Here is a 144,179-nt window from a genome sequence, read left to right as displayed (position 1 = left end):
GTTTATATATTTGTTGCCAACTTTATTAGGGTAAGAAGCGCAGACGGTTTTTGTTTTTTGTATACACTGTACAGCCAATACACTGTTTTTGCAGCATGCTTACACCTGTTTGGTAGGCCTCGTATTATACATTTGTATTATTTGAGCCTGTGACTAGCTTAGCGCACTGACATTTTTTCTTTTCCCTGACTGCAATTCTACATAAAAGCTTTTTGCCTTTTCTAGCTCTACTATAAAACCACAAGCTCTCTGAAAGTTACCATCTTACCTCAAGTTAATTGCAAGAGTCAGAACTGTGGGTACTGGGTCTGGTAAGAGTCTCTGTGCAGGGACAGGTTTAGTCTTAGAACCTGGCACAGGACAGGCATGTGTAGATGTGCCTGCTTGCAGATAAATGTCTGCTGCAGCCTTGGCTGTCTTCTTAGGAGCCATTGACAGGCACAAAGCAGAGAACTGGCAGAGCACGGCAGACTGGTAAGTGTCAACAGAGATTCGCGAGACTGGCAGCAGTCTGAGGAGACTCTGGGGAGACTGATAGACAAGGTCAGGTAAGTCCAGGTCATACACAAAGGGGAACACGTACACAGTGCCAAAGGAAGATCTAAGAGAATAATCAAAGGCCAAGCCAAAGGTCAAAATCGGAATAATATGAATAAGGCTAGGTGCAAAGAGCGAAAACCAGAATCATAGCCAGAGTCCAAGTACAGGGCTCAAAACCAGGACATACAAAGGGCAAACAAACAATTCTGCAGGAACAGCAACCCTACACTAAGGGAGCACCCCTGGTTGTAAAGGCCCTAAATTGCCTGATGCGCCTCAAGTGTGACAGGAACTGGCAACAAACTGGACAGGGACATGAAGGAGATGGAAATCTTGGCAACAGTCTGCATTGTCACCAAATAAGAATTTGGGGGGCACTCTCTCTTTTTGGTCAAATTTTTACCTTTTCAATTACTTCCCTACTGACCCCCTCCCCATCCTCTTGTAGCTATAACTCCTCCCCTTCTTTACTTTAAGATTTAATGCTCTCTTACTCATCTTCCATCTTTCTAACTTTTCTGTCATACCCCAAGCTTGCTGCAAGCCACCAACTTATCTCAATTCCACTTTTGACAACTGTATTCATAAAAAATAATGTCTTGCATATATGTATATATATTTATTTTTTTAAAAGCCCTAAAAAATTGCAGTGGAAAAATACTAAATGTATGTTTAGTTGTTTATGTATGTTATAGTGATTGCCTTTCATTTACAAAGAGGATTTGAGTCATACTGTATTTGTTTGAAACATGAAATCTGTACATAACTAATTTAAACAAATAATTTATCTAGTCTAGGAGGGAAATAGACTGGGTATTTTTGAAATATACAGCTTAAGTCTAAACACCTTGTGAATGTGTTTTATTTTGCTCAAAGTTCATACATATGTTTTTAGATTTATATGTTTATATTTAGATGTTCCTAGAATCTATTTGTCCTTGCTAGGAAACTTGCTATTATAATGTAATGGTGAATACCACATGGGTGGGAGTCACTCTTCTTTGAAGTCAGATGGAAGTTACAAAGTCTGACTCTTAAGTGATTTCAAAAATCTTATATTTTTATTTTGTGTTCTAAATCTAAACTCATTTGAACTGAAGATGCATGGTGCATACAGGATCCCAACTAAAATCCAAATCCATGGTTTAGCATTATTGGCAGGGAAATTATCTATGTATCATAAACATCTGTGTAATACTTATGTTTATTTCATCTTATTTCAATCAGCACTTTTCTTAGCTAACTGTACGTTTAAAATCCTTCCAAGGGAAATCACACTTTGCAATATGTTTTTTTTCCCATTTTGTATCCTTTGTTCATTGTGCTCTTCTATGGCTTTCCGAAGTCCAGACCAATATCATACTGCACTCACATGCTATAACACAACCAAGAACAACTTAGATTACATTTTTCATTTTTTCCATCCCTAAACGATTAAAATAATTTTTAGTTTATAACAAAAAATACATATTTAGTATCAGTCATTTTGGGTAAAATATGCGTCCCCAGTATATACGTACTTACCGTATTTGCTCGATTATAAGACGACCCCTCAAATCTGAATATTAATTTAGGAAAAAAAAGAAAAAGCCTGAATATAAGACGACCCTATAGGAAAAAAGTTTTACCAGTAAATGTTAATTCATGTAAACTATTTTTCTAATAAAAGCTATGATTGAGAAAAATATTTTGGTTTTATTTCCTTCTATTTTCCAACCTGCCCCCCCAGTTATGCACATCTGCCCCAGAAATGCCTTAAACCCCCTATATGCCACTGTGCCCCATGATATGCCTTTTAACCCTCTAAATGCCACTGTGCCCCATGATATGCCTTTTAACCCTCTAAATGCCACTGTGCCCCATGATATGCCTTTTAACCCTATATGCCACTGTGCCCCATGATATGCCTTTTGACTCCCTATGTGCCACTCTGCCTCCAGAAATGCCTTATACCCCTATATGCCACTCTGGCATTAAGGGGGTTAAAAGGCATATTATGGGGCAGAGTGGCATAAAGGGAGGTGTAAGACATTTCAGGAGGCAGAGTGGCGTATAGAGAGTTAAAAAGGCATTTCTGGAGGCAAAGTCGCATTAAGGGGGTTAAAAGGCATTTCATAGAGCACTCTGCCTCCAGAAATGCCTTATGCCCCCATTTAACACTCCCCGCCCCCCCCCACAAACTTACCGGTGCTTCTGACTCCCCTGTCATGTAGCCGGGGCAGCAACTTACACTGCAGCCGGAAGGAGGTGTGGCTAGCAACGGGGGTTGTCTGCGTCCATCGCGCAGACCTTCCCCGGCTGTCAGAGATCAGAGTTCCCGGCACCGGCACAGGACGCAGACAACCCCATCCGCTGCTAGCCACACCTCCTTCCGGCTGCAGCGTATCGCGCAGACATCTACACGCTGCCCCGGCTACACACCGAGGACTCAGAAGCACCGGTATAAGACGAGGGGTATTTTTCAGAGCATTTGCTCTGAAAAAAACTCGTCTTATAATCGGGCAAATGCGGTATCTCCCACAGTGCCCCCTTAAAGTTTTTAGGCAAGTGCTTAGTCTGGTGACCATGAAATCTGGTCACATACATTACTCGTGTCACTCTTTAGACGGGAAAGTCCTCCCCTGATGTATACCTTTTCTAGAAGCTCTGCAGGAGCCTTCTACAGCCTGAAAATTCAGAAACCTGTGTCTAGAAACAGCCTTAATTTACATAAAATAAGTATGTAAACTTCTAAATACCTTTGTCATCACCAGCTCAACACCTTCCGCGGAGGCCTTGGCCATATGGTAGGGCTAGCGCTGATCAACATTAAACCCTTTATTAAACACCCCTTGCTTGTTCCCTCTCCTTGCTGGACCGTGTATATATATTAAATGATCAATTTATGCACATGATTATTATTTTAAAATAACTTTGAAACTGGACTTGCAATGAGGAGGCGGCTCTGGCACTGTAAGAACAGTGGCCACCTGATGACGTAAGTGTGGTGACAGCCGGATAGTGGCCACACTGCTACAACTAACGAAACAGATTTACTACAAGTAAATATGACTCTAAACCAAGAAGATGTTGTTGAGAGTGTACACTGCTCAATTAAAACACACATAATATTCACAATATGCCTTTCACTAGATCTCAGAAGAATAAATATGCCCTACATACTATGTTCAAATTTAATATAAAAAATTACATTTTATCAAAGATAAGCATGGCTTTTATCACTCATATGAATTTCGTTTGTGCTATATTTTATTGGGTGGCTTCATCCCCCACCAAACAGATTTCATTCATGTCCTATGAAATGTACTTCCCGTCGGGCTCGATCCCCCTGACAAAGCCGCCTTTGTGCAGGAGAAATGTGCATCAAGTTTTTTCGTTTTTTCCAGAATACAAGGGAACGTATAAATCAATTATAATACCTTTCTACCAATTCTCGACATTATTTATATATATATATATATATATATATATATATATATATATATAAAAAAATTCACCTACCCTCCCTGCTGGTCAGAGGGTTAACATTTGTCACAGGAGGCTGTTAGTTAAAACATATCATAATGATTAATTGTTCACTGTTCTTTTAACTGTTTATATATTTTTCTATTACACTCTCGAGTAAATCTTTGTTTTTAATTATTAAATAACTATTGAATAAAAGGTTACATTTTATTAGTTACATATTCAGTGTAATTTAAACATTCAGAGGATAATTAAAACAAAAAATTGATTAAGATTTTATGCTTCACATGTTAGAGGGCACAGTACCTTAGTCTAATTGGAACAGCACCTGTAACTGATCTGGAGAATTAGATTTTATTTAAATTCATCTTTGTCTACACAAGTATGAGTGAATATTACAAAACTCTTAATGTTGTTACAAGAGGGTATTGATTTAGCTGAATTCTCTTGATAAAGAAAATATTTCAGAAAAGAGTACTTGGCAAAAATGAAACCTACATTCCAATACAATGGGACATATGTATATATTTCACAATGAACCTGAATTGTACTTTTCTACAGAGTTTAAATTTGCCAAAAGAGTATTAATTTGTGGCACATTTTCACGGAATATACAGAGCTGGACCTCTAAATTGGAATTGGGAGCATCAGTGAAAGCAGCATTTTGGGAAATGGAACAAGCTATTTGGCTATGCAATGTAATGTACAAAAGTATGCATTTTCCATTTATGAGAGCATATTGGTTCAATAAGATACATTGTTTTCTACAACCACCTGTCAGAAATAATGTTAGTGAAAAATAATGTTAACATATTTTCATTTTGTTGGTATGTTAAGTTTTCAGCTGGTATATTGCCTATTGGCAATCTTGTGTTTCTGTAAATCAATGGTGACTAGACTTGTGCATTTACATTTGTATTAATTTAATAACTAAAACCAGGAGGGACCACCAACGAAACAAACAAAAACAACTGGACATGGCCTGCAATAAACGCAGCTGTGTGTCAGAGGCAAGGGAGTAACTAGAAATCACAGGGCCCTGGTGGGAAAATTGCCCCGGGACCCCCAAACTTCACCAAGCAACATGTCCCACAGTGCCAACTTTGCTCTAAACACCTTGTGAGGGCCACCTTTGCCCCAAGCAGCTTATCAATATCATCCTAACACTCAAACAGCCTGTTTGTGCCATCTTTGCTCCCTGCTTGTCAATGCCATACATGTATAAACAAACTTACACAAGTTACACACACACTCACTCATACGCGTACACATTAATTCTAACAGACACAAATCGGACAACAAATTTCATCCCTGAATTTAAAATGACCTCTGTTTTTAATCAGAAACAAATGGGCAGGATACGGAATTTATTGTCCAAAAACTAATGGCCCAAAAACAAACCAAACAAATGGGTCAGAATGGTTTTTGGCCCATATGCACATGTCTAATGTTAAAATCTAACAGATTTCATAGCATTACTAGAATAAACAATAACTTTAAAGTTGCCTATATACAAAATTGACAGTAACATTGAAACACATTAAGACATACTAGTACAGAAACAGAGCTCCTTCTGCAAGATTACAATCTATTTTACATAAAAAATATTCATTTTAAACAGTGTTTACAATCAAACGTAGTGTACAAGACAATATTGACGTGTTGTATGCGTAACTTCCAACAGTTCTTGTTCTGGTATCACTGGCTTCAAGGCACACATTGTTAATTATCTGGTGGCTACAATTACAAGCAGTGTATTTTCCTGCTAAATCACCACAAAAGTGTGGCTCTTTATGGCTATATAAATGAAGTCTTAATTGTTCAATTAAATTCTCTCCCCCATAAACTATAATTTGTCAAAGGTTCAGGCTAGCTGATTATAACTGCAGTCACCCTCTGGGTTTGTTCTGTTTCCCCGGGTCTCTGTGTCACTTCTAGGGGTTTCTATGCAGATGCATCCACCAATTGCCAGGTTGAGCAGAGAGCAGTACACCAGATTTTGTCCAAGTAATGTCCAAGTAATGTCCATTTTTAATTATCAATTAACACACAGAAAAATATGTAGCACCTAGAAAGGGACATTTCTCAGGATGATTAACTTTAAGTGTTTTTTTGAAAAGGTCTAAACTAAACATACTAAATTTCAATAAAAAATGTACTTTGTGTTATTCCTGTGACCATCCCATCATCCCTGGCCATGCCAGAAGGTCAATAAGACCATACTAGAAACAATGGTATACTGGGCCCTCATTGTATTGAAAGTGTGAAAGAATATTAATGTTCCACCATGAAACAAACTATGGACATAGATTGTAGATTGTGTTAAAATCACGTTTGCATGTCTGCTCCTTATCAGACATTCAAGAACATGATCCTGATTCCATACCAATCAGAATCAGAAACGGCACATGTAAGACATACAAAGGTTAGGGGCTACTAAGAGGAATCATTTTAGTTGAAGGAATTATGTAGATGTTCAGTCTCCATTGACGTCAATGAATAACTTCATTTCAAATTGAGCTAGGTAGGACTTGACAGCAAATCTAATTTTTTATTAAATAAACTGAACCAGATATCTCTACACAGGAACCCGGCCGGCCAAACATACAAAACAATCCCAAGGAATTTTAAATATCTAGTTCAACCATCTGCAGGGATAAAATGTAAAATTTTGGGGTAATTACACACTATGGTTTTGACAGCAAATCCAACAACAGCAAATGACAACTCTCCAATGTTAGTATGAAAAATGGTAAATTTCACTGTTATATTAGAATATTATAAGGCTTTCAGTACTTATCATTGAAAAAAATAATTAATACTCAGTTTTTCAACTCTGATTGAAAATGTGTTATAAAGATATGGCAGTGTTTTTAATCAAAACAGTCCCTTCCTGTTAACTGTTCAGTTGTGTAAACTATTCATTCTCCTAAACTGTATATATAAACCATTAAAAATGTAATGCTTAGCCATCTACCCCTGCTTTTTATCAGTTTTCCTTAGCATATGTAAATAAACAATGGCAAGTTTTTTGAGGCGATTGCAGCCAAGAGAGAAATTTCTTCTTTGGCAGGAGATGCCTTCATTTCACTTTTGCATCTTTTACAGTCCTTAGAAAAACATAAATTTAACTTTTCATACGCTATCACGGTTTTTGTGATTGTACCTACTGCTCTGTTTAGATAATCAGGTCTGTGTTTTCACCTCTGGTGCAAAGACAGCCAGTGCCAAAACATGTTAAACAGGAACCCCCACAAAACATATTACATTAGTTTTAAAAGAACAGCATAGATCATAGAACATATGTAAAACATTCATTAACATGAATTTAATAAAAAAGGTTAATGATCATTGGGCAACAATTTTCATTATGTGGAACATACATTTTTAAAATTCAACACACATATCTTGTACATTTGTGAAGAAACTCTAAGGAACTGGAACAAGTTACTTTAAATGTGCTATTTTAATGCTATATAATGCACAATATCCTTTTAGGTGTTGTGACTAGTAAGCTATAACATAACTTACAGCTTTTGAAGATGGCTTCCGGTCTCCAGACAACGTCCTCCAAAGAGTAGACATCTATATACACTGCCTAAAGACAGGATTGCACAGTTTTGCTATTATATTAACAAATATGTTCAAATGAATGTACGGTATTCCTTGTATAGTGCCTCTTTCTGCATGGGAATTCTAAAATGCTCTTTATCTCGCAAGGAAACTTTAAAAAAAAAAACTTTTGATGCTGAACTTTGATTTGGTACTAATCTTTTTGTAAGAATAACATTCTTCGCTGTCAGATGCTTAGTTGGTCTAGGATCCATTAGCAGATGGTTATCAGCATATTCCCTCTTCTCCTTGATGGACTTAACTTTATTTAGATTTTGAATGAGGATGAATACTTAAGAAGGAAGAATGACAATTCTAAACACACTTACACGTTTTAATGTGATATTACCAACTACTAGTTGTCTTAAAAATAAAAAGCATGACTGAGTTACCGTCAATGCTGGCACCCTCCCTGCCCCCCCCCAAAAATAATTTTCATAGTATTTGCTTGAAATGCCATTTCCTTTATATAACCAAGAGAACATAAAGAAGAAGGTGTGCAAGTGTGCTTATAATGGTGGTGTTGTCTATTTGTTTAATTATGTTTTTTGTTTCTTTTCTTGTAGCCTTTCTGTTACACCTCAAGCTGTATAAGTGTATGTGAGCCCAAGTGTGTATGTATAAGTGTATGTGAGCCTGAATGTGTAGATATAAGTGTATATGATTATACATGTCTATGTATAAGTCTATGAGATTAAGGATGTGGATGTATGGGTGTATCTGTGAGCATGGATGTGGATGTGTGAGTGTGTTAGCATAGATGTGTATGTGTAAGTGTGTGGGCATGTGTGTAAGTGGTGTGATATGGAGTGTGTGTTAGCATGAGTGGTGTGAGAATGAGTGCATGTGTTAGAATGAGTGTGTATGTGTGCGTAGGAGTTAGCGTGTGAGCATGTTTAAGTGTGTTTGCATATGTGTGCCATAACTTATTTTGGAGAGGGCAAGGGGCAATGGTGGCACAGACAAGCTGTTTAAGGGCACTGACAAGCTGGATCAAAGATGGCAGGCTGTGTGGGGGCACTGATAAGCTTCTTGGGACAAAAGTGCCCCTCACAAGCTGGGGACAAAAAGAGGTACTCACAAGCTGCTTGGCGGCAAAGGTGGCCTTGTGGAACATGTTGCTTGGTGAAGGTGAGGGCCACGGGGCAATTTTGGAGGTTTGGATTATTATTTTCTTAAAAAAACAATTAATGGAGAAGGGATTTAAAATGGGCAGAGAGATAGAGATTTGTTTTAGGTGGTGTGGTTAGAGGTATGGCTTTTTTGTAACCAAAAATGCTATTTAGAAATACTACAAGGTTTATTTACAAAGATTTCTAAAAAATAAATTTATGAATAGACACATCTTTGTGTTGCCTATATGCTAATAGACTTGTGCATTCCGATTCGTTCGAATTTTAATTTTCACCAAATTTGCCAATCATTGAATCATTGAATTTTTTTTTTCCGCTCTCACTCTCTTTCTCACACTCTCTTTCACACTTTCTCACACACTCTCTCTCACACTTTCTCACGATGTCTCTCAATTGTCTCCCTACCTTCTCCATCAACCACTTCCAAGAAGAGGATGCAAGACAAGAAGCAGACCTGTGGAAAAGGAGATGGGTAGATGGTTGGGGAAGAAGGTAGGAAGACACTGAGACAGGCAGTAAGCGAGATTAAGAGAGTGAATGAGGGTGAGTGACAACAAATTTTATCATCAAATGGAAAAATCCCTCCAAATTTCATCTAAACAAAAAGGACAGGAAAGAAAATTTGTTGTCTAAAAACAAAAACACCAAAAAGGAAACAAAAAAATAGGTCCATGTGCACAAGTCTACTAGTTAAGACGTATCACTGAAACAATGATCTCTCCCAGTTGGACCCTTGCTCTGAGACCCCTATGGGTAATCATGATGTGCAAGTTTTCTGCCTATAACAGTCTCTCCTTTCTGTTGAGCCTGATTATTGGGACTTTGTGCAACAACGTATTAAGGGCAAACCTAAATGTAGGCATAGCCCGATGGTGGAAATCAAACAAGGTCAACATGAAAGCTGAGATCAAAGAAAATAACAAAAACAAACTGGCTCTCTACACTGGGCAGGGAGTCAGATTTGAATAGTTGTTGAGGTATGAGATGCAAGATACACCCTGCATTGTCATCCTGCTCATCCGGCACACTTATTATGGAGAATTGTGGCTAATCAACACAGCCTTTATAACACTATACCCCACACTGCACACCCTTAAGGGGCACATTGCTGGGATATGACATCATATCCCTGCTCTTAGCAGTAAGGACAGTGGTTTCAGAAGTGGTGGCTAGGTTGATGCTTTGCCTGAGGTCAGTGTCTAACATAAACATTTGTCACTGGCAAATGGAGTGTCTATAACCCTATAGGACTGAAGTATTTAAGACCCGGCAATAAATACAACTTAAAAATACATTATAGAAGACATATGGTACTAACAAAAAGGTAGACGTCTTATTAACTTATATTCATTTAATATTTAATCTTCTGCTTACACGTGTATTATTTTAAAATATAGGTGTGTGCCATATTTTAATAATGCCACATAGGCACAAATTACTGCTAAAAAATTAAAAACAAAGAACTTGTACCGTGTTAACAACGGTTAAGTTAAAAGCTTGCAGGTGTTTTGTATGTTTTATTTTCTTTGTTTTTTTAAGTGTTCCAAACATTAATAAAACGTAGAGTTTTGATAAGTTATATCTCTCGGTTTTACAGCTCTCAGTATACTTACCAACTCTTCACAGAATGGTAATACAAAGAAGATATTTTTGGACATATTATCCCATGTGTTCTATTCAAATTTGTGTCAGATATAAATAAATATTTTCTTCCATCTGGTGCTAAAGTTATAAAGTTAAACAATCTTAATATTGGCAGTAAAGCAAAAGCACACAGCAGTTCACAATATAAATTATGACAATAAGTGCTTCTTCATAACCAATTTTCTTTATTTTGTATTACAGAACTCATTATATTCACACTTGGGAGATTAACCTTTTGGTTTGGTCACTTCACAGCTTTGCTTTTGTTGACTCATGCATCTCCTGGATTAGCTATAGTGACGATATAATTAATCTGTGTCATATAAAACAAAGTTTAATGAATAAACCACTTGGACCACACAGTCTGTGACAGCCAGGTGTAAAATAAATAAACAAACACACATTTTCTCACTAAATTTAAGGATGTTCTTCAGAGACCACTGACCCTATAGACAAGCCTAGAAAGCACATCATCTTATTGTAACTTGCCAGTTTTTAATTACTAAACTAAATGTAACCCAGCTCTGTAACTACTACATGGTGATGTATGTATGAAATCTTGAATTGAAATTTAAAACATATAGAATACAAATTTTAAGTAAAAATGTATCATAAAATAGTTCAAACTCGACCCTTCATCCTCAGGTCAATAAGTTAATACTATCAATTGTGTAATACCAACATTCATTATTCAGTTGCCATTTTTTTAGTTGTTTAAGAATATTACCTTCCTTCATTCTGTGGTAATTATCCAGTAATTAGGGATTATTCTAGTTTTAGTGTAGAGATAATCTAAATTTTATTAAAGACAGGAGGCGAATATTTGCATCAACTTCTTTACTCAAAACCTCCAGCAGCAAAGAAATGGTTAAAAACATTGAAACAAAGCACCAATCAGAAACAGTCAGAGGTCATAAGAAAGCCCACAAAGTAGACCACTTCCTCTGCTTTGATGAACCGAACAGTAGCACACCGATGAACAGTGTAGAAGAACCGGGGAAAAAAAGAACTCAGGAAAGGACCAAGGCATTCTGGATCCCGAGGACATTCCAGTAGGATCAAACTAAAAGAAAGAAAAGACATCGTGAAAGTAAACTGTACATGGAATAATAATCCAAACAGAGCCATAAATTACACCAAATAAAAAAGGTCAATAAATACAATGTAAAATAATACAGCATAAAAGACCATGCCCTCAAACATAAGGGACGGGAAAAAGAAACAGGGAGGGAAATATTCGCCTCCTGTCTTTTATAAAATTTAGATTATCTCTACACTAAAGCTAGAATAATCCCTAATTTTATGGCAAGACAGGAGGCTTCATATTTGCAGTTTTAAAGCTAACGCAATAGAACGGAAGTGACGTGAGACCGAGGCCGATAATAAAACGTACGAAAAGTCGATTCCCTGGACCAGTCCGCCGCAGAAAGGATATCTGCAAGGGAACCACCACAGTCTAAAGCCGCAGAAGCTGCAGCGCCCCTAACCGAATGGGCACCAAAATTACCATTCACGCCAGCAGCCTGAAGAACTCACCGAATCCAACGGGCCACCGTAGGAACTGAAACCGGTCGGAAAGGACTGACATAAGATATGAACAAAGGACCCCGGACCGAAGAACGTAAACCAGCCGTGGCGGCAAGATAAGCACGGCAACAACAGACGACGCATAGGCGAGGACGTTCAGGAAAAAAGGGGTAGGACACAGATGAAGATTTGGATTTGGTTCTACGAGAAAATGAGGCCACCATGCCCTCGGGTGAAAAGGAGAAAGACTCCGTATTAAAAGCAGTAACATCCGAAACTCTCCGAAAAGAGATCAGACAAAGTAAGAGAGCCAGCTTAGCCGAAAGTTGACGAAGGGACAGAGAATCATTATCGGGCCAGGATTCGACAAAACGAATAACCGTAGACACGTCCCGGAAAACGGAATACCTCGTAGATGGAGGACGAGAGACCCGGATGCCGCGCATAAGACGGCAGAGCATGGGATCCTTACCTATGGGCACACCAGTGACAGGAACATGAGCTGCCGAAATGGCCAAGCGAACCACATTAATAGACCGATAGGATTTACCTATGGAGAAAAGATGGGCCAGGTAGTTCAAGACCTTCACCAGAGGCGCTGCAGAGGGATCATGATGTCGTTCCAGACACCAGCTACACCAGGATTTCCACGCCTGGAGATAAGACCGTCTAGTACCTGGGGCCCATGAGTCCCAGAGGATGTCACGAGCTGCCGATGATAAATCCGACGTATCCCAGGATCCCCGGAAACTGTCCAGGCCACCAGCGACAGCTGACCTAGGAGAACCAACTGGTGTGGATTGCCTTCTGGATCTAATAGGAGATCCGGGACTTGAGGGAGTAATAACGGATCGGCACAGGACATCTCTAACAATAGGGGAAACCATGGCTGAGTCCGCCAGAGGGGGAAATCAAGAGCACAGAGATCCGATGGTTGCGGACCTGATGAAGGGTCCGCAGGATCATTGAAAACGGAGGGAATGCATACGCCCCTGAGGACGGCCACGTCTGGAGAAACGCATCCACCACTAGGGATGCTGGATCCGGTAACCAACTGAAGAAATCCTTCACTTGGCAATTGAGGCGAGAAGCGAATAGGTCCAATACTAACGGACCCCGAATCAGATCCAGAGCACGGAAAAGGTCTTGTCATAGACGCCAGTCGCTTGCATCCCGCCAGTGTCTGGAAAACCAATCCGCGACCAGATTGTCTTGACCCCTGATGGAGAGATGACGATCCAGGCAATATTGGTAGAGCTCCGTGGTGAGATCCGACAGCAGCTTCGACCTGGAACCGCCCAGACGATTGATATAACGGACGGCAGACACGTTGTCCATCCGAAGCACCAGGGAACAGTGAGAGACGTCCTTGGTGAAACTGCGGATGGCAAAGGTTCCCGCTATCAATTCCAGGCAATTGATGTGGAAGCCCTGTTCCTCGTCCGTCCACAAACCGCCGGTGGGGGAGTCTCCGCAAACCGCACCCCAGCCCAGGAGGCTGGCGTCGGATTCCAGATAAAAATCTGGGGCGTGCCCAAAGATAGCCCGGCCATTCCATGCCTCCATGTGGTGTAACCACCACCTCAGCTCCAGATGTACCTCGTCTGTAAGACGAATGAGCTGGTTGTAGGAAGCCGAGCGACGGAGGCATGTCGTTTTTAAACGCTGCATTGCCCGGTAGTGAAGAGGTCCTGGAAATATGGCCTGGATGGAGTTGGCCGATCATGCGGGCCAGATACCGCAAAGACACGTACGGACGTCGGAGTAACCGCCGGATGTCCCTTTTGATGGCCGAGAGCTTTGTCTGTGGAAGGCGTAAGACCGCCTCTACCGAGTCCACCGTAAACCCCAGAAATTGGATCGATTAAGTCGGAGTCAGTTGTGACTTCGCCTCGTTGATCACAAAGCCCAAAGATTGAAAAAGGCGAACCGTGAGAAGGGTATCTCAGGACAGGGCAGACTGGCTCCGAGCCATCAGGAGAACATCGTCCAGATAGACGATGGACCTGATACCGTGACCTCTCAGGAACTCCATGACAGGTTTGAGAAGTTTGGTGAAACACCATGGGGCGGAACTCAGACCAAAGGGAAGGCAGGTGAACTGCCACAGTGCGCCTGTCACGAACCGAGGACACAGGTTGATAAGGAGCCCAGGTGCAGGGGATACGAGGGGCTCTGTCTGTACCCCACGATGCATGATGGTCTGGGGTTGTTACAGACAGGCGCAGGAATAAACCACAGACAACAGATCTGGATTAAGAGTTGTATTGACTGCAATGGTACATCAATAAATACAAAGAAAGTCACTCAACTTGGCAGGAAGCCCTCTTGCGGGGCACACGGCAGATAAGCCCTCTTGCGGGGCACACGGCAGATAAGCCCTCTTGCGGGGCACACGGCAGATAAGCCCTCTTGCGGGGCACACGGCAGATAAGCCCTCTTGCGGGGCACACGGCAGATAAGCCCACTTGCGGGGCACACGGCAGATAAGCCCACTTGCGGGGCACACGGCAGGTACTGGAACAAGGCAGGTTCTGGAACAAGGCAGGTTCTGGAACAAGGCAGGTACTGACAGGTTCTGAAACAAGGCAGGTACAGGAACAAGGCAGGTACAGGAACAAGGCAGGTACAGGAACAAGGCAGGTACAGGAACAAGGCAGGTACAGGAACAAGGCAGGTACAGGAACAAGGCAGGTACAGGAACAAGGCAGGTACAGGAACAAGGCAGGTACAGGAACAAGGCAGGTACAGGAACAAGGCAGGTACAGGAACAAGGCAGGTACAGGAACAAGGCAGGTACAGGAACAAGGCAGGAACCAAACAGGTAGTCCTCCAACTTCAATGTCAAGGCCCAGACTGCAGGGCTGGGCAGGTTTATCAAGGCTGACTTGATCAGGTAAGCCACTGCAGCTGGACCTGATAATTAGTCAGAGTGGTCTGAGTGGCAAGGGCGGCCACTAGTGGTCGGTAAATGAAAATGAACAACAAAGTTTGAACAAGTCCAGCTAGCGCATGGTGAAACGTGACATACCCCCACTGCAAGGAGCAGCCTCCGGATGCTTACGGAACCACGGAACGGTGGTCTCACCGTTTGCGGTGAGACTTCTTTTTCTTCTTCTTCTTCTCCTCCTCTCTAGCACGTAGTGCTTTCTCATATGCTTCCAGATCTACACGACATATTACATTGCCGTTGGATGTCACTACACGATCTGATGGCAGAGGTTCTGTTGTGCCGAGTTGGGCTGGATAGACAGAAGCGAAAGTCCCGGTATGTGCTTGTCGTGTCCTACTTCTACTCCTGTGAGTGGTAGGAGTGGTGCTTCTGGCTGCACAAACAGCCGGGGGGTTGATCTCCATGGATGTGTCCATGACCTCTGCATCAGATGACGCACTGTCCATATAGGGCCACTCGGGGGTGTCAGACAAGGTCTGGAGGTCTTCTGACATTGTGATGGAGGGCGTAGGAGTCACAGGTGCCGAGGACTGGTTAACCCCTGCATCACCTGTCTGTGGATGTGACAGGGTATGCTCCTGCTTTGTGACGTTGCTGGCGTCATGTGCAGGTTCTGGGGCATGGGGTTTCTCCAGGTGGGTTGCAGATGTCTTGACTGGTCTGTGCGGACAATATGTAATCCTGTGGCCAGTCCCTCCGCAATAAAAGCATAAGTCGTCCTCGTCTCCTTTGTATTTCTTTTTTGGTGAGCGGCTCTCGCTTAAAGCTCTTAGCAGCCTTCTTTCTTGGTGTCTGGGTCTTGGTTTTTGTGTCCACGCAATCGGCTTCCACCACAGTCCTTACCGACTTGCATAGGTGGAGTACACATTCTGCCAACAATTCCAGCACTGCAGGTATCCCCGCGAACTCCTTGTGTGGGCCTTGACATTCTGTCACGAACCGAGGACACAGGTTGATAAGGAGCCCAGGTGCAGGGGATACGAGGGGCTCTGTCTGTACCCCACGATGCATGATGGTCTGGGGTTGTTACAGACAGGCGCAGGAATAAACCACAGACAACAGATCTGGATTAAGAGTTGTATTGACTGCAATGGTACATCAATAAATACAAAGAAAGTCACTCAACTTGGCAGGAAGCCCACTTGCGGGGCACACGGCAGATAAGCCCTCTTGCGGGGCACACGGCAGATAAGCCCTCTTGCGGGGCACACGGCAGATAAGCCCACTTGCGGGGCACACGGCAGATAAGCCCACTTGCGGGGCACACGGCAGATAAGCCCACTTGCGGGGCACACGGCAGATAAGCCCACTTGCGGGGCACACGGCAGATAAGCCCACTTGCGGGGCACACGGCAGGTACTGGAACAAGGCAGGTACTGGAACAAGGCAGGTTCTGGAACAAGGCAGGTACTGGAACAAGGCAGGTACTGGAACAAGGCAGGTACTGGAACAAGGCAGGTACTGGAACAAGGCAGGTACTGGAACAAGGCAGGTACTGGAACAAGGCAGGTACTGGAACAAGGCAGGTACAGGAACAAGGCAGGTACTGGAACAAGGCAGGTACAGGAACAAGGCAGGTACAGGAACAAGGCAGGTACAGGAACAAGGCAGGTACAGGAACAAGGCAGGTACAGGAACAAGGCAGGTACAGGAACAAGGCAGGTACAGGAACAAGGCAGGAACCAAACAGGTAGTCCTCCAACTTCAATGTCAAGGCCCAGACTGCAGGGCTGGGCAGGTTTATCAAGGCTGACTTGATCAGGTAAGCCACTGCAGCTGGACCTGATAATTAGTCAGAGTGGTCTGAGTGGCAAGGGCGGCCACTAGTGGTCGGTAAATGAAAATGAACAACAAAGTTTGAACAAGTCCAGCTAGCGCATGGTGAAACGTGACAGCGCCCTGCCACCGAAACTGAAGGAATTTCCTGTCGTCTGCGTGGATCGGCACCGTCAGGTAGGCATCCTTCAGATCTAATCTCGAAAACCAGTCCCCTTCTTGCATCAGGTCCCTTAGGAGATGGATGCCCTCCATTTTGAAATGGCGATAGACGACGAAGGAATTGAGCGCGCAGAGATTGATGACCGGACGGAACTCTCCAGTCTTTTTCTTCACTAGAAAAATACTGCTTACGAAGACCGTAGCCCCTGACGATGGCTCTATCGCGCATTTGTCTCGAAGGGAGATCAACTCGGCATGAACTTGCGCAAGCGCTACCTTGGAGAAGCGAATGGGACGTGGGAAACCGGGTTGACGAGGCCGAGAATAGAATTCTAGGCGAAAACCCTGGACACACTGAAGAACCCAAAGGTCCTGAGTAAGAATCGACCAAGCTCGGAAAAAATACATCAAACGACCGGCAATAGGAATGTCCGTCCGGAATAGGAATAGGCAGGCAGGGCTGCCTTCAGCAGAGATTGCCGAGTTGGCATTGCCCAGAAGGCAAACTGCCCGTTGTGCCCATTCACGAATGACGAAGGGATCTGCTAGGGTGCCATCCGTCAAGGTCTCGTCTGCCACCGACAGAAGCTGAGTGAGAGGGCCCGCCACGTCCGGCAACTTATCTTGGGCAGAGCGTAAACCCTGCTCCAGACCTTTGCGAGGGTCCTTGCCGGACCGCGTCATGAAGGTAACGAAGGACGGGACAAATTCAGGGGTATTACCCACTTTATCTGGAAGCGTAGGACGAGGACATACGGCACGTAGCTTCTGACGGGTATCTTTTTCAAGGGGCCGGCGTAGCCAAAAACGAAGGAATTGTAAAATATGAGCCGCCAGGGCCCACTCCGAAGACCTAGGATGTCGTAGGTTCCGAGGGTCGAACATAGGGAGGCCCGCTGAGTCCAGAATCTGTGTGGATGTCCCTGGCGCAGCGGAAGAGGAAGGATCCTCCACAATCGTTTCCCTTACTAAGGCCGGCTGTGGAACAGGGGATGCAGGTCTAGAAGCGGCTGAGGGGTACTCGTCCAGCGTCTCGTATCCCTCAACGCCACCTTCCCTCTCCAATCGAGAAGAAGGTGGTTCGGCCACTTGTAAAGCGGGAGCCCTGGCTCTTTTCAGGGGAGCCTTGCCCTTAAGGGATACTTCTCCTTCGGGCCATTGGCACTTACGAGGACGTTCCTCAGGAGGAAAGTGTTGTGACTCGTCTGAGTCAGAGATGTCAGGCCCTGGAGAGCCGGAGCGTGGAGCCGCCCGGGTGGTGGACGGGAGGTCTATGGAGGCCAGTGCAGCCGGGAGGGACTCCATTAGGGCTGTCTTGAGCCATGCCTGTAAGGCGGCGGGTAAAGGCTGATCAGATTCAGACATTGCTGAAATAGCAGACTCCGTATCGAGAAACAATCTGTGGGTACAGAAGAAAAAGGGACAGAGTCAGAATCCAGTAAAAAAACGGGGGTCACCCGTAAGCACCAGAGGGTGTCACCCAGAGGGCTGGTTTATAGGCCAGAGGCCAAACTCGACTGTCTAGGGGGTCACCCTAGGGGCGCTGTATCCAGGCGCCAGGCAGAGAGGAACTCAGCCAATCACAGGAGTGACGAAGTCACAATAGATGAGCAGCCACAAAGGCTTAATCAGTATGTACAGTATACAGTATATAGATATATATTTGTTTTTTTGTTTTTTTTTATTTATTTATTTATTTAATAACCTATGAAATATAAATGAAAAACCATGGCCAGTGAGAAAGAGGAAAAAAACCAAACATAGGTGGAAGCCATACTCTAAAAAACTGTAAAAAACAGTGCAAAACAAGAAAGCAGGCTCCGCGCCGCTTAGTTACGCAGGCCGCGAAGGGAGACAAGCCGCAGGAGGACACACGTGGGGGGGTGAAAAATCCCGGCTGCACACAGGACCGGACGGCAATTAAAGTTTTCTAAAAGAAAACTGAGCCGTCTCGAGAGGCAGTTAACCGCGGCTATAGGACAAAACGCAGCCACAGAGCACGAGGCTCACGGGAAGGAGGGAAAAAAACGTTAAAAGGTAAGGAACACCAGATAGGTAGGGAACCGGTACGGAAAACAAAACACCAAATTACAGAAAAAACGGTAACGGAAACAAAATACCAAATTATAGAAAAAAACGGCACATGGAAAAAAAGGCGCGAAAGACTAAATCGCGTGATAAGATCAAAGAAATACAGGCAAAAACAAACAAATCAATAGACAAATGAATGGACAATAAAACAAAAGTGGATAAAAACCATCAATCACAAAATATGACTAAATAAGTGTACTTATGCCCCAATAAGGGAAGCACACTATAAAAGAGGGTGCTCACCTGGAGGTCAGCAGCAAAGAAGAGGAAGTGGTCTACTTTGTGGGCTTTCTTATGACCTCTGACTGTTTCTGATTGGTGCTTTGTTTCAATGTTATTAACCATTTATTTGCTGCTGGAGGTTTTGAGTAAAGAAGTTGATGCAAATATGAAGCCTCCTGTCTTGCCATAAAATGAAATACAAAATAAAACATTGTTCCCAGTATGGCTTTAAGCTTTTTTAAGAATTTTTTTTTCATGTAAAATTTTGCCAGGAACGCATTAAAATGTCATGTGACATGGAGTTAGGCACCAATAGCCTGAAAAAGGTTACTGTGTTGTATTTATGTCATTAAATGATATAGGGAGAAGGCTGGTGAATGTATTTTTGCCACCTTAGGCAAACCTCACTTTGACACCCCTTTGGCTCCATGCCTTACACCCTCCCCCTTTGGTGCCCTGTGGAGTTATGTGAGCACATCATACACATGATTGACGGCAGGGGCATAAGTAGTGTCACTTTTGCCCTAAACAGCTTATGAGCATTACCTTTGCCGCAAACAGCTTATCAATGCCATCCTAACACCCAACAGCCTCTCTGTGTCATCTTAGCCCCAACCAGCTGGTCTGTGCCATCATTGCCCTGAAACAACTTGTCTCTGCTATCATTTCCCCAAACAACTTGTCTGTGCCTTCTTTGCCCCTTGACCAGCTCCAAGATACACTCGGGCACACATATGTAAGCACATATACACAAATTACTACACTTACTAATACTCACTAACACACACGTACACATTCGTTCTAACACACATTCACCTCACACCGCTCATGCTAACACACACTTTATCTCACATGACTTACACATGCATGCTTACACACACACACACTTACACTCAATTTTGCTTACACAAGTCTAGTGTTTAAACAGAGAAAAAACTACAATAGGCATGTATTGGGCGATTTGATGCAATCTGGGAGCCTATTCCACATGAGGAGCTCTGAAAGAGAATGGACCTCATCCTGCTTCCTTGTTGAAGCGAGAGACAGCAAGTAGGGGGCTAGATACACATTGAGTTCTTTCAGATAAGAAGGAATGAAACCAGCCTAGCAACTGCTCATTTATATCGATGCATTTTAGTTTGTTTAGCAGAAGATCGTGATCAACTGGATCAAAGCTTTTGCTTTTGCAATATCTAGGTAAACTGTAAAATCACCTCCCTCCATGCCATTTTGGATTTCACATTTAAGAGGCCATTAACTGTGGAGTCATTACAACAAAAGCCAGACTAAAGCGAGGTTGCAAAGTTGGACCATTGGTAATGCTCGCACAGTTGCTCATGGGCACATAAGTCTTTAGAGAGGATAGGTAGCGATGAAATAGGCCTGTAGTTTGACACTATCTTAACATTACCATTTTTTTGTGGATAGGGATAATTCTAGTTATTTCCAGGCTTTTGGGAACATAACCAGACAACAGGAAAGCATTGAACAATCATTTACTGTATGTCCGTACCTGGGAACTTCTGGTCTCCGGCTACGCGGAGACTTCCCTTGCAAGACGTGGCCAGGACTGCCCACTGACGTCAGGGGAGTTCCCCCTGGCGTGGGGGCGGTCCTGCTGATGTTGGGGGTGTTCCCACTGACCGCAAAATGGGGGAAATGGGCCACTTTTGCCACTTGAATAATGTTGAATATGTCAACTGAATGGCAAAATTCAGGGATTTTTACGATATGAACTGAGAACAGAATAACCATTTCCAGACTATATTTTATTACAACTTAAAAAGAAATACCTCCAGCTGTGTAAATGTATGGATTATTATACTAGAACCACTAAACGTTTTATGTTATTTAATTAAGCATAAAAAAATATTACTTAGCAAGAAATGACTGTATCCCATAAGGCCTAATTACTAAAATGGGCAGTTTCTTTCAATGAGAAATGTACAATAAAAGAAAAAGGAATTTTAGATTCTTTTGAAGTATGTATACAGAGACATAAAATTTTACAGCAAAGCAATAACCAAATGGAACATTGTGTGATTCACGTTAACGAAGATCTTAGAGTTCATGTCATTGGCTTGATTTCCTATGTAGAATATGGCGTGGCATAACTTTAGGAGACATCAAGAATACAATTCTAGTGTAGTCTCAAAATTCATGCAGCACTGCAATTCCATTACTTTGTGTTCCTACCTGTAGACAATCACATACCATAAGGAATGTCATGTGTACCCTTGGTACAGATGGTTAGGGTATGTTAGGGTTCTTCATACAGAGAACACTAGCATTTCAGATATCTGAGCAAGTCCCTTTCTCGCTTTTGCGGTTACTAAATTATGTACCGTGTTGGGGGTCAGATACTTAAGCATAGGGGATGACTCCGCGGCTCGACCATATTTAGAAGTGGGGCATTCTGAAAGAGGGAGTGCAAACTTAGAAATATAGTTATTTTAGGAGATGGGAAAGGGTGTATGTCCGTTATCATTAAGGCTAGAGTGGTGGCATTACTAAACCTTTTTAATACTGATGTGCAAAATATACGTGTGTTTATCTGTGAGCAAAACTTTCACCACCCATAACTTATTTGTAGGCAGTATAATTTGAACCTTTACTACAAATAATGAATGAAGGGGAGGGCAATGCAACAGCTGTTGAAGAATTTTGCTAAAAATAGCTTTAGATTGCAAGTATATTGCCTTGATCTACTAGTCAGTAAAAGGTAAAACATCAATGTTTTCAATTAAAAATGTGAAACTACTTTTTTTTAAGACAGCTCTAGGTTTTCTATAATATTTTAAGCACTGTTATGTGAGCCCAATCTACAAGACAAACACACTGGCTCCATATCATACTTGTGATAAACTACTGACTGGTTTGGTCTTACTCACTTGAGTAATGAAATGGGTTTCATTGGACAAGCTGGAGTTCATTAGCATTGCCATAAAGCATATGAGCAGGGAGTCACCCAAAATATCAAACAGTTGTCTACATTGTCTACAGATAAAGGAAATTTGTTGGAACAAAGTACCGTATTTGCTCGATTATAAGACGACCCCCCAAAATCTGAATATTAACTTAGGAAAAAAAGAAAAAGCCTGAATATAAGACGACCCTAAAGGAAAAAAGTTTTACCAGTAAATGGTTGTTGGCTCCTCATTAGTCTGGTTGCAGCTTGCTGTCCAGGGGTTAAATGGGAGGAGGTTTAATTGCACCTCCCCCAACACATTAATTTGGTTTTGGTAGCAGTATAAACTGCTTTGTGTGCCCACTATGTAGGAGGTGAGAGTAGGTTCTCACCCTATTGAGAGTGTGCCTTGACGTGGCGGGTGAGCTTAATTATGCTTTGGCCAATTCATATAACCAAAACCTCTCATTTATATTATGTTTATATATTTGTTGCCAACTTTATTAGGGTGAGAAGCGCAGACAGTATTTTGTTTTTTGAAAAAAAGAAAAAGCCTGAATATAAGACGACCCTAAAGGAAAAAAGTTTTACCAGTAAATGTTAATTCATGTAAACTATTTTTTTAAATAAAAGCTATGATTGAGAAAAATATTTTTTTTTGTTTTTATTTCCTTGTATTTTCCAACCTGTCCCCCAGTTACGCACATCTGCCCCCAGGCTTGCCACACCAATATGGCACTGTGGCCCATGATATGCCTTTTAACCCTCTATATGCCACTGTGCCCCATGGTATGCCTTTTGACCCCCTATGTGCCACTCTGCCTCCAGAAATGCCTTATACCCCTATATCCCATTCTGGCATTTAGGGGGTTAAAATGCATATTATGGGGCAGAGTGGCATATAGGGAGGTATAAGGCATTCCAGGAGGCAGTGGCATTAAGGGAGTTAAAAGGCATTGTATAGAGCACTCTATAAGGCATTTCAGGAGGCAGAGTGCTCTATTAAATGCCCCCTTAACGCCACTCTGCTTCCTGAAATGCCTTATAACTCCCTATATGCCACTCTGCCCCATAATATGCCTTTTAACCCCCTAAGTGCCAGAGTGGCATATAGGGGTATAAGGCATTCCAGAAATGCCCTATGTCCCCCATTTAACACACACACGCACACACACTTACCGGTGCTTCCAAATTCCTGCTGTATTGCCGGGGCAGCGGGTTGACGTCTCCTTCCGCTGCAGCCGGAAGGAGGTGGAGTTGGCAGCGGGGGGTTGTCTGTGTCCGTCGCGGATACCTTTCCCGGCTGTCAGAGATCAGAGTTCCGGCACCTGTGCGGGGAACTCTGATTTCTGACAGTCGGGGAAGGTATCCGCGACGGACGCAGACAACCCCCGCTGCTAGCCACACCTCCTTCCGGCTGCAGCGGACGTTGTCTACGCGGACCGCGTAGACGTCAACCCGCTGCCCCGGCAATACAGCAGGAAGCACCGGTAAGTAAGTGTGGGGGGGGGAGACAGGAGGATCCAGGTCCCCTGCAGCGGTGCGGGGGATCTGGATCTTAGTCTCATAATCAGACCTCTATTTGAGGTCTGATTAGAAGACGACCCCGATTAGAAGACGAGGGGTATTTTTCAGAGCATTTGCTCTGAAAAAAACCTCGTCTTATAATCGAGCAAATACGGTAAGATCAGATTTTCTTGAATGCTAAACTACATTTTTGTATACAGCACTCTGTAATGCTCAAAGAAAAATATTTTCCATGGGACTTCCTATTTAATATGCTTACTGCTGTTGAGATACAGGAATGTGATTCAAGGGCGGATGCAGAGCCTCACCTCAGGAGGGTTACTCACAGTAATACACCCAGACACACACATCCAGACACTAATGCATGTACACAGATACTAACAAAACACAACTAGACACCCAGCACTAACACATACAGACACTAACACACATGCACAGGCACTAACATACATACCCAGGCACCAACGCAAACATGCCCAGATGCTCAAACTAACGTAACAAGAAAAACACATACTAACATACCCAAAAAAAAACACATGTATTCACACACTAAAATACCCAGATACACACACTAACATAACCAGGCACTCACATTAACATACCAAGACAAAGATGCATGTTCACACACTAACATAACCACACACACAGGCTAACATACCCAAAGGCACACACTAACATACCTACACACTTTCACTAACATACCCAGGTATACAGTACATGGTAATGGTAACATACCCAGACACCCATTCTTACATACCAAATGACACTAACATACCTAGAGAGAGACACACTAACATACCCAGGCAGATGAACACTTATGTACCTAAGCATACACATACTAACCTACCCAGACAGACACACAGTAACATACCCAGGCAGACCCACATGCATTGCCAAAAACACACTAACATACCCAGACCAACATACATACAGACATACATACTAAAATACCCAGACACACACACTAACATACCTATACACCCATATACCTACCCAAACACATACATACACCCAGACACAGACACACCAACATACCCAGGCAGACACACATACATACAACCATCAGACACTAACATATATATACCCAGGCAGACACTAACATATGTACATATCCAAGCCCACACTAATATACAGACACGCAGACACTAACATACAGACACATACACTAAACTAGTACCCATGCAGACACACACTAATGTACCTAGACACACATACATACTCAGATACACATAAAATATCCAGGCAGGCACAGACTAAAATACCCAGGCACACTAATATACCCAGACAAACACGCACACACCGAGACACATGCTAACATACCCAGGGCGACACACACTAACAGACATACACATACAAACTAAAATATCCAGGCAGATACACACTAATATACCCAGACACACATACATACCCAGTCATACCCATTTCAATATCTTAATGCATAATAAGTGTAAAAGCAAAAATAGAACCACCGGTAAGATTTAGGCTTAAGAAGTCCACATAAAAGATCTTGCAAAGCAAAGCCTTGCAACACTATCGGAACAATAGCACCTTCTGCAAAAGATGGGTAAAAAAAACAGACTATCCAAATTGTCAGTGTACGTGGCTTTTACGTAGGAGGAAAGGATGGAAATTTAAATAGAACACAGAGAAATTACAAAAACAGGGATCAGCAGAAATAAGTACAACCCATTAATAAAGAGCTTACAATGCAATTTTTAATTGAGTAAAAAGGCTAATTTATTAATTAAAGGAATACTTTGCTGGGAAGGAAAAGCTCCCAGACAAACAGGATAGCAAAGAGTTCTAGTACAGATACTTCAAGGACAGGATTTTTTGTTTTCCTCCTATGGGATTAAAATAAATCATTTTATGTAAGTAGAAAAAATGTGACACGCTTATCTTTATCATTGCTATGGGATACTGAAACCTGTATTTCCCCGTGTTCTACCTACAATGGATATAAACATTTTTTTTTCTTGTGGGTTAACTCACTGCTTAAATAAACACTTTCAATGTAGCTGCCCTGGACCACTCTCATGCATGTCATGAACTTCAGACTAGTTGTCTTGCTTATGACACTAACCTTGCAGTTAGTATACACATATTTGATTCTAAATTGCCTAATTTTTCCAGAGAAGTATCACTTAAGATGGATCTGGACAGTTTGACTTTTAATTAGAACCCAGAAAATATTCTCAAAGAACGGACGATCATATTAATGAGCAACAGAGTTTATTTTCATATTGCCATATGGTTATATCATGTTTATTAATATGAATAATAACAGTGCTAAAATGTGTTTACAGAAAGAAACCAGACCACAAACAACAGAAAAATCAACAAAATGTTTTTAGATTTTTTTTCCTATGTGAAAACATTGCAAAAATAATTGTAATGGTTCACGTATTCCATGTAATAGTGGATTTGTGCTAACTGAATGTTATGTCCCAATACTTGGCAGAACATTATTTCAGTAGGTTCTCAAAAATATATTTTTTTTACACTAAGATACTATACTAAGCATGGAAACATGAAGAGGTTATTTCACTTATGGGAAGAAGAACGTGTTAATATATGTTTGGCAGGATAGTTTTGATAGATTGTGAGTTGATTCACTACATTGGAAAGTTAAAACGTGCCAAATGTGTTTTTTTGCCATTTTACTGGACCTTTTTGGCTGGATATGCTCCTTAAATTATACTTGCCAACATTCAGACCTATGCCACACCTCCCCAAAAACAGAACCCCTTTCAAGGCCAGGGCCTATAGTCTGTAGGGAGGAGGGTGGCCCCCAGGCCCCTCCAGGAGCCCAGGGCATGTAGGCTTCCATGACATCTACTTTGAGTATCTCCTTCTTGGTTGATCTCTGTTATGGAATATGGTGTGTTTTACTCGACTTTATCTGTTTGTCTATGACCCTGATCTCTGGCCTCTATATTGAATTTGCTATTGTCTGCCCTTGACCAGATGATTATTCATGTGCCTCTGGCGTTGGTTCTGTTCTTTGATGTGTTGTTGTGGGGCTATTTTGCAGCCTGGGCTCCACCTACAGTAGCCCTGAAATACTGGTAGATCCATCATTGAGCAATGTATTGTTTTTCTAATAATTTGATGTTTCTGTGACCCACAAGTGCCTTGTTTTACAATGTATCTATTTTGTTAGCAATAAATTTTTTGATAATGCTAAATAAAATAAAACATTGCAGTGCATTTGTTAGTAATCATGTATTTGTTTCATATGATATATTTGCACAGATAATTTCTACATCAAACACTTAGTTATTTGTCTCTGTGAACTCAAGTCAAAATGCACCCATAGTTCAACATACGGCTTCAATTGTTCTTAGCATGAACTGTGTCTCCTGTAAGAAGTGCCAAGCTTTTGTGAGCAATGCAGAAAATGTTTCTAAAGTCTTTCCCAATGCTGAGAGATTCTCCCACTGTTGGAAAGCTGCTGCTTAATGAGTCACTGTTCACTACTTTGCTTGTTGGGTCATATTTTCCTTAACAATGGCTACAACATAAAAGAAAAGAGTTGAACCACTTCCACAGATTGTATCATACGTTCACAGGTTGGCTCATTGTGTTGAAATACATTATTATAAGGATTTTCATTAATTGTAGTTTGTCCAATACTATTTTACAGACGTACTAAATTACTTTTCTTTACTGCTACACAAATCTTGTAAGATGACATCCCTCTAGAAGAAAGTTCAGAACTCACTGTTTTACTTTTCTGTTAGAATTCCCATTACATTTTAGTACTAAATATAAGCTGTACATGATTTAACCTTTCAATGTAAGGTTATTTTTTAGTATTTTTTTCTTGACCTATTTTTAATAAATGCAATTAATATTGTTATTTGTTTTGCCCTCCATCATTCAGCTTCCCAAAAGGAGTGAGTCACAATATTCCTTAGTGAGTGGAAACAAGAATGATATAATGTCCTGTGAGTATATTCTGATATGGAAATTCTAGGAAACAGAAGGCTTCCTCTTTCTGGACGAAGTAATCCCTTGGGTTAAAAAGCACCGCAAATGTGTTATTCTTTTTGTTTTACTAATCATGCTGACCACGACTGTTTATTTTAAAATACTTTTTTAAAAACATTAAAGCAATATATCTAAAAAAAGATAATTACAAGTTACACATACCAAATGAATACGACGACATACATTTAGCTAATTATACCCATTTAATAGACTCACAGAGTGTGTCTGTCTAAAACAATCACATAATACCTGGTCATATGAGAGGTGCTTTACATAGAAATGCCCCTACTAACCACGAGGTAGGCATTTTTGTTGGTTGTGTCAAGTTCATCTAAATTGTTAAGTCCCTAGATACTCAATTTAGGTCAAACTTAAATGATAGACTATGAGTTGAAATACACAGCATACCTTAATAAATTGTGCCCTCAGGGATTTTACAAGAAAGTAGAAACTATAGCCAATTCTACCTTATTTGGCTTGTGGAACTTGTCAAATCTGAAATACTTGTTTTGTGGCAGAGATGTATTTATTAAGTACATGAACTCATTGTGTGAAATATAATTAAAGTAACCGCACATGATATAATTAAACTTTTAAGTTACTTAAGCTTCCAGGTTAGGCCCTGTGAAAATGTTATTATTTGAGTCAAATCGCTACTGCTAATTCAAATTTAATTTGAAAAGTTGTAAATGATTCTAAAATGAAGACTCTCGCGGGCTGATTCCTCATTTCATTGATTGTTCCCTTCAGGCCCGGACTGGGACAAAAAATAGGCCCGGGCATCTAAGACTGAGCAGCCCATTTTTATTTATTTATTTATTGTTAAAGCCCACACTTCATGTACCATCTTTGCATTTCCCCAAATCACTTAAACATTCATGATAGACACAATCACTTACAGTTACTCACTCATTGACACAAATCATTAACACATGTTCATTAATGCAGTCTCACAAATCATTCAAGCAATTTATCCACACATGAATACATTAATTCTCATACGCATTCACACAATTCATCCACACATTTATTCATTCATTCTCGTACGCATTCACACTACCCCCTCTCCCCATCTACCCCTCCTCTTCTTATCTGCCCCTTCTCACTATGTACCCCCTTCCCCACTTCTCAATATCTATCCCCTCTCCCCCTCTCTCACTATCTAACCCCTCTCTCCCTTCTGCCCCTTCTCACTGCACCCCCTTCCCTCACCCTACTTACCTTGTTGCCGGAGTTAGCAGCAACTGCGACCGGGTCCGCCACTCTAGGAGGCCGGGCAGCCCCCACCAGGGCCGGCCTTAGGGGTGTGCGGCCGCACAGAGCTTAAATTAAAACATCGGAGTTTTTTTGTTGTTTTTTTTTTTACTTTATTTAACATTCTCCATGTTAAATAAAGTTAAAAAAACTTTATTTAACATGGAGGATGTTAAATAAAGTAAAAAAAAAAAACAAAAAAAACACCCGATGTTTTAATTTAAGACCTCTGCGGCCGCACACCCCTAAGGCCGGCCCTGGTTGGGGCTGCCCGCCCTCCTAGAGTGGCGGACCCGGTCGCAGTTGCTGAGGGCTTAAGGGGCAGGTGCCCCTTATGCCCTGCGTTAATGCGACCGTAGAGGCCGCATAGGCCCAGTCAGTCCGGTCCTGATTGGCCTATTTTGAGGTAGGGGCTTGGAGCTGCAGCATAATAAGTATACCATTATTACATATACAGACTGCTGGTTACAACCCCTTTACGTACGACCACTGTCTAAGAAGCCCTTCATTTGTAACTTGCAGGCAACTCCCAGGTTAATTAATCTGCAAGTTACCTGCTTTTTTTCAGCTTGCAGCCGAATGTACGCATGTTGAGAGTCTGCTGGACTTTTGGCCAAATTGTGTGAATGTGCTGCTGCTTGCCAACTCGCAAGCACTCCCAGGTCAGTGAATATAAAGCATTATTAAGATTTTTAATAAAACAAAATTATATATATATAGTGTGTGTTTGTATAGTACACTAGAAAGTACATGGCAACGATGGCAATTTAAAAAAAAAAATATCTAGCCTTTGGGGTTCAAAATAGCCATGTTATAAAGTTATAGAGTTAAAATTTTTGGAATTTGTTATCTGTCCTTAGAGCCACAAATAACTACAAACGTAAAATGAAAACAGATTTGTTTACAAAAAAAAGTAGACACCACAATTTTTCAGATTCTAGTATATAGAAATAATTAAGAATAACTTGCCGTTTTCTAATATTGTGCTGTGGTGGATGTTATCTAATGTAACCTGTTTTGTTTACTTTTAAAACCAAATGGACATGGGGATGTACAGGTACATATTTTGACTCACTTCATCCACACGGACCTTACTGTTTAGTCTAACAACTGCCTATAGATGTTGTCACAGTAAGTGTCACAGTAAGAGTATGCATGAAGACTTTGCCAGAAATATAGTTCAATCTGGACACTAAAAAGCAGAGCCCAGTTTTTTTCTGGAATCATAAATATAAGGACCCTCCTGATATCTGTTTTGTTCTTGGGATAAAGAGTTCACATGAAATGACTTTACATTTCAATATTATTCAAACATTGTAAGGAGATATACTCCTTTGTTGTTGTTTTACCATTCGATATTGCATCTAAGTTTGCTTAAAGTTGACTTCAAGGAGAATTAGATAACCCCTTCTATAACTGGGGGGATTTGCCAAGTGAAACCATGTTGTAATCACTCTTTTCCGATTGTTCAGTGATTGTGTGTTAAATGTGAATTATTTGACAACTTTATTCACGTAATTTTCTTTACAAATACTACATAACCCCTTCCCGATATATAATGGGTTTCACAATTAATTTAAAGGTAAAAAGTAAAATGACCTGTTATTACAAGGGAGCAAATAAGGTTTGACATGTGAACACACTCTAGTTTGAGTTTTTCCTTAATTAGGTAAACCCTGTTGACAGCGCAATTATATATAATCTCTGTTACATAAAATTTTGATACGACGAAAATTGGCCTGGCCTCCCAAGTAAAAAAAAATATGCCCAAACTTTGGACACTCAAAGAGTTAAATCAATAACCTTTGAAACATAGCAAAGGGATGAGATTTGGAAAATATTCTTCAGTCATCCGTTGAACAACTATGTCCTTTTAATTATGCTTGAAACATTGCATAACCCAGAAAGATAAACACTTTTCTATTTTGACAGAGAGACAAATAGATTAGGCTTTTGAAAGAAAGCATGTCAATGTGCTTACGGTCACAAGTATCATCATATCTTTTCCATTCCTGTCCCCTCACCATCCCACATAATATTAATTGCAGGAGCTTGTGTACAGCTTATTATTTTTATCAATCATTTTGTCAAACAAAAATCTCTCTAAAATAATAAATATAAATTTATAAACTAGACCTCTAGTTAGCAGCAGATTGCAAGTCCCGTAAGTTGCAAGGTGAGGCCTCCATGGATGCATCCTGGCCGGTGCCATGTGTTCTCCAGGTTAGCGACGCACCTGGCCATCAACATAATGTAAAAGAAAACATGATTCATCAGACCAGGCCTTCTTTCATTGCTCCGTGGTCCACTTCTTATGCTCATGTGCACATTGTAGGCATATTTCACAGTGGACAGAGGTCAGCATGGGCACCCTGTTTGGTCTGTAGCTACACAGCCCTATATGCAACAAACTGTGATAATCTGTGTGTTCTGACACCTTTCTATCAGAACCAGCATTAACTTTTTCAGCAGTTTGACCTATAGTACTGTTATGTCCTTAGCAAGCACAACACTACAAGTACCTCATCTGTTGGATTTGACTACATGGGCCAGCCTTCTTCTCCCACATGCATTAATGAGCCTTGGCTGTCCATGACCTTGTCGCTGGTTGACTGATTTTCCTTCCTTGGACCACTATTGATAGGTACTGACCACTGCAGACCATGAACACCCCACCAGAGCTGCAGACTTTTTCTCTTATCTCTCTTTATGTACTGCCAGATAGACTCGATGATGCTGAGATCAGGGTTCTCAAATCACTTTCAGGACTCCTTGTTGTTCTTTACACTGAAGATAGTTTTTAATGACCTTGGTTGTATGTTTGGGGTTGTTGTCATGCTGCAGAATACATTTGACACCAGATGCCTCCCTGATCGTATTACACGAGGGATATGTGACGATACGGATACCTGGAGCACCCTCTCCCCCAGGATGTATCGTCCAGAAAGGAGCGTTGCTGAGACCGGGGTCAAGTCGGTGACTATATCTCCCCCAGGATGCTGGTCTCAGTAGGGGAAACTTCTGGAGCGAGGCTGAAGGGTCAGTAGACGGTAGCAGGTTTGACCTGAGCTGGGGTAGGCATCGAGTCCTTTAACAACTGGATAGGAAGGCATGTATTGATTCCTCTGCCTCCAAGTACAGCCTTTACAGAGGCTGCCAAGCGTTAAGCTCAATGCTGACAGATCCAAAGACTCTGCCGCAACCCTCCCAAGAAATGGACGCACACCAAACTCTTGGGGAAGACTCCTCTGTTTATTGCAAGGCATACAAGGTTATATAGGAAAACAAGGGGTGGGTAAAACACTACAAACAACCAAGTACTTTGTATACAAAAGGAAAGTTAACATAAGGAAATTAACTCAGGCATTTAATTAATACAATACAATAGTTCACACCACAACAAAGGATCAATACCATCACCTCAAGATAATGGCAGTGCAGACAGGAAGCAGCACCAATTAATATAAAGGGATTTTACAAAGAAGGAACATCAGTTTGAAAATACAAAATACACATTAACCCTTGTATGCCCACAAGTCTCAGACGGCTACCATTACAGTATACATATCTCCCTGTACTTAGCATTGAGGATACCATTCATTCTGGCCAAATCCCCAACTCCATTTCCAGAAATGCAGCCCTGAACTTATAAAGGAACCCCGAAAGGCTTTTTGACCTCGTGTTCCATGAAGACCATTTCTGATCAGAGTTCTCTGGACAGTAGATGGGTGTAGGAGGTCCCATTGTTTTCTGCAAATGCTAAGCTAATGGCACTCCTGGATATCTTCCAACTGGGACCAAGTAAGATTTCCTTAATGGGCCACTGTGTCTACGGTCTTCAACTATATACTCTGCTGTTTTAAATATTTGCCGTTATCTTGAGTCTCAAAACTTGTGAGTTTGTTAAAAATGGATATACAGATGTACAGATTTTTTTTTACTAAATTCAACATCAGTGTTTCCACTACTATTGAGTTACAGTCAAATGTTAAAAAAGGAATAGCTCATAGCATGGTTGGCTATAGGAATTTATGGAGCCATAAGAAAGAATTTATTGGGGTCATCATCGGCAGAAAATGGATTCTATTACACACAAACCGAGGAAAGGAAAGAACATGTATACCTTTAGTTTATTTTTGTAGTGTAAATCCCTGCTTTATTGTGGTCACGCTAGCATACCTTCTATCTTTACATATTTGCTTTGTAATTGTTTTCAATTTCCCCTTGCTATAAAAATCCATTCAAATGCTGGATACATTGTCATAATAATACAGATCACTAACATCTTACATAGTTACATAGTGCATAAGGTTGAAAAAAGAACTAAGTCCATCAAGTTCAACCCTTCTACCTAACCTTCTTACTCTTGATCCAAAAGAAGGCTAAAAAACCCTAATTAAGCTACTTCAAATTCATTTCCACTCATCTTTTTTGTATTGCTTATTAATAGGTTTTTGCGCCCTATTATTTTACTCTTGCAACATGTAATCACTTTTTTCATAGCTCACCTCATCACCTCATTTAGTTCATTGCCACTCTGTGTCTGTTACAGTCCCACACCGATGGACTGCAGATGTTTAAAACATTTTTTTTAAAAATAGCTGATCTCTTCATTAAGGGAATAGCTAGTTGCTTACAGGGGAAGAGATAGTTGGTCACTTAGGCTGGGGACGTAGTAAATATGTGCTGTTTCTGCTCATGCTCCGTTTCACATATTAAACAACATTTCCTTTATCATGGTTTCCATTTATTTTGCCAACTGCTGATGTAAGACTTACTGGTCTGTAGTTGACGTAGTCTTCTCTGCTAACGCCACTGCTAAAATAGCCAACTTCCAGTCTTCTGGAACTATTCCTGCAAACAGTGGCCGATTAAGTAAATCTGCCAATGGTTTTGCTAGTTTAAAGCTCTTTTGGTGTATCCCATTGGGGTATAACAGTTGGTTGCTAGACCTGGAGGCAGCCTTTTGATCTCAGGGGAGTGGCTGTCTATGCATCACTTGCCCCTAGGGTTTTGCCTTTATTTTAATGTTGTATTATTAGGATATAGTTTCTAATGCAAAAGGGATCTGATTTTAAAAACTCACATTGCAATTTACTTTATGAATCCTGCTGTCTTTCTGGCATTTTAATTTAAATAAAAAAACTATCGTTCAAAAACAGCGGGAAATGTTCCTTTTCATAGTAAATTATTATTCACCGCATTCATGTCTGTTTTACAGATGTTTTTACCATGACCGTTGTCCCAAAAGAGTGTAAACATTTCTCAAGAAAATGATCCAGTCTCCAGTGTTCAAAAAAAGAGAAACTGCCATGCTCAGCATACCAGAGGAGTCAATATAGCAGGGTAGGACATTGTGTCCCTAAAGAGATCTTCACCTTCCAACAGGTTCCCCCTCAGGTTGAGCCTTTTGGGATTGAACTATTGTGGGACTTTGTGATGATCTTCCAAAGACTGGGGATAAACTCTATGGAGCATAGACAGGATAACTAGAGACATGCCTTAATCAGGAAACCAGAGTTCAGGAAAGCCTATAACAAAGCCAAGGTCAAATTTGGATTTTGGCACCAAAATTCAAAACATAGTAATTCACTCCATAACACACACGGCAGTCTTTAGCGTGGCGTGGCTGCAGAGGAGAACTTAAAGACCACTGCAGCCTGAGGAAGACTGACCAGTGGAAGCATGGACCTGCTGGCCAAACTGGCTGCAGGACACCGCTTTTGTGATGAGGATCACCTGCAGGATGATGACCTTGAGGGCCGACCAGAAAAGATGGAACCGAGCAGCGGCAGGAGGCCAGCCTCGACAGCAGACTGGATCTGACAAAAGTTTGGAGAACGGCACATGGATGTATTTCTTTGGCTATCTTATCTTTCACTCAAAATATTTAGCTAGCCATTCTATAAATATATTACTTACCTGTCTATTCCACTCCATTGTGCATAATATATGGAACAGAACATTATACTTTGGATTATCAAAATACACAAATATGATAATTCTTGAGAAGATAAAGTTTTTGAACTGCTTTATTATAGTTATTGCCCCTATAACTAACAGTTCTCATCCACATATAGCATGGCCTTCTCCTTCCACATCCACCTTCCTCAGATTTGCCTGGCTTCTCTCTATTGAACTGAGTTATCCATATTGCTAGCAAATGTATAAATAAAGAACAATCTACATTGTTCACCTCACTGTCAGGCTCTGACTGGCATAAGCCAGTTACCTTTCCTGATGCTCACACAGCACATAAAAGCTTTAACAGAAACACGTGGCCACACGTACATCATTTATTGGCCACTGGCTTTAAAGAGCCAAGACCATTTTTCATCCCCAGGACCTGCTTGCTGGTGTCCTTGAGCAAGCCAGCCATCTATCTCCTATGTGTTGGCACTATAATCCCCAGAGATCACTGTGTGAAATGGGGCTGTTGATTGGCTCAGCGCTTTCTCAACTGATAACTCAAATGGTAGCACCTTGTCTAACCTTTATCAGAGGTCTCACATTGTTTAAATGCAGACACAAGACTTCCTTTTATATATGATGCCTTGAATGCTCAGTCAGTACTAAGGCCACCAACGAAAGTAACTTTCTTGTGGGTTATTACATTGATCTGATACTCAGCACATACTGCATTCTTCTGATCTTGTAAATGCAATACAGGTGTCAGGAACTTACTTCGCTGGGACTTGAAGCCTGATTACCATATTACCCTTCCTGACCAGTTCGCCAGTCCGTTTTTCACAGTTTAGCCTTGCTGACCCGGCTGGTAAACTTTCTTAACATCAGTATCATTACAACAGGCTTGTTTATACTATTTAATGTATCCAATTCTCACAACAATGAGGACAAAAAAAGGAATTCCGTCACTTATGATATGCTACCTCAGTCACAACATCTCACTACTAATTGGCCTCCCTTTCCAGGGGCTCACTAGGCCAGGAGGGAGATGCCCCCAGGGATGGGCATCACTCCATTGATCAGTCCTTCTGTAAATGTATTAAGGGACTGACCGATAGAGGTCAGAGGTAAGGCAACGCATGAGAACTGCAAAGTTGCAGCAGAACAGAACTGTCACTCTTCTGCTGCACCTTTGCAGGCAAGGTGGAAGGGGTGCTAAATGTAGATATATGTGAGAGGGATGGAATAAGTATGTATATGTAAATGTGAGTAAAATAGGATAAATATTTTATATAGATTCAAATTTCCACCATGTGAACTGGACTAAACATGGATTTGTTTGTATACATGTGTGTATATACACGTATGTGTATGTTAGTATGTGATTATGTATATTTAAATACATATGTATGTTTGCGTATAAAACAATGTAAGCAAATGTAAAAGAAAATAGATTCCTATGCAAGTAACAAATGCATGCTAATAGATTGATAGTTCCACCCTGTGTGTACTGGAATAACATTTGTGTGTGTAGGTGTGAGTGTGCAAGTGTTTTTGTGAAATATAAGCAAACTAAACTAAAAAAAAAAGCATAAAATAATGACATGTATTAATTTCCCCTACATCAAGACAGGTACTACGTCATATTAATACAGAGTACCTCCACAAGCCAATAGCAATAACCTGCCATTTAATTGAACTTTTGCATAGGCAGTGGACATTTTGGCACACCTAAACGCATGATCCGTGGCAATTGAGCTATCATTTTCATGTTCTTTTCCTACTCTTCATTCCACCATTTCAAAGTTTCCCTTGACGAATCAACAACAACCAGCATATAAGAACAGTGCATATAGATATATAAATATATACAGTGTATGTATATATATATAGATAGATATATATATATCTTTACATATATATATATATATCTATATATATACCATTACATAAGTTATGGTGGTTAAAAGGTGATGGAAACCCTTCCATTTAAATTTAAGGGGTAGTAGAAGTATTATTAAACACTCATCTATAGACACCAGACAAGCCAGAAGGTGATAATTGTTAACCTTATTTGCATGCGCCTACCCAGAATCCCTTGTGGTTGTGTCAGCACCATGAGATTTCTGAGGGAAAAACAAGCTTTCTGGCTTGTCTGGTGTCTATAGTGTTTAATAATACTTCTACTACTATATATATATATATATATATATATATATATATATATATATATATATATATATAATTTTAATGTAGAAATGCAATATTTTTTTCTTAAACCAGAAAGCACATCAGCCATACAAGTTTAGATAAAAAAATTTTAGCCAATGGATACTATTTCTGGATGGGGTATTTAATAAGCCACACATAATTGATGAATTATCAATACAAGCTTATTACACTTACTAGCTACTAAAACCACATTGATGTCTGTTCTCAGTGATTTGAATACCTGAAAAGTAACTCATTCCACATGTTACTTCTGAAACTAACCAACTTTTTTTCTAGCCAAGAGATTTACTTCAGTTGAATGATAAAGATCTAGGATTTATAAACACAACAATCACCTCAATTACATGGTTATAACATGATGACACGTGTAGTCAAGAAAAAAATTATGTGTTTTAACTAGTTTATAGTGCAGTCTTTAAATGGAATATAGCAACTTTATTGGTGGAAGGAAGTAAAGGTACACTAATTTGTGAAGTAAACATTTTTTGCTCACTTAGCATACCCAGGGCCGAACTGGCCTGCAAGGGTACCGGGATATTTCCCAGTATGCCACCTACACTGGGGCCGGTCTTGATTATCCATACAGCTCACACACATCCCTCTCCATCTTGCATTTTTAGTTCTACATTTTTTTTAGGAGAGCTAAAGTTTATTTCCGGTGTCTATTACCTTCTCTGAAAGTAACGTCTATGTTTTAGATAACTTTATTGTCAGTAATTAATTTATTTACATTTTTCCCATGTCATAAACTATACAGTGATATTAGAAACTACATTGTATGGATTAAAAGTATTGGGACACCTGACCATTACACCAACAGGGATTTTTATGACATCACATTGTAAATACATAGACATTAATATGAAGTTGCCCCCCCCCCTTTGCAATAAGCAAGGTCCATAAAGACATGGTTGGATAAGTTTTGCGTGGAAGAACTTGACTGGCACAGAGCCCTGACCTCAACCCAATGGAACAACTTTGGGATAAACTGAGAAGTCAGGCCTTCTCATCCAACATCAATACCTGACCTCACAAATCCTCTACTGGATTAATGGGCAAAAATTCTCACAGAAACACTCTGTAAAGGAGGGACCAACTACATATTAATGTCTATGCATTTAGAATGCAATGTCATAAAAGTCCCCATTCATGTAATGGTCAGGTGTCCCAATACTTTTGTCCATACAGTGTATGTGTTTTCATATGTATCTTCTTTATGATTAAAGTGTTTTTTCAAATATAATTCAAAATACAGAGGTTGTCCCCATTCTAAAGAAAAATTATTGTCCAGAACCCACGTGCAGTGTGCCCAAATATGGCACCATGAAATATGGGGCTGGCTCCAAGTATACCAGCAGCTGCTCTCTGCCTTGTCGAGCACAAGCACTGGGTTCTTAATTTAATCCTGCAGATAGCTACATTTCCATTTTCACCCTGCACTTGGCATAAGATAATTTTAAAATACTGTTTTACTTTTTCAATTTACATTTTTGTATTTTGCTTTTTACCGTGGTCGCATGTATCTATCAGGTGGTCACGTGTACCTAATTTGAAAACTGCTGGCCTTAAAGTGACAGGGTTACACATTCATGCTCTGTTTCCTAGGTATAAAAAAGTATTTTCCAATGAAACTTAAACACATTTATTACAAATGCAAGGTATAAGGAAAAACAAAAATTGTCGTTGCAAATTCATTTGAATATTAATTGCTCAATTTCTAAGAAACTATGTAACAGAAAAGCCTTTTCTCTTACTTTAGCGCTTACTCTGGAAGATATGACACAAATCATGAGTCACCAGACTTGGAAAGTAAAAATAAAGAACTCTGGGCTTAGAAACTTGTTGATAAAAATGACATCATCATAGAAAGTCTTTTCATTGCAAGGAGATGCCAGAATACTCTATGTTAAGTAATACATTTTACAAACTTAAAGTTTTGAAGCTTAATATACGTTAAGAAAATATTTTCATACCTGGTTACACTATACAACCAGAAAAAAAGGAAGTGCATATGATGTCAAAATATCATGTTAACATTGTTTGTTCAATTAACACTGCGTTCTATCCACCGCAAAAAAAACCCATAATATTAATGAAAACATGTTCAGCAATTTCTGATAACTTAATATTTTAATGACTTCAAACTGTTGTAACATTTTTTGCTTCACTGATTCTGAGGGAAACACTGCTCATTTTGTATGCCCAGGGCCAAACTGGCTTGTCGGATACCGGGATACTGGGCCAGTCTTGAGGCCTGCCATTATTATACATTATACAAGTAACTGCAGCTCTATTTTTTTAGGAGAGCTACACATATACACACACAGCCACTCTCTGATAATTCATGGAGCTCACACATGTCCCCCTCTGTCTTACATTTTTAGTAGTAATTTTTTTTTAGGAGAGCTACAAGTTTATTTGCAATGCCTATTACCTACTGTGAAAATAATTTCTCCGTTTTAGATAACTTTGTTTTCAGTCATTTATTTAAATACATTTCAGAATGGTTAAATTCATACTTAAGATGTTTCTTCGCATTATATAAACTATGTCGGTGCTCTCTGTTGGTCCCAGCCCATTGCATGATGTCATGAGCCACAGTGATATTAGAAACTACACAAAAGTATTGGGACACCAGTCCATTACACAAACAGGGATTTTTATTACATTGCATTCTAAATTCATAGACATTAATATGTAGTTGGTCCCCCTTTTGCAGCTATAACAGCTTTCACTGTTCTTGGAAGGCTTTCCATGAGATTTTGGAAAGCCTTCCCAGAAGAGTGGAATCTATGTTGGAGTAAATGTCAAAAAGTAAAAGTGAAGAACTATTTAACCACTTTACAAAAGTTAACTGAAATTAAAGACAATTTTTTTGTGCAGACAACAGTCAACAGTTAAGATTCCAACTCTAGCTAATCTACAATCCCCATGATTTATAGTAAGTCTTTGTCTGTATAAAGGACAGATGGAAATTTCAGGAGTTTTACTTTGGCAGCAATTAGAGAGCTTACTGTTGCCTACTGATGAGCAAAGAATTAACATAGCATTTCATTTAAGGGACAAGCTGCTTAGTAAGCCTTGTAATATATATATAGTTGGATAAGCCAACATGGCATGTTCCAGCTTAATAATAATAAAAAGGAGTAGGAATTGAAGCAGCTTAAGCACCCTATTCCATTCAATAGTTTGGTCCTCACTTATGTTGGTACTGACACCATGAAGAAGTTTCAGTACTTTCAGTGAGAGCATAGAGAAAGCCAATATTTTAACTATTTTTACACCAAGGAACAACCGATGTCTGAGCCCCTGCTGGCTGATTTTACAAAACCGTTTCAATCAGCATGGGATTGGCAGACACAGGAAAAAGTGCTTAAGTAATTAAACACTGTTAAGGTAGACAAGGCTCCAGGGCAGGATGGTATACACCCAAGGGTACTTAAGAAGCTAAGACTAATTCTGTCCAGACCACTATTTTTGAGGGGTTGCTAAAGACATACATTCAACAACACATATTGAATCCAAATAGTAGAAGTCAGCATGGCTTTGTAAAAGACAAAGCCCCAACCTAATTAAGTGAAGTGGTTTGGAGGGGTCTGTTCTAGGCCCTCTTCATTTAATTTGTTTATTAATGATCTCCTATATTGCATTGAGAGCCAGGACCCAGTGTTTGCTGATGACACACAATTAGGTACAGTTATACAGTCTGTCCTTGATGTTGCTTCTCTGTAGGAGGATTTAGACAGAGTGGGGGAGTAGGCAGGCAAGTGGAAAATGAAGTTTCATACAGACAAATGCATTATGGGTGAAATATCAATGCATTATATACTTTAAATGGTATCTCCCTAGGAAAACTACTAAGGAAGCGGATTTAGGAATAATTGTAGAAAACAGACTTAGCAATAGTGCAACATGCCAGTCAGCAGCTGCAAAGGCCAGGGTATTGATTCCCAGGAGATGGATATCATCTTGACACTTTATAAGTCAACATTACCTTGAATATGTGGTACAATTATGGGCATGAGTCCTTAAAAACTACATTATAGAACAAGAAAAGGAGCAAGGGAGGGCCACAAAATTAATTAATTAAGGGGATTGGAAGAGTTATGAAGATACACTAAAAAAGTTGCATCTATATACACTAGAAAAATTGTGTTTTAGAGGGGATATTATAACATTATATAGATATGTGCTGGGCCAAAATAAAGAGCTCTCCAGTGACCTGTTCATTATCAACAATGTGCAAAGAACCAGGTCAACCTCTCAGACTGGAAGAGCGAAGAAAACAAAGGAAGGGATTCTTTTATTTGGGGCAATAAAGGTATGGAATTTACTGCCAAAAAGAGTGTGCTATTAAATACAACAGATACATCAAAAAGGGTCTCCACATTTTTTTTTTTTAGAAAAGCAGAACATACAAGGCTATATATGATATAATTTAATGTTAATATTTTAGAGCTTCTTGATCCAGGCAGATATTTGATTGCCTTTTGAAGTCAAGAAGGAAGCCCACCCCCGAGGCAAAATTCCAAAACTAGCTAAATTGGTAGAGGGGTTGCCTTCTTGATAGGGGACAAAGATGGCACAGGTAAGCTGATTGGGGACAACGATGGAGCATGCAAGCTGTTTGGGGGAACAGATGGCACATACAAACTGTTTCGGGACAAAGATGGCTCAAACAAACTGTTTGGGGGTTAAGATAACACTGTTGTCTTATTACAAATTATAATTATTTTTTCCAGAATGCACCTTACATTATTTGGAGCATTCTTCAACCACCCAACTGCCACTAAAGACTAGCAACACCTCTGCCACTGAGGGCTCCTCCTCCAGCCCCCTCTAATAGGTGGTCTTATAGTTTTGGGATCGCAAGCTCGGTGGAAGTACCACCGATTTTTTTTTCTTTGCAAAAAAAATGGAGGGAGTGAGCCCCTTACAACTGTAATAGTTGTACCCCTTGATGGAGGCCCTGTGTGAGAATTTACTAATCATGATATAACACAATGGATGTGGGCATAGTTTTAGTGGATCAGACAGCACAATGTTTTGGGCTGGCCCTGAGTGAGGGGATTAGAAAATACTGGGCATTTGACAAAGCTGATGCACATAAAAAAACACTTTGAGGTCTGGAAGGGAAAATGACAAGTCTTCTCTCGCTAATACCTAAAGTGTTTATCACCAAAATGAAAATGTAAAAGAATGCATAGAAGACAATTATTATTCAAAACAATTATTAAAATATTTAAAAAAAGTCTTCCTTAATGACATCAACAGATGTGCCACATCTGGAATCCACCACCACTCCTTAGGATACTTTAAATGTTCTACAGGGATTTGATCGTAATGCATCTAACACTGCAATGCTATTTACACATTTGTTAGTCAACTGTTTGCAAGCTGTGATGCATCTTCCTGTAAATAAATAAACATTTTGTATCTTTTTCTCATCATAACTAATCATACTGTTGTTTCTCTAGGGAGAGATGAGTGTGTATTTTGGGGTTTTTTAATCAGCTGGGGTCATTAAAATAGAAACGAAACGGTCTTTCACTTTACAACTGCTCACAGTTTATACTTTCACAAGAACTAAAGCACTATTTCCCAAAAGGCCATAGCCCTTATATATTTAAATATTTTTTTTAAAACTATTAATCAAGGCTAAAGCATTGGTCAGTCTGTTTTGCAGGTTTAAATAATTTAATTCAAGGACATATGTGAAATGTTTATTAGGGGATATCTTATAATCAGAAAAACTCCAGTAAATCATTTAAGAGATGTATTTTAGGGAGGGTTGATTCATTTCTGATTTTGTCCCATGAACATACTTTGTTGGTTCTTGCCTTATAGAGTATGTTTAAACTACTACTGCTGTTGATTTGAACTAAACTTGGAATTCGCAGGATAGCTTCTCATTATATAAAGATCTATGCTGTCAGTAATGCACAGGACAGAGGCTTTGCAGACATTAGAGGTGTAATATTTTATGTAGCGGATAAACATTGTTAGGGAGCTATAAGCTGATTTTATTTTCATTTGGGGTGCTGATGTATTACTGACAATTGTTCCAGAATCTAATTTCCCCTGAGAAAAGAAAAAATGTCGGTGCGCTAAGCTAGTCTCAGGCTTTTTTCTAATTTCCCCTGATCAGATTTTTCTGTTGAAACCCAGAGATATCTTTACAAAAACAAAAGTTCCTTAACATTATGAACGTGGAAAAATTGACTGTTCGGGTTCATCAAATGTCCAAATGTCCTTCCAAAGAAATTGGTTGCCATATTTATTAAAGCCAGGCTTAAATGTTTTTATTCATTTCTCACTTACCTACCCCTCTCCACCATAAAATGGTTTTATTTTACTTTTAATGTGTCAAAAAATATGCTATAGCCTTTTGCTTTCTCACATTTATAGTACACAGCAAGGTTTTAATCAATACCACATGATTTTTAAAAAAGATGTAATTGTGAAACTAAAATAGAATATTCTTCTTCTAAATGCTTGTTATATAAACAGTAGGTCACAAATTCACAACAGAGGTCTTGGCAAAGCCAAGAGATCATTAGAGATACACACAAAGAATCACAGCCCTACAAAGATAATGAGAGAAGCCAAGATAGATATTTAGATATTGCTAAATTACCCTGTGACAATACCTGTATGGGATCAAAATGCCAAATTATAAGCAGATGATAATCATAATGTATCTGGAATCATGCACATTTGTGTTAAACATTGGCAATACAAACTATGTATTCTTAATTTGGCTTTATGAAATATGATAGGCCATTGACCCCTTTGGAGAAACCACTATTTGTAGAGACCACTAACTGTGTTAGATATGCTTTGGAGATATAAGTTTAAGATAACTTTGTGTCTCCCATTTTATTTCCAATGAATGATGCTGGAAAGCTACATTTACTTAAGATCATATTTTCCTAAAAAGCAAAGACATCTGTTAACAGAACTACTGAATTCTGTTTTTTTAAACCCCCAAATCCCTTTCCTTTGATGGTGAGCAATTCTCTCAATGAGTTATAAAATGTCCAATTTATACAACCCTTCCCCCCCATGACACACACATCCTGATTGCCCGTTTCCAAACAGAATGTGGGTTGATGATTACTATTCCATGACTGGACTCCAGCAAAAGAGCTGGGAATGTACTGATTTTGCTTCCACACACTGGTTGGGAGGGGTGAAGGAGCACAGGGCTTCCTGCAAGAGTCCTACATTTATATTCAAGGTAATTATTTTTAATATAGGATACTCAAGGTGAACCTTGGATTTCTTTATCATTGGGGCCCTGGGGAATGGTGGACGGGTTTTGTTAACATGGTGATGGGCTGTGACAAGAAGCAGTGTATTATTGTTACAGACATATGACTTTATTTCATTTTTGTTCTTGTCTTTCTCAGATTATGTTCAACTTCAGCTGTCAATACGACTAACAAGAAAATCTAGATAAACTGCAAGGAGCTGTAAACGGTACCAAATGTATATGTGTGAATACAGAACAAAGACTGGAAGGGAGTTGAAATAGAATATAATGTAGAGAATTTCAATCCTAGTCTGTCCCTCGTGGTACAAAACAAGCAGGTCCCAAAGCAACCATTGTTGTGGGGGTCTCTCAGGTAATAAAATAAGATGGTGGCAGTAGTTATCTCATTCTAACCAACTTTCAGTTCAGTCACGAGGAAAATCGGGTCCTTCCTTTTACTCAATATATTATCAACATGCTATTTTGGTATATAAATACGGTTATTGTATGAGTGATTCCCATACATATAAACTCCCCAGGTTTGACCCAAGTTTCCAGGTGATGCCCTGCTTCCTTGGGTCTCCAAGAAGGCCTTTCTCTGGGCAGGGAAGAGATGTCTGGCCACACCCACTATCATCATCCACATTCCTTCCCCCAAAGGCTCACCCAACCAACCACAGATTACATTGAGCCAGATCAACAGCAACCGCTAACCAACCAACCTTTTCGAGCCAGAAAGCCTGGTAAGAAGCAGCACAAGGCTGCCTCCAAGAGTCCTACGTTTTAATTCAAGATAGTTATTTTTAATATAGGATAATCAGGGTAAGTTCTCAAAATAAATACTTACACATTAGTTTTATGGAACTTGCTATATATCTTATTAATACTGACATTACATAAGACATGCAACTATACAAGCGAATAGCACAAAAGATGCAATAATGTGTAACATTTCATCCTTCGCTGTCTGGTATTGTGTGAACCCTGTGCTGCTCATTTTCGTTTCCAACCACTAGTGGCCGCCCTTGCCACTCTGAACCACTCAGAGTGATTATCATGTCCAGCTGCACTTAGACCTGATTGCCATGTCCAGGTACACCTTGTTTCCTGGTTATCACAACCTATATAAACCTGCCCAGCCCTTCAGTCTGGGCCTTGACATTGATGTTTTAGGACTGCCTGTTTGGTTCCTAATCTGCGGCCAGCGACCCACAAGTGGACTACAAAGCTGAGTGCCCTGCAAGTGGGCTTACCTGCCGCGTGTGCCCCATCCGGAGGGCTTACCTGCCGCGTGTGCCCCATCCGGAGGGCTACCTGCCGCGTGTGCCCCATCCGGAGGGCTTACCTGCCGCGTGTGCCCCATCCGGAGGGCTTACCTGCCGCGTGTGCCCCATCCGGAGGGCTTGCCTGCCACGTGTGCCCCATCCGGAGGGCTTACCTGCCGCGTGTGCCCCATCCGGAGGGCTTCTAGCCAAGAGACTTTCCTTGTTTATATGTTGTACCATCATCTGCAATACAACTATTATCAGCATCTTCTGTCTGTTTTATTTCCTGCACCTGTCTGTAACAACCCCAAGCCATCATGCATCGTGGGGTACAGACAGAACCCCTCGTATCCCCTGCACCTGGGCTCCTATCAGACCTGATCACCCGGTCCGTGACATAATGTTGGCTGGCAACTAAACCCTCCCACAATATTCTTATATGGTTTAAAGCAATATGGTGAGACAATGTGTTTTTCTTATGTCTGTTTATATATCCAAACATTAACATGAACTAGATCTTTGGTGCACTAATAGTATTTTCTTCCTATATATAGGTAATAAGTTACAACACCAATTAATAATAATACTTCAATTGTAGATACTGTTTGTAGATATAGGAAATGTGTTTATTATTTTCAAGACAATTTTGCACATAATAGCAAAGATATTCATATGAAATGGATGTTATTGCCATTGTCAAGCATATGAGAGGGTATTTACAAATGTGTAGAGTAATTCAAAGTTTAAAAAAAAATGTGTATGTAGATATTTATAGTGTTCCTTAGGGCAAGAAAACATAATTGACCTGCATTAAACCCCTTGCAGTCCTTGTGCAGACATGCCTTTCCCAAACATACGCAGGTAGATGAAAAAATATTTCCCTTAAACCATGATCCAAGTTACTCTTCACTACACAGATTATAGAGTTTCAAGAAAGAGAATAACATCACTATCCATAAAGATGATAGTTTGGATAGCTTTAAGAGTCCCAACACAAATGTGTTCAATAACTAGTAAGCTGATTAGTATGAAAGTATGATTATTGCTGATTAGAAACCAGACTAGTGAAGAACACTATTAGAAATGCTTTGAACATGGTCTAACAGTATAGACATGCAGTTTCAGCTTACTTGTATTACATGTGCTTGGCTATTAAAATTTAGTCTATCAGCACCCCAGTATCTAAAAATGGTAGCATAAAGTAATAATGGTAATAATTAGTGGTGATGATATATACCAGTCTTCACGCAGGAGAAGCTCACTTGGGTTTATAATGAAGTTGGTAGGTTGAAACTGCCCTGCAAACTCACAAGGGGGGATAGCAATGGGGCAAAAGAGGTATGGTTACTTTTTTGCTGGAACACAGTACTTTTTTGTTCTGTGTCATGTGGAGGCCCCTGATGGTGGCACACTTTGTGCACAAGGCTACCCTCTTGTAGCAGAAGCATTTACAGACACAAGTAATGGCAGAGGGAGCTTTCACATATCTTGTCACATGACAGGATCTGCCATTAAGTCATCCTTCGGTTGTCATATGCTGCGGTCAGTAAGAGGGGAAGATGCATGGCTCTTTGCTTAAAAGGAAAACGCAAGGCTCACTGATACTGTGTCAGGATCTCCCAGCACATTACTTGAGTTACTTGCCCCTAACTTTTTCAGTGGTCACCCTCTTATCCCTTTAATAGTACTCCTGAGGGACTGAGGCTTTTCACTGCTGCTATAATGTGTACATTTTTTATTTTTTTTTAAGAAAGCAGCTGAATGTGCAGATCTTTAATGTGAGCTCTACCCTTCAACACAAAACTGATTAGAACAAACTTTGTTTTTGAATGGAAATTACACTTTTTGTAAATAATCTAACACACAAATAAAATGATTAAACATTACTTTTAGTGATCTCTTTGATGTTAATATCAGATTTTTTAATGCCAACATCTGCATAACATACGAAGAAATTGCTTCTTTTAACATTTGTGTACTGCAAGTCTGACATCTAGTGGTGTACAATGGTGCTGAGACATACCCTAAAGGGGAGTCCCTGACACTTTCACCCACAACAGCAGACATCCCAAGGTTAAGGAAGAGATCTACATTCGGTTTTGCACTGCAGGACCACAAGCAACAGCAGCACTGCACCAATGGATACACACATCTAACACCATGCTATGGGACTCAACTTCTCCAAAAAAATTGACCAGTTAAGGAAGGTGATATTGCAACAGCAGTAGCAGCAGGGCACTTGGAGTAAGATAACACTGGCACATAGCCAGCCCCACTTACAGGACACTGAATTTTAGAAACAAGGGAACGACATTGAGCTGCAGAGACCAGAGGCAGAGCAGAGCGCAGGGAAAGCACTGGCAGAAAGACTGAATCCCTCATATTAGAAACAAGAAAAATAATTGATCCACCAGAGAAAAGAAGGGCATTGAGGCACAGGGCGGGTCATAGGCCAGGGCAGACATACGACCAATCCCTCGTATAGAAAAAATAAGAGTTGATTACCCGCAGTAAGGAAGTTTAGAGGAGCAGCGGTAGGGCATCGGGCCTGAGCAGGTAAGCACTGGCAGATGATAGGCTAATGCAGCCCCATAGAGCAAGACTAAATTTGCCAAATATTATAGAAATTTTAAAAAAATGTTCTCCTAGACTAAGGGTGATTAAAGAAGAGCAGTAGCAGCAGTAGTAGTAGGGTACTGTGCCTGGGTAACCACTGGTAGATCATAGGCACATGTAGCCAATTGGAGCAGGACTGATTTTCCTCAGTATTATAGAAATGTTTTTAAAAAGATTTCGTCCACCAGATTAAGGGTGGTAAAAGAGGAACAGCAGCAGCAATGGTAGTAGGGCACTGGTCCTGGGCAGACAAGCACTGGTAGGGCCAGAATGGGAATGAAAAGCAGCCCTGGAAGTATTTGGATACTAAGCCCATATATGTCATTGTGTGGTTGAGCTTGTGTGCCGACACACCACAGATGTGTAACTAGAAACCACAGGGCCACATCTGCCCACTAAACAGCCTGTCTGTTCCACATCTGCTTCCTAAACAGTGGTGTTCCAAAGGTCCATCAAGGCCTGTTTCCCATCATCTTCCTAACTAACTCTCCTCAAGAAGAAAGACACTCTTACTAACTGCAGTATGTGACTACAAAAGGAGCTTCTTACTGGCAGATATTATCACATGACTGTGAGACGCTCCCTTTGCCCTCACTGATTATTTCCTTTTCTGTCTGCAAATACACCTTTCACATGAGATGGTCTTCATGCACCAAGTGAGCCCATTAGCAAATGCTATTATTAATCTGTTCCTAAACAGATATCCCAAATATGCCAATAAACAGTGGGCAAGAAAACATATCTTCACTGTGCCCTTTTAATTTTAACCCCTTAAGGATCGAGCTGTCTTTTTGTACACTTTTTGTGTAATTTTCTTCTTTCTTATTTAGTGTACCCACACATATGATACATTATATGGCTTATTTTTTGAATATATTATCTAATTTACTATAAAAATATGTGATATGTGTATAGTGATACCACCCATACATGGGGTTATTGTTTTTTGGGGGGCAAATTAGACACTCAAGGGATCTGGCATGCATGCTGGGTTTGCTGTCGGCGTCCATTCAGGCAGTGTTCCCAGGTCCACTTCACTACCGGGCCATGCACTAAAGACGTCCTATCTCCGTCGTTTGGATTCCTACAACCAACCCTTTTCTTTGGTTCTCAGGATGGACAACGGGTCTGCCGTCCTTTACATCAATCGTCTCAGAGGCTCGAAATCCAAACTTCTGTCAGATCTCACCACAGATCTATACCAGTATTGTCTGGACAACCATCTGTCTGTCCGGGTGGAATACATTCCGGGAAAGGAGAATCTGGTGGAGGATTGGTTTTCCAGGCTTTGGAGGGACGTCAGCGATTGGCGTCTTCTTCCGAGGGCTTTCAGAGCCCTAGATCAGATTCGGGGTCCGTTGACAATGGATCTTTTTGCATCCCGGACGAACCATCAGACGCCAGAGTTCTTCAGCTGGCTTCCAGATCCTCTGTCACGGACGGTGGATGCCTTTCTCCAGGTATGGCCTGCCTCGGGGGCATATGCTTTCCCACCTTTCTTGATGATTCTTCGAACTCTCCACCAGGTGAGCAGACAACGGATCTTGTTGTTATTGGTCACCCCATTCTGGAAAACACAACTTTGGTTCCCTCTGTTGCTGGAGCTGTCGTGTGCCGACCCGCTGCTACTCCTTCTCTCGCGGGACCTTCTTCTAGATCCGGAGGGCAATTCCCATCCGTTTCCTCGACCAGTTGCCTTTAGTGGCCTGGATGGTTTCAGGGGTTCCTGGAATTTGTCAGGACTATCACGGGAAGCTCAAGATCTCCTTTGGGATTCCTGGGCTCTGGGAATCGGATAACGGTGTGTTGTCTCTATGACAGCTTGTGGCCAAACTGGCTCTTCTTCTCTGTCTGGTCTCTTTTCGCAGAGTATCAGATATTAGGGCTTTTAATTCAGATTCTTTTTCCTTCACCCCTGAAGGAGTTACGGTTTCTATAAATCATAGAACCAAATGTTTTTCTTTGTCAGTGGTCTATCCCTACTTCTCCAATCGCCTCAGTCTTTGTGTGTCTGCGTCTGTCCGGGCTTATTTATCTGCCACTATATCGCTGAGATCTTTGTCGCCCGGCCTCTATTTATTTCATATGTTTCTCCTTTTAAACCGGTGTCTTCCCTTACAATGGCTAGGTGGATTAAATGGATTTTATTTGGGAGGTTCTCTTGCGGATATTCTTTCCGCGGTGGACAGGTCTAGGGAGTCTACATTTCATAATTTCTATTACCATCCTCACACTCATGTTTCTTCTGCTTTTTTGGGATCGCTTTAAAACTGCAAATATGAAGCCTCCTGTCTTCCCATAAAATTGGGGATTACTATAGCCTTGGTGTAGAGCTAATCTAAATTGTATTAAAGACAGGAGGCGGATATTTCCCACCCTGTGTTTTTCCCCACCATATGTTGTTGTTTTTTCTTGTTCTGTGATACCTCAGAGTTTATATTATCTTTGGGTGTATTTTTTCCTGCTTTTGTCTTTTACGTCTAATTGACGTTTCTTGATGTACAGTTTACTTTTACAATGTTTCACAATGTTTTCTCTGTCTTCATTCATAGTTTTATTCTGCTGCAGATGTGCTCAAGTTCGTTTTGAGGATTTGTGTTCTTTGGTCCGTGGTTCTCTGTCCTGGTTCCTTTCCTGAAAATGTGTCTGTGCTTTTTGTTCGGCACACCAAAGAAGAGGAAGTTGGAGGGTCCGAGGAGTGATTTATGGAGTCCATAAGGTTTCCTGATTTGTTATTTTTTGTGTTATGTTTTAACTGTTTCTTTGCTGCTGGAGGTTTGGAGTAAATATTCGCCTCCTGTCTTTAATAAAATTTAGATTAGCTCTACACCAAGGCTAGAGTTATCCCCAATTATACTTTTTTTTTCTCTAAACCTTTTAGCCTAGTTCTATTTAATTTATGTTTAGATTCAACAGGACTGGCAGCAATCATGCCTGGAAGCATCTAGTGAACTTGAACCCAATTATCAATTAAATTTGGTTAGTTGGTTGATTTAGTAAGGGGCAAATACTTTTCCACATAGAGCCAGGTAGGGTTGGATAGGTTTTTCAAACAACAATTTGGAGCTCTGTGCTTCATCTTCATTGGTTTTGTTGGGGTTGCTCCTCGTTTTGGACATTTGTAGGAATTGACGAAATATCCAAATTTAGTTAACATTGAAATTTGTATGAATCTGAGTGCACAAGTCTCCACAGTAAGTGGCATTGTAAAAGAAGGTTTAAATAAGTCTTGAAAAAATACTACAAAATATGAAAGCTCAGTGTTATAATAAATCATTTTACATTGCAAGTTATTTTTATTGGACAAAAGAGAGCATCTATAGCTTTGAAGAGCTATTGCCAACACTGTAACATGCTTGTTTTACATCACAATGTGCTTTGTTTAGGCGAAACCAATAAAACAACCAGAAGTTTTGAGTTGTGCAAGTTATGTTTTGGTAGGTATTTTGATAAATGCCTCATTGCTGAGGCTTAGATGCATGTGTGAATTATATATGCTAAATGTTCAGCAATCAGCCAGTTGATCACCAGGGTTTATATGTATGGCCCATATAGTTAGAAATATTTTAATCTGTCAAGGATGTAAAGAATCTGTGGAGGTAAAATACAATGAAACAGTTTAAGATTATGGCATTTTATTAAAAATTGGAGAAAATATATGTGATATGGTCACATGAGATAACCACATAAAATGAAAAACTAAGATAGGTAATAGTTAATAAATAGTAATGTGGCCAATTATTTTCAAAATTCAAGATTTAACATCAAATGTATCATAATTTTTGTACATTTTGTGTCTTTGTACTGTTTACCATTATTTACCCATTTTTTTCTTTATTTTAATACGATTACTGCGTATTTGCCTACAACCTTTACAATTAAAGAACGGTTAATGGTTCTAAGTGGACATTTTATTTAAGTAGTAAATGTAGCTAGAACCTCTTGGACCTCAGATGCAAAATGCATATGCACCATAACATTTGTTTCCAAAGGCACCAGGGAGCAAAGCAAAGATTGGAACATGAGAACGGATCAGAGCATCAGGATATTTGAGCATCTGACAATGGCCAACACTTGAAGCAGCAATTACAGAATTCAGTCCCAGCAAAGGAGGTGTTCCAGGCGGATAAGTGAGGTTCAAGAACATAGTGACCAGGTAGAATCTTCATTATAGAAAAGTCAAATTCGCAAAACAATAGATATTAGAGAAGGTCACTTCTCTATTCTAATTCTACTGGATCTCTCTGCTGCTTTCGATACTGTTGATCACCACCTTCTTCTACACACACTTACTTCTATAGGCATTCGAGATACAGCTCTCTCCTGGATCTCCTCATATCTGTCTAACCGTTCCTTCTCTGTCAACTTCTCTGGCAAGACATCATCACCCCTTCCACTTTTGGTTGGTGTCCCCCAAGGTTCAGTCCTTGGCCCTCTGCTGTTCTCTCTTTATACTTCCTCTCTTGGCACACTAATCAACTCATTTGGCCTCCAGTATCACCTATATGCAGATGATACCCAAATCTACCTGTCTTCTCCTGATCTCTCTCCATCTCTCCTGTCCCGTATTACCAATTGCTTGTCTGCTATTTCTTCATGGATGTCACAACACTACCTGAAACTTAATCTTTCTAAAACTGAACTCATTATCTTCCCTCCCTCCATCTCCACTCCACTACCTGAATTCTCTATCACCATTAACAACACGACTATCTCTCCTACTAACCAGGCCCGATGCCTTGGGGTCATCCTTGACTCAAACCTCTCCTTCATCCCTCACATTCAGTCCCTCGCCAAATCCTGCCGCTTGCACCTAAAAAACATCTCTCGTATCCGCCCATTCCTCACCCAAGAATCCACAAAAACACTCGTTCATTCCCTTATCATTTCCCGTCTTGACTACTGCAACACTCTTCTGGTTGGCACTCCACTGTCTCGACTCTCTCCTTTACAGTCTATCCTAAATGCCGCTGCTAGGCTCATCTTCCTTGCACGTCGCTCCTCTTCTGCTTCCCCCCTCTGTGAAACCCTCCACTGGCTCCCAATTACCTTTAGAATTAAATTTAAGATCCTGGTACTGACATATAAAGCCATCCATAATACTGCTCCTCCGTACATTTCTGACCTCATTAGCAAATACTCTCCTACTCGATCCCTACGTTCCTCCCATGGGCTAAGGCTCTCCTCCTCACTCATCACCTCTTCCTTTTCCCGTCTACAAGATTTCACTCGAGCTGCCCCATATCTCTGGAACCTTCAGCATTGTCCCTCCCTCCCAACTTTCAAGAAACATCTAAAAACCCACTTCTTCAGAGAAGCCCCACCATCTTAGCTGCTAGAACTTCCTTGTCATCGATACAACCCCCACAATACCTCTCACCCTTTCTCTATGCCTTATGTTTGTCACCCCATTTCCCTCTAGATTGTAAGCTTGCGAGCAGGGCTCTCTCCACCAAATGTATCGGTTTGTCTTAGTCTGTCAATTCTTGTCTTGTCATATCCCTTGAATTTATGTATTGTATTAAGCGCTGCGTAAACTGTTGGCGCTATATAAATAAAGGATAATAATAATATTAGGCAACACTGCACTTATAGGTGAAGCTCCACTTCAATAATAAAGATGCAAGCTAATGAGTCCAAGTTCTATGTCTCAGTAGGCTTAGTAACTGACATCTCTCAGGTGCTTATCCATTTACATAGTCACATGGTAGTATATTGTATTAAGAAAACCAATCTCACGATACCTCCCAGTGCCTGCTACTTTGCATCAAGAAAGTATAGTCATAACAATTACAAAGCTTCCAAGGTCTTTATTACCTTTAAAGCAGAACATCGAGAAAATTACACTTACATTCAGACAAAAAAATAAAACCATTTGACTCTATGTTTAAGAAGTTTATATTTCTTATACAAACACAGTTAACTTGGCTTGATTATATAAATTTGATTTATACAAGCGCTTCCTATACATTTGGAATTATGTACACAGATGGATTACTCTTATATATAGTTGTTTTAACGCTTGGAAATATCTCTGTATCTACATATATTATGAAGCCGAATAATTCAAATAATGTAAAAAATGTTTATACAATACAATTTCCACAACCTGTATGAACGAGGAGTTCACAAAAGTGGTGGGCAGTGTTAATGTGAGAAAATTATTTGAAATGTAATACTGAAAATATCCTTGCTACTTTTGTGGCTTCATTAGAGAACTTCTTAAAACATACCTTGACTGAAGGGCAGTCCTGGCCTTACTGTAGGGGATTTAAGCTTCTTAGCTTCTTGGGTGGCAGGTCTGGGGGCTTCACCAAACCAGGTTACCCTCTTTGGGCAACCAGGCTCTCCTTTGTGTCACGCTCAAGGGCCTGGTTACAATGCAAATCTCTGATCTCTCCAACCAGTCCATTTATACCATAGAGGACTAGGCCTAAATAACACGGCTTTCATACCACACTGTCCCCAGGTGAGGCTTGTCCTTAAAAGGCAGAGCATGGAATTATACCCATATCCTGGTGCTCAGCAGTAAGAATGGGTGGGTGTGCTGCTCTGGGCCAGGACTAGCACAGCGCCAAAGATAAATACATTGCTGCCACCAGACACCTAGAATACCAGCACACAATTCACCCCCGCTTTGTGTCACTTTAAAGTTGGATGGGAACAAACTCCGTGCACCAAACTCGCCATCATCTAATGACTTAACTGGACCCTGATAACATGTTATACTGTTGCTATACAAGTATTTGTAAATAACTTGGAAAAACCACCAAATGTTGGCTATAATAAATTATCGCACTATCCTCTAAAATGTTTAAGACTGTTATAAATGTTACAGCCAAATTTGGCAATGTGTAACATAGTAAAACAGCCAAAGCTTTAAAACAGCAGTCTGGGAGTTGTCCAGGAAAATTTCCTAGCAAGCGATTCTTTAGCTTCTAGCCAAACTTCTGTGACCTGTAAAGGTGATTAGGGGGGAGAAAGTGTGCATAGTAAAATATTACTGGCTGGCACTGGGTACGGCAAGATTTATGTCAGATGGAAATGTTCATTCACTAACCACACATCAGACATAATACCAGCAGTGTTCATTCCAACATTGCACCGGGGATCTCTGTGTTTCAGTATTTCCAAAGGCAATATTAGGTGCAATCTTCTACTTTACTTTAAAAAGTTATGTTTAATTTCATTTTCCGAAGGAACAGTGTAAGTAAGACAATAGGCCTTTATGTGTTATTAAAGTTGGTTAACTTTTGATTTTTTGCAAGCTATGCTGCCATCAAAAATAAATAAATAAAATCAGACATCTTATTGGTAACATTTACATAGACATAATATAATTGATTTAACAGGTTTCTGGTGCAAGCTTACATTACTCAGTGTCTGTCTCTTAGTTACACTAAAACAACCATTTAATAAGTATTGGAAAGAAATATCTCATCATATTGTAAATTATGGTTTTTGTCAGAGTCATTTGCTGATTCTACACTAAATTTAAAAAAAACAAACAGGCATCAAATATGATGCTGTGGACATTGCTAATGTTTTCTGTCTAGTTCTTTTACATAAATATTTCTGATCTCTTATAGCTATTACAGTAATAGGTATTAGATACAACTTATAACAGACAGATCATAAACCGCCATAGAATGACTGGCTTTAGAGCCTTAAAGTGGACAGTACACAAGATATGTCTGTTTTATTTCATTGAATACCAAGAACAAATCAATTCAGTAGAACAATTTCTCTTCTTTTCTATTGTTCATTATCCTCTCATCTTCCTTCGTTGTTCATCCAGCCCCACCTGGTTTTCTCATTTCATTCCCTTATAGTTTCTGAATTTCACCCCTCATTTTCTATTGTTCCTACATACTCTCTGCATTATCTTTGCCCATTTTCCACTTGATTTGCATTTGTGAACTGCCATTTTCAGAAGCTTCTTCTTTCCATTCATTTGATACACCTTTTCATTTTACCACCCTCTTCATTCCTCTACCAACCATTGCTTTTCCACATTCCTCTTCTTGCTATACTTCTTAAACATTCTCTAAAATCACATGGAATCTGCATTAGTCTAACATTAATATACAAACTATTATACTACTAGGTTGCTACAAGGGTAACTAAATAATTAGTGACATCAGATCAGAAGTTGGCCCAGATAAATACTTTTGCTGCCAGATCAGATTGCACTAGATTGAACATTCTGTACATATTAAAGGTTTTTGAGTATTAAGATTAAAACATAATTACCCACAACAATAGCTCTTTTACAGCCGTGCTAATAAAATATTAAAACATTTTAAGGATAAAAGGTTAGTCCCCATAAAGCCTAGTTGCATTTATAGAAGTAAAAAAGATGGCACTTACTAGCAAACATTTAATGATGATTTCTCCCAAGTGGTTCCTTTTATAGATTTTATGTAATTCAACATAACCTAATTTTAGAAGAAGATGTTGCTTTGCTTGCTAATACCAGATATAACAAAGTTCTAGATATGCACTACATTTAAGGATAATTTTAAGTAACCTTATTAAAAAGAACCCAACGTTTTATTATTTAGTATTTTATTAACTTATGCTAAATACTTTTTATGTAGTAATTATTTGCCCTATAAATTTAACTAAAAACTTTTAATATTTACATTCTTAAAAACCAAGAAAAATTACAAACTTGTTTCCTGCCATATTAAAATATTATTTATTTGCAAACCTGTTCCTGTGGTTGTAGGGTGCATTGTTAGACCACTATGTGTAACAATCCAAAAGCCTGTTGAAAGCATATGTAAATATGAAAACCACAATGTGTCAGCTCATTTCCTGAAACATAATAATAAAGATCAACAATTTTTAACATTAGGACTGAACTAAATATATGGGACCACATGAAGAAGTGGGTTTAGTTAATTTCCAGCTCCAGATGGTTTAAACATTGATTTATTATTGTATTTTTTTAGTTTTAGCTTTATTTACTCTTTTATAGGTGTTTTGTTCCGATGAAGCTCTGACTGTGTTAAACATTTTGGGATGGAAAAAGTGAGTAGAGTGTAGTGACATCAACACACACACCACTTTTTTGGAGAGTGAGGAGATCCATATTGATGAAAACAAATAATTGATTCTTTATGTGTAGGACAAGCACTAAAATATAAGTATCAATCTAGTGGCATAACCAAGGCGCTACCTCTCGGAAAGGAGAAGGAAGAGGCATAGGAAAGAGAGAATATAGAGAATAGAGACTGAGTGGAGCAGAGAGAGTGAACTTAGTGGGGGGACGGGCGGGAAAAGCACTAATGAAATGCTCTGAAGGAGAGGGACCTGAAGGGGGTATAAATACCCCTCCCACAAATACAGGCTAAAAACAGCTTTTACATTTGTGTTGGGGTAAAACAAGAGTGAACGTCCAGTGGGTCTGAAATGTGCCTAGACCCCGAAAAACACCCCCCTTAGTAGGTATGAAATGAACCAATGCTGAATGCAGTAGAGTAGAGAAGGATTTATAAATAGAGTGTGCTAACAGTGATATCATTTGCAGGGTTCTTTTCAACTTCTGTTTCGGGTTCGGGATTTACACTAAATAAAGGGGGCATATCTGTTTCATGTGTGAGGTAGGGAAACCTTATGTCGTATGCCCGGTATGTATAGTTGATACTGTTGCGGGGGAGTTTGAGATTTAGTGGCGGGAGGTGGCAAAAGGTAGAACTGAACGTAGGGAGTTTTTTTTAATTAAGCGCCCTTAAACCCCTCCACCCTGTGAGTAGATATCTAAACAAGCCTCCCTTCACATGAAACGAGTAGAAAACGAACATCCCTCCCTCCATATAAAACGAGTAGAGCTGGTGAGCAACTCTATCTAAACGACCCCCCTCCCTCCCTGCACATAAAATGAGTAGAAAGCAAGCCCCTCTCCCTCTCTCTGCACATGAAGCGAGTAGAGCTGCTGAGCAGCTCTGTCTCAACAAGAAAAAAAGTGCTTACCCAGTCTGAAGATGGAGGAGGGAGTGGATGCTGAGTGAGAATATCAGGAGGCACAGAGAGGGATGCCCAGGGAGGGGAGAGATTAGATGAGTTGCAGCGAACGAATGAACGCCTTGCAAGTGCAAACAAAACGCCCTGCAAGTGCTAGCACCCTGAAGGAGAGGGTCCTGAACAGTTTATAAATATCCCTCCAACAAATACAGGCTGAAAACAGGCTTTACATATATCAATAATCCTTCAAACTGCTTACTCAATTTTTAATTAGAGTCCCACCTTCTATAATAGCCTATCAAATACTCAAATACTAAAGGGATACCCAATGTTTTCTATCACAGCATATATGGTAATTAATTTATATAGCAGCATAATTATATCACAATCAACTATTTTGTTCCCACAAATCAGAGACTCAAAGGACAAAAATCATTGTCCACATGAATAACGTCAGAGTAACTCTATATCGTAAAAAAGAAAAAATGGTTCTGGACTCAACTCCCAGGAAGCTGCAGGTGCTAGCAGGTAAAAAGGGACAGCATAAACCCTCTTGAAGCACACTAACAAAGAAAAGGAATCCCAGCACTCCAAACAGCTTCCAATCTTCAGGATACTTTATTAAGCGAGAGCACACAAAAGCAACGTTTCGGCCAAACAGGGCCTTTGTCAAGCCTGACAAAGGCCCTGTTTGGCCGAAACGTTCTGAGATAAAATTAACAATGAAGTTAAATTCTGTCTTTGACTTTTCTTTTCTAGCTGATATAATGACCTTCTTAGATATTCTATTTGAGATATGTATACATATTTATCATTATTAGTGTTTGGGTCTTTGGGACACTTTTTAGTTTTTATATTTATGTTTTTTGCTAGAGGCACTACATAAATGCTGCATCATTTTTAATTCTCTATTTCTTTTAATTTTTATTTTAATTTGTAAAGTGCCTTTATATCATCTTTTATTTTAATTGTTTTTATTGTAATCAATGATACCAAAGTAGAACTTGGCCTAGCTTAACATTCTGTTGCAAGTTTAGAACGCACTGAATATTTTGTGCCTTGTAATTATTTTTATGCCTGTAAATGCCCAGTGTTTTTTTCAATATTTATAAAAATCAATGGAAAGTCATAGGTGACTACTCTGTATGATTATATCTTGATTCTTTAGTTACTTAGACTGCTATTATATACAGCACTCCAGTGTTTTTTTTTTAAATAAAATTAACCATCTATTTCAGATAACAGTATTGCTATTTACCTGCTATGTTTCATATATATATATATATATATAATATATATATATTGCAAAGCCCTTACTATAGTGTCACATGTCCAATGATCAATGATTAATGAAAAATATAACATGGCTTGCTGTTTGTTCTCTGTTTGCACCTGTGTTAGTGTTAAGCTCATATAATATTGATTATCTACGTTCAGAGGTTTATATGAATGTTCCCAAGAGAATGAGATATTTTGACAGCCATCAAAGACATCGGAATGGCCAAGGGAAACATTCATAGTAATATTCTTGTGATGTATTGCTCCCAAAGGAAGCAGCGCAATCTATAAATTGCTGGATGAAATGAAATGCTGACAAAATTTTGAGCTATTTTTTTTTAAAATGTTTTCTTTAAAAACCTTGATGAAACATGTAATTAGGTTTGTTTTCATAGTGAAAGAACATGCATAACCACTATATTTACTGATTTATGTCCATAATGGGTTTGGCAGCCCTCCTTTAAATGCCAAGACATTGAGGTATCTCTACATTATTTATTTAATATGTTTGTAATGTTTACAAAATTTGAGTAAGGATATACAAAAACCATTATACAATTTATAAATGATTTACAGCAAACTAATAATTACGAAATAACATTATGAGAGTCAGTACCCACTAATCTGCTCGATTAAATTATTTTATCAGGTCTTTTTAGATGGGGAACGTATTACAATCTAAGGTAGTAAATCTGTGGATTGCCTAGGAAAGTGATTAAACCCCTAATGGTGGGTATAAGTTTATACAAACATTCAAGGAAAATATAATAATTCTGTAGGAAGTGAAAATATGTTTTTATATATGTTTTTAAAACCTTTTTACTATGATAGCTAAAATAATCCTTTCTTACTTTTTATGAATGTCGGTAGAGTTCTCTCACTCAAAGATTTGTATTGCTCATCTTGTTACAATGTTGTAAAGTTAACGGTTTTAAAATAACCTTTTGCTTGAAACTGATACCTCTCATTGGGCAAACACAAACATTTTTTTTATAAGCTATGTACACCCAATTTTATCTTGGGCTTCTATGACTTGCAATGCTGCCAAAGAATAAAAAGTTTATCAATAACCATTATACAGCTGAGATCTATTCAATGTTTAAAATAAAATAATTCCAGGCTAACCCAGCCCTACATAAACTGTATACTATGAAACCAAACTGAATATTGACTTTCCAATCTACATTTCTAGCACTAAGTACCATTACTTGCATTTCAGTTTGGTTTTCTTTTTGAAGCAGTGTTGCAGATGGTAATGTAATAAGAACATTAGTACCAAACTACCTAAAGTGGAATTCAGAGGATTTACATATCACCATCATTGATTATTTTATTATTTTCTCATATGATGCAATTAACTACTGATACTAGCAGATCATTAACAACTTACAATGACATATGGGTGTTTTAAGATCACTAATATAACACAGAATTTAAATAATCATAGGTAAAACTGTTGAATCTAGAGTAAACTGTTTCATCTGCAGACATTTGCATTGACCCATATAAAAACTGCTGATGTACAAATTACAGCCATGTTCATTCCTTCCTCGACACTTTTCATTCAAACTAAAACTCTTATGTTTTTGGCAAGATCAGTTAATATTTAAAAAAAAAAAAATCAGATTCCATTGTTTTGATTGACTAATTCTCATGCCTAAATTACCATGAGATCTGCTTTGCTGTGACTAAGTATTATTCTGATTTTAGTTTGATTGTGGTAAACCATGAATACACAGCTCTGCATAGTCCAAATACTAACTTTCCATGGCAATTCATAGCTTGGCCAAGAGGTTTTTAAAATATTAGCTAAAATGCAGTATTAATCAATGGGTCCGTCGGTAAAACCTGACAAAAGCACTTAGTGAATCTTAGCTGTGAGCCATTATTGTTTCACTACAAAATATCTGAAATTATACTTTAGCAACACATGATTGTAGTTTAAGTCATAGGTTTCGGGATATTATTACATGTGGTTAACCAACAAATGATGTTATGTGTTCTCACCATGATGAGTAAAAGACGTGAAGCAGCTTTGGATTTCAAAACCATATGCATAAATTGGATAGTTTACCTTCCATTTTGAGAAGCATATGTTTAATTTAAAACAAATTATATTTATTATGAAGTTATTTAGTGTGTTTCTTTCAGTGTAATGAAATCTACTGCTCATGGCCTATAGATTTTTTACAATCTCATAATGAAAATTGCAAAAATAATAAAAATAATAATTGCGCTTTCTGAACAGGTATAAAATGATCTTCGTTTGAAGACCAAAAAATTGAAGAACATGATATTTTTGTCTGTTTCGCTTCAGCAAGCACTTATCCTATCATAAGGCCCTTTACTGAGCAAGATGTTGGTCTCAAACCCATATCAGCTTACCTGGCTTTGCCCGCAGACAATGCAAGAAGGCACATGGCACCCAATGCCATATAAATGCATATAATTTTAAGTCATGATGGTGTAGTCAGGGGCAGACCAGCTGCTAGCATTTTTCTAGCTACACATCTATAAAGGCTAATTAGACTTATGTGAAGAGTCAGAATACTGTTGTTAGAGCAGCTTTGCCATATGTCTTGTATTTAGATGAGATCTCAGTCAAGCTAGTGTTATGAGGTTGTGTTCTCATTGGCCAGCGGGAGAACCATAATCATATCAACTATTATTTTTTTGCCAATGACTATGTATCTAATGCTCTACAAGCATTATTTATGGTAGCCTAAAGACTTTCTTGTTGCTTTTTATATTTTGCGTAGGTTTTTCTATTTTTTCTGGCTTCAAGAATCACCTCAGCCATACTTTTATGTTAAATGCATATTAGAGTCCATTTTTCATGGACTCCTGTGCATTTCACATGCAAATCAGTGCAGGCATTACTTAGTTCTCTCCTAGCTGACTCTATAGAAAACAAGCATACTTTGTGTACACATTCAGTAAAACTCCCACTCCAGACTTTGGTTGCTGAGCTCCAATTGAAATCAATGGGAATAGCTGCAGCCAATTACATATATACTATCTGAACACTGATTTTGTTTCCTAGCAGACATGCGATTGGCTCCTGCTTCAGTGACTTCAATGAGAATGCTACTGAGCATGCTCAAGAAATGTACATATCGATGTTTCAGGAGGTAGACAAGTGATGATTTAAAGGGGAACTCCCACCCAATTTGTTAATATCACATTAAAAATACAATTTTTGTGTTTTTTTGAAACAGATCTAAGTTTTTGCATGTGTAAAAAATAAAGTATACCCTCTTTGAATTCTATGGTTTTACATATCAGGACATAACAAACAATAATTTGTTCTTTAGCCGATCTAAAATTAGGTAAATACAACCTCTGATGAACAACAACACATGACATATTACACCATCATATGATTCAACAAAAATAAAGCCAAAATGTAGAGCCATGTGTGAAACCCTTACTGCTTCCATATGAATTAAGATGCAGACAGGGGCTGTTAAACAAATGCCCTTGATTAATTGATCATAAGCTAGTACAATACTAGCAAATTGCAAAAAAACAAGAGTTATATCTCAGACTCTACAGGCCTCAGTTAGCACATTAAATGTTAACGTTCATGACAGTACAGTTAGAAAAAGACTGAACAAGTATGGTTTGTTTGGAAAACAGAACAGGTTTGCAAAGTTACATCCGAACAAACTACAAAATTTCTGAAGCAATGCCCTTTGGACAGACAAGACCAACGTGGAGGTGTTTGGCCATAATAGACAGCTCCAGATTTGGCGAAAACCAGAAAAGACAGCATCTCAGCACAAACACCTCATACTAAAAAGGGTGGTGGAGGGGTGATGATTTGGGCTTGTTGTGCAGCCACAAGACCTGGGAACTTTGCAGTCATTGAGTCACCCATGAACTCCTCTGTATACCAATAATATTCTAGAGTCAAACGTGAGGCCATCTGTCCGAGAGCTAAAGCTTGGCCTGACCTCGCTGCTCTCTGGAATCCTGACCCGGCTTGTCCTGATCCAATTTGTCTTGTCCATGTGGTAGTCTACACTGCTGCTTGGTCCCTGTTTCCCAGTCTCCTCTGCTGGGCGTAGTTTTGTAGCAGAACAAAAGGGTATATATCAGACATTGCAGACATTGTTCAAAATAGGTCTGCATGTGAGGCTCATATTGCAAGCTTGGTTCACATAATGGGTCAGTTTGCCCAAGGCACTTCAGACACTGCTTGCTTGTACTGATCCTGGACACACTTCTGTTCCTGTGCCAGCAGTGCAGAAACCGCAACCCAATCCTCTTGCTGCACATGCTCCCTGTCTACTCCTTCACCGTGTTATGGGGGAGATCCAAGTGCCTGTCGGGGTTTTTCTTTGTCTGTGTTTTGGTAAGTCAGGGTGTTTTTCGTTTAACCATTTGTTTACATGTGTGTACAATCTTATGTTTTGCACTTGGTTTACCATGTGGTTTACTTAATTGCTGACTGATTGCAGCTGGTAGCTGCCCATTCCCAGCCTTTAAAAACTTAGACTTATGGGAAGGTGGTATGCCTATGATTCCTACGAAACGCTTCAGGCTGCTCTCTGACAATCCTTTTCCGCTCCCATGTTTTATTGTTTTTCACCTTTGATCTAATAAAAGCTATGTCTTAATGTAAAGAATTTCATCATCGTTCCCTTCCATGAACGCTAAATTGCTGAATCTTCGGCATTGCTGCTTTTTGTGACAGTTTTTGTATACTCTAAATCACATTTGCAACTTGCAAGCAACTATTGGGTTCATTCTATAAGTTGTTTTTTTTCAACTTGCATCAACTCATCTTCCCCGCACTTGAACGTATGCAAACCGAGAGTGATTTCTTTGAATGTAAATAAGAGTTGGAAATATTTTTGTTTGATGCGGCATGCAGGCATTCCCAGCTTAGTAAATAGATAAAACACTGTCAACATTTCCTCCTACATGAATTACTGGATTCAAGTTCATTTGTAAGTCAGTTGGCTTTACTATGCTTGAATTTATACTCCTTGTATCCAAGTAATCCCTAACAGCTACCCAAAGGAATTAACCTTCTCCAAACCTATATTTCCACTGGTATCAGCATTATGGAGGAGAAAATATTCCAATATACTCAATCCTTCTCCATAGAATATTCCTAGTATGACATTCTATTCTTAAACTGTCCTCCATGATTGCTATTTTACTATGTAAATGATATACAATATGTTAATGGCAGGGGTTTACTAATAAATCTGCTCATATGTACACTCACAATACAGACTATATCTTATGCTAACATATCAAGATTGGGTCACGTTAACATTATTAAAATATAACCCAATGCTTCCACATACTTCCATTAATACTTTGTTAATCGGTAAAGAGAAGCAACGGAGAATGTGTATTTATAATACTGGCTACCATTGTATACCTTTGGCAGTACATTTGTTATGCAAAGACAATGTTCTTCAAAATAATAGGTTTAATAGAATAAAGGTGTTTCGACCAAATGTGTTCAAAAATGTGTATAGTTGCCAAATCAATCTTAAAATTTCTGTCTAAACAACTTTCAAAATTACATCTAAATAAATATTGTAGCTAATAGGAAAATATTTACAATGCAGATGTCATACTTTGGAACCTTGATTTCTTCAAATGTTTCTCATTCCAACACACTTAATAGATGTCTTTGGATCCTACACAACAAATCAAGACATTTTCAGATATCTGTGAACTAGAATTGTTGTAGAATGTTTAAAATGTGTTTTACTGTCAGGTATAAGAGCATATAAGCAGATACAAGGAAAGGAATTACCCTGCAATGCATAATGACTGATCACCTTCCTAAAAGTAGTCACTTCCCCTAAAGCAAAGTTTAGATGACTCTTCTCAGTCCTTACTGAATCTAAAAGCAACACCTAGTATATGAGTTATTTGGATGCTCTTATGACATCATTTTAGGCTCTGGCTTTGCTATGATGGACATCAAGTGTAGATAAATCTTCGTTACCAGCTATGCTAGGCATTTTCACCAATCCTGTATGTCTGTGCTTTTGTTCCCTGTAAGAGCTCCCAATCAGCCACGTCATGGTTAATAGGGTGCTCATGGACTCTCACTTTAGTTATTTCTTTTTCTCTCTTATTTCTTACGTTAGGGGGTGCAAGTGGCAGTTAAAGGCATGCAGTAAAAAGCCAACTAACATTAAATAAGCGGCAACATGTGAATGTACACAATTGCAGTAACATTTATTTGACTGAAAACTAGACTTTTTAGTAAGTAGATCCCCTATGTTGGATATATCTGGCATAACATTCATTCACAAGACTGAGTTATTCTGAGATGTTTGTTTCATTCAGTTATCCATTATTGTTTTGTATTGTCTGTTCTTTGTGTTATGCATCCAGACAAAGTAGATCAGATAGAAGAAAAGACATGCCCAGTTAAATACTTAAGTTGATTGACAGTAGGTAAAATGGTATGAGTTGGACCTATTTCCTTTATTATCTCTTTACACATTTTTCATGTCTGTAGCAGAAGGCTTTTTGGCTAGACTGCTGTAAATAAATCTAGATTGTTTCCCCATATGGTTAACAGTTACACTTTCCTTCCATATGATACATGTATTTGAAGATTCTAATTGTTAAGGGAAGTCACACATTTAGGTTTAAGGTTAGGTAGGGGATAAAAAAAAAAAAAACAAAAAACTAAAACAAACAAAAAAAAACATAGGGTGGTTTCCAAATCAGGGCAGGTTAACAAATGTATTTGTGGTATTTTTTCCACAATTATACTAGCTGTGTATAATTTATATAACTTATTCATAAAACATAAAGAAAAGCCCTTCTTGTCCAGGAAAAATATATATATTTAATTTTTATAATTAAATTGAAAATAATTTAAATAAATTTACTCTGGTCTTGTAGGGTAAAATAGCCCTGGACATTAAGGATAAAATACTTAGCATAATGTCCCTGTCCTCGGTATAAATGAATACTGGTGTAGTTGTAGAAAAGCAATTACTGTACTGAACTATTAAATAATCTTTACATTGTCTTTTGCACCAATTACACTAATTTGGACTTTGAAAAGTTAAAAATAATGAGTGAAAAGTAAAACAGCTTTATTTACTCATAATTGCCTTTGTATAGCAAGTCTTGATAAAAAAAAGGGTTTTAGTTCTATACCTCTCTTATACACTGGTATGTTTTTCTTATTAAAGACTAATGTTTATTTCCTATTTTATTTCCTGTAATACTTCACATTTAGGGAACAAATCATGATCGTGTTCCTTTTTATTATATTAAACAGACTGGCAATTGTCGTCGTTATTTAAAGCATTACAACTTTTATTTATTAGCTTGAACCACTAGTTTAGTACTTGAGTATTGATGTTCTTTAGAAATCTCCAGTAACTGTAAGACGCATTTGCTTGTTATCCAAGCAAACAATTAGGCTTAGTGTTCTTTGGATTGTACACTCTGCAACTGTTAACATGGACATTTTGTTTTGAATCCTTTATCTTATGTAATATTTGGCTGTATAAACAGAAAAATGAATCAATGTTCTAAACTATTTCCACATATCCGTTCATACTCAAAGCAACAAAAAACAATTCTACCCATTGTTTCTGTGTTACTTTTTAACCTTGAATTAATATTATCATAAATGCATATATTTATCCGTGTTACGTAGTCATTTCAGAAATGATATCCTTTATACGGTTTAGCAAACATGATGCGAGGGAAAGCACATGAACATACATAATTTATAAATAAAATCTAACAGCTTTTGGGACTCTTAAATCATAAATAAACTTCACAAATCATACCTAATGTTCTTTTATAATTGCCTTGACCATTGTTGAGTATTTGTTTACGGACTTTTGTCATGGATAGTTGTATGCAAATCCTTTTTGGTTCCCATCATGGCTTACAGAATGGTTACTGAGGATTGCCATTATGACCCCATAGAAAGTTGTAGGATCCAAGCTACTCATCTTCACTTGAGGCTTAGGGGACACAAATGTCTGTTTTTGTTTTTTTCTCTCTGCAGAAAGAGTGAGTGTTTTGTGAATAACTCAGAGGGATCCAGGTGTTCTTGGCTTGTCAAATACCCTGTACATAACCTCTGTTCTTTCAAAGTACCCCTTTAGTTCATGAGCTTACGTTAAAATGACCAAACTACAATCACTTTCAAACCATTTAAAATGTAGAAACCTTCAGACTGTCAATAATGTTTAGGCAAATGCAGTTATTCTTCTTGACTTTGCACAATTTTACACCATTCAAAGCTGCCTGTAGATTGTCATGGTTGAATTATTGGTCTTTAAAAGTTATTAAATTCTGTGAATGTTGGCCCACTAAAAACTGTTCTAAAAGTCTTTTGACTACTCAAATCCAGCTAATCATTAAAGAACTTCAAACTGAGTATTAAGTTGAGGCCTGTATCGATTTCCAGGAACTCAAAATAAAGAGAAATGAGCCAGAAACCGTAAATAGCTACAAAAAGATCAAATGTTCAGGCTGTGGGGGTAAGGAGTACAGCTGCTACAGTAATTTATGGACACTGCCAAGTATTAGCTATTATCTCTGCTTTTACACTCCCTGTTTGTGACCATTATCAAAAGAGTCCCAGGGATTTTTCCTTCCCATCAAAATAAAAACCCTTGCTGACTTGTACAATGCGTCAAACACTGGGGAAGTCGAACGCTTACTGATGAATATATTTTCCAACTGGAAAATCTCTTGGCTGTTATATTGTGACAGAATACCTTGATAAGGATTCTCTGCTGCTAATCGTCAAATTTACAGTAATGCCAGATGTTCATTCACACCCATTTCAGAAAGGCTCATCGCTAAAACAATCAAGTTTAAAAGATGAGTGTAAGCTAATTAACAGTGGTTGTTATAGTCACTGTGAATCCTTTTCTGGATTGCTATATCTACGGTATATAGTTTTCCATATGCTCTTTTATTTATACAATTAAAACAGGCATGGCTCAGGTTTCTGATATAGGATTGGCATACATTTCTTACTGGGGAAAATCTCCACTGCAGGAGATAATACTAATTGCTATCAATAATTGCTATTATCATAAAATGTAATATTGTAATACCTTATTTCAAAATCATGTTTATTAGCCATGTTTTGTTTTTATTTAAAAATGTCCAGTTAGCAAACTTGACAAAGTACCTCATTGGATATTGGCTTTTCTATACAGAAAATAAAGGTATAATAAATGCATAATAATAAATACAGAAAATAAATGGAGTTAATAAGAAATGTGGTTTCCTCTGAAATGGCTTCTGTTAAAAATTAATGATAAAAGGTTTTGTACCGTGTTAGCTGTTGAGAAAACAGGATAAAAGTATAGTTTAAATGATACCATTTATTGGCTAACTAAGAGTTCAATTGCGAGCTTTCGAGTTGTTAGGTCCCTTCAATTAATGCCTGAGGAAGGGACCTAACAACTTGGTCTCGAAAGCTCTTAATTGAACTCTTAGTTAGCCAATAAATGGTATCATTTTAACTATACTGTTATCCTGTTAAACATTAATGTAACAAAATGGTGGAATATAAGTTCTGTATTTTTACGAAATAAAAATTTGTACTTTTATTCATGACACATATTGTAGAGTCGTCATGCTTAAAAAGCATGCTAAAAGTAAACCAAAAACAAAGCGTGATCAAACTGCATTTATCATCATGAGAAACAGAAAATAAATAGCTGGAGAAATGTTTGGGGGACCACTCGGCTCTTAACTCAGTAACAGCACATAATGTCAAGTATGTATAGAAAATATTGCTATATATATATAAATATATATGGAATATTAGAATAATAGCCTCATATTAATTACACAATTGAATGTATGTGTGCACAAGAGTCTTCCCCCAGTGTGTATGTGTGTATAGTGAATACAAAAATTAAAAAAAACATAAAAAGAACAATTTAACCAAAGACAAAGTTCAATCTCTGAAACTACCTTACTACTCCGAGTTGCATATTGCAGCTGAAAAAACATGCGCAAGTGTTTTAAGTAATAATGGCTAGATACCATACAAAAGACACAAATACACAACTTTGCCAAAGGTCAACAACCCAGTGCATAACTAATAGTACAATGGCACTGATTTGTAAGTTCGTCTCTTCAGACTCTGGAGAAGTTTCACAGACTTTTGTGCCACGTAGAACCCTAAAAGTACAACTGTTCCAACTACCTCCCATAAGGATACTTTGATAATGTAATGTAAATCCATCTCTTTCTTCAATTTTCAAGGGTGGGGTGTTTATTTTCCATTTTGTGGCCAGATTTTGTATTTGTTAACTAAGCAATTACAGAAAAATAGTTGGAGCATGAAAAAATATGTCAATAAAATACATACAAAGTTTTTTGAGGGACAACCTGGCAGCAATAGTAGGTAATATTTCACAAACAAGTAATTATCTCTCCTCTTTGAAGAGAACATCTATGAATGATAAATTAATAAATGATAAATCTATTATAAACAAAGACTAAATCATGTTCATGAAAACTGCTCTGTAGTGTGAACTGTAAGTCTAGAAAAACACAATATGAGATTTCAATCTTCTTTCTTTGTTAGTCTATCCGTATCCCAGAAATGGATTTCCATGACCCAGCAGCTGTGCACAAGCCGAAGATCATTATGTGTAATGCCAAGCTTTGGCTGGAATGGTGTAAAGAGCGACAAATCATTTTTCACTATCTGGAAGTCTGAACGCTACCAACTGGAATGCATAGTACCAGCTGTAAAGTTGGTGAAGGAGGGATAACAGTCTGGGTCTGTTTTTAAGGATTTGGGCTAGGCTCCTTAGTTCCAGTGAAGGGTAATGTTAATGCTACATCATACAAAGACATCTTAGACAATTGTGTGCTTCTAACTTTGTGATACCAGTTTGATTAAGGCTCTTTCCTTTTCCAGCATGACTGTGTCCTTTTGCACAAGCAGGGTCCATTAAGTCATGGTTTGACTAGCATGGCATTAATGAACTTGGTGTCCTGCACAGAGCCCTGAACATTCTAGAGAGTTTATGGCCAAAAAAAATAAAACAGGTACATCACAGAGTAATATCACAGTGTAGAACAATGAGCACATATAGAAATGTAACATAGAGAAATGTTAGTTGAAAAGAATACTCGAAACACAGTGCCCAGGTAAGACTGTGTGTATGTGGAAGTGCGATAAATGGTATAAAAAATACAATAAAAAACAGACTGTGAGCCGGTGATGAAACTTGACAAATACCAGTGAAAAGTAGAGCAGAGAACAACATTTGAGTAAGGGATTTTATTACAGCGCTCCTATCCTGAAGAGGATTCAGGGGTGAAAGGAGCAAGGACGCTCTTCTAAGCTAGACACAAACCCCTAGCCGACTAGGTGAAAGACTCCAATTGGTAAACAAATTCTACACGGTTAACCCAGGCTTCTACAGACGGAGGATCAGTGGACTTCCAATATCTAAGAATAATGGTGATGGCAGCATTAATCATATGGAAGGTTAGTGACAATTTGTAGGATTTATATGGACTATCATTATGACGAAGGAGAATGGATGCTGGAGAAGCGTCAAAATTTGGATGAAACAACCTCACAAATTACAGAGATAACAGAGTCCCAAAAGGGCAGAGCCCTGAACATAACCCCTGAACATAACCCCATTGAATGCTTCTGGGATAAATTGAAATGTCAATTATGAGCCAGGCCTTCTCATTCAACATCATCGCCACAATTGCTTTTTTTTGGCAAAAATTCCTATGGACAAACTCTTTAATCTTGCAGAAAGTGTTCCCAGAAAAGAGGCTTTTATAGCTGCAAAGAGGGACCAACTCCATATATGTGCAATGGTCAAGTGTCCACATACTTTTGGTGATATAGTATGTATGTTATACATATATATATATATATATATATATATGTATATCATTTTAGAGGAATATTTTTATAATGAGTTTAGTATGTGTATAGTTGAGAGAGTGGGATTTTGTGTGATCTATATATTTTGGTGTTATAACGTTATATAAGGATATTGCTTTAGTTTTATAGTGTGTAGAATCAGAGTTGGGTTGAACAGTAACCCGGGAGTTTTGAGTTGGTTCAGGATAGATTTAGAGGGTATACTGTTATAATTAGATGAAGGCGCATTTATATAGCACAAAGGAGGAGTATGACATGTTGATGACAAAGAGTTAAAATTACACTGCATATAATTGCTCTACTATTGATATCAAGAGGGTGTACTCCTCTTCAGAGTTTGATTTGTATCTTCATACACTAGAAGCCCCTATTCAACCAGAGTGGGTACAGCCAAATTAGTAGTACCTGACATCCTATCTTTTACAGCACCTCCTGGCATCAAAGCTGAAATGCCTTTTTATGATCCTAAAACTGTTGTTTTTGAAGAGATAGATGCTTACCCTGCAAATATTGCAAATGATCTAATGATCAATTAGCCTTTTAAATGTAAACTTGGAATATCGAACGCAACATGCCATTGGAAAACAAGAGTGATGGTTGCTGATAAAGGGCTTCTGTACTCCTATTAAGAGATATTCCTTTAAAAATCAGTTGTTTCTACCCGCAAGTCTTTTACAACATTAATGTCTGCACTGCATTGTTTTAATGGACACAATGTGATTTTCTTTCAAAACCAAGTACATTTATAAGAAAAGTAACTTTTGAACTGTAGGCTATATACACTGATCAGCCATGACATTATGACCACCTGCTAAATATTGTATAGGTCCCCCTTTTGCCACCATAGCATTGAAGCATGGACTCAGAATTTGATGGCGCTATATAAAACAATAAATAATAATAATCTGACACTAAGACGTTAGCAGCAAATCCTTTAAGCCCTGTAAGTTGTGAGGTGGGGCTTCCATGGATGCATCATGGTGTTCTCCGGGGAAGCGAGGCACAGGCATACGGCCAGCCACTTGATGTAAAAGAAAGTGTGATTCATCAGACCAGACTAGAGATGAAAAATTTATGGAAATTTTAAAGCCATGGAAAAAAAAAATTCTGGTAAAAATGGAAATTTTCATAAAAAATGAAAAAAAATTGGAGTAGTTTTACAAATTTAAAATTACTTTGTTACAGTGGAAACATGAAAGGCAGTGTATATAAAAGTATCATGCTTGAAATAAAAGTACAGCCTATTCAGTAAATAAAACTAAAACGTGCTTTTTTAAAACTTTATTTTTGTTGCAAAATGTAACAACAAGCTCTGTATCAACTATACACGAGAACCCCCCTTTACCTCAAATGGAACAAAATAAAGGAAAACAACAGAAATTTTACTAACCGTAAATTCTCTTTTCCCCAGTATAGTATCAATACCTAGGACAAGAAGCTCTAAAAACAAAGGGAGGGTTTAAAAGCCCTCCCCCTTACCCTATATAATGTTACTACTGACATCTTCTGCTAACAGAGCACAAGAGACCCCGCAACTTAATGGTTGCAACAAAAATATCTTCATTTACACAAAAAAAAAAACAAGGGAGGGAAACATGTTCTGCCACTATAATGGGGAAAATTATTTACGGTGAGTACAATTTCTGTTTTCCCCTACATATAGTGGCAGTACCTAGTGGGATATAACAAGATCCCTTACATGGGAGGGAATCAGGAATTAACTGCGTGCAGGACCTGCCGCCTAAACGAGGCTTCTGAGGCAGAGGCGATGTCCAGCCTGTAATGCTTAATGAATGTACTGCAGGAGGACCATGTGGCATATTTCTTCCGGTGACAATGATGCCTTTGTTGCCCAGGAAACAGACATAGATCTCATGGAATGGGAAGGAAGTACTGCATCACAGGCCTCATATGCCAAGCATATAGTATCTGTAAGCCATCTAGCTAATGTAGATTTAAACACCGCTTGACCCGATGATTTCCCTTGAATTTTTACAAAAAGATGGTCTGATGAACAAAAAGAAGCAGTACGTTCCAAATAAATGCATAGAGCTCTTTTGACATCTAAGGTATGCCATGTTCTTTCCTCCGGTGAGGTAGGATTCAGGTAAAAAGTGGGAAGAACTTTAAGCAGAAACGAAGGTCTAAGAGACCGGCATTGAAACCTAATCTAAGAAACTGTAAGATCACCGGTATAGATGGAGGTGAACTCTGGAGTCCTTGAGAATAACACCACTCAAGAAATTTCTCCAAGTTCTTAAGTATATTCTTGCTATGGAGCTTCTAACCGAGCTTAAGAGAAGACTGGAGGTGTCACCGAAGATACCCTTTTCCTTTAAAATTAGCCTTGCAGTAGCCATGCTGTCAATCTGAACATCCTGATAGCGTGAAGTTGAATCCCCCTGTTCTTCAATACATCTCTGGACGACGGTAGTTCCCAATTATTTAAAGACAGCTGAAGAAATCTGTAAACCAACTCCTGTTTGGCTAGAATGGAAGGATAGCCAAAACTCGTGCTTTGATCTTCTGAAGAACACAAGGAATTGGGGCCACTGGGGGAAAGATATATGCCAGCTTGAACTGCCACTTCATGGCCAGCCCATCCAGAAAATTAGGGTAGTCCATCTTGTATAGAGACAAACAGCGGTACTTTCCAGTTAATTCTTGCTGTCATTAAGTCTACTTCTGGGAGACGGAACCTCTCGACTATCATATTTATACGTCGATCTAGTGACCATACTGCCTGGGAACACTGTCTTCTGCTAGAACATTGTTCTGACCTCTGATGTGACATGTCAAAAGCACCTCCAGAGTCTGTTGTGCCCATAACATAATTTCCGAACAAAGACGCTGGAGCTTCCAGACCTTTGTGCCTCCTTTTGTTTCATTGATAATCCATCAATTGTGCTGTAGAAAAAGGTAATTGTAGTTTGTAGGTCTTTCTGAAGCTGGATCGGGAAGGGGGCTTTTATTAGCCAGCTGTCCAGGTACGGTATGATAGCTATACTCCGACATCTTAATTCCACTGCTAACGGACTGAGAAGTTTGGTAAAAATTCTTGGCACTGTTGAAAGCCCGATGGGTAGTTCTTGAATTGGAAGTATCCAATGTATTTTTTTGTCTTTATCACAAACCTTAGAAACTTCTTGGATCTTACTGCCATTGGTACGTGCAGATATGCATCTTTGAAATCCAACGTGACCATGTAGTCCCCTGTTTAAATTATATGAGTGACTGATAGAATCGTTTCCATCCTGAAGTGCTAAAATGCTATGCACTGGTTCATGGACTTTAGATCCAGTACTGGGTAAAATGAGCCATCTGGTTTTGGAACCAGGAATAGATGGGAATAAACACCCCAGAATTGCTGCTTTCTGGGCACCATTGATAACTCCTTTTTTGAGGAGTCTGGATGCCGTGTTCCTAATTACAGAGGGGAAGAAACAACGAAGTGATTGCGGAGAGCCTTGAAAAATCTGATCTTGTAGCCTTCTGATATTATTTGTCGAATCCGTGTGTTGTCTGTAGTATGGAACCACGCGTTCTGGAATACCTGAAGTGGACCTCAGAATTTTCTTGTCTAGTGGGCTTTGCTTGAAACCTTCCTTCTCTATTCTGCCTCCAAAAAGAAGAGTTGTCAGATGCTCTGGAATATCTCTGTTGTATGGTTATATCCTATTCCATCTAGGTCTCAGGTCTTAGTATCAGACATCTGTTTGATGAGATCCTCTAGTGGAGAACCAAATAACTTTCCCTTTTTAAAGGGGAGATTGCACAGTGCCGATTTAGATGCCGTATCTGCATTCCAGGACCTAAGCCATACACAGCTTGTCTAGCAACAGCGGAAAGACCCATATTCTGTGCAGAAAGCTTCCTGACTTCCTCTATAGTATCAATTAGGAACTTATTAGATAAGTTATTAGATGTTTTAAAATGCTTTATCTGCATCTACCTAAATACTCTACCAGCTTCTGGATCCATAGACCCTGTGCTCTGGCTACGGTTGCACCAGCTGATGTAGCTTTGCACTAAAACCTGGATGCTTGAAAAATTCTTCTACCGGCCGTTTCAGCTCTTTTGTCCATGGCGTCCTTGAGTCCAGCCACTTCTCCTATAGGAAGGGTAGTTCTCTTAGATAGTTGTTCTATTGGCACGTTAACCTTAGGAAGACCTTCCCATTTAACATCATCCTGCAATCTGAATATTTGCTTGAAGTGTTTAAAAATAAATGCTCGCTTGCCAGGATATTCCACTCTCGCTGCACCAATTCAGTCACCTTTGGAAGGATAGGAAAACCTTCCTTTTCGGTTCAGGATCCAGTTGCAGCAAGTGGTTAACTTCCCTGATAAACTTGCCGAGTTCATGAGACGGAACACGGCTTCATCCACTAAATAAGTACTTGAGGAATCGAGCGAGGAATTTTCTTATCCTGCAAAGATGGTTTTGCTGCATCTTTAAAGCCTTAAAGGTCTGAGCAAGGTTATCCTGGAACCAACACAAAAAAGATTGCATGTTTTTTTGTGTTTCTTTTGCCACGTTGTCTGCCGCACAGTGATGGCATGTCTTTTTTCTGTATCCATCTGGGAGAGGTGTGTTGCACTCAGTGCATGATAGATGTCTGGATTTACAGGTGGCTTTCTTAGCAGGAGAAGCTGGCATTTTATTTGCTTTGTCTGGAGAAGGTTAGCATCTTTGCAGAGAGAAGAAAAAAAAAATAATTATATATATATATTGTGACACAATACCCCTTCACTTTGGTACTCTGTCCGGGAATCTTCACTCACACACAGTCTACCAGGCTGCAGAGACGGCTCAGACACGAGGAGGGTAAAAATAAAAGGCTGGGCCTCTTTTATTTTGTCCCCACAGGCATTACAGAAAATAAAGAAATCGAAACAAAAAGCCCTGCTCTTGTGAGCACTAACTAATACAGGGTTCTCCAACCTAACTGCAGTTGGACGGCTTATCCGTTCCAACAAAACAAAATAAAATAAAATAACAAAATTGTATGTAATATTGACAGCACTCTCCCTCTCTCTCAGGGAGCCAAATGATCTCCCTTGCTCTGAGATCAGGAGGCTACTTAACTGCCTCTCCCATTAATTAGTAGAAACAGGTGAGTACTAGGAGAGTAACCGTGAATCTCCGGACTGGATTTCCACCTGCTGGTCTTCGGCTGCTCACAAAATGTGGAGTGGAGCACTGGCCTGCCCTACTCTCCAAGTGCTCCACCCCAGGGACCCAAAATACACAAATAACAGATATCCAACAGTTCCATTATTAACAAAACATCTCCCTGGGGCTGGTAAAAACTATTGAGGGTAACCACACTGCAAAATATAATGGGATATATACACTCCCTCCATTATCATCCCCTGCTTTCTGTCATCATCATATAGATATATATCTATCTATCTATATATATATATATATATATGAAAGTTTAAAGCCGTGGGGGGGGGGGGTAGGTGACATAGAAACCTGTCGTGGCACGCACGGTCAGACAGGCTTGCACAGCTTAAGTAGGCAGTCGTAAATTCTAATTTGGGCGAAATAAATGATCTGTTCTGTGCATGCGTAATCGCACATCATCAGTGGAACGCATAGCCACCCGGATGGATGAGTTTGGTGTGAAAGAACTTGACTGGCCACACAAGAGCCCTGGCCTCAGGCCTTTTCGTCCAACATCAATATCTGACCTCACAAATGCTCTACTGGATGAATGGGCAAAAATTCCCACAAAAACACTCCAAAATGTTGTGGAAAGCCTTCCCAGAATGTGGAAGCTGTTATAGGGGTGGAAGGGGGCAACTACTTATTAATGTCTATGTATTTAGAATGCAATGTCATAACACACACAGAGTAGGTAAAATAAATATATATATATTTTTTTAAATTAGGTCTCATAGGTTGAGTAGTTATGGCACAGCAACAGATATATGAATATTGAAGGTGTACAGTACTGGAGTACTGTTAATAAGAACATACACAGGGTAAGCAGAACAGAGCAGCGTGGTCTACAGGTGTGGGCTCTTACAGCAATGTGTGAAACCAATCTTGACCAGGAAAGAGTTTCAATCACCACTGGGCCAGACGATAAACCGCTACCACTGACTGCTCAAATTTATTAAGGTCTGGACATGTACCACCTGTGAATTGCTAAAAAGCTAACAATGTTCGGAAAGCAGCAGCTAGATCCAAAATAAATTATTACAGGAAGGTTTCCGGAGCAAGTTCTTCATGGGTTAGGGGGCCTGGTACTTGGCCTGTCTGCATAGGTTCTTGCGCCATGCAAAACATTGCTGGATGCAGCAAAATACAGCCAAAAGACTATGATGCAGGGTGTTGCTACGCTACAGAATACCCAGACTTCACTGCCAGATTACTAAAAATATAGAAGTATACAAGTGGATACCTCTGACGGAACAAATATATATATATATAGGAACAATCTACACAGCTCACACACAAAATATTAGTAATAACACTGGTATATGCTTATTAATATTAACTTTCAAAAATATATATAAAAAAATCATAATAATAGGAAAACTCCAGGGACAGCTCTGATATAACAGCTCTGTACTAGAACTTGAAAGATTTGAGGAAAAACATCCGGGAATTGAAGAGTTCTAACGACGAACAATGTAATTATAGCTATTAAAATAAGTTTTATTATTAGGAAGCTCCTGAGTCACAAACTCGCTCTAGCTATTAAACCGGCAACTCACACAAAGTCCCTAACTTTGTGTTTAAGCCTTCAACCATATGCAACCACGTATCCAACAACCACTAGCGTCACTGAAGCCCGGAGGGAGAGAAGGTGGCGCTCGCGCAGTTTTGTGACGTCACGTCATGCGACAGCGGCGACGCAGGACAACAGCAACCGGAGGTCTGATTTCCAGCAGGAAAACGCCGAACACCGACGTTTTTAAAGCGGTGGACCGGCGGGTAAGCCTGCTGTGGGGCTGATAGGGGCGCGGGGTCCGCGGCGAGCGCTCCGGTTTACACTATCCCGTTAATCCTTTTATTAATGTGATTACACAAAGGTTTATCCAACGCCGGTATTATTTTGATCAGTAATCATACTTCAGTCTTTATGTTGGGTCGGACTGTAATAACTTATCCTTCAGAGCTGTGTGATCGTGAGAACACAGAAACACTTACCGGATTTTATCTATCCTAATAACGAGAAGGCAAAATTATGTATATCCAATACTGCCATGATATTTACTAATGAAAGACATGGTGTATATCACTGTAAGCCGCGATGATTTGTATCTTAGAAACGCGAGTCTTGTGTTTTATAGTAACTGAACACAATTTGGGGTTGTTATGGTTTATTGTCAAATGAGGCACTGTCATTATTATTATTTATTGTTATTATAACATTATTATTATTATAAATGAATTAAGCGCCAACAGATTACACAGCGCTGGACAATTAATGCACATAAAAAATGCTTATGAAGGCTCGGTGTGTGAGTTTACAATCTAAAGGAGTAGTAACAGAGCCATGTTTCCTTTCTGTCTTTTTTTTTAAATTATTTTCATTCTGAAACTGCTCCAAAGCTACTTGGATATATTATAGTGTATATAGTGTATTATAAGCATATCCAAACACGGAAGTCAAGAAGTCGGGTCCCCTGCACATTGTTTGTAGGTGGGCCGTATGTTGGACGCGTTTTAAGTATGATATCATACGTTTATTAGCACACACACAATTATCCAGTATGTTAGTTGTTATATTTACACACACATACACACAAAATCTAGAATAACTCACTCCCTAACTTTATATGTAACAAGGTCCTGTTATTTAGGGATTCTATAGTGGAGGATCACAAACTCTAAATCTCTGAGTAATGTGAATTGTTTTTCAGGGAAAATAATTTAAAGCGAGTAACTGCAGGATACTAAATTTTGTCGTAATAGGTGAATAAACCTTTATGAATAAAACTGCTATACAGAGATTTCCCACATTTAGGATCTGATATTGATGTAAATAAAAAAAGTATACATTTGCTGTTGAATATAGTGTTATGCTTTATGTAAATCGTGTAGATAATATATTTGCCATGAAGTCCAGCCCAGTATTGACTGAATATAGTGTTATGCTTTATGCAGATCCAGTAGAGACTGAATTTAGGCTTGTTATGCTGTTTGTTCATATATTTAGCACTTTACAGTATTGTATGTGGATTACCTATTTACTATACACTAGAAGAGACTATGTATTGTTTGGAGCTGGAGTTTCTATTGGTTAATTCATGTGTCAGTGGTTGCTAGGTTTCAGTTCCGCCTCTTGACACGCCCACTTTGTAACTAAGCAACACACATTTCCTTCTCTGCAGTTCTTCACTCTACATAAATGGAGAGATGCACTTGGAATGATCATGTTTTCCAACATTGCGATATTTAATTTTCAGTAGCCGTGTTGGTTTGGTAAAGGTTTATTTATTTGGACCAATCCCGTTAAAAGCTTCCAGTTTTCCTTTATTATATAGTCATTGTGTAACTCTGGAAATGAACAATTGAGTAGAAGGTTTCTGGCGTTCTGGCTTACCTACTATTGGTTCAGTTTTATGGTGCATGCGTTTGTCACATCTTGATATTCAGCAGTTGTGATCAGGAACGATGCTTTAATATCACACAATAATCTTTGCCACATTTTCTTAGTTGGCAGTGATGTCTTTGAGTAAACACACATTTGTTTAGGGTATTTTGCCTTATCCTTTTTCCTTTTCTTGTTTTTTTCTGATGATCTTTTTATTGTGTATAATAATGTACCTCTAATAGGTAGCTCATTCTGCTTTGTCAGCACACAATTGCACCCCATGCCTTTAAGAGTTAGGGCTTTATGTATCTAATGCAACACACTCTTAGAAAGTGGTAAGATTGAAAATAACAATTTAAAACGTTGCAATACCCCCTCTCCCCCGTACTCCCTAAAGTAGCATTGTTCATTAAGTAGTTCCCATTAATGGATGGTCTTTAAATACTTTCCCACAATTAATAGCTACACCTAATGTATGAAATGGTTTACGTCTCCTGTGTCAGGGTAGTAAAATGATCAAATTAAAAGGTAAGGTTTCTTTTGAATAATTATATCTACCATGTGTGAAAGTTACTTTGTTAGAATAAAAAACATCTTGTGAAAACATGGTCTCATTTATTGTAAAGTGCTCTCCTTGACTTGGGTTTCCAGTAGGTTTGCATGTAGCATCATTGAAACCATTTTAGATGAGGTTGTAGACTTTATGCAAATTATATCCAGAGTGTTTTCTTTTTCCAAAAAATATTTTTTTTTTAAATAACCTTGGCTTTAGGAAATATCCTAAATGATCTGTCATGTATTCAAATACAAAGCTATAAAGGCACTTTGTTGCATCGTGCGGGATGCAACACCATGGAGGTCCAATATGGTCCATCCACTTTCTTAGACTATTTCACTAGTTTCTATATTCTTCATTGTTCTTTTCCATAAAGAGGAAGCACCTAATTTTGTTGTGAACATTAAAGTGACGCAAACAGTGTTGCGTATTTAAATATAGTTCTAATCTTAATGAGATTTAAAGTATTGGCTTAATTTAATCTTACTTCCTTTTTCAGTTTGCTTGTTATTTTACAGAATTAAATAATATAATGCCTGGGAATTAATTAATTAGGTGTAGGTCTGACAGATAAATAATTAAGAGCAATGTGAGCTTCTGGGGGTAGTCTTCAGATACAACTCAATACAAACACAAGACGTTTCTGTGAAGTTTCCCTTTCACCCCTGTTGGGATCTCTGCATCCGGGACACATGGCTAGTAGGTCCCGTGTAGCGGTTATGTGGCTTATTAATTAGTATCAATGTGTTTTCCAGTTTACAAGAATTAATACTCATTGTAAAATGTATACACATTAAGGTTATGGCCTTTTAGGTTTACCCATTGTACAGCACTTCGTAATATGATGGCGCTATATGAAGCAATAAATAATGAAAATGCTTGAGTAAAACTTGCTAAATGGAAGATGCACATTTTACGGACTCTCTTAAACTAGTAATAACTTGGCAGCACAGGATTGGTCACCTGGAGTGACAATTGTCATATAGCACCCAAAAACTTGGACGCAGTGCCGGTACTGTGAATTTCAGTGCCCGATATATTTACACAAATTCATAAAGAGCAATGTAAGTGAACTAAATGGCAAAATGGACAGCATTTGTTCCTATGGTGACTCAACCCCATTTCTATGTTTTACTTTTATATATGTGTCTGTCGCTAGTGGTCGCAAACAATACGTGATCGGGCAGCATGTGTTTATGATACAGCCCCAATGACGGAGCTGTCATGCAGCTACACGTAGTAATCAGACGGCTCCCCATAGAATTCTCTTGATTGCTATACAGGAAAACCCTATTGGTGATGTCTGTCGAATTGGGAGGCAGCTAAACAAACTTAGGGGAGACTGCTGAATGCAAAGTAGGGTTTTTTTCTGGACAAAGAACAAAAAGCAAATTTGCAAAGACACAATGTTGCCACAAATTTTAGGAAATATTAGTGATAAAGTGGATACATTGAAAGTGTCAGTTACCCTATATGAATACTTTGGCTTGTCTAGTATTCCTAAACATATATTTTAGTAGATGTAATTTGAGTTGCCACAAACTGTAGAAGAGATTGGTGATGAAATGACCCTAGTGAAATACCCTGTTTTGTCAACTGTTCAGTAACCTATAGTTTAATGGGATGTTTCAAAGGCTGTGACCACTTAGATTTAGAAGTTGGAGTTTGAAAAAAGTGCTGCAACATAAAATTGTTATTGCCCTATAATAGACACAATAGAGGAAGATCCTAGGCATATAGAGTGGCTTTCAAATCTGGGCAAGTTAAAGGATATAGTTTGGGTATTTTTCTCCAACTGTCACAAACAATGTCTTGCATATATGAACGCGGGTAGACTACTTGGGGAAGATGGAGAAGGCAAAAACACATAGTAAAAAGAGTGATTTATTAATGTTTTTTATGTATTTTTAGAGACTTACACTATGCAATCTGCTGGGACTCTATAAATAAAACGTAATAAGAAAGGTAGTTAAAGAGGTCTTTATAGTTTAAAAAGGATGGAAACCTCAGCCCTTGAAATCTGGTGTTGTGCCTCCGCAGGAACACATAGTCCAAAGAAACATAGTGAAACCATCAAAATAATGATCCAAAATAGCTCTTTTGCCTGTTGATGCATCATGACCTTAGGATACATACCAAATTTCCTCACAGGTTGCAAATTATTAGTAAAATTGATGTTATAACCTGGAATTATGCATTGTGTACTGAGTTCTACTAATGTAAGTGATGCGGAAATAAATGTGTACACATACCAGGAAAATAATACTTTAAAAACAAATCAATGCTCCTTACTTGTATTACATGACGTCCTTGAGTTGACTTCTAAATGCCCTTTAAATATTACCTTCCAAGAAAAACCTACATTTAAAATAAATAACATTTAACAGGTTGGTAGATAAAGGTTATTACTTAAGAGATAACGGAAAGGCAATTCTGGAATTGTGTCAAAAAGAAAAAGCTAAATTTATTCCAGAATAATAAAAACAACTTAGTCCATATTAACCCCTTAATGACAATTGCCGGTCCTGGCACGGCACGGAAAAGCATGTGCTTTACGACAATTGACGTGCCAGGACCGGCACGTCTTTAAACGGGTGCAGAAAGCGATCTACTATCGCTTTCTGCACCCAAAAAGCGTTGCTGAATGCCTCGACCTCGAGGCATTCAGCAACGCCGCGATCGGCACGAAGGGGCCATCTCTGGCCCCTCCACGGGGCGTCAACATCCGCCATACTTTGTATGGCGGCGGACGCCCGTTTTAAAAGCGTTTAGGAGGCGATCGACGATCGCCTCCTAAACTTAAATGGTGTCGCTGGAATGCCTCGATCAGGAGGCATCCAGCGACACCAAACACTAACCTTTTGATGGGCTGTGAAGATGGCCGCCGTCCTGTAACAGGAACCACAAATTTTAAAAGTTCGCTAGATAGTCCAGACCATCTAGAGAACTTTGGCTCCACTTGCAGGTTGAATACAGGTACTGCATTCACCATGCAAGTCAATGGAGCCCAGCTTTCTAATCACAGTGTGATTAGTAAAAATAAATTAAAAAATAAAATAAAATTAATAATAATTAGAAAAAAATAGTAAAAAAACAGTAAAATGTAAAAATCATTTCCCACTGATGTCACTATCAGGGGAACCTCCAAGTTGAAAAAAAATGTTAAATTTTAAAAAAAAAAAAAAAAAAAAAATATATATATATATATAAAAAATATAGTTTTGTGAGCAAGTCCTAAAATTAGCATATTAGCTTAAAACAATTCTCGCATGGAAAGAGTTAAAATACTGGCATATTAAATGCCCGTGGGGTGTCTACTTTTAAAAAATGTATGATTTGATGGGGTAAATTGAATGGGCCAGGTTCAACAACGTCCCAATTAACACGGGGGGGGAGGATGACCACACATCTAATTTCCAATTAGAAAAATGCACACGTACCAAATGTGGCCTTTTAGTTCCCCCCAAAAATGACACACCCATGCATGTGGGGTATCACTGCACTCAGGAGATGTTGCTGAACACATTATGGGGTGTCGTGTGACAGCGGCATATACCAGGAGCTGTAAATTCATACATAAAGTAGGTGTGTGTGGGAAAAATACACACACAAAAATATTACTGCAAACTTTGAAAAAATGCTGGTGGTAAAATATGTGCATGCAAAGAGTTAAAATACCAGCATTTAAAATACCCTGTGGTGCCTAGTTTTGAAAAATATATGGTTTTGTTGGGCACACTGAAATGGCCCGGCTCAAAGATGTACCAAATAGGGCATGGGCAGTGGATCCCAAATGCCAAAGTTCAACATTGAAAAAAGCGCATGCCCCAAATGTGGCCCTTTTGCCCCAAAACAGCCAGGCAAAATCATTCATGTGAGGTATCGCTGTACTCAGGAGATGTTGCTGAACACATATTGGGGTGTTTTGTGATAATGACATATACGAGAACATTTTAATTCATACCTGAATTAAAATGTGTGTGGAAAACCAAATGCAAAAAAATGACTACCACAAAGTTTGACAAAGACTGGTGGTAGATATGGTGCATGGAAAGAGTTAAAATACTAGCATTTGAAATACCCTGGGGTGTCTAGTTTTCAAAAATATATGGGTTTATTGGGCACACTGAAATGGCCCGGCTCAAAGATGTACCAAATAGGGCATGGGCAGTGGATCCCCAAATGCCAAAGTTCAACATTGAAAAATGCACATGCCCCAAATGTGGCCCTTTTGCCCCCAAACAGCCAGGCAAAATCATTCATGTGGGGTATCGCTGCGCTCAGGAGATGTTGCTGAACACATATTGGGGTGTTTTGTGATAGTGACATAAACTAGAACATTTTAATTCATACCTGAAGTAAAATGTGTATGACAAAACAAATGCAAAAAAATGACTACCATAAAGTTTGACAAAGACTGGTGGTAGATATGGTGCATGGAAAGAGTTAAAATACTAGCATTTGGAATACCCTGGGCTGTCTAGTTTTCAAAAATATATGACTTGATGGGGTAAATTGCATTGGCCGGGTTCAAAGATACCCGAAATGGCACATGAGGGGAAGAATTACCAGATTTGGAAAAAATGGCTTTGAAATAGCAAAACGCTACCTGTACTTATTGCCCCATAATGGGTAGAAAAAAGCAAAAAAACATAAAAACATTGGGTATTTCTAAACTCAGGACAAATAGTAGAATCTATTTAGCAGGTTTTTTCATTACCTTTTATAGATGAGTAAAAGATTTTTCAACTAAAAGTTAGAAACAGTCATTTTTTTCTAAATTTTTCACCATATTTTATAATTTTTTTAATAGTAAATAATATGATACAATCAAAACAATGTCATCTAAAGAAAGCCCTTCTTGTCCTGAAAAAAACAATATCTAATGTGTGTGGGTTCAGTAAACGGGAAAGAAGAAAATTACAGCTAAACACAAGCAGCGCAGAAATGTTAAAAAGGCCATTGTCACAAAGGGTACAAAAAGTAAAATCAGCCTTTGTCTCGAAGGGGTTAAAAAAACATTTGGCCATAATTAAGTCTGTAAATATAATGTAAAGTATATTAATTTTTGGGTCCTCTCGTCCCTGAGCTGGTCTAAACAGGTAATTGATAAGGGATTGCTGGTGCAGAAGCACCCGAGAAGGAGAAGAGATCGAGTTAGCAGCAATATAAGTGAGGAAACCTGCAGAGACAAAAAAACAAGTGCAAAAGCACAAGAAACAACGTTTGGTAGCTCCGTGCCAGCAAACCTTCAGTGGAAGCGTCAAGAGTGCGGTGAACATTAATCCGCTTTGAATGACGTTTAGAGACATTAATTAAGATCCTTAAAGAAAACTTTTTTTTGTTTTTTCTACTTATTTTTTTTTTACTGTGAAATGATTTTAGCTTTTTTAGTGCTGGCATCATTTAACTTTCTCCCAATGTTTTAATTATTTTCGCTTGTTCAACCCCTGACAGTGTTTAGCTTTAGTAGTAGGCATCTCTGCATTAAGGGGCCAAAATGAATTCCTACCAGTAGTTGTCCGCTTTACGTTTGGGGTTTCTTCACCAAGGGGACCGTTGTAGCTTCAACTGCATCATTTGACTATTTTGTCAGAGAAGACTATGAGGAGGGACAACTGGTTTAACTATGCATTATACAGGGCCAACCAAGCTCTTCTTGCAACAGAAGCTCGCCGATGTGTTTATACCAGTCTAAAACCAATAAAAGCTAAATTTTTAATAAAGAAATATATTAACGCTAAAAGCTCTGAATGTTGCAGCCGTGCTTTATGATGGACCAACACAGCCATTCTTGTAGGAGAAGCTCATAAGGGCTGGCTATTATAATGCATGCATCTAGCGTGACAATAAGTTGCAACTTAATAAAATACTTTAAATAGTTGGTTTCTACAGATAATGGGTAAAGAAAAAAAAAATGTTGTGTCTTATTTTATGTCCAATGTTCTCTTGTTCTGCTTCCAGCTCGTTAAGCCTTACCAAACAATCATGGCCACTAGTCAGCTATAATCAACTTCTGGTTTACTGCCTTTAAGAGATCAGCTGCTGCGACGATGGTAAGACGTTTGATGCAGTGGTTGCTTTTATTTATTTTTTTATGTTTTTTTTTTTTTTTTAAAAGCTGTATCCTCAGCTTTTTTGAAACTGTATTCTTTTTTCTTTACAGCAACAAACTTTAGAGTTGGCGTTGGACCGAGCAGAGGTAAGATTTGCGATTGCAAAAACACCTACGCTTTGCTGCGTTGAAACTGTCAGGGTTACCCTTATAGGCCTGTGTCCGTATTCCATGCGATTTACAGCAAGAACGTATACCTAAATGGAGTGAATTCCTAGCCATTCTTGTCTGCCACAAACTTCGCCAGTCTGGAGAAAGTCTTACTAGTCTGCACAGTGTGAGATGTATGCAACATGCTGTCGGAACCAGCTTCGCTGAGAGTAAAACAGTCCTTTTTAGAACACCTCTCTAAAACCATCAAAACCAGACTGAGAGAGAATACAAGCTAAAAGTAGTTCTAATAGGTTAATTTTATATTGCTGTAATTTATAGTTAATGTTAAGCCGGAGGATCAACTCAACCTGGGTTGTCACTAAGTTTTCTAGATGCCTCTGTTGCCCTCTTTGTTTTGGAACGAAGTATGTTAGAGCGCAAGCTGATATGCACTACTACCCCGGCAGCCCCGGCGGCTTGTTCATTAAAAGGAAGGAGATTTCCGGTTTTGTGTGGAAATCACAGCTGCTGGATCTCTGACTTTTTCAATGCGGAACGGTTATCTGTATCTCATTCTCAGAAAAACAGCTGTGTGAAAGTCTGAATTCCAGAGGCTGATTGTTGCACATGCACAAAAACATTATTAAAATGCATTATTATTATTTAAAGCTTATAGCTTTTTTTATTCACTAAAAATCCCCTTCTCTTGTTAAGTCCCGTGAAATGTTCAGTGATTTCAGGCTCTGTAGATTTTCAGTGTATACACATATATCCTGTCGAGAATTCTTTTTTTGTATTTAGACCAGCCAAGCGATCTATAGGAGAGAAGAAAAAAAAAGGTTTTTTTATTACTGCTTTACATACATTCTGCATACAGCTGTTTATATTCACATAGTAACCACAGGAAATACCCTAATACTACAAGGTTTGCCCTAGAATTCTTTTGGTTTTTTTTCCAGTATGTCATTGAGAGCGCCAGGCAGAGGCCTCCAAAACGCAAACACTCGTCTGGAGGAAGGTAAACAATGTCTTTCTTCACCCATAGGTCCGATTCAAAATGTTCTATTCTAGAAAAGTTTGGGGTTTTTTTTCTTCCCGCGACACAACATTTATATCTTAGAAAATAAGTTAAGATTGCTTTATATTGCATTATTTTTATTTAAGTAGCATATGTTCCAAATAATTTGCTATAGATCCCCTACATCTGATTATAAAAAGTCATTTTTTCCCCCCCCCAAGGAAATCTGTATTTCATAAGCTGTATGACCTGTATATAGAAGAATGTGAAAAAGAACCAGAGATAAAGGTGAGTTAAAATACTGTTGTGGGTTTAAGGGCCTTCCAGCTCTTGCCCACTCCATGGTGTTTGAATATGAATAAAAGTGAATGGTATTGTGGATGTGGTTGGGTTCAGATCTCGCCATACATTCATGTCCACGCTTTTATATCCTTTCCGCATTGTTACTGACCATCTTGGTTTTTGATTAAACCTCTGTTTATGTAGCTGAGAGATTTTATAATCTGGTTTTTTTTCTCCTCTTTTTTTCCTTGAACTCTGAAATGGAAACTGTTGCCGTATAATATCACTCTTCCATCAAACATGATTTCACCACTTTACAATGTCTGCATTAACCTTCAAAATCATACATATACATTCCCCATGCATGGAAACTATTACTCCCGCTGCTTTCCCGTATTTATTTAGTATTTTATGCACATATTATATTTGCTTCCAGGTATTGCTGGTGTGTTCAGTCTCACATTCATATGGAACAGTTTAATGGCACATGTAGACATTGTGTGACATCATGGCTCTAGGTAGCCATGGGTGGGCATTCCCTGTATTTTTATGATTACTCATTTCTGCCTATATAGGTACTGAAATCTCCAGTAAAGCTCAACTGCACACATTTCTCTTCATTTGGAGCTGTGATTGAACACTCTTACAGCTTCTTCATCAAGTCAGCGCCAGGATTACCGGAATACATTTATTTTACAGTTTAAATATTTTAAAATGTGTTGTTTTTTTTAAAATATACTCAGGGTATAGCAATGATGATATCAGATGATATATGACATAATCATACTAAGTACAAAAAAGCCTTTTAAAATCTGCGTTTCTTGAATTGTAAGTACGGTTATGTAAATAAAATTGTTACTCGCTTTGTAGACATTTTATACTTAGTTTGTTTTATTTTCAGATGTTAAGGAGAAATGTGAATTTGCTGGAGAAGTTAGTGATGCAGGAGACTCTCTCCTGTTTGGTGGTGAACCTGTATCCTGGAAATGAGGGCTACTCCCTCATGCTGCGGGGCAAAAACGGGTCAGGTATTGATGAATCATTCATCTTAAAAACAATCCAAAAAAAAGTCAAGTCAGCAATTTCAAAAAAAGCAATAAGCCTTCTTCTCAAAATCTATAGTTGGGTTTATCACAAAGCCATGAGTTAAGGACATCAATGTCTCCACACAGTATAGAGTAATGCCTCCTCATAGTGCATAGTGAGGTTGCAGAATTCAAATGTGTCGCCTAACCAAAATATATAACAATATTCCGGTTATTTTCTAAGTACCACAAGACCATATGTATGGTTACCCTTGTTCACACGGTATTATAGCCATTTAAATGCTTTTAAGCTAAGGTGGCATATTAATGTTTACTTATCTTTGTTTTGACCTTGTATTATGTGGCCAGTTTATAATTGATTCTCCTTCTTCCTCTCAGATTCTGAAACCATCAGGCTTCCCTATGAAGAGGGGGAGCTTTTGGATTATCTGGATGCAGAAGAGCTTCCACCAATTTTAGTTGATCTGCTAGAAAAATCTCAGGTTTGAAAAGTTTTAAATAAGTTTTATGAAGCTTAGAGGAGACAAGAGAGAAACATTTAAATGCATAATGGGGTTTATCAAAGTACATGATGTTTATTTCAAAGGAAGAGAATTGTTAGAGCAGGAGGGCATAGTTTTACTTTTTAAGATATGTGAAACGTCCAGAAGTTGCAGCGGATGCCACAGTAAGGGAATATAAACAAGCATGGAATATGCATATAGCAGTCCTGAATCTAAACACCAGGCAAAGGACTGATTTAAGGTTTGGGTTTTTAAAACGGATAACAGGCTAGATGGGCCAAATGGTTATTATCTGCCTTCAAATTATGTGATTCTGTGGACCATTGGTTTGGGAAAAGCAAGTCTTGCGTATCAACCAATACAGTATTAAACCAGGGGGTCCCCAATTTTGTTTGGAGCCAGCCAGAAAAGGAACCAACTTTTTTGTTTCCCAATCATGTTTTTATTTTTCTGGCACCCTTGGTTTGTCCAGCCTTGCCATACACCAACATACATTTACACACTCTAACACCATACAGTAACAGAACCAGGCTAACATTTTATGCTCACAAACACTAATACCTTACAGTAACACACACACACACACGCTAATATTATACACATGCTAACACCATACGCTAATACACACACTATAAAACTCTCTGCTGACATACACACTCATGCTACTCACATGTTGTGTGACCCCGCTGGGAGCCTCACAGTGCCCCCTACAGCTCACCCCCGCACGATTCGTGATGGCAGTCCTGCAAAACCCTAAGTGGTTTCTAGTTGCCATGGTGACCTATTATGTATTAAACAGATTCTAGTATTAAACACTTGAACTTGGGTTAAATCACATTATTTGATTTTTCTGGCTCTTGGCAGTGTTTTTTATAGTGAAATGTGAATGCAAAGTTGTACTGTGTCTTAAATATTTATGTGAGAGATCCTCTCCAATAGCAAAAGTGCTATTCCAAGGGTTAAAACAGATTTGCTTATACAGCTGATAGGAGTACTGGTCTAGAATCACATGGAGGTCCATAGATATTCTGCCCTGTTGTAGACATAATTTTGTAAATCAATTTAATACATTGGGACTGCAATGTATCTAAAGTAGTACAAGATTTTTTTGAATGAAAGGTTGCCAAATGCAAATGTAAGCAACATTTTCTAAGTGCATCCATCAAGAATATAATGTAATAGCACTTTATTCAGTTCATTTGCTAACCACTTTCCGATGTTTCTCTGTGTTGGCCTGCATTTATGGTATGGATATAAAAAGTACAAATATAACCAACAGGTTTTCAGCTCTCATCTACCATCCTCAAAAGCCCAATACTCTTCCAGTAATAATTTATGGTATCTAATTTATAAGCTGGTGATTAGGAACAGTAGAATAATCATACTAATTTATGGCTATTTCTGACTTTCCATCAGTTATCAAGCTTCCGCTTTGTTCTCTTCTCTCCTTTTGTTCGTTGCCCTCGTACAGGTCAATATTTTCCATTGTGGGTGCGTTATAACTGAAATCCGTGATTACAGACAGTCTGGAAATATGAAATCACCAACATACCAAACAAGGCATGTTCTTTTACGACCTACAATGCAGGCGAGTATTTAAGCCCATTACAATTGCAGATATCCATGAAGGATCCATGTTTTAAAAAAAAACAAAAATAGCAAAACAGTTCTACTGAATTATGAGTATTCTGTCCGCTGCCTTTGAATGTAAGCATGTACATTGCATTTAATTTACAGAGATGAAAAGGTGGTGGACGTACCTGCTATCTGATAAGTCAACTGGTTTAGAAGATACTTTTTTTTATGTGTTTCAAGTTAGTTGATGTCCGTTACAATGGTTATTTTACACCCCTTTGATGGCCTGCTTAGAGTGCCTTTGCAACTGCATCTTAATAATTAGATGGTTTTGTTTAATTCACAAATTCAGGATAAAGTCCACGTAAATGTGATATAATTTCTAAATTATCCATATACATGGGTTTTCCAGTAGTGTGTATATATATATGTAATTTAAAATAAAAGAACAACCAAATTAATTATGTTTATATTACTTTTCAGACTTTGGTGTCAGACATACATGCCATAACCAGTGACAACCATAAGTGGACACAGGTAAACATTACTTTATATACATGTTACATCTGCCTGCTTGCCTGATTCATTCATTATTAGAAAAAAGATCATGCAAACGGGATAAATTATTAAACAAAGGAATATTCTGTGGAGAATACAAAACCGCTGTACCTTCGTAAGAAATCTCGCAGCAACATATTTCGTGAGCATCCATCATAATTGGATTTCCTAGGCTGCATCATTTATTAAAGCTATTATTGTATGGTATTATTTCCTAGCTGACCCCCCTTTGGCATACACAACTGTAAAGGGTAGACACACATCCGGGTTTGCCTAGGGTCATGATGGGGAGGTTGTATGCCACAGACTATATGGGGATTCCGCTTGCTTATAGCCATGCCAAGCACTTTTATGTTTGTTAATCAGTAGCATTCAACGTTAAGCACAGTAAGTATCTTGCTGCCATGTGTCAAATATCCAAGGCTCCTTTGGATCCTTTTCGACAGCCATAGAAAATAAACATAAGCCTGATATAGGCTCCGTGAGACCTACTTTTGTGAAAAATATACACAACACACTATTTAATGCCAATGAACTCTGTCACCCAAATGCGAGACTGGTTTGTGTGCCATCCATATATCTTGATCGTGATACTTTCAGTGAAATACGCAAACGATTGGAATACCAGATCTGCCTGGTAAATGGCTGCTTACACTTTGGAAGGAGTGTATCAAGTTATAGACCAAGATAAGGAATTTATTGGAATAACATTTTCTTTGCACTTCAGTGTGTTTATATACTAAATGCATTCTGAACAGTTAATGTGTTTATGTTTTCCATCCATCTTTATCTTTAGGAAGATAAGCTTTTGCTAGAGAGCCAGTTAATCTTAGCGACAACAGAACCTTTATGTCTGGATCCCTCTATATCTGTTACCTGCACTGCAAACCGTCTGTTGTTCAACAAGCAGAAGATGAATACGTGTCCCATGAGGAGGTGAGAACACAGTCAATTTTATATCGACGCATGTAATCGGTTTCTTCTTTGTGAAAAGATAACTGGCTCCAGGAAAATGTGCAGACCATTTGATGGGATAAAAAGTGACATAACTGTTCTTTTGGTGAAAACAATGATCTTTATGTGCCCTGTATAGTATGGGGACTTTTGGACATACAGTCCAGCTGTCCCGGTGCCTGTGGTCATGCTGAACTTAAGACAGTATAGAGGGGAAAATCAAGGTGCTTGACTTGGCTTTTTTAGGGTGTTGTGCATGCCCTCAACTCTACCAGGTGGATGCCTTCACAGCACACAGAATAGTTGCAAAGTGTGGACATTAAACAGTATTTTGCTGTTTTACAGTGCTGCATATGGCTGTAGGGGTACACAGTGAGAAATCACTGTCATCCATAATAGGTTTCCCAGAGCAACTTGGGAACTTTCATTACATTACATAATTTTGTTCGGTTTCTTTAAAAAGTCACTTTAGATTTACTTGTTTAGTTATCAGCTAAGCCCTTGGGAATTTCTCCTGTAATTGCCTTAGCCAAGACTTTTCTTTTGCGTAAGCCTCAATAAAACATACGTAATAGATTGCATGCTGTCAGAATGGATGCGTTCTTGGATGAAAGCCACTGACCTATCTGATTACGCTATTGAGCAGTTGCAATATCCATGTCCACAAGTAATGCTGTCCATGCGTAGGTTGATGAATAGATAATGTTGACGAGATGCAGTTGGCTTGTATTACGTTATCAGGGTTTGCAGGGGTTTTCTCCTCTCTCACTGTCATCCTGAAGCTCGTGCCAAGCACCCGTCTCCTATATTTGTCGTGTGAAAGTGGCAGGCAGCATACTGTATCTGGTTAGTGTGAAGTGTGTTATCTGTAACTTTAATTCATTATCTGCTGCCGAAGATGAATCCTGGCTTTTCTTTGCTTGCTGGCTTCTTTGCAATGCCGTTTTAAAGGGGTGCTCCCACTTTGTGTGTATCCTTTTTTTTTTTTTTTTATTATCCTGTCGTAAGGAATGTGTATGTAATATTTGCGCCAAAAAGTCGCAGGGTGCAACGTAATCACGTAAATGCCCTTTTATTCGTAGAAACATAGAATTTGACTGCAAGCCTCTTACCCTCTTTTTAGATTATAACTCACATCCCTTCTTGCTTTTCTCTCCTCTAAGCTATTCATATTGAGATACCTTGGTCTATTTTCACATGCAGTGCTTCCGACATAGTACTGGCCCATAGTGTCCCGGCTAGGAAAGGCAATACACAACTGAAGCACACATTGCTAGGCACCTTCACCGACAATAAAAATACACTACAAAGAAAAAAAGAAAACTTTGGGAGCTCCGGGAGCCGCACTCTAACCTTAACTTGGAAATCTGACACTTCCCTACACATGTTTGTTTGATATTCTCAGTGAAGTGTATAGGGAACTGTTAAGAGAATTCGCAGTATTGTACCTTTTCACATTATGTACATCAGGACGTACCGGTACGTCCATAGGGGACTGAAGGGGTTAAACGCTGCGTAAATTGTTTGCGCTATATAAATAAAAGATGATAATAATAACAGAAAGATAACACAAATATGATATCTGATTTTGAAACTGAGTGTGTTTACTTTTATTTTTTTATTGTGATGCGAAAGAATGTATACCTCTGTCCTGTCGCTTTCCTACAGAACTGTTTTTCCATATTTCAATTGTATTATATATGTAACATGGCACATAAATTAGGTGTCGGACAGAGAGAGAAAATTACGGTGTTGGAAAAAGGGACTCTTCGCAAAGTCTTGCTTTTACTTTTTATTATTGGTTTTGTCTGCTCATTCATCAGCATCACCTGTTTTAATTACAAAAGTCAGCATTTTTATCATCCAGATTATTTTAGATCATGTGCTACCCTGACACGGAGGGTTTCATAAAGTATCTGTATTTTCTTTGGTGATTTAAAAAAGGAGTGTTATACTCACAAACCGTGCTCTTCAATAATGTTTCTCTTTCGCTTTTCCGGTACACTGATAAAGAAAAATCCCACAATCTCATTCCCTAGAACGTCAAAACAGCCGTTCTTTTGCGAAAGAGGTGTTTGGAAGCTTACATAAAATAATTATTTGATGGCTTTTTTAAACCGTGAGTGATGGTAAATCAGTTATTAAGGTTTTCAGTGACTAAAGTCTATATAACGTTTTATGCAGTGAGCTGGGAGCTCCCCCTTATGGTCCACAAATATCATTTTGTACTTCATGTTGAAATGATCATCAACTAGGAAAACAAATCACGAAGATATGTATGAAAGGGAATATGAAGCTTGGCTGGATACGGGGATGTAGAATACAGCTGTGATCTGAGAAACTGAATTGGGGACTCAGACACAAAATGTTTGTAAAATAATCAGCTGTGCAAGAGTGGTGAATAAGAGACACCAGACACTGTTACAAGACTTAAATAAGATCTGGCAGCAGCAATCTACGTGATATGAGTGTTTACCTGTGTAACTATAGTACATAGACTGGAGAAAAAGGTATGCAGTAATTTATTTTGAAGTCTGGTTAAGCTTCTGGGAGAAGTTTTCTGTGTAATGCAATTATAGATAAAGTTGAGATATGGAATCTGATGGCTCCCTATAATAATGAGCAATAAATAGAGTTATATAATGAACTGATAAAAAAAAAAAACAGTTTAGGGAATCGTTGTGTGGCATTACATTCTTTCCTTTACTAACTTTATTTGGTTGTCAAACTGTCAGCTGCAATTTCTCATAATTCTTCATTTTCGTAACCTTACACGCGTAATATTTCCACCAGTCTTAAGAACTTCTGGTTTACAAATCCCGATGGATTCTTGTAGTCTGTGTCATCAAGCTAACTTGCAAAGACGGAAAAAGGCCTAACAAGATCTGGTGTCTCTTGAATTTTGATACTAGAGAATAGGAAAATGTTTGCTGGACAAATTAATTGGATGGTGTGTTTTTGTAATACTCTAGGTGTCTGAAGAGGTACTCAAGACCATCACTAAACAGACAGCAGGAGTTATCAAACTGTCCTACTCCACCACAGCTCAAGCTGTTAGATTACCTACAGAAGAGAAAGGAAAGGAAACCCACAATGCCTCAATATGACCTTAAAATATCCAAGAGTGGAAATGTGAGTTTTATCACCTCAAACATTCATACATGTTGTTATACAGGAGATGTGGACATTTGCTGATAGCTCATGTTCTGATTTTTTTGTCTTTCTGCAGTGCATTGACACATGGAAACAAAATCCTTGCTTGTTAACAGTGCCATCAGAAGTTGATGTAAGTGTGTGGTTTTTAAATTTATTTATTTATTAATTTATTTTTGTTAATGCGGGGTTTTTTTTAACATTGTGTAGAGAGCCACACATCCCTGCTATATCTGCATGCAAAGTTGTGGCGGCTCTGGTCCATCATGTGCAAGATTGGACAAACTCAAAAACAAGATTATGAGTGAACGGTTGAAGCGTAATAAATTGAGCATAGTGCCTTAGAGCTGTGCTATAACAGGAAATTTGCACAAGCATGTAGAATTTGTGAGTTTACCTGGGGTGCAGTCTGTATTTTTGGATTTTCAAATAATGGCCTTTTTATGGTCTAACTTTTTTTTGTACAAAAAGAAGTGATTGGCTTTGTTTATTGACAATTGACATTTCAGAAGTTGCAGTGTTATTTCTATTAACTAGTAAATTTTTTCTTTCTGCTCTTTTAGGTTGAAAAATATGCAAAAGTTGAAAAATCTATTAAACTTGATGACTCGCAACCTACTGTCTGGCCAGCAGACGTGAGTAATCAAATCCCTTTTTTGGACTCCTTTAAAATGCATGTATATCCTTTGGGTGAGGAATAAGAGCCAAACCACTGCGGCAACAATTGTATAACTGGTGTCGCGTTTTCAAATTGCATTGTAAAGAAAACTACAACCTAGTTATAAGATACGGTAAAAGTATTTTCATTAATGTATCACGTATGTAGGGCTGCAACTAACGATTATTTTCATAATCGATTAGTTGGCCGATTATTTTTTCGATTAATCGATTAATCGGATAAAAAAATGAATGTAAATTTTTCATTTATTTAAAATAATTTAATAAACAAATTGTTAAATACAAACATCAGAATAAAAAAAAACTTTGATAAAATACATTTCTTGTCTTTATTTCCCAACCAGCCCCCCCCAATTTATGCACGTTTGAGCCCAGGCTTGCCACGCTGCCTCCCACATATGCCACGCCACGCTGCCTCCCACATATGCCACTCCACGCTGCCTCCCACATATGCCACTCCACGCTGCCTCCCACATATTCCACTCCACGCTGCCCCCCACATATACCACTCCACGCTGCCTCCCACATATACCACTCCACGCTGCCTCCCACATATGCCACGCCACGCTGCCTCCCACATATGCCACTCCACGCTGCCTCCCACATATGCCACTCCACGCTGCCTCCCACATATGCCATGCTGCCTCCCACATATGCCACGCTGCCTCCCACATATGCCACGCTGCCTCCCACATGTGCCACTCCACGCTGCCTCCCACATATACCACTCCACTCTGCCTCCCACATATGCTACGCTGCCTCCCACATATACCATTCCACGCTGCCTCCCACATATACCATTCCACGCTGCCTCCCACATATGCCACTCCACACTGCCTCCCACATATGCCATTCCACGCTGCATCCCACATATGCCACTGCACGCTGCCTCCCACATATGCCACTCCACCCCCACATATGCCACTGTGCCTGATACGCCTTACACCCCCTGATACACCACTCCATCCTCCCCAGACATGCCACACTACCTCCCAGACATGCCACGCTGCCCTCCCCACATATGCCACTCCAGTCTACCCCCAGATATGCCACTGTGGCCCCAGATATGCCTTATACACCCTGATACACCACTCCGTCCTCCCCAGACATGCCACACTGCCCTCCCCACATATGCCTTATATACCGTATATGCCTTATACCCCCGGATATGTCTCTCCGTCCTCCCCTGATATGCCTTATACCCCCCAGATATCTCATGGTGCCCTCATAGAGTCACAGACCCGTTCACATCACACTGACATCATACTTTTTTAAATAAGTACTGGGTTAATCTTCACTGCCCCAGGATTTAGATTCCCCTTAGTTTGGCCCCCCTTTATCTCTAACTGCACCTTAAGTTAACTTTATTAAATTAATCAAATTAACCCTCAGTCCTCATCATTAAATTAACCCTAAACACCCCATTAACCATAACTACCCCTAAATTAACTCTAAATACCCCATCAAAACAACTACCCTAAATTAACCCTAAACACCCCATTAACCATAACTGCCCCTAAATTAACCCTAAACACCCCATTAACCATAACTGCCCCTAAATTAACCCTAAACACCCCATTAACCACAACATCCCCTAAATTAACCCTAAAGACCCTGTCAACCACAACAGCCCCTAAATTAACCTTAAACATACCATTAACCACAACTGCCTCAAATTAACCCCAAACACCCCATTAACCACAGCTGCTCCTAAATTAACCCTAAACACCCCATTAACCATAGCTGCCCCTAAACACCCCATTAACCATAACTTCCCCTAAATTAACCCTAAACACCCCATTAACCATAACTGCCCCTAAATTAACTCCCACTTACCCTAACTTTCAGCAGCCCAAATATTAATTTTATACTTACAGTTAGATGAGTGTCACAGCCATGTGGTTCTGGCCTTCTGGGAGAAGGAAGGGGGCGGGGCAAGCTGTCACAGTGATTACAGGGAGGGGCTGGTAAGTAGGAGCTGCTGCTGTGAGTCAGACTAAACGGATTATATAATGAGGGGTATTTTTCAGAGCGTTTGCTCTGAAAAAACCCTCATTTTATAATCGATAATAATCGATTCAACTAATCGATAATGAAATTCGTCGGCAACGAATTTCATTATCGATTATTATCGATTTTATCGATTAGTTGTTGCAGCCCTACACGTATGTCTTTTTTATATTTACTGGGTTTCTTGTAGAGTAGGTAATGCTTTATTATACCAAAGGTCGCCATCAGAAACTTTGGGGCCCCTTACAGAACAAATGGCTGTGCCTCACCCTCCTCAAATGACCCCCCCCCTCCACACTGCCAGCATTTTATCTTCTACTTGTCAAAAATGGCACAGGCAGTCTGTTTGAGGGCAATGATGGCACAGGCAGTCTGAGGGCACTGACAAGCTTTATGGGGACAATCATCGCACAGACAAGCTGTTTGGGGACAAAGATGGCACTGAAGCTGTTGGAGCAGGGCCGGCCTTAGGGGTGTGCGACCGCACAGGGCGCCATGGTTGCAGGGGCGCCTGACCGGGACTTAGATTAAAGCATCGGGGTTTTTTTTGTGTTTTTTTTTAAAACTTTATTTAACATCATTCATGTTAAATAAAGTTTAAAAAAAAACGATGCTTAAATCTAAGTCCCGGTCAGGGGCGCCGAGCGGTTGCTCGTGAAGTTCTCGGCAACCGCTCGGCGCCCCTTACTCTCCGTGACTCCGTCGCTGTGCCGGCATCTCATGTTGAGCGCCGGACTATTCCGGCTCTCAACATGAAATGCCGGCACCGCGGCAGAGCGAGAAGACGGATGCCTCCCGCTCTCACCGCAGGACTCCGGCAACAAGGTAAGTGGGGGGGGGTGTAGTTTGAAGGGGCAGGGGGGCGTGTAGTTTGAAGGGGCAGGGGGGGGTGTAGTTTTAAGGGGCAGAGGGGGGGGTGTAGTTTGAAGGGGCAGAGGGGGGGTGTAGTTTGAAGGGGCAGGGGGGGTGTAGTTTGAAGGGGCAGAGGGGGGGGTGTAGTTTGAAGGGGCAGAGGGGGGGGTGTAGTTTGAAGGGGCAGAGGGGGGTGTAGTTTGAAGGGGCAGAGGGGGGGTGTAGTTTGAAGGGGCAGAGGGGGGGGTGTAGTTTGAAGGGGCAGAGGGGGGGTGTAGTTTGAAGGGACAGGGGGGGTGTAGTTTGAAGGGACAGGGGGGTGTGTAGTTTGAAGGGACAGGGGGGGTTTAGTTTGAATGGGCAGGGGGGGTAGTTTGAAGGGGCAGAGGGGAGGGGTAGTTTGAGGGGCGGTAGTTTGAAGGGGCAGAGAGGGGGGGTAGTGAGGGGGGGCGCCAGAGGAGTAGTCCGCACAGGGCGCCACAACGCCTAAGGCCGGCTCTGTGTTGGAGCACAGGTGGCACAAACAAGCTGTTTGGGGCAAAAATGTGAGGTTAATGCTGCAAAATATAAAGCTGGCTAATATTTAAAGAACCTATCTAATATTGATATTTAGTGCTTGATTCAACCATATAGTTGTATCTCAGTTGGGTTTATGAGTCACAGTGAAAACAGTTGCATTTAAGTAATGGTTTTTGTTTGCAAATTGCAGGAGATGAAAGAAGATTATCTCTTTGAATTGGAAAGTGGCAGTCCGTTCCAGAAAGCAAAATTGACTGTTTTCCAAAACGTGGGAAATCCTCTATACTATGGGAGAATGCAGACTTACAAGAGTGATGAAGAGAATGACAACCGCTTATCACCATCTCAGTGAGTTGTACAGCCAGTATTTAGAGTGGTCAGAATACTGTGAAAATGCTATGATTACAGGTTTTAAAGGCCTAGAGGAATAGAAAGGTTCTTGCATGATAACTGATTATTTGTGAAGCTATATGGGCAGAGAACGTATTGCTTTAATAGTTGAATGAAAAACAAGCTAAATGCAATTTAATTAATTGTTTTTGTTTTCCCTTTTTTCCCCGTAAGATTTCTGATCGGATCCAAGATTGACATAGACAGGTAAACACAGTTTACTTTGGGGATACACTATATTCATATTAGTATATTAAATACAAACAACAATTGTTAAAAGGTCAAAATACATTTAGAAATTAACAAGCCCCTGTAGTGTTTCTATGGCCTGTAAGTGGAACACACAAGGATCTGCTGCATTACTTCCTAATTTCCTAATGTATGCGTACGTGATCTACCCTGATCATAAACTTTGTATGACTGTATCTGTGAACTGTAAAGCTCTATGTATGCTAATGCTACTTAAATAAAAATGTAAATACATGCAACCCACCCTCAATGGGGATATGCATTGGGAATGTATAAATGCTGGCTCCCAATTCATATGTATGTGATTTAAATATCTGCCTTTCTTTCTTAGTAAATTGCTACTGTTTTCAGATATGTAGTCATGAATAAGCTAGGTTAAACTACCCCTTGAAAAAAAAAATACCACTAGGAGTTTCCCTCAAATTTCCATAAAAAAGGCTGTAAAAATGGTCACCAATAGACTAGACACATCAGGGCAAGATAACATTGTGAAGCTGGATACAGTTGAGAGAACCAGAGTCTTTTTTTTGGGGGGGGGGGGGGTTCCTGTTAGGGAAGTGTTGGGTAGGAAACCAAGACAAACGGCCTCTAATAATAATAATAAAATTGGCCACTATGAATGATAAGGTTTTATTAGTTAATAATGTTTCCCCATTAGCTCACATATGTATATTTTTGTTATCCTGACAGGGTGGTCAGTCAGTACCATGATGTGTTTGAGAATGAAGCCAAAACTTTTGTAAAGATGACTCACAATGTAGGAGGCACGGTCAGTCATAGCCAGCTTTCTCCAGGAAGTGAAATAGAGGTAAGTGGGGTCATTTCTAGCATTGTTTCCATTCTACGTTTTCGCAAGGCTAACAAAAACCATTTGACAAGTTCATAAGAAGCCAAACCACTATTTTTGTTACTTTTATTAATATTACTTCTAACATAGATGCATGGCTGCATGTTTCATGTAGTTTCAAATCCATACCACCATCTTTGTATTTTCAGCTGCTGTCTACTTTTATTTTACTTTAGCATTTTTATGATATTTGCATATGTTGTTCATGAGCTCTCCATTTGCAGGAAGCGTCCTAGCAGATTTGCAAATGTTTCATTCTGAAACGCAGTAACAGGGCCAGACTGGGAATGAAAAGCAGCCCTGGAATTATTTGGACACCAGCCCCATGTTTTGTGTCGCGTGGTTGAGCTCTTCTGCCCACACGCCACACCCCTTACACACGCCTATCTGAGCCACGCTATTTACCATCCAAATAGCTATAAATCATTCTTAATAAAAACTATATTAAATTGTTCCTTTACGATAACAGAATACCACATTGTTATTAAATTCCCAGGAACCAAAATTGTTAAAAGGCCCAGGTAAGTACCTGGGAATGGACAGAATCTTAACTCCTCGGCATCCATGTGTACTGGATAAACATGACATCAGAGCTCAGCAGATGTATGAAACAGAATCTTATGTGATAGGATGTGAGGGAGTACATCAGTACACTAAAAAAGATACACCTGAAGCCACAATTTAGTGCCACTAATCCTTTTTTAATAAAATATGCAGATTGAAATAGAGTAAATAACACAATACCTTTACTTTTCCTCTCGCTGATTTCTGGGCCTAGAAAGTTTTGTCCACCGATACCCAAACACACACCAGGACGGGCTCTGACACACACACACACACCAGGACAGGCTGTGCCACACTGATACCCAAACACACACACCAGGACAGGCTGTGCCACACTGATACCCAAACACACACACGAGGACAGGTTGTGCCACACCGATACCCAAACACACACACCAGGACAGGCTGTGCCACACCGACACCCAGACACACACCAGGACAGGCTCTGCCACACTTTTTGTATTGGTTAATGTGATGCCCAACCACCCTCTTGTCTATTGATGCCCCCAGTGCCATGTTTATTACACCCAGCCACCCCCCGTTTATATTGCTTTTGTAATAATCCCCTCTTCCCCTCCCTTGAATATGGCTCTGCTTTCCTATAAGCCCTAACAATTTTTTTGGTAATACTTACATTTTTGTGGGGTTTCTATCCTGCTGTCCTTCAAAGTGACGATACTCTCCCTGTCAGGAGGAACTCTTTTGTGAGCCCGCCCCCTTGAACGTCACGTCTTAAAAGGGGCGGGATGAAGAGCTGAGGTACTGCTGCCACTGGGTGGCATGGTGTGAACACGCCGGCCGCTTTAACTTCATTAGGCGGCCGGTGGAGGAGGTCTTACAGCCGCACGACGGCTGCTTTGAACTTTGCGGCCGTTTTGAATGTTGGTCCGCCGGCCCACCAGGAAATTTCCCAGTTTCCTGGTGGGCCAGTTCGGCCCTGCTCAGTAAAGGAAATTGATGGTGACTTTGTTAAATATAATGTATCAATGCATGTAAAATTAAATATTATATATAATATTAGGTGTTTGTACAATTTTCTATATTTATGGCTGCTGCCCTGTCCGCTGTAGATCCAGAGTCCAGTGGCCCTGGAGGCACAACATTTATTTGTGTTTACTGAATTGAATTTTTTTTATTTTTTTTTGCATCGTTGTAGGTTTTTTATTGAGTCATTGGATTACTGATGTGTAAATATTTTTTTTTTCTTTCTTTCTTTCCCCTAAAGTCTGACAGTATCTCGGGGTCAATACAATCTTCTGTACTGGGCAAAGGTGTCAAGCACCGACCACCACCCATTAAACTTCCTGCAACCTCTGGAAACAGTTCAACAGGTAACCCCATACTGAAGTTTATAAACAGTAATATGGTACAGAAATCTGTCTTCTGTCGCTTTATTAAAAACATTAAGGAACATGTCCTCCCAGAGTTAAGTAAAATGCACATTGTAATCAGTTGTCCATTTTATCACATTCAGAGAAACTCAAAGTATACTGCCTGTTTTTCCAACACCTGTGAAAAGCAGCAAATTCTTTGATTTACTTGTGATAAAATGGACTGGAGTCCATGCAAAATTTAATCAAATCTACCTTAAGAAAAAAGTGTGTGTATGTGTATATATTATACACAGCTTTAGATATTTTTGACCATTTCAACTAAAATATATATACGTGCGCACACATATAGGTACTATACACTGATCAGCCATAACATTATGACCACTGACAAGTAAAGAGAATTAAGCTGATAATCTTGTTATCATGGCACCTGTCAGACGGTGGCGATATATTGGGCGGCAAGTGAACATTTCGTCCTTAAAGGTGATGTGTTAGAAGCAGGAAAACTGAGCAAGCACTAGGATCTGATAGACTTTGACAAGGGCCAAATTGTAATGGCTAAAAGACTGGGTCAGAGCATCTCAACAACTGCAGCTCTTGTGAGTTGTTCCTGGTATGCAGCGGTCAGTACCTATCAAAAGTGGTCCAAGGAAGGAAAAGCAATGAACCTTCAACAGGGCCATGAGCGGCCAAGGCTAATTGATGCACGTGGGGGTCGAAGACTGGCCCTTGTGGTTAAATCCAACAGACAGCGATTGTAGCTCGAATTGCTGAAAGAGTTTATGCTGGTTCTGATAAAAAGCTGTCAACACACGCAGTCCATCGCACCCCTTTCCACTGCTGAAAGAGGCTACAATCGGCTTGTGAGCATAAGAACTGGACCACAGAGCAATGGAAGAAGGTGGCCTGGTCTGATGAATCACGTTTTCTTTTACATCATGTGGATGGTCGGGTGCATGTGTTTCTCTTACCTGGAAAACACATGGCACCAGGGTGCGCTATGGGAAGAAGGCAAGCCAATGTTGGCAGTGTGATTCATTGGGCAATGTTCTGCTGGGAAACCTAGGGTCCTGCCAGTCATGTGGTTGTTACTTTGGCACGTACCACCTACCGAAGCATTTTTGCAGACCATGTAAACCCTTTCATGGACACAGTATTCCCTGATGCCATTGGCCTCATTCAGCAAGATAATGCACCCTGCCACAAAGCAAGAAATGGTTCAGAGATGGTATGAGGGACACAACAATGAGTTGAAGGTGTTGACTTGGCCTCCAAATTCTCCAGATCTCAATCCACTCGAGCATCTGTGGGATGTGCTGGATAAACAAATCCAATCCATGAAGGCCCCACCCTGCAATTTACAGGATTTACAGACCAGGTCTAGTGGAGTCTATGCCGCGATTGGTCAGAGCTGTTTTGGCGGCAAAAGGGGGACCTACACAATATTAGGCAGGTGGTCAGAATGTTTTAGCTTTTCAGTGAATATTTACATAGGGGTATTTGTAATGCCTGTATTGCTTATTGGTGCCCTGTTAGCAATGCACTAAAGCATTACGACTTAAAAAAACATATTCGGTGCAATTCAGTATGCTCACAGCGTTTTCCCATTTTTCCTTTTCAGGTAATATTTTTAGTCCACAGCAAGCAAGTGGCCACCTCAAATCTACAACACCCCCGCCTTCTAAGCCACCTGGTATCTCTCGGAAACAATCTGCAGAGAATAATCAAATCAGCATGGTTTCCCCTGTTGCAATGTCACCTGCCGGCTCGTCACAAAGTGAGTCACGACCTAAATACTCCATTAAATCTCCATAGCCCTTTCGTGTAGCGGTCCTCAAGATTAATACCACCTTTCTAATGGAGCCAACCTGTACCCTTGTGCGCACCCCAGTGCGTGTATAGTTCTCGCACATTTTTAGAAAGGTCTTCTGTTAACTGTATGTATTTTATGTTTAATGTAATTTGTGTTGTTTTTTTTCTGTATATTTATGTGTATGCAACCTTTGTGTGTACATATTAAAGTGGACCTGTCAGAAATAAACTTTAGGTCACTATCATAGGATAGTATGATATCTGTATTGTATAATCTGTATGTAGCATATACCACTATCATTAGAACATAATCTATAGTATATAATCTATATGTAGCATATCTGAAATTTTATGGATTATCATCCACAGAATTAATTGTAGAGATGCTGCTTTGGGAATACCAGTGTAATGCAACATAAAAATACTTATGCAAAATTGTTATTAAAAAATAAATTAAAATAATAATTCAGGGCTTAAACCGTTTTTATTGCATTCTGATGATTACTTGGTTCAGGTGACAGGTCTGCTTTAATTGTGTTTAACACTAGTGCAATGATTAGAATTTATATTTTAAAAAGAAACCATATAAATGTTGACAAACTGTGAAATAGACTTGGTTCCTCACATGTTTCAGAATGTATGCAGCAAGGATTTAATTTGTGAATGCATAATTTACTAGCTACCCAACAGGTGCAATATATTATCCGACAACGTTTCAACCACATTATATGTTCTTATAGTTTATCATGGCCCCATGGGCATTGTTATGTGTGAGTGCATGATGGATTCAGGATATACAAAATGTCCAAAAGTCGTTGCAGTTTTAAACACTTCTTTTTGCGTTGAAGCCTGCCAAGCATTGTGCTGCTGTGCGTTGTGGGCAACTGTGGCTTTAAGCAGGTTAGGAGTGAATATTTGTGGCTGCGTACATGGCTTTTGTTTTGTGGATTTATTTATTTTTTTAAATTTTTTTATTTTTTTTAAGTTGCATGCAGTGTGAAATGATTTGGTAAAAACATGTATTAAAAAATGAATGCAAATGACTAATCTTGGGTTTTAAAGAAAAAAAGTGTGCTTCGGCTTCCAGCTTATGGCTCAATACAGACGTAACATTATATTTATATGATTTGTTTTTGCCATTAAATGGGTTTGAAGCATCTGCGAACTGTTAATAAGTGGTTTTCTTTTCGTCTTTTCGTTCTGGTTTGGTTGTTTACACTCGCAAGTTCATATCTGTGCTCCTTCTGTTAAGTCCAATACAAAATAGCACCTTCGCCATAGAGCTTCAGTGTTTATATTAGTATTATTTTTGTTTTTATATTTAGATGGTGGGTATTTTTTTTAAAATAGTTTTTAACGGTTTTTGTACTAGCACTTTTTTATTTTTCTCAATGAGCAGGATCTGGAACTCCCAAACCATCTACTCCTACACCAACCAACACCCCATCATCGACACCGCACCCACCTGATGCTATGAATTCAACTCCTCTCACCCCTTCTGCCACCCCCACACCCCAAGACCCAAGTTATAATTCCCAACCTGCTTTGTTAACACAGTTTGCTCAGCAGCAAATGTCTTTGGGTCAGGGATTACCTGTTATGACCATTCCACTGTCCACCATGGTCACCACTATCACCACAGGAACCTCCTCCACTCAAGTCATGACTAACCCTGCTGGACTTAACTTCATCAATGTAGTGGGCTCTGTGTGGTAAGTTCTCTGCCTTCTGGTAGCTGTAGTTTAGTCTCTGATTACTTTTTTACCAAAAATTTTATACATTGCCTTATAATCTAGAGTTTTTAAAGCGGCAATTTCTAAAAAGCCAGTTTGAGCTGATGTGAATTTTTAACATTATTACACACTTTTGAAGAGTTTCAGGTACCTCCACTTTGTATAAGCATACATTTTACATGGTATTAGCTTAAAGACTGTCTAGTTAGAAAATACAATGATAATTTCTAGGATAGAGGTAGTCTCGTAGTATTTTGATGAGTGTGTTTTTTTTTTTTTGGTCAGAGGACCCGGAGAACAGACAAAGAATGTCTATAAGAGACAGTAGGGTAATTTGATTGGATAATCTCCCTGCAGTTTAGTATTCCTTGGCTCAGTTCCCCATGAACACAGCTAGGCCGGGCTTTAGGGGTATCCTGGTAGAGTGGAGAGCAAGCCAGATCCTGCGGAGGTCAAGCCATAAACCAGTTAGGGATTTCTTAGGACAGGATTTAATATGATTGGTCTAAACCTGAACAACATGCTTCCTAATTAAAAATGTGGAAAAAACTATATTAATCACACTTTTCAGAATTTAAATTTAAGGCACATAATGACACAATTTATGTAGTGTTAAATAACTCTCCCTGTCAAATATTCACCAATAAACATCTCCTCGCCTGTCTCTTCTTGTCTTATTTCTCTGGTGTCACTCCTCTGGCTTTGTATAACCTTTTTGCAGTTTGACAAATCTCTCCTGTTTGCAACTTGCGTCTTTTCTTTATCCAATTCTAATGTTTCATATTCCTTGTACTACTGCTCTGTACCGTTAATTTATGTCTTCCCTTTCCTCTGTATAATCTTCTGAAGTTGGATCTCTTAGCTAATGTAATAAAGTTTTCAAGACACCTTCTGCTTCCCCATTGAAAGAATTGTGAAATACAATATAATGTAATATTTCACTTGTGCAGGGGTGATTTGATATTGTGTGTTTCATGATTAATTTTGTTTCTAGTGTCTGGAGGTACTTTTATACATTCAGACATTACTTAAAATAGTTTGGCCTGAGCAGAAATGCAGAGAAATACAGTAACTGTACGTAATTTTATATGTTGATGTCTACGTAGTTTCCTAAAAGAAAAAATTTTAAGCTTTAAGATGGATATTGCTATATCTGTCCTAGAAGAAGTAGTTTTCAGGTTACCTCTGAGGCCTTGAAAGCCAGTGCCACTCTACATGTTGCTCTCCGGGCATTGATCCACGGAAACATATCAGAAACTTATAGGAAGTAAATCTGTGTATGACGTTCTACACCAGACAGCATTTATTGTTCAAAGTGCATTTTGTTCCTGATTGTAAATTGTTTATGGCTGTGCCTGGGTTTAACCCCTTAACGACAATTGCCGGTCCTGGCACGACACGGAAAAGCATGTGCTTTACGACAATTGACGTGCCAGGACCGGCACGTCTTTAAACGGGTGCAGAAAGCGATCTACTTTCGCTTTCTGCACCCAAAAAGCGTTGCTGAATGCCTCGACCTCGAGGCATTCAGCAACGCCGCGAACGGCACGAAGGGGCCATCTCTGGCCCCTCCACGGGGCGTCAACATCCGCCATACTTTGTATGGCGGCGGACGCCCGTTTTAAAAGCGTTTAGGAGGCGATCAACGATCGCCTCCTAAACTTAAATGGTGTCGCTGGAATGCCTCGATCAGGAGGCATCCAGCGACACCAAACACTTACCTTTCGGTGGGCTGTGACCGCTCCGGAGAGCGGTCACAGCCGCAGCTGCCGGTGATCTTCGCCATCAAGGAAGATGGCCGCCGCCCTGCAAGAGAAACAAGCAAGTTTTAAAAGCTCGCTAGACGGTCTCCAGACCATCTAGAGAACTCTGGCTCCACTTGCAGGTTGAATACAGGTACTGCATTCACCATGCAAGTCAATGGAGCCCAGCTTTCTAATCACATTGTGATTAGTAAAAAAAAAATTAAAAAATAAAATAAAATTAATAATTAGAAAAAAATAGTAAAAAAACAGTAAAATGTAAAAATCATTTCCCACTGATGTCACTATCAGGGGAACCTCCAAGTTGAAAAAAAAATGTTTAAAAATTTTTTTAAAAAAAGGCAACAAAATATAAAATATATATATAAAAAATATATTTTTGTGAGCAAGTCCTAAAATTAGCATATTAGCTTAAAACAATTCTCGCATGGAAAGAGTTAAAATACTGGCATATTAAATGCCCGTGGGGTGTCTACTTTTAAAAAAGGTATGATTTGATGGGGTAAATTGAATTGGCCAGGTTCAACAAGGTCCCAATTAACACCGGGGGAAGGATGGCCACACATCTAATTTCCAATTAGAAAAATGCACACGTACCAAATGTGGCCTTTTAGTTCCCCCAAAAAATGACAAATTCATGCATGTGGGGTATCACTGTACTCAGGAGATGTTGCTGAACACATATTGGGGTGTCGTGTGACAGCGGCATATACCAGGAGCTGTAAATTCATACATAAAGTAGGTGTGTGTGGGAAAAATACACACACAAAAATACTACTGCAAACTTTGAAACAATGCTGGTGGTAAAATGTGTGCATGCAAAGAGTTAAAATACCAGCATTTAAAATACCCTGGGGTGTCTAGTTTTCAAAAATATATGGTTTTGTTGGGCACACTGAAATGGCCCGGCTCAAAGATGTACCAAATAGGGCATGGGCAGTGGATCCCCAAATGCCGAAGTTCAACATTGAAAAATGCGCATGCCCCAAATGTGGCCCTTTTGCCCCCAAACAGCCAGGCAAAATCATTCATGTGGGGTATCACTGCGCTCAGGAGATGTTGCTGAACACATATTGGAGTGTTTTGTGATAGTGACATAAACGAGAACATTTTAATTCATACCTGAAGTAAAATGTGTGTGGCAAAACAAATGCAAAAAAATGACTACCACAAAGTTTGACAAAGACTGGTGGTAGATATGGTGCATGGAAAGAGTTAAAATACTAGCATTTGAAATACCCTGGGGTGTCTAGTTTTCAAAAATATATGACTTGATGGGGTAAATTGCATTGGCCGGGTTCAAAGATACCCGAAATGGCACATGGGGGGAAGAATTACCAGATTTGGAAAAAATGGCTTTGAAATAGCAAAACGCTACCTGTACTTATTGCCCCATAATGGGTAGAAAAAAGCAAAAAAACATAAAAACATTGGGTATTTCTAAACTCAGGACAAATAGTAGAATCTATTTAGCAGGTTTTTTCATTACCTTTTATAGATGAGTAAAAGATTTTTCAACTAAAAGTTAGAAACAGTCATTTTTTTCTAAGTTTTTCACCATATTTTATACTTTTTTTAGTAGTAAATAATAAGATACAATCAAAACAATGTCATCTAAAGAAAGCCCTTCTTGTCCTGAAAAAAACAATATCTAATGTGTGTGGGTTCAGTAAACGGGAAAGAAGAAAATTACAGCTAAACACGAGCAGCGCAGAAATGTTAAAAAGGCCATTGTCACAAAGGGTACAAAAAGTAAAATCAGCCTTTGTCACGAAGGGGTTAATGAATTGTAAGGCAGGTTACTTTTTTTTGGTAGTTTTGCAGCAATCTTCCATGGCTCTAATCTGACTTAAATCCATTTACTGAGCTCTGAGTTATAACTTTATAATCGGCTACAATGTGCTTCATTTAAATCTTTTTTTATTCTGTACATATTCAAAATAAAGATGTACTGCAGTGGATGCTGGCAAACAAGGACCAAGTTCAAATAGCATCTCGTATAGCTTTGCCTCTTGCCAATGAGTAATGATGCGCACTTTTCTGTTAGAGACCACTACTGCACACCTCCCATTCTACCAAGTTGGTTACATGTTCCTGCAGCTATTAATGTATTCTCTTTCCTGTCCACAGTGGCCCACAGACATTGATGAGTGGCTCAAATACCATGCTGGGGTGTAATACTGGTGCCATAACCCCCACAGGCATTAATCTGAGTGGCATTTTACCATCAGGAGGCCTGGTGCCGGGTTCACTGCCGGCTGCCATGCAGTCTGCCTCTCAGGCAGGTTAGTACGACTCATTTGGTGATTTACTTTAAAAATATATAAAATGAGAAAAAAATTGTGGATGCGATACTTGGTAAAACTTTTAAATTACTGCATTCAAAAGTAATTTTTTTCAATGCTAATTATAACATATTTATAAAGAAGAACCTGCAGAAACATATCCCCAAAGTTATTCCTTATAAATATGTGCAAAAAAAAATGGGAGACTAGCTCAGTCAAGAATTGACCTTAATATGCTTACACTTTTAAGTAGCTTCCTCTGCGGTGAGTCCTCACTCTGGATTGTCTGAATTCGGTCACTTGTGGCATCGCAGGGGAAGAATCTCTAGAGGAGACACAGTACCCAGAGGGATACCAACCACATCTCTCTGACGATGCTCAGGAGAAGCTGTAACGTATGTCTGACGGTTCCCCTGGGCAAAGGAAATTTTCTTTACATTTTTGTTCTATGCTGCTGTTGTGGGTTTGTCTGATTTCCTGATGCTTCCTCTGTAATGGCACAAGTGACCTGAAATAGGACAGGCTATTTTATCTTTGTCCATTCTCAGCCGAGCTAGTCCCAGCACAGGTGGAAGATCGTCTGATCAACTTTTTGCACTTTGGCTATTTATTATACCTGCGTGTTTATTAGTTTTATTATTACATTTCTTACTGTCACAAATATTTAAGCTGTACACATGGTACAGATACAATTGAAAAAAAAAAACTATGCGATATTTTATCACACATAACTCAAATGGTAATATTCTATATAATAGACATAATTTGTAGTCCTTGGTTTTTAATGGTCAGTCCTATAGGTTTCCCTCATTCTTGTAAGAAATATATATAAAAGTTTTGGGTTTTAAAATAGAATTCTCTTCAACAGGTGGCCCATTTGGTTTAAAAAATACACCAGGGTTGAGGCCATTAAATCTGCTACAGGTAATTATCACTTAACCGGATTTTTTTTTTAACAAAATAAACAATATGGATCCATTTGAAAGAGTGTGTAGTACATTACTATTCATGGGTTTGAAATAAAAACATTGAGAAGGTCAAATGTATGTCTTGTCACCAAAATGAGCCCTGCAACAGAACAGTGGCGGCACAAGGAAAAAAATGTTTGGAATCAAAAAATCAAAGCTGGAGTTTGTTTGGATTGATGTTTTTAGCCATTTAGAAGACCGGTAGAACTCATGTTATTTTCACTGACTATGGAATTTACCAATAAGAGTAAACTACCAACCCATGTTCGCTACAATTACCATTATTATCTTTTATTCATATGGCGCCAACAATTTACGCAGCGCTTTCTATAAAACAGAGCAATCAAACTAAAAGTTTCAGGTTCCTTTATTGTTTGCAAATACATTTGAACTTCTCTAAACGAGAGCTTTCATATAAGCTTCAACATAAACTAAAACATTAGTGTATCTTTCAATGCTTCAAGCTACTGTTGAGTTAGAACCTATTTCTGTAGATAATGTTCAATTTAAAACACATGGCTCATTCTATTTCAGACACTTCTGTTATCTGATGGGTGAAAGTGATGTCCTGATGTAACAACTATTGTTTACATTTTTGTTTTTTTAAATATGTAGTTTTTATCACATGTACGTTTTAGGTCCCAAACACTTGTTTGGGTTTAGCTGGATTCCAAAGTAGTCTTCGTAAAGGGATGATAGGAGGTGACCTTAAAAGATGCATTTAATGTGTAGGCTATGCTGGTTTTTGGATATCAAAGCTAAAAAAAAAATGAATAATTAAAAAAATAAAATAAATAATAAAAAAAGAAAACATTAAGATAAGACAAAAACACAATCGTTGGATTTAATTGTGGGTTTAATTTAAGGTGTGACAGTTGAATGCTCTCATGGGTTGGAGTTCATTCTTGACAATCTGGTTAAGTAAAGAGAATAAGATGTTCTGGACAATGTTAATCTGATGGCAAACTCAGCTGCATTGCACGTTTCTGAAACTGAGTGTCCTCTTTAAAACAGCTTCCCGGGGCTTCGCTCATATTCAACCCAATGCATCAACAACAGCCACAACTGTCTCACTTTTCACCTCAACAGTCTCAGCAAGCAGCATCTTCTAGTCCTCAGCAGCAGGGTGATCAGTTGAGCCTCATACCAGCGGTAAGAGATTCACAGGGGAAGCCTGACACATTCACCTCTTTTTTATGAAAATGAACCTAATCTTTACATTCTTTGTTACTGACCATTGTATGGTTGCACACAGCCCAAAGAAACGAATCATTATGACAGCTAAATTAAAAGCAGAATTCTGTCATTCGGGTACGTTTGAAAAATGAATTCTAATTAATTTCTGTAGAACTGAATGCACTTCTGGTATGTGTTATATAAGCAATCATTCCAAGGCGTGTGTGTACCCACCATATCTAATTAAGGTGAATCGGAGGTTAATTGCTAACACATGGACTGTAGATTAATCAGTATTATTATTGAGCTACGTGTCCTGATACATGTAGAAATGTATTTAAATAATCTGCCTTTTCCTATCTGTTTTTATTTTTAATAATCTTGAGATTGCACTTTTTCTTTCATGTTTCTGCATACGTTCATCCAAATCTTTGATTTTTTTCTACTTGTATAGACAAAGACAGATTGTTGCTAAATGTGGAAACAATTAATAAAGATGGGTAGACCATGACACCTACTTTTTCTATATGTGGACATATAATGAATGTGCAAGAAAGTCATATTAAGGTCAAAGCCTTAAAAATAAATAAACTTTAAAATGCTCATCTTAAAGGGAAGCTCCAGCTATAATATGCACTGGAATGCACATGAAAGCTGAGCGTCCCTATTAAAATATGGTTTTCTCCATCTTGCTAATGCGTAGTGGGACTCTGCAGAATCCTCCTCTCCATTTGTCGGTTTCCCTGCCCCCAGGATCCTATGTCTGTAGAAAAACTGTTCAACTGAACATAAAAATCACATGCACACTATGCTGTCTGCCAGCCAGGGGAGTCAGCGAGACTTTCCTGCCACTGATTGGCTGCTTCGGGTATGAAAACAGGACCTCAGAGGGAGCAGTGTGCTGCAGCTCTGGACCTGTAGCTTCTCTAGAAGGTTAGGACTTGTTTCTCCTAATATTCCCTTTTCTAAAACAAAAACAAAGCAGCCAATCAGTGGCAGTGATGTGCTTCCAATGGGAGCACTTTCCATGCATGCACACGGGCGTCTGAATAGACCCCTGCCTGCAGCATTTACTAAACCAGCACTTTAGCTTACTGCATGTAAGTATGTCATGTGCTTGGACAAAAAAACTCCTGGAAAAGGTGGACATATGCAGAATCCTCCCATGCATTTAGAGGGGGAGCAACATGAGATTTTAAAGGGATCACCGAGCTATTATATGCATTACAGTGCATATGATCTCTGAAATATATATTTAAATAATGTATATTAAAGTACTTTAATATCTATTGTTTATTTGTGGGACTGTATAGGACACCTTTTAATGTGCCTATATATAATGTGGTTCTTGAATATATAGTCATATTTTTAGCATGCTATTTACATAGCACGTGTATTTTACACATAGCTTTACATAGTATTACAAACCACAACATAACATACAGAGGGCCCTTCTATTACACGGATACTCTACAGGGATAGGGGTAGAAGACGTGCAAACGTGTCAGCTAGGTATCAGTGGAACATAGGATGGATACCTAGGATGGATTCACCTAAACAGCTTGCCTTTCATGAATTACAGGAAGACTAGATGGGCTGATGGGTTCTTATCTGCTGTTAAGTTCTGTTACTACTTTTGTATTATTACACTGGACAAACTCTAAGCTGTCAAGTGATCTCAGGGAGATAACCCGAAGTATAATCTGAATTGTACTCGCCAATTAACAATCTATGACTTGTGAATAAAAGGCAAGTGCTGATAATACAACATGCATGAACATAGGAACTCACTACACACCATTGTACCTTAATGAAGTTCTTTCTTTCATTTCCCCACTTGCCAGGGAATGGACCAAGGTGCTAGCAGCCAAGATCAGACGTTGTCTGCACAACAAGCAGCTGTTATTAACCTTACAGGAGTAGGGAGCTTTGTGCAACCACAAGCAGCTGGTATGTGTCTGCCTCCTATGTGTTTTCTTTCAGGTCATCTACTCAATGTATGAATCTTGACTGTCCCTGTGACTATAGGTCGTGCAGCAAAAATGAACCATCTGGGGAGCAGTGGTGTATTTTAAAACAATTTATTTGTCACCCACCTCTTTCTACTCCCTATCACTAACGTATAATCTCCAGAAGGAACCTTACATACTTATGGCTAAAAACAAAGAATGTTGAAAAAATTCCAAAGGACATAGATGCCCCCTCTGCTTGCCACAGAATGAGAACCAAGCGTTGTCACCTCCATCCCAGAGAGGTCAAAGATACACTTTAAGGATATGGGAAAGTAAGCCGGGATAAGTAATTCTTCCTGTCCGTAATACGGAAATTACAAGGGCTGTGATTTTATTACCGGCTTCCAAATGTCTAAACAAGTTGGTGTCACGCTTTGACATCAAATTAAGTATATAGCGCTTTGCAGCATTTAATAAAAGGTTTGTATTTTGAGATTTTGCTTTGTCCCCTCTCCCTATATTAAAAATATTAATGTTGAATGTCCAGATCCTGGCTAGATGGTTTAGTCGATCGTGGTTTTCCAGCAGTCTAGTTTTAGGGGATGCGGTGAACATTTTGTGGTGCCATAGCAGCAGAAAAGGTCTCTTGAGGATTTGTTTATCCTTTTTTGAGAAAGGAATCAAATGGCTATTGGATCCCAGTTCTAGACCCTTCGTCTTTCCTTTCACGACTTCCATTTTCCCCTTCTCCTCTCTGTAGTGCTATCAAAGCTCGGCTCTGCTGTGAACAGACCCGGGCCAAACGTTCCTCTACAGAAACATCAGCTCTCTTCTGTCTCACAACAGCAACACCAGGCCTTACAGCAGGAACAGAGACAAGTAATCCAGCAACTTCCCAAAGACTCGCTCTAGCCGAAGCCAGAAACAAAATAACTAGGATTTACATTCTAGATGTAAAATAGTTTTTGTTTCAAAGTTCCATTGCTTGTTATACCGTATTTGCTCGAATATAAGACGACCCTGATTATAAGACGACCCCCCAAAATCTAAATATTAATTTAGGAAAAAACAAAAAGCCTTAATATAAGACTAACCTATAGGAAAAATATCTTTATTTATCTGCCTTTAGAGACCCCCAAATCATTTTTTTTTTACTTTTTTTTTATTTTTTAACTTAATATTTTTTATTCTTTCTTTCACAAGCCTTATACCGTTGGAAAGGTAAGACGATTACCTTTCCAACAGTATATTTTGGGGGGTCTGTAGCTGCTTAGATGCCTGAGATACAGGCATCTAAGCAGCATGCCCCCATACCTCTTTAACTGACAATTGTCAGTTTTCAATAAAGTTGCGCGGTGACGTCATCGCGTCATTACGCGCGACGTCACCGGCCAGTCCCGGTGATGCCCTTCAAGGTAGGGTAATGCTAGCGACGGCATGGTGCCGCCGCTAGCACCTGACTGGGACTGCTAGCGACGGCACCATGCCGTCGTTAGCAGTCAAGGGGTTAATTAATGTAAACAATTTTTTCATATTAAATAAAAGCTATGATTGAGAAAAATATATATTTTTTTTATTTGCCAACCTGCCCCCCAGTTATGCACATCTGCCCCCAGAAATGCCTTATACTCCACTATTTGCCACTCTGCCCCATGATGTGCCTTTTAACTCTCTATATGCAACTCTGCCTCCAGAAATGTCTTATACCCTCCTATATGCCACTCTGCCCCATGATATGCCTTTTAACCCCCTATATGCCTCTCTGCCCCATGATATGCCTTATACCCCTATATGCCACTCTGGCATATAGGGGGTTAAAAGGCATATCATGGGGCAGAGTGGCATATAGGGGGTTAAAAGGCATTTCTGGAGGCATATATATAACTGCTAACAGCAATCACCTCTCCTATCAAGCCAAGGCAGCCAGTACATGCTAGAACCTGGGGATGATAGGACTGTGATTACAGCCTCCCTATGCCATGCTACCACCACCACCCCCCTTACACATCCATGCTATCACACACACGCTCATTCACAAACATTTAAATACTCATTCATTCCATTAATCACACATACTTCACACATTAATCACAAAAACCCTCCCCCACCCTCTTACCTGAACTGCAGATCTCTCACACGAAGACTTCTGCAGGGGCCCGGCTGTGTGAGCAACTTCTCTGGCCCCGCCCCCAGAGGAAGGAGGGGAAGGCACAGTTATGTGACAGTGCTAGCTTCCTGTTCTCCTGTTGCTAGTAGAAGAGACGCTGCTCGCGACCAAAGCACCGGTAAGCAGCCTGGCCCCAGTGGACATTTTGTTGAGGTCTAATTAGAAGACGACCTCGATTATAATCGAGCAAATACGGTACTTGTTGAAAGAAAAGTAAAGCATATGAGCTACAGTATAATCAAGCAATCAGAACAAAGTGCTCTTCAGGAAGTTGTTGAGTAGTTTTACAATGCATGCGCTGACATCTCAGAGTGAAACATAATTAGAGGTTCGCAATTTTTTCCTGGACTGGGAGTCGTAAAGCTGATAATCTCTTAAAACCATTGTAAGAGTTCAAGAATTGCCTAAAGGCCTGTAAAATGACCCCCTTTTGACCCAGATTGTAGTTTATAAATACTGCATGTTTTAAAGGATGACACTTAGAGGGAAGCTTTTCTATTTGAAGTTGCTGATTTACTGTGGTTACAAGGCCGTGCTTTAATATCCTAGGCCTTTAATAACTTGGCATGCTTTGGCCATACTGATGTTGCATGGCGCCCATGAGCATGCTGGACTTATGCCCCCATTAGAAGAGTCAAGAACATGATTAGAAATAAACATAACACTTAAAAATGGATGGGACTGAAAGCATGGCTGGCTGATCATTGCCTTCTTGCCAAGGAGCCAAGTTTTAATTTTTTTACAAGTTGCATTCCATCAGCAGTTGTAAGCAGCAGTGTGTGGTCTAAATTATAGCCTTTACTGAAAATATAAAAAAATCAATCTGGCTTCTATCGGTGGAACCAAAGTTCTTTAACATTAATCGCTGTTTAAGCACCTCTCCTTTTGCCGCGTGTGGCACCCACACAAACTGATGCTCTATACTTGTAGCTAGGACCGGATTCTCCGCAAGTCTCCGTTAAAACCGATTTGACACATGCTAAATAATTGTCCTGTTTCTCTATCTTTCTTTGGCAGTTGCGATTCTTGCGACATCAAATGCAGCAAATGGCTATGGCACCAGCCCAAGCGGTACCACCACTCCCCCGGGCTCATTCAGACAGTCTGTCAAGAAGTAGAAGGGGTAATGCGTCATCTGATCCGCAAGTCTGATTCCTGCTCTTCATTCAACCAGCAACGTCCTCAGACAACCAACAACCGCCTTCTAATTATGTATATTAAAGGGCATAACTTATTACAGTCGTGAGGGAGGGCATCTAACAAAGCTTTAGAACTGGACGAGAAAAACAAGGTATTAGGAGTCAAATGGGTGAATATGTTAAGAAGTCTCTTCCTGTAGAATATGGAATGTCCAATGGGGTGGAAAAAGAATGACACTAGGTATAACTTTGTAAAGTGAATTGTTTTATTGAGTACAAAAATGTTCAGCCACTGTAACAAATACAACTTTTTACACGTTATTTTAAAATAATTAAGTATATTTTCCTGACTTAACGCTTTCTAGAACTTCATTCAGCAACGTTTGCACCTCTTTGTGTCTTGTGATGGATCGACTGACACAGTCCTGAAGCTTTTCTGCTGCGAGTGCACTTCCGCCTAATTAAAAGAAAGCACAAGTCAGGCATAAGAGGTTTTTAGCAAAGGTTGGAAAAGCTGTCTTATTACTATAGCAACCAAACGATCCGATCAGCAAGGACATCCTAATGATTACTATAGTGATAAGACCACTTTTCTTATAAGAAGCCCTTTAGATATACAGTATATATATATATATATATATATAGTATTTTTTAATTTATCACATCATCAGTGGAAGAAGATCAAAAGGTAACAGCGTGGCTTTAACATGTCCTCCAAAAATAAATGTTAGAACCTGCTGTGCCTACAGAGTTACTAAATGCCAGAGATCTACTTTTTTAGTGAGACAATAAATGGCTACATATTTTAGACCTTTCCTTTGATTTTTTTTTTGATTTTTTTTTTCAAATCTGTGCCCTATTTGTCTGCGAGTTGACTAGCCTGATAACAGGGTATTCACTTATAGAGAGGATTTCAGAGCACGTTTTATTTCTACAGTATTATATAACATGACCAGTACAATCTAGACTTGGAATCTAGTGATCTTGGTAACAGTCATCTGAATTTTCTCTGAAAAACATAAAAAAGCAGTATTGTGGGAATATATGGAACGTGTCTGCATATGGTTATGCAGTCTGGTTTTTATATTATCATAAACTACCTGGTTTACGAATAGTGCACAGTCTCTCATCTTCATCTGTCACAACAGTTAACAGTCCGGTGGCCAAGTTCTCCTCCTCCCCGGTGGGATCCACTAGAAGAAATGTGCTACAACAGAAAAACATCTAATTTAACATTGTCCTTTGATCTCTGAACCCTTTTTCCCCCCAACCAACACACCAACTTTCATTTCTACATCATAAAACCTTATTCCTTTCATTTATATTGTGCTGTCAAACTCTAGAAAAGGTACACAAAGAACTTAACAGGAACTCTTGATGAACAGGATGCAACAACAACAACCTGTAGGCTAACTTTCAGCTTGGTGCCATCTATGTAGCTGAGTTTGAATTTATAATTGGACATTCCCCAACATGAAGGTGCTCCAGGTAAGTCTGCTCTCTTTTTCAGCGGTCATACCCTATTTTGTTACGATAACACATCACTGTTTTGAAGACATGGCGCAGACCTTGCAAATCAGCCGATGAGGATCACAAAGGATAGTGAGACACAAAGCTGGAAATATGTTAAAAGAATGAACTACACCAGGGTCTCTCGCCATCTGGTAGGTCTACCGCTAATGGGCACATGACACAAGGGTTCTTCAGTATCTTGCTGTGAGTAATTGGGGTATGTGGACGTAGCAACAGAGGGCATTAGTAGTGCTACTTTATTATTTTTTTTAAGAAAAACAGATTGAAAAACACAAGACTGCACAACACACAAAAAGCACCAAGGACCTGCGGAACTCAAAGATGCCGGAGCATGCATTTGTGGTTTTTATACCGTGATCAAGATTTTCAGCATTACGTCGTGCCAGTCGCTCACTCTGTATTTGTCAATCTACCTAGATGCGTTATCAATACAGAAAACAAAAACTACAGCCATGCTTCTTCCCAGAACATATTTCTCGTACCCTTGGAATGTAATATTATATAAATACACATGCCTGTGTCACGGGTATTTCAGAGTTATGTATATTTTAAGCAGTCCATCAAATTTTGCAAACATTTTGAGATACATTTGAGAGGCATCCTTTATCATAATACTTACTCATCAAATACAGCAAATGATGTAGCAATTGGATGCTTTAGGATTTTTAATGCACTTTTTGTATTAAAATCAACTTCTGGTAAATCAGTTTCTTCATTAAATTTAACAGATGGCAAACGTACTGTGAAGAGAAATCAGCAATCGTTTACCTGCAGAAATGGACTGGGAACAATCAATGCTAAAATGAGGGTGGTCAAGGGTTCTAGGAAATTAATCATGCCTGAGAAGGTGATAATTTGTATCTTGTGCATAAAATGCAGCTTGTTGTGAAATGGAAACTTACCATTTTTTAAAGCTGCCACCAATGCACAAGTGCAGGCATCAAGAAGATTTCCATCATAATCCAGACACATCAGGTCACAGTACAAAACCCACACAAACTAGGAAAAGATTATTTTTGGGTTAATATCAGAAAGATTTTATTATTGTGATTGTTTTCTGTACAACCAACATGCTTAACTATTACATCTTAAGGATATATACACAAGAAATGTGTTACATGTTTAGATGACTACTCTAGGCAGAGATAAGGACTCCTGCTACTTTATACATAACTATAAGCACACGCCTCCCAACAGTCCCAGTTTTCACCGCACAGTCCCAGGTAGCTGACCCACTGTGACAGTATCGCGGGCAGTAGAGAGATCCTCTTGAGTGGTCCTGGGAGGGGAAAGTCGCTGTATCCACTTCAGCTCAGAATTTGCCTCCTTGTGACACTAGCATCATGAAGTGACTGTTTGGTTAAGGAGGGCAGATGGTCTCGCCAACTTCCAATTTGGTTACTCTGGGGCTGACCCCACCCCATGCACCACCCACCAGCACAGGCGTTGGGCACGTTTTGGACAGCGGAGACGTTGGGGATATGTATACAAAGCTTTATATGCAATGGTCGTGTTACACTTCCATTCGGTTATTTTAATTCTGCGTGTGAATGCTTAATACTGAAATACAGATTGCTATAAATAAAAAATATATTTGTTTAAATCACCCAAACTACTCAAAGATCTCATCCATACCTTTCCATTTGCGATGCATAAGTCTTCTTTCTGTATCATCTGTGAACTGAACAAAACACCCACTGCGTCAGAAAGCCGACGTCAAGTTGCAGGACAAGTTATAAAGGAGGTTTTTCATCTTACTTGTCAATAACGTCAGCGATGAACTGACTGGCCACTTGGGCTTCTTCTCCAGGAGGTCCAGGGCGGAAACGCGGAGAACACAAAGGTGAAAGGTCCACGTTGGGAACTGACACAGAAGAAACAGTTTTATCCTACATGAGGATTGTTACATAGACCGATAGGCAGACAGTGACAGCTAAATACACAGGTCGGCATTTGTCAAAACTAAATTCCCTTTAGAATTTCATGTTCTGCAAAAAAATCTGAGGTTCAGTCATGGCTTCGGTCGGTTACGTTTTCAAATACCACAATAGCGTTTTATGTCTACCACTCCTGGCTGTTTGACATGACTGCTCCTTCAACGTACAATAGTGCCACATGCCAATTAATTTTATTACTTTATATTAGGAAATGCTTATTTCCGTACATCAAAAAGAAAGAAAAGTAAAAATACATAAAAATGTATTGACCAGCAATGATCACCGTTCTTTGAGCTGGTTAATCTTAATTTGTTATTGAAACGTTTCATCTAAAATCCAGAGCTAAGCTTGCCTTTCAAAACAGCATTATTATTATTATTTGAAGGATAAACCAGATTATGCCTGCACTGCCTTTATGGTCAGGACTAGATGAAAGTACTACTGGAACGGAATAGAATGTTCTGCTCGTTCTGGATGAAAAAGAACTCTGTGTCTCAGTTGAAGAAACCGAAGAAAATGCCAACTTTGCCTCTACACCATGGATTCCACCATCAATGGATGATGGATGCATTGAACATCCAACATTTTAGGAGGATATTTAAAAATACCAATGTTTCCAAACCAGTTGGCAAATCACATACCGTATCCCATTTCAGTATTTGGTTGTGAATGCAATGCTGGAAGAAAATAATTGCGTGGCTACATCTACAAGGAAAGAGCACAAAAAGCTCAACTATAAACTCACCGATATAGCCCTTATTAGGAGCATCCGTCGTGGGAGCAGCAAATTCCTGCAATATGAACGAAAGAACAAAACAATTGGCTGAAATACCAATAATTCTACGTTGGGGAGAATTTTATACACTGGCAAAAAATACAGCAAATATAATAATAACAGCTTTAATTTAATACATCCATATTAGAGTGGGATCTTCATGTCAGAGATGAAATCCTAAATGAATCAAGCACTGAACACCATCCATCATTTGCATTAATACTGTCATTTACTCACTATATATATATATCTTAATGCAATTCTAATATAACTACAGCTAATACATAATATTCTAACACAACATTTTCCTAGTTTTTCCCATGATCCCTAGGTTTTATCTTTTTTCTAACTTGTCAATGCATTTAGATGCCCTTTTTGTAATAAAAACCATCCTAAAGGATTAGCACAGAGGTACAGAGACTGCTGAGTCTTGATTAATACAAAGTCACTTTAATGCTTAGAAACATCTCTTTTTTTGACCAAGATTGTATAATAGCCAAGTTCAAAATTCTTGAAAAACGTCTCCAAGAACACAAGCGGCCCAAAAGTTTGTTTCCCTAATCCGCAGTTTGGAAACGAATAAAAACAGCTATTACTTACTGCTTTAATGCCACAAATCACAGTGCAGTTGCCAATCTTCACTAAAGCAGAACCATCTGCCGTGGTGATGGAACCTATAATAAAAGATTTAATAAAACATCAAAATACGCGAGTCGCAGAGGACAGTGATGTTAAAAACCCAGATCTGGAATGATCAAAGCATATTCGCACAACCACAAACGTTTCAACTTTTCATGGAAGTTATCTGGAACAAAATACTCACCTGGAGGCAAAGACAGAGATCAAAAGTATAAAAATATATATTTATTTTTTTTCTGCGGTGGAAATGTCACTCGCTAGGTTCTAGGAATAAATACATTTAACACATGGCATACTGGCCCAACTTTTATTAATCATATGGCTTATATTTGGGGAAATACAAAACATACTGTAAATTTTACTAATTCTATTTAAACTGAAGAGCTCAGTCTTTAAAGGAATTTGTCATTTTTTTATATTTTTATTAAAATACTGAAGCCCCTCACCAAACACACAAACAGCGAATAAGACCTATCCCTTGATTATTTGACAGAAGCATTTAAGAACCTTTTTGTGCCACATGACAATTCAGCTCATTTTGGTAACAATTGGAATGAGGAAAAATATTAGATATTGATAAAAGAATTATTCCTGGGGAAGGGTTTGGATATTTATTTCTCATCAGCAATTGGCTGTTTGTGCTCATGTGCAGAAAGCTCTCCAATTGATTGTAACGGGAGTGCTTTCTTGGCAGTGATTGGCTGCTTCAAATGAGGCTCTTTAATCCCCCCTTATACCCAATGATTGCCGAGCAAGCGCTGGAACGGAGCGGCAATGAAACATATAGAAACATAGAATTTGATGGCAGATAAGAACCAGTCCTTGGTCTCGTCTTAGATTCAGGATAGCTTTATGTCTAACCCATGAGAGAGAGAGATGGCAGACTACCTGGGGGGGATACAGGCAGGATGTGGGGGTTAATTGGGTGCTATAACTTCATGCCCACGCCCTCCACACCATCACGGCTTGGCAAGTAGTCAGAGTTAAATACTGTATTTACAGTAAATGTTCAACAGAATGTGTTAGAAATACAGACTTACCAATATTTATTGTAGTTGTCCTGAATTCACTCAGTCCTCGTCCATCTGGGCGGCAGTTCTCCTTCTGTAAGTACCCCACAATAAACAATTACCCTCTTAAAAAGCACAGTTTGGTTCAAATGTATTTTATTTTGTAGCATCTGCATTTATCATTACAGTTTCCATGGGAACCTTTCGGGTGCAGATGTCTGTGTGGCACAAGGACTTCACCAGTGAACCATATTTAAAGATGCTTACTATGGTGAATTTGACACTTTCCATAATACATGCAGCATTAGAAACACCATTCTGATATCACTGAACGTTTGTCATAATTTTTTGCCAGATTAACACTTGTTAAGCCGTTGTTAAATGGCCTATCAGGCACTGATAGGCCGTTGCCATGGAAACTAAAGATGCCTATTCTGTGTTGTGTGTTAATTTCTCTGCTGTAGGACCCTTACTTGTGGTAACTGGCTAAAGGAACAGGACTATTTAAAGGAGTCAAGGACTGAAATGTTCTTTAAATATTATCTCGGCTGCCGTTAAATAGAATATTTTTGTTTGTTTTGTTTTTAATGTCCAAATGACATAGGCGACATTATTAAAATAAGTATAAAACCGTATGAAGCCCCAGTGTGTGTGTGTTGTTCGCTCAGCATCATTATAGATTGTAAACTCTCGAGCTGAGCCCTCCAAAGCCCACCATTCCTGCCAGAAACTCTGTATAAAGTACCATAAGGCTAGATGGCAGCTCACGGGCCGGGTTCTCATCTCCTGATGTGTCTGTATGTATTAATGTATATTTTTTTATGTGTGTTAACTGCCCCATTAAAATTGTACAGCGCTGTGTAATCTGTTGGCGCTTAATAAGTAAATAATCAAACTCACCAGAAATTTTCGGTAAAATTCCAAAGGTTCTACCGTCCTGGAAAGAAAAGAGACAGCTCTTCAAACTTGCGCTCTGTTGAGTATCTTTAATATAAAAAAATAGGCACACCCCAAATGAAGTGTTCAATATATATATATATATATATATATATATACACATACATACACACACACACCGGTATATATAAATATCTCATCCAATCAGGAGTGCCCCATGCAGAACACATCAATAAAAGTTCTGCTGTAACATAAGGGATGGAAGAGCAGTGCTATAAATTATTTATTTCAGCTTTAAGATAGCTGACCCCAATGGAAAAACTTCCTTACATTAATCAGCCATGTTGCAAATAAATGCTGTTTACAGACAGCACACACAAATAAGGAAAGCAGGAAATGAAGAGAGCATACAGATCACTAATCCACCAACTACTTTTCAGCTCCTCGTTACCCGATGCTGGACTGTAGAAACGATTAGTACAGAACACTAATAGATGGACCGGGATCATAGACATGATGCACTCACTTGAACCCAGCAGCCATGCTCTACCTCCAACGTGTGGTTGGGGTAAACCCCAAAGAAACGTCAACGGAATCGGTAAGTGCTGGAATGCGGTAAGTGCTGGTCACAGAGAGAAGACCGATGTGTTGGTCTATAGGGGAAGATCCCGGCCTGATGCACACGTGCTGCCTGGAAACATGCCGCAAACATCCTATGCAAAAGCAGACAGGTCGTGGCCGTTCTCGCCAGGCTCCCCCTGCTGGTCAGATGCGTGAAGCACACCATAGCGATCAGACAGCAGTAGTGCAGAACTGGGCTATGAACTCCTGCGGTCACATTGCTGTTAAGAATAATCCATTAAATAAGCAGCCACTTTGGACACAGTTGGCTACCAATTCTCAGAACTTCCATACAAATGTCTATATCAGGTCCTTGGAGAGCTATAGCAAGATGAATGAATCGAATGCCTATTTAAGCTCTGGGACGGTGAAATCTGATCGCTGTGCTATTCTTACTCTTTTTTTTCACCAATCCAGCGTTTATTAATTAAAAAAATACAATAACGAAGTGTCTGAACATCAACAGTGCAAAGCAATATAAACCAGCTTGCATTCACCCCTAATTATTCTGGTATCCAGCGTACTTGAAAGGTAAGGAAGTGAGCTCAATGTGTAATTATAAATCTGATTTGAATAAGGTTGTCCTGGCATTCATTATGTCATTGCACAGGATTCTCCATCCAGCGATGCCTGTATTACATGTTCGCCCTCCTGCCACGCGGTGGCGCTGAAGCCTGTTGGTGAGTCGCGGAGATAAGTGAGCGGCCCCTCTTTGCCTGGAACGCCACTGACTGGATACATCAACTTACTTCCGCATAGGTGTTTGAGTGCAATAGGTTCCGGCGAATGCTGTTAGTCAGTGTTCCCATACCGGAAGGGCTCTGTCTCCAGCGCAGTTAGCGCTGTGCATTGTATTGCGAGTCCGTATTATCTGTGGCGGATGACAGGTATGCTGCGGCCATGCCCCTGTGTCTGTGTGAAGTTATCCAGCTCCTGGCTGCGGCGGCAGCGCTGCTGTTAATTCTGGTGAGTGGTCTGTGACATGAGCTGTCACTCTTCTCTGGCTTCATGTTAATGATGAAGTTCCATGAAAATGTATATTTAACCATTTACTCTCTGTATTTGTTGTTTTGTTGGATGAAATGAAAGCAGGGTATTTTGGCAGCTGTAAGTAACACTGTATTTTTTTTAATGAAGATTATGCCAGTTGTCTGAGAACTTTGTTCTGCTGTATCGCTTGTAATGCTGTAATATTTTACGTTAGCCCCCACCCCAATCTGCCTTTCTGTATATGTCTTTAACATGGTGACGTGTTGCGATGTTAGATTAAATAAATATTTTGTACATCATGGATGACTGCCAGGTAGTGCACAAGTTGCCTTGATGCTGAGTTAGCCGTAGACGTGTTTCTTTTCCTTTTAGGATGAGCAGCCGAGGTTCTATATGTCGGCTGACGCGAATATACATACAGTTTCATTTACCTCAGTCTGTATGGATGAAAGTTGAGGTTTCAACTCCTTGACTTTACTATACTTTATGAAGGCAACACCAATAGGCTTCTGCATCAGGAAGAGCTTGGCTGGCCCTGTATAAAAAAAAAAAAAATATGTTAACCTTTTAACATAAATTTTTTGGCATTTTGATTGCATTACACTAGAGTAATCCTTGATGGCGTCTAGGGCCAAGGGGGATTTGTATTTTGTACAAGAAAAGATTCCAAACACTCCAGGTTTCTTACCCCAGTGTAATACAGCCGTAATCCATCAGTACTAGTCGGAACCAAACCTATTGAGCAGATAAGCAACACGCTATCCAAGCCAAAGATCCCAAATACGCCCGTGCGAGTCGACGAAGTATCCAACTTTATTCATCTTTAGATACCCAAAGCAAACACAAGAAAATCGTCAACTTACCCATTTATTCCCAACAGGCTTCATTCATTTACCAGACTTTTTTTTTTGGCTTGGAACGTGCGCTTCTTATTTTCTCAACAATAGGTTTGTTTGGACCCTCATCCAACATTTGGAAAATTATATGTCGCCCAGAACTGGGCGATGTTTTAAGATTTGCTGGGATATGCATCATACAGCACATTCACTTCAAAAAACCCAGGAAATCTCACTTTTTTTAGTATTTTTTTTTTTTTTATCGCAGTTGTCTGGATAAAGCCTTGCAGACAGGTGGAAGTACAGGACTCCATGATGCCATGTTTTACCTCTGTAAAAGATGGCATAACACAGCTCTCCATGGATATTTTAGGGCATGGTCTAGACATTAATAATAGTGTTCGTTGTAACATGTTTTGGCATGAAATATTACTTCAGGATGAATGGAAGAAATGGTTATAAGTAATATTGCGAAATCAACCTTTGAGATGCTGCTCTGCACAGAGCCCTATCTGCAGAGAGATTCATTTCCTAAAGGTCAAAGTTGACCGAGTTGTGGTTGCAACTCCTATCATTCACTATACATTATGAAGCTTCTGCTGCAGGAAGAGCTTGGCTCGCCTTGTATAATGTATAGTTTAAATTAATAAGGTCTTTTCTGTCTCCTCACCCATTAAATTCTACACTATCCAGGGCCAGCCCAGCCCGTCTGTCTAATGAACTCTTGCCAACTTTATTAAAGTATTTTGCTATCACCGTGAAAATCAAAGAAGCTTTCTTACTGACTGATCCACAGAATGGTTTGCTCTTAAACTGCTCTTCATGAGTTTATCCCAAAGTCTGCTATTATGTTCAAGCTGTAACCTTTCGCCCAGATTTAATTTGCCAATATATTTGCTATTTCGTTGCAGCTAATTGTTGTAGCCCATGTAACTGCTGAGAGAATGCCAAATCTGCATCGCCTTGAGGAAGAGAAGTATTTTATCGCCAGTAACGGTGCAAAGGAGCCCTTCCCTAGTATTCATGACCCCCATACAAAGGACCTCTCTGTTGTAGTTCCCTCTTACAACGAGGAAGTACGGTGTAAGTATTATTACATATATCATCATTGTTACATGTTTTTATGGTATATCATATAGAATTTTTGTGTAAAAGTCAGTGGCTTACTCTATGTAACCTTCCAAGATACCATCGCAGTCCCCAATAATGTCTGTGAGTACTCGCCTTGCTGGAACTTGCATGTGTGGAGATCCAGGAAGAGGCTCTTCGTAACAAATTAGTCTCTGATCAGCCATTATTTCATTAGAAATCAATGCACCCCCATGAATGCCCTTTCAGTGTATGGTGTAAAAAGGGGCCCTCTAGATGGAAGCTTGTTCTTTAGACTGCAACTTCCTTGAGGCAGTGGCTTTTTTACCTTTTGTGTGTGTTTTTTGTTAGATGTATGTCATCAACAGCATAGTGCACAACACTATATAATAGCAACAGATTATAGAAACAAGTTGTAATTTTGTTCTGTTCGTATTTTTGCTTTCAGTACCTGTCATGATGGACGAAGCCATGGCATATCTTGAAAAACGTCAGGTTTGTAGAAATGTGGGATTATACCGTTAAAAACATACTGTACAAAATGTTATATTAAACTAAAGTTCTTTTTTAAGTAGTTTTCAAATTGGGTGCATATAACACACATGGAAAAATGTGTATTTAAAGTGTAGCATGTATATTATACCCTATATTATTGGGTGATCAAGCATGAAAAAATATTGTAGCTCATCATCTATCATCGTATGCAGAGCTTATTGAACGTTACTGTTGTATACGTCAGCTGATATAGTTGGGGAGAGAAAACCAGACAAGCCTAAAAAGAAATGTTGGATTGTTTTCTAATCCTTTGAGTTGTATTAAATGACATCCATTGGTGAAGAACATTTTATTTTCTTTAGTAATTGATTGGCGCACTCACCTTCCAGCCTTCTAATAGGATACATTATTTTTAATACAGAAAGCAAGACCTTCATTCAGCTATGAAGTTATTATTGTGGATGATGGCAGCAAGGATAAAACAACAGAGGTAAGAAAGTGTCAAATTACTGAGTGAAATATATACATTTTTATTAATAAACAATTTAGGACTTAAAGATATGATAAAGTAGATATCTTTAAGGGGCACGTATGGATGAATTAAGTTAAATCCATGGCAGTGGTTGACAAAAGGGACATTGCAGTGTCGATTGGGGTCCTATAAAAAAAACAATGGATATGTTTGCTCATCTATCATGTGCATTAAAGTGCATATAATAGCTGGCGTTCCCTTTAAGGATATTCCGTGTTTGTATTCCATGGTTTTTGTATGTGTTTTTTAAGAATTTAGCTGTAAAGGGGAATGTAAAATTGGAAGGAGAATAGTTTTTATGGAGCTGCTATTCCCAACTTTAATGTTCCTTTATTTTTTCTTCATAGGTTGCTTTGAGCTATTCGAAGCGTTATGGGAGTGATAAAGTGCGAGTTCTGAAATTAAAAAAGAATCGTGGCAAGGGTGGAGCAGTCAGGATGGTATTAAATGTTTTTCCATAGAATTTGACTCTTTATTAACTTCGTTGACAGAGCTATTAAAGTCTCAGGGGCTGATCTGTATTCTGTGTGATCTGCTTGGTGCTTTACGCATGAACAAGAACGTTTGTGTTTCTAGTGGTCAATATTGGTTACTTCTCTTGCCCATTGCTAATGACTCAAGCCACTAGGTTCTGAAAGTCTACATTAACAAGAGGACTTTCAGTGAGCCGGTCAAAGAGCCCAGTGTCAGACCACCATGGCTCCCACCTAAACATCTGTGAACTCTGCAAAAGAACCCTTACAAAGATGGAAGTTATTAGGAGAGGATAAACAGCCATGCTTGACCTAACAGTTTTGTGTGTGCCGTTGACCATGCCTTATGTACACAGCAACCTTTACTTTTATATATGTGCTAAATACAATTAATGTAATTCATTTTGTTTATTTTTTTTAATAATCCTTACATTTTCTTTTATTGTAGGGAGTTCTTGTGTCTCGTGGTAAAACCATTTTAATGGCTGATGCCGATGGAGCTACAAAATTTGAAGATATTGAAAATGTAGAAGCTGGACTTCTAAGTCTCAAACCATGGCCAGTAAGTATAGAAGGGTCATGGAACTCTATTAATGAACTGTAATATGTTTTGCCTTGCGTAACATTAATGTTAGCATACAGCATTTAAATGTTGGGGAAAATTAATAACTTTTGTTTCAGCTCTCAACTTGATCTGGTCATTGAGTCTTAAGTCAAACATAACATTTTTTGGGAAAGAGATTTAGGAGTCAAATCTTTTTTGATGTTTCTGTTTGTTTTTATCCCTTTGAGGTAATAATAAAAGGCTGTGTATACATATAATTGCACCACCTATTAGAGCCAGTAGTGTATTTACACGCTATACTTTTTTTATATATATATGGAATTCTAGAAGAAAAAAGTCTAAAATATCATGCCATGAGAATTTTAGTAATGAGTGAGATGCATATCGAGCTTGGGTTCTATTTTGGTATTGTTTTAATTGCAAAACTTGAGGCTATCTGAAACAACTGCCACAGGCTCTTAGGGCTGGATTGGCTTTAACTAGAAGCCACCTGTGACAAACTGCAAGCTTGCATGAAATATTGTTTGTTTTTTATCACTTCCATTGCATTTTATTTTTACTAAAAAAAAAAAAAAAAAAAAAAAAGCTCAAATAGTTGAAGGAAGGAACAAATATCTTTTAAAAGAAACCGTTGAACCTTATGCTGTTGGAGAATGAAGAAAGTGGCTCAGCACCATCTTCATTTGCACTCTAATGCTGTGCTTATGTTGCCCGATACATTATTGCCAATAATATGTTTGTTTGTTATCTTCTAGGATAATATGGCCATATCATGTGGGTCCAGAGCTCATCTGGAGCAAGATTCAATAGCAAAGGTATTTAAAATTAACAGAAAACACCTTTTATACACACTTTGGTCGTATGGATAATATAACTATATAAATATAATATGACTTCTTTAGTTCTTCTTAAAACAATCAGTCAGTAACTTAAGATACAAAACCTTATTTTGGGTTTTGGTAGCCGTATAAACTGCTTTGTGTGCCCACTATGTGGGAGGTGAGAGTAGGTTCTCACCCTATTGAGAGTGTGCCTTGACGTGGCGGGTGAGCTTAATTATGCTTTGGCCAATTCATATAACCAAAACCTCTCATTTATATTATGTTTATATATTTGTTGCCAACTTTATTAGGGTAAGAAGCGCAGACAGTATTTTGTTTTTTATATACATTGTACAGCCAACACACTGTATTTGCAGCATGCTCACACTGTTTGGTAGGCCTCGTATTATACATTTGTATTATTTGAGCCTGAGACTAGCTTAGCGCACCGACATTTCTTCTTTTCCCTGTTTGCATATTTGAGGTTGTTGGCTCCTCATCAGTCTGGTTGCAGCTTGCTGTCCAGGGGTTAATAGGGAGGAGGTTTAATTGCACCTCCCCCACACACATTCATAAGGTTTTGGTAGCCGAATAAACTGCTTTGTGTGCCCACTATGTAGGAGGTGAGAGTAGGTTCTCACCCTATTGAGAGAGTAACTTAAGATACTAGGATTTTTTTCTTTTAATGTGTGTTTTCACTTTGGCTTTTGAACCAATTGATATTTTTTGGAGGGTACAAACACTTGTTCATTTTTACACAAGTTTGGCTATTTTTACATAAAGCATTTTAGTGCCCTTAGGCCACCTTATAGTAGAAGAACCAATATTAAACAGTAGCATATGTAAGGTAATAATAATTTTACATTTTCATTTTTTCTTAGCGTTCTGTGTTCAGAACATTCCTCATGTATGGATTCCACTTCCTTGTGTGGTTCTTGTGTGTCCGTGGAGTGAAAGACACTCAGTGTGGGTTCAAGCTTTTCACAAGAGAAGCTGCATTACGCACGTTTACAGCTCTTCATGTTGATCGCTGGTGAGTCTCCATATGATTAATACCACCTTATACACATAAATTAGGCTTTTTGAGGCGTCGAGACATTGTGAACGTACTTTGTTTACATTGTAATGTATTATAGTAAATTGATATTTGTAATATCTTTACAGTTTTATTTGCTAAACCATGATTTCAGTTAAACGTCATTGTTATTTTCTAATTGCATATTAAGCTGTAGGTCAATGATGTATTACAGAAACTGGAAATGTAAAGTTAAAGCTGCCATAATGTTTTTACCTTTTTGATACCTACAATAAGATCGAATGCCGTATGTACAGAGAGGACAGTTTACGTTATTGGTCTCCCTGGCTCAATGGACCTGTTACAAGGGGGGGGGGGGTTGCTGATCTCCCTAACCGCCCCATTTACACAATGGAGGACTGTGCCTCCTCTAGCATGCTCCAGCATTTGCATGTTCTCAGTAGGCAGAGTTCCAGGATATGGCAGGCTGGAGATGGGGTGTCTGGGGGGTGCTGATTGAGTCGGGTCTAAGGCGATTAAAGGGTAGTGAAAATACCTCTCTGTGAATTAAAACGGGACCGAGCTATATCTGCTTAAAAACGGACATTGCACACTCCTAGCCAGTTTCTCCGATGTACAATTTATTTTTATCCTTAACAGCAGATTAACATTCTTCTTCCCAGGGATTAGTATGTGTGGGCATTTTCTAAATATTATTCTAGATTCTGTCTCCACCGTTTCATTTTGGATTTTTTAACTAAACATTGCTGTCTGGGTGATATGCGTGTTTCATTCATATTTACACACTTAATTATCCCAGATTCCAAACCTGCTTATAGTTAAATAAGGAGATGTGTAAAAGAAAATGGATATAAAACCTGTAAGAAGTTTATTTTGGATTGTAAACTTGCGAGGAGGGCTATCTACACCTAATGTATCGGTTTGACTTAGTCTGTCAATTCTAGTCTTGTCAGACCCCTTGAATATATGTATTTAGGGCTGCAACTAACGATCATTTGCTCTGGAAAAAAACCCTCTTTTTATAATCGATAAAAATCGATTCGACTAATCGATAATGAAAACCGTTGACAACAATTTTCATTATCTATGTTATCGATTAGTTGTTTCAGCCCTATATGTATTGTATTAAGCGCTGCGTAAACTGTTGGTGCTATATAAATAAAAGATAATAATATGTCTGCTATTTTCAGAGTTATCTATCATCCCATTCCCTTGATCTGTAGTTGTGTGGAAGTCCAAATGAGCTTCAGAAACACCCTCAATCAGGACCTGTTGCTAATCCTGGGACGTCCAATGCCCAGGGCCATCTTATATATGTTACTTTATATTATCGTGGAATTGTCTTTATTCCCCAAGCAGAAAGGAGCCAACCAGCCCCCCAGGGCTGTACAGTATCATTGTGCTTCAAAATAAATGATTAGAATTAGGGTATTTATTGATGAAAGCATCCCTTCTGTTTGCTGATAGCTGCAGGTCTGAGCTGGAAATTGCTGTATACATCCTGCATCTGTATCGGCGTTCTCTTCCGGAGCCCTGATTAAGATTTTATATCAGGAACTCTTAATCAATATTTTATTTTAAAAAAAAAAAACCTTTTATAAATATGAAATTGACCATCATTGCATTTGAACAGATGAGCAAGAATTTAACATTATGAGCAACAAATAATTGAGTACAAAATTGGAATAAGGGGTAACAATGAGGTTCTTCCCATTGGTCTGCCATCTATTATGAGGTTGCTGTTCACAACCGGCTAGGGTGGTACAAATGGGCTATCCGGGCGCTAGAATATAACATGGGCTTTCATACCAGGTCTGAAATCATTGCTGTATTGACTTTTCTTGAAAGACGCTAATGCCTTGAAGGACAGACCCGCTTTGAAATTTATTTCCTGTGTCTGCAGGGCGTTTGATGTGGAACTTTTATACATTGCTCAGTGTCTGAAGATTAAAGTGGCAGAAGTCGCAGTAAACTGGACAGAAATCGAGGGTACGTTTTTGGGAGGTTCACAAAACAAAACGTATAGCTTTTTCAATCGTTTCGTGCGCACACATTTTTTATTCTGACAATTTTAGGACACCATGTAACACCATAGTGGAGTGTAATTCTAAAATAGAAACATGCTTTATTTTTTTGTGTGCATTTTTTTGTATCATGATAAATAGCATTTATGCATGGGTACACTTATTTTATTCTAAAACTATAGATCATTTTATTAACTCAGTGATGTCAGTTTCAAAAGTAGAGAAAATTACATTTTTCTTTCTTTCAAATAGAATTGGGTTCATGGGCCTAGGAACCCCTAAAAATCTGGGGGGACAGCATTTTCCCCCATCAGATCCCCACTTTCTCCCCATCTCTCACACTATCTACCCCCTCTCCCCCTCTCACACTTTCTTACTATCTACCCCCTCCCTACCCTCCCTTCTCACACTAGCTACCCTCTCACTACCCTCCCTTCTCACTAGCTACCCTCTCCCTACCCCCCCTTCTCACCAGCTACCCTCTCCCTACCCCTCCTTCTCACTAGCTACCCTCTACCTACCCCCCCTTCTCACTGTCTACCCCAGGGGTGTCCAAGTTTTTTCTCCAGTGGGCCACTTCATCAGAATTGTATACGTGCGCGGGCCGCACATTTTTCACTGTGAGAAAATATGGCCTTTAATAAAATATGCAGATTAAAATAAAGTAAATGACACAAAACCTTTACTTTTCCTCTCACTGATTTCTGGGCCTAGAAAGTTTTGTGACTACAAATTCAGGATAATTAAAAATGAAATAGTTCTATTTATTCTAGGGATGCACCAAAATGAAAATTCTGGACCAAAACATTCACGGTTCACTTAGCCAAAACCGAAAATGACCCCCCACCTTTAAAAATAATAATAAAAACTCACATTTTTAATAAAAGTAGGTAACACACCACAACTGGACAAAAAAAAATAGCAATATGACTTGGCATGATAGGAGTGTGATTGCTAACAGCAATCACACTCCTATCATACCCAGGCAGCCAGTACATGCTGGTACAGGGTGGCTGTAAGTGATGTGCACACCCCATATTGCTGGCAGCATCAATACACAAGGGGGGCAGCTAGCTATGTTTCAGCATGTACTGGCTAACAGCAATCACAGTCCCATCATGCCTAGGTTCCAGCACTTACACATCCATGCTATCACACACACACACACACTCATACACTCATTCATATACTCATTCATTTACAGATTAATTCCCTCAATCATGCATACTGATTCAAACACCCTCCCCACCCCCTTACCTGCACTGCAGCTCCTCGATGCCGCTCACAGACTTCCGCAGGGGACGCGGCCTCCCTCTGCGTTCTCTGGTACTGCACAGAGGAAGCAGGATGTGATGGCACGTGAACTCTGCTGGGTTCTGCTTCCTGTGTGCAGTACAGAAGACCCTCCCACAGGTAAGTAGCAGGGCTCGAGGTGCGGACCGCGTAAGATCGGTTGCCCTGGCTGCCGATCTTACTTGGGCCGCACCTCGAGGTCTCGCGGGGCGCATTTGTGGCGTTTCTATGGGGGGGGTTCCTAAGCCCATGATTGGGTTTAGTACCAAAACTATACTTGACATGAATCAGTAGGCCGTACAGTTCCTGCTCATAGTTTTAACACACACTATAACACTAAACCAGCAGTGTTTTACTTGGGTTTATTCATTAAGGGGAGGGTTGGCAGAAGAGTTTGCAGGTATGTTGTGGTTGCATCTCCCCCATTTCACTATTCATTATGAAGGACCAACACAGTCAGTTTCCTGCAGCAAGAACATCTAAGCTGGCCCTTTACTGCATAATTTATGTGCGGAGATGAGTTAACTATACATTATACAGGGCCAGGTAACATCTTCCTGCAACAGAAGCTCCTTGGAGTTGGCCCTTCATGATGATTAGTGAAAACAAGCAGCAGTCCCTTTAGTTAGAAAATGGCTCCGAAACACCACTCCTTTTGTTCGCCGGCAGATGCGATCTGTTTGTACAACACCTCCGGGACGACTTTCCTTTAATGTACTACAGGGTTTTAAGCAAAGTTTTAAAAAGCTATTAAATGAGCAGACAATCAAGAAGCAGGAGGGCTGATGCATCACGTTCTCCAATTTACTAATATAACATGTTGTTGTTAATACGTTTGAGGCTGCCGCGTGGTGCATTAAAAATTCAGTTTTTATACTCCAGTGAATAGCATTGTCTGTCACCTCAAGTACACTGAGCCTGTAAAAGGGTCAAAACATTTTGCAATGTGTAAGTGTCGGACATGAGCAACACAAGCATTCCCAACAGCATCAACTTATTGTGTATCATAGTAATTCACGTATCCCAATGCTCAGCGACACCCAAATGATCATTGTGTAGTAGTGTATATGATTTGTGTATTTTTTTACAGTGTATAACACAATCTACGTTGCACACAAATGTGATCTCTGCAAACTTTCACACAATTACTATTTACTGAATTTAATAGAAGAAAAAGTGACACCTAAAAATGTTTGGGCATCGTTTCCAAAGGGGTGTTAATGCTGGTTTGCACATTATAATATGACTGATGTGCTAAGAAAAGGCTACATAGAGATAAATAGGGAAACATCCGCTAAACAATTCAATGAGGGTGCAGAAAAAGTCTGCAAATACACAGAGGGGTTGGAAGACAGATTATTGACACTTCTGCTGCTAGATAAACTGGTATAAAACATACCAGCATTGCAACCAGGGCCGGCCCAAGACAAAATGCCGCCTGGGGCGAATTTTAAAATGAGGCCCCCCCCCCATTATCTACCCTTCCTCTCCCTCCCTATTATCTACCCTTACACCCCCCCCCTGTACTTACCTTTCAGGAGTCCTGTGGCGAGTCTCCCTGTTCGAGGTAATCTTCCGGCACTCAGAATTACAAGCCGGTACCGAGAACGAACAGGGAGACTCGCCGCAGAGGAGAGAGAGAGGGGCGCCCCTCTCTCTTTCATTCGCTTTAAAAAAAAAAAAAAAAAAAAAAGGGCTTGGGGCGGCAAAGTGCCGCCTGGAGCGGTTGCCCCACTTGGCTCCATTGTCGGGCCGGTCCTTATTGCAACATCACACATATTATTAGTATACTTTATGAACCGCAGAAGTAGTCTGGATTTAATTTATGTGAGTGTCTTAATAGATTTCCGGAATTCATATACAACAACAGTAACATGAATGAATGTAAATAACCATTAGGAAGGCTTTTTTTATTTATTTATTTATTTTTTTAAACTACATAGCTACAATTGTATCAATGTGACATGATGATATATACATGCATATAGATTCAGAATATAAACATTAAATATTAAATGCTTTGAAAAATATCCCTTGTCTTATATTTGAGGTAGTCTTCTAATCAGACCTCAAGACTTAGACTACAAGGCTAAGATCCAGATCCCCCGCAGCACTGCAGGGGCCCCGGATCCTTCTCTCTAGCAGCCTCTGCTGCTGCCGGCACTTCCTCTGGGGCCTTCTATGACGGAGCGCCGGTGTCACATGACCTTCTGGTGCTCCATCATAGAAGCCCTGCGGAAGTGCCGTTGACAACCTCCGCTGCTGCCGGCACTTTCACCATGACTTCTATGACGGAGCACCGGCGTGACATGACCTTCCAGTGCTTAGTCATAGGTGGGGGCAGGATGGCAAATAAAAGGAAATAAAGACAAAAAAATAAATTGTTTTTATTAAATATGAAAAATAGTTTACATGTGAATTAATATTTACTAGTAAAAAAAAATTCCTATAGGGTAGTCTTATATTCAGGCTTTCTTTTTTTTCCCCTAAATATTAAAATTTTGGAGGGTCGTCTTATAATCAAGCAAATACGGTATATACTAGCCTTATGTTGATGTGTTTAATATGACCGCTGCTTGTTTATTTCCTTTACCCAGGTTCGAAGCTGGTGCCTTTCTGGAGCTGGTTGCAAATGGGACGAGATCTCCTTTTTATACGGTCACGGTATCTAACTGGTGTCTGGAAGCTGAATACACCTGAAAAAGTCAATTAGATTATTGAATACTGTTTTATTAATGTACATATTAGAGACTAAAAGGTGCACGTTGGCCTTCTAAAACATGTTTATTGCCATCATTAAAAAATAAAAAACATTTTTATGTTTCAACTTCTCCCATTCATTTCACAGTTTGTGTTCGTCTTTGAAATACACAAAGGTTATTTGTAAAATGTAAATAAACGGAAAAGGTGGCCTTTTCTAAAACTGCGCATCCAGCATCACATTCTGGGTTTTCTGCCATATGTAGTATCGAGATATACCGACGCAAAGGAGCAAAAACTCAATATTACAGGAACTTTTAATCTCATCTTTAGTGATAAAGAAGGCTTGGTGGGAATCCCTCCTTCAGTATGCTTTATAAAGGACCATCCAAGATGCTATTGTGACAGAAGTGTGACCGATGTAAAGTGAATTCAGGAGATGAAACTCCTTAGTATGTGAAAATTGCTTCGAAGTAATTCACCAAATTGCACAGAAATCATGCATTTTTAGGCTAACATTATCAGTCAAGCATAATTAATACAAGTTGTATGTTTTTTTTTGTTTGTTTGTTTTTTTACACATGAGAAGATGTTATAATATTTGTAATAATATCTATCAGCCCGATGTGAACTTCTCACTTTGGGCACCATCTGAATATCCTGGTGTTTCCTGTTTTCTACACAAGTCATAAAAATGAGTGTACAATAGGAGGTAGTTGGTACATGCCTCCTCATCTCAGCAGACGCAAAAATATACATGCAATTGTAAAGCTCTTATAATGTGTGGCGGCCTTTTTGGGAGTGCTAAGTAATGTTTTGCAAGGCATTGCACGAGAAGCTGTAGTAAAAGGATTAAAGCTGCCGTTTCAATATTTATTCTTTTCATTTTGTTCGGTCAGGGCAGTAGTAACATCTTGTAAATACTAATGGTGATCGGGTATTTGCATAAATCACTCAGAAATCCAAACATGGGTAAAGGTTTATCAACACACAAACCAGATACAATGTTCCTCGCTTTTCAGATGCCTTCCATATATATATACCTTTCAAATATACACACAAAAGTAAATCTCCACTGGTCTGGCGTGTGTCTGCACAGATCAATGAACACAACTTTGTGCAGCCCTCTGGGTGTGGATGGATACTTTCACCTAGTTGGTAATGTGAAATAATGTCCATGAGGAACCTACTATTAAAGAAATACTTTAATAGTAAACTGCTATTAAAAATAATGCACCTTGTCAATACTTGCTGTATTAAACCCTACCATCAATAAGATTTTAATTACCGTGTATCAATGAGGTTTTAAGTATTAAACCATAAATCTATCAATACGATTTTAATTACCGTCTATTAATAATATTTTAAGTATTAAACCCTACAATCTATCAATGCGATTTTAATTACCATCAATAATATTTTAAGTATTAAACCCTACAATCTATCAATAAGATTTCAATTACCATGTATTGAACCCTACAATCTATCAATAATATTTTAATTACCATCTATCAGTACTATTTTAAGTATTAAACCCTACAATCTATCAATAATATTTTAAGTATTAAACCGTACAATCTATCGATAAGATTTTGAGTATTAAGTTCAGACAGGCTTGCCATTGGAAAAACTTGTAGCGAAAAGTTACGGGTGTATGTAATGAGAAAGATAAACCAGAAAAAATGTAAACAAAAAAGTGAACAAGTCTGAAAGTAATGGAAGAGAAAAACTGGTTGAAATAAAGTTTCAGCTCCTGTTTTTGGGTAAATCTGGATGATAAAAAAGAGCATTCATTCTGCAGGGGCTCGGAATGATGCTACTCCTGGTCTGTCTTAATAGCAAATAATGAGTAAGTTTTCTATAATGTTTGCTCCGTTAAAAGTCAACATTGCAACTCCGGTGTATTGCTTAACAATAGGTGTTAAATGATAGACAGGAGTGAAATGCAATAAATTATGTTACACGCTATGCAGACATAACACAGCTGAACATGCCCTGGATCAGCGTGAAATATTAATATACACACACCGTGTTTCAAAGTGCCTCTGGTTTTTGCAGTGGCAGGTAGAAATACAGGATTTTCTGGATATATTCAATGAATCTTTTATATGTCACTTGTGCTAGTAAACAATAGTCTGTGTTAACGTATGGCGGTAAAACAATAAGTGACATTTAAAAAATCCAGCTCATGTACACGTGTCTGGAAGTGTATTGAACATTTTGGGCTACTTTACCTTCCTCCATTTTCAGAGGCACCTCCATGTTTTTTTCATCTTTCCGTGCCCTGCACTTTACCAGTTACAAAAAGGTAACATTCTTTTTATATTAAAGCAATTTTTCAGTTTTCCAAAACTTTGCAGCTTGTGTTAAATAAATCTATGTAATCATGCTTAGACTTTTTTTAAAAAAGCAATATACAGTACTGTGCAAAAATTTTAGGCAGGTGTGAAGAAATGCTATAAAGCCAGAATGCTTTCTCATTCTTAGACATGCTTACACGTGTTAATAGTTCATTTCTATTATTTAACAAAATGCAAAAACAAATCTAAATCAAATCGATATTTGTTTTTTAACTTTAACCTGGCCACAGCTCTTCCACGAAGAGCACTTCTGACCAGACAGTAGATGGGCCTACCAATGTTTTCTGCCAATGCTGAGCTGATGGTACTGCTGAACACAGGGGCATAACTAGAAACCACAGGGCCTGTGCAATTATAGCCCCAAACCTACTTGTCTGAGGCTTCTTTGCCCTTGCCCCCCCCCCCTTACAACATACACTCTGCCGCACATACATGAACGCACAAGTTACACACATTTACTCATACTCACTAACACACATATGCATTCATTCTAACACACACACCATCTCACCCTACTTACACATGCATGCCACACACACAATTACACATCCATGCTCACATACATACAAACAACCCCCCGCCCCCTGTGAGGTCAGGTACTGATGTTGGACAAGAAGGCCTGGCTCGCAATCAGCATACTAATTCAACCCTAAAAGTGTTCAGTGGGGTTATGGTCAAGTTTCTGAGCTGTCCACTTGAGTTCCTCCACACCAGACTCGACAAACCATGTCTTTATGGACATTCCTTTGAACACAGGGGTAGAATCGTGCTTCAACAGCAAATGGTCCTCCCCGCGAAGTTGAAATCATTTAATTGTCTAAAATGTCTTTGAATGCTGCAGCATTAACATTACTGTAACTGGAACCAAGGAGCATAGCCCAAACCCCAAAAATCAACCCCAAACCGTTATCCCTCCTCCACCAAACTTTGCAGTACCCGCTATGCATTCTATTAGTTAACATCGTCCCGGCATTCTCCAAACCCAGATTTGTCCTTCAGACTTCCATATAGTGAAGCGTGATTTATCACTCCAGTGAACGTTTCCACCACTACTTCCTGTGATGTCCTCTCCCTGATCCTCCAATCGGGGCAGAGGACGTCAGCAAAAGTGCTGCCATGTTCCGGAAGTTCCCACCCGGTTATCTCCGTGGAGATGCAAACGAAGATAGAAGATTGAAAATAGCAGGTTGAAGATAGAAGAGAGACGAGAAGGGAGAAAATAAAAGATAGAAGGAGAAGATGCGGAGGTGGTCAGTGGAAGTGGTCAGCAGAGAGGCTCGGGAAACATCTAGAGAGCGTGAATGAGTATGAGTGGATATGGGCCCACGTATTTAGGACGCATGGGGGGTCTAGCCTCTATTTCATTGCTTCGTATGAATCGCTGAATTTACCAAAATTCTGTAAATTTGCAATTCGTATGGATCAGATTGCACAAGTCTAGTTAAAACGCCTAAACTCAAAATTAGGAGGGGTGTTCACATACTTTTGGTATACAGTGTATCTGGAGTCTTTAGGAACTCGGCTCCACCGTGGCATTTCCAGTGAGTGCAAAAACCCTGGGTCTTTGTGAAATCATTCATTACAGAAGATAGAAGTGCAAACTATCTGGCAACACAAATACTTATTAAACACAACACAAAAAAACTATGAGGGAAGGAAAAAAAAGCGACACTACAGCCCCAACCCAGCATCATAAGATTGGATCCACCTGCCAGCCAGGCGGGCCATTCTCCGGGAGGACTAAAAGCATCTCTGGGTTGAAAGCATCCTCGTCCTTTAGCTCTGAGGACCAAGTGTTTGCCTTTCTCACAGGTTTTTGGGAAGCCTGGTGTATCATGCTTTGGTGTCTTCAGTATAGTTTGTAGTGCTTGTTAGAATGTGTGTATGTTATTTATTGAGCAGTAACAGATATACTTATCATTAAGAGTTTGGCGTATGGTAACATATATATTATTATTGTTACGTGATTTACAGAAACATACGGTAGATAAGAGCCGTTCCGTCCATCTAAACTGCATGTTCCTTCCTGCTTTGGGCTTATCTTAGATTCAGGATGTCTTTATGCCTATCCCATGTGTGCTCACATTCCCTCAATGTGTTAATCTTTACCCCTTCATCTGGGAGGCTGTTCCACTTATCTGATGTGTATATATGTGTGTGTGTTTATATATATGTGTGTGTGTGTGTATATATGTGTGTGTTTATATATATATGTGTGTGTGTGTGTTTATATGTGTGTATGTTTATTTATATGTATATATGTGTGCGTGTATGTGTATATATATATATATATATATATATACAGTATATGTGTGTGTATATGTGTGTATGTTTGTGTGTATCTGGATATATGTGTATGTGTGTATATATGTGTGTATATATATGCATGTGTGTTAGTGTGTCTGTGTATATGTTTGTGTGTATGTATATATATATATATGTGTGTGTGTGAATATGTGTGTATGTATATATGTGTATGTGTGTATGTTGATGTGTGTGTATGTGTGTCTATGTATATATATGTGTGTATATATGTGTATGTGTGTATATATATATATATACACACATATATATATATGTGTGTATATATGTGTATGTGTGTATATATGTATGTGTGTATATATATGTGTGTATGTTGATGTGTATGTGTGTGTATGTTGATGTGTATGTGTGTGTATATATGTGTATGTGTGTGTATATATGTGTGTTGGTGTGTATGTTGATGTGTATGTGTGTGTATATATGTATGTATGTTGATGTGTAAGTGTGTGTATATGTGTATGTTGATGTGTGTGTGTATGTGTGTATATATGTGTATGTGTGTATATATGTATGTGTGTGTGTATATGTGTATGTATATATGTATGTGTGTGTATATATGTGTGTTGGTGTGTATGTGTGTATATATGTGTGTGTTAGTGTGTATCTTGGTGTGTATGTGTGTATATATGTGTGTGTATATATGTGTGTGTATATATGTGTGTGTTAGTGTGTATGTTGATGTGTATGTGTGTATATATGTGTGTGTTAGTGTGTATCTTGGTGTGTATGTGTGTATATATGTGTGTGTATATATGTGTGTGTATATATGTGTGTGTTAGTGTGTATGTTGATGTGTATGTGTGTATATATGTGTGTTAGTGTATATGTGTGGCAGTGTGGCAGACGTGTGCTGGTCCGGTTCCAGCTCTGCGCAGTAACAGTGAGTGGCAGAGCAGGCAGTGGCTCCAGTCTGGCTGCCGCCTGGCTCCGTGTTGCTGCTCCTCCTTCTGCAGCCTCCTCACTGCTTCTCCGGCACACGGCGAGCGGGGAGCAGCGAGCGGCCAGACGCAGGTAAGATAAGGGGCGCCTGCTCGTAGCGCACACTGCTGGGTGATCCCGGCTGCCCCGCAGGAGTGCGCGGTGCTGTACCAGCACGATGACCTCATCTGAGGCTGGACACGGAGATAAGGGAGGTCCCGGCACCGGCTC

General features: G+C 39.2%; 3 protein-coding genes across 3 annotated transcripts; 2 read left to right on the top strand and 1 right to left on the bottom strand.

Annotated features, from left to right (window-relative positions):
• The first annotated feature begins 49,197 nt into the window (after positions 1–49,197).
• Positions 49,198–118,189, top strand: LOC149286473 (transcription factor SPT20 homolog). The gene is made up of 24 exons (XM_089493904.1): positions 49,198–49,608; positions 86,514–86,549; positions 87,515–87,573; positions 87,795–87,861; positions 88,757–88,883; positions 89,280–89,383; positions 90,876–90,992; positions 91,463–91,516; positions 92,334–92,473; positions 95,464–95,623; positions 95,721–95,777; positions 96,208–96,279; positions 99,894–100,051; positions 100,268–100,300; positions 101,033–101,150; positions 102,979–103,084; positions 104,709–104,864; positions 106,542–106,611; positions 110,526–110,680; positions 111,549–111,604; positions 112,663–112,800; positions 114,669–114,774; positions 115,537–115,663; positions 117,961–118,189. The coding sequence occupies exons 1-24, from the start codon at positions 49,198–49,200 to the stop codon at positions 118,187–118,189; spliced, it is 2,856 nt and encodes a 951-aa protein (XP_089350030.1).
• Positions 118,190–118,414: 225 nt separating this feature from the next.
• Positions 118,415–125,416, bottom strand: LOC149286472 (exosome complex component RRP43-like). Its single transcript, XM_089493903.1, has 11 exons — positions 125,400–125,416; positions 124,877–124,913; positions 124,007–124,070; positions 122,928–123,001; positions 122,298–122,343; positions 121,374–121,479; positions 121,251–121,296; positions 120,518–120,614; positions 120,235–120,355; positions 119,183–119,289; positions 118,415–118,539 (listed from the first exon to the last, which is right to left on the bottom strand). Exons 1-11 carry the CDS (start codon positions 125,414–125,416, stop codon positions 118,415–118,417), a joined length of 840 nt encoding a protein of 279 aa, XP_089350029.1.
• A 978-nt stretch (positions 125,417–126,394) lies between these two features.
• On the top strand, positions 126,395–138,361 carry LOC149286471 (dolichyl-phosphate beta-glucosyltransferase-like). The gene is made up of 10 exons (XM_089494017.1): positions 126,395–126,460; positions 128,232–128,403; positions 128,858–128,904; positions 129,326–129,394; positions 129,784–129,876; positions 130,358–130,471; positions 131,230–131,289; positions 132,177–132,328; positions 134,235–134,320; positions 138,246–138,361. Exons 1-10 carry the CDS (start codon positions 126,395–126,397, stop codon positions 138,359–138,361), a joined length of 975 nt encoding a protein of 324 aa, XP_089350143.1.
• The last annotated feature ends 5,818 nt before the right edge of the window (positions 138,362–144,179 follow it).

The sequence above is a fragment of the Sceloporus occidentalis genome, unplaced genomic scaffold (assembly GCF_023333645.1).
Source record: "Sceloporus occidentalis isolate IW3139 unplaced genomic scaffold, rSceOcc1.0.p SCAF_68, whole genome shotgun sequence".
Taxonomy (NCBI): Eukaryota; Metazoa; Chordata; class Lepidosauria; order Squamata; family Phrynosomatidae; genus Sceloporus; species Sceloporus occidentalis.
The sequence above is the reverse complement of the archived record's forward strand: the minus strand, read 5'-3'. Positions and strand labels throughout refer to the sequence as shown.

Coding starts and splice junctions, on each gene's coding strand:
- LOC149286473 (XM_089493904.1), top strand. CDS start 49,198: ATGGACAACGGGTCTGCCGTCCTTTACATCAATCGTCTCAGAGGCTCG. Junction 90,993..91,462: donor TTTTACGACCTACAATGCAG/GCGAGTATTTAA, acceptor ATTACTTTTCAG/ACTTTGGTGTCAGACATACA. Junction 112,801..114,668: donor AGTTGAGCCTCATACCAGCG/GTAAGAGATTCA, acceptor CCCACTTGCCAG/GGAATGGACCAAGGTGCTAG.
- LOC149286472 (XM_089493903.1), bottom strand. Junction 120,615..121,250: donor TATGCATCGCAAATGGAAAG/GTATGGATGAGA, acceptor ATCTTTTCCTAG/TTTGTGTGGGTTTTGTACTG. Junction 120,356..120,517: donor GGTGGCAGCTTTAAAAAATG/GTAAGTTTCCAT, acceptor TTCTCTTCACAG/TACGTTTGCCATCTGTTAAA.
- LOC149286471 (XM_089494017.1), top strand. CDS start 126,395: ATGCCCCTGTGTCTGTGTGAAGTTATCCAGCTCCTGGCTGCGGCGGCA. Junction 128,905..129,325: donor CATATCTTGAAAAACGTCAG/GTTTGTAGAAAT, acceptor TTTTTAATACAG/AAAGCAAGACCTTCATTCAG. Junction 132,329..134,234: donor GCTCTTCATGTTGATCGCTG/GTGAGTCTCCAT, acceptor CTGTGTCTGCAG/GGCGTTTGATGTGGAACTTT.